A 106,978-nucleotide genomic window follows, 5' to 3' on the forward strand; every position below is an offset into this window, starting at 1 on the left:
GAGCAGGAGTTCAGCTTCTTACTTGAAATTTTGGCAATTCTCCTTCATGATCCCTTTCTACAGCAGAGGGCAAACAATTAAATTACTTTTTCATCCTGGAATGGTATTTTTAAGTATGTTTGAGATGGATGTTGTAAAGATCTAAACATCAAGTTTTATTTTTCACATTAAAATAAAGGATATAAGGATGACGGTTTCAGATGCCATAGAGATTTCAGCTCTGCAGTGCTCTGCCAACAGGGAAAAATTCAATTTCAAATACCTGTTACACAGTAGGATTTGCACCATTCCTTATGAGAATTATCCTGATCTTTGTTTTGTGCCCTTTGCAAATTCAGACAACATTCTCCACAATGCCGGTCAGTCAGAATACTATGCAGTCGATGCATCTTTCCTGTTTGGTGTAAACACAGGAAAAAACAGAATGTGTTAATTAGGAGATATATCTGAAATGGTCAAGATAATATAAACGACTGAAAAAAAGCATCACTTTTTAAGAACATAGCATATGACAGAGAAGAATGATTCAGATCAAACCGATTAGTGATTGTTATGGTAAATCACAGGGACTTCTAATAACAAAGGGTAGGAAAAACTGGCATTTCGGCAACTAACTTAAATGAGATATAGTTACAGTGAGGCTCCTCCTTTTATTCCCCAGTTTAGATACAACTCCTGTGGATTTTCTGACCATTAGGCAGACAGTCAAATGAGTCTTGTATAATTGTTGTGTTAGGCACCTCAGTTCTGCTCCTGAAAGCACAGTACTCCTTACCAAGCTTATTTTTGAAATTACAAAAATAAATTCAAAAAAATGTTACTTTGCTTTGAAGGGTGAACTGGGAAGCAGAGGGTTAGTTAATTAAGTGAATGAGGCAAGTATTGTATCATATTACTGAAGATTAGCAAATGGAGTATGGGGAGAGAAGAAGTAACCAAGTAAACTACAACCCTATTAAACTGACTTAAATAGTATGTGAAGTTTTAAAACACACAGCATAGGAAAGAACAATTAACATATCCGGGTAAATGGAATTTGAAAAACAGTGAAGAGTAAAAAATCATTTTATGCAAAGCAAAGTATATGAGATCTACCTAGTTGCCTTTTTTCAGGTAAAACCAAAACAACTCCTTTTTCTAGTTACAATAAGCCTCATTTTGACGTACCTTATTAAACCATTTACACATTAGCCCATCAAAAATTAGCCCACGATGGGAAAAAGCCTTCACTGTGAGAGAAAATAAGAAGAGGTATGAAATGAACTGGAATCACATCAAAATAACAGAGAAATACACAAATTCCCTGGTGCTGGACGGATTGTATTATCTTCACTACCAGGGCAAAACCACAAAGATTCAACCTGTTGCATTAAAAGGGGAAGTGTATGTTTGGAGGAAAGTTACCAGCAGATTTCTCTAGGATTAGTTAGGGAACTAAAAATAGTGGATAGTATCATAGCTAATTTTGGCACAGCGTGTGTGCTTATGACATTTTCTGATGACAAAGTCTGGAGGCAGTGTCGAACTGGAAAAGCCTTGGAATATCATAAAGGTCATTGAACTTGAGTTACTGAAAGGGGACGAGGTTAAAATGTACAAAGTGCAAGGCCGTACACTTTGTAATTAATTACGGGAAATTTCTATGACCAGTTCATAGTTTAGAAAAGACACTTAGGTAAAAAGCAAGTTTATTCATCTGTTGCAGCAGGACTATGTACTACTGGGGAGATATAAAGTTATAAAAGTTATAAAATCCTCTCCGCAGTTTTTCTACAGACAGGCAAGTGTACAACTTCCTATGTAAGAATTTGTTATGACCTTTTCTGAAAGAATGTAAAATGGGTGACAATCTTGATAGAGGAGATTAAAAGGATTTACCTTATTTAGTTTATTACCTTATTTCCTTATTTAAAGAAAATCTGATAAAAGGTTTATTATTGGTCTGCGGATTATTATATACACTGCGGATAAAGGAGGGTAAGTGAAACACTAAAAGGAAACATACTTAAAGCAGAACTCAGTATCACCATAAGATCACCTGAGTAAACTGCCATGAAAATTCATCACAGAGATTAGAAAACTTTCCAGCTGTCAGGGCCATAAAGTACTGAACAGCTTCCCAATAGGAGTAGGAAGGCAAAAAACCCAAACCTGTTTTAAGATGAAAGCTGGATAACTTTACAAATGGGATTATATGATCTGTTTAACTGCTGCAGGAAGGAACTAGACTCCATAGTCCATGAAATATTGGCTGATCCTGTGTTCTATTTAGAGAAAAAAAAAAAAAAAAAAAGAAAGAAAAAAGAGAAGGCTTAAGCAATGAAGGAAGCAAAAGGCAACAAGATTTCAGTCCAAATATAAAGGAACACAATTTAAATGAAGTGCAGTGTGATCTGATCACCTGAACCTAGGTTTGCTAGAAATAAGACAAACTCTCTTACTTGAAATTTTGGAAAACAACATTACTATTCTGTTTCTTTTACAGTATACCCAGCTGCTCGTACAACTACGGTTCTGGGACGTTTCCAAAGCTGCTACGGAAGATAGATTTGTATCTTCTCTGAGCAGTTCTACTTTTGTTTCAGTTGTAGCAAATGAGGGCCTGTTTTCACTCTACTGATAGTCCAGAGCCAGAACCTCTTTTGGTCAGGCTCCTGTATACCCTACAAAAAACCCCTTTCTCCCCAGAGATAATCCCTGTGTAACAACAGCTTTCAAGTCTTGGTCCGAGAGTGTTGGCAGAACAAAAATGAATTTCTGTAATTTCTGGACCTTTCTACAGCTGCACAAATCTGAAGGTTTTGTTCACCCTAAAGCTTAACTGTTTTTGCCAAAAAGAGCAGTTGGCCCAATAAAAAGCAATTATCTTCATAAACCTTACCTTGAGCATCTTGTAAACAACAAAGGAAACCCCAAACCCAAAAGCAGTTCTTGGGCCACCTTATTTACAATGATAATGATTTTCAAAAGTCTAAGTGTGCTGGTTTGACTGAAAATGAGTTAATTTTCTTCATGCAGTTAGAAACCTTCCTATTTCCTAGCTAGCACGGTCATTATCTGGACTTAGTTTGAGAACAAGAGATAACACCCCAGCACAGAGTTAATGTTTTTAATCACTCTGGTCTGAGAGCCAAGGACACTCTGAGCGCTGAGGAAGGGGGGCATGGATGGGGCAGAGCTTGACTGACACCCACACTGATCAATAAGAGTATTCCAGCCCATTAGCGTCATGCTTCATATCCGCCCTTTTTGCCATTTTGCAGAGGCCTCTGGGCCTTTCTGCCTTTTTCCTCTTTTTTCTGTCTTTGGGTTCAGCTGTTAGGACCAGGTGCTGCTTCCTGGGACTGGCTGCTCAGCGTGGATGGAGCTTGTGAGGAATTGCCTTGAGTATCTTTTATTTCTATTTTATATACATTTACTAGTAGTGTATTAGTGTTTTGTTATTTTATTAAACTGTGTTTATCCCAATCCAGGTTTTTTTCCTTTCCCTTTTGATTCTCTCCCCTATTGCGGGGGAAGAGGGAGGGGGTGAGTGAGCAGCTATCGTGGTTGTATTGCTAGCTCGGGTTAAACCACGACACTAAGCAAAGTAACTCATGGCCAATTGGGTTCTGCATTTTGCTGCCTTGCGTGCCTGGACACTCATCTCTGGCTATAACTGACATCACCGCTGGTGACCGGGTTGATTCCCTCGCAGCAACCATGGCCTCGCTGGAGCAACCTCCCCTTGGATGGTTTTGTGTCCCGTCCGCCCAGCACAGCTGAGCCCAGGGTGCACAGAACCCATTGGGGCCAGAACAGCTCTGAGAGGGCAGCGCTCCCCTCCAGTGACAGATAAAAAAGAGTAAGATCAAAATGAACTATAGTCCTCTTTGCCAAAGACGCACAATTCTTGCATTTTGTCTGGTTGAGTTTGAAATACCTTCAGATGTGAAATTTAGTCACTGCCAAGAAAATGTTTGTCCCCGTTAAATGCCTTACATCATGATTTGTGTTCTTGTATCCACCAATCAGAACCATAATATAGGACTGAATCCTGCTTTGGTTTACAAATGTTCCTGACAGTAGAGAAGCAAGAACTATAAGACATGACACAAATGCTCAAAACTTTCCTCTTGTTTTCAAGCTCTGCCTGCCGTCTAACAGAGTATCCCTTCTCCTACAAGCCCTGGGGCAGGTGGGAACTGTGAGCACCCACAAGTGGGGGCCCTGGCAGCCTGTGGGTTGGACATGGAGAAGCTGGAGAGCTGGGCGGTGAAAAATTCAATGAAATATAACAAGAGCAAGTGTAGAGTCTTGCATTTTGGCAGGAACAACCCCAGGTTCCAGTATAGGTTGGGGAACTACCTGTTAGAGAGCAGTGTAGGGGAAAGGGACCTGGGGGTCCTGGTGGACAGCAGGGTGACCATGAGCCAGCACTGTGCTCTTGTGGCCAGGAAGGCCAGTGGTACCTGGGGTGGATTAGAAGCGGGGGGTCAGTAGGTCAGAGAGGTTCTCCTGCCCCTCTGCTCTGCCCTGGGGAGACCACATCTGGAATATTGTGTCCAGTTGTGGCCCCTCAGTTCCAGCAGGACAGGGAACTGCTGGAGAGAGTCCAGCGCAGGGCAACAAAGATGATTAAAGGAATGGAGCATCTCCCGTGTGAGGAAAGGCTGAGGGAGCTGGGGCTCTGGAGCTGGACAAGAGGAGACTGAGGAGTGACTTAATTAAATGTTTACAAATATATAAAGGGTGAGTGTCACGAGGATGGAGCCAGGCTCTTCTCAGTGACAACCAATGGTAAGACAAGATGTAATGGATACAAACTGGAACACAAGAGGTTCCACTTGAATTTAAGAAGAAATTTCTTCTCAGTGAGGGTGCCAGAGCCTGGAACAGGCTGCCCAGGGGGGTTGTGGAGTCTCCTTCTCTGCAGACATTCCAACCCGCCTGGACACCTGCCTGTGTAACCTCATCTGGGTGTTCCTGCTCCATGGGGGGATTGCACTGGATGAGCTTTTGAGGTCCCTTCCAATCCCTGACATTCTGTGACTCCGCGAGCGCCAGCAGGGGCCGCCATGCGCCCCGGGGCGAGCGGCGGCCGTTGGCCGAGGCCGTTGGGGCGGGAGCCGAGGGGCGGGAGCCGAGGGGCGGCGGCCGGAGCCGCGGAGACCCCGGGCGGGAACACCCCGGCAGGACGGAGCTGCGGGCGCCGCGGCCTTGCCGGGGTCCTGAGAGCCCCTGGGCCGCCTCGGGGCACCGGGGAGCCGGAGCGAGCGGCCATCCCAGCGCCTCGGAAACCACTCTCATCACTCCCACCGTGCTCCCCAGGCAAGAAAATCTCACCCTTTCCCTCTTATTTCTAGTTAAACCCTCCCGTTCAAAACAAAGTAGCCCCCTTCTCCCTACACGAATCAGCCAGTTTATCCACGACTCCTCTCTGGGCGCTCCTGCAACTTTTCCGCAAAGATATTTTGCTTTTCATGGAATCATAGAAGAGAATCGTAGAATCATTTTGGTTGGAAGAGACCCTCAGGATCATCGAGTCCAACCATAACTGAACTCCAGCACTAAACCATGTCCCTAAGAACCTCGTCTAAATGCCTTTTAAACCCCTCCAGGGATGGTGACTCCACCACTGCCCTGGGCAGCCTGTTCCAATGCCTGACAACCCTTTCCAGGAAGAATTTTTCCCTAATATCCAATCTAAACCTCCCGTGGCGCAACTTGAGGCCATTTCCTCTTGTCCCATCACTTGTTACTTGGGAGAAAAGACCAACCCCCTCCATGCTCCAACCTCCTTTCTACAAAGATATTTTGCTGTAAGGTCGTGACTCGTAAACTCTTGGGGTGGTCTCTTCAGGCAGTGCTTTTATTTTAAGGAGAGATGGGAAGAGCACTTGATTACAAAGGATGCTCAAACAGGCCTCTTTAATTTTGATTTCTTGCTGCTCCAAGCTATAAATATAGCTGAAGATTACAAAGGGTTGTTAAGTAAATAGCAAAAAACAACATTTACAATTTTCCACACAGCTACGCCCTAAACCAATAATGTAGAGAAATCTGTCCAAAACTTTGAAGTGCTATTATAGTTTGTTATAGGACAAAACACTGGGGTTTCTATGTATTTATTTAGCCACCTACCACTCCCTTACCAAGTTTTTAAATCCATTTGTTTGCTGTACGGAAAAACATAATTTTAGGGGGAGGTGTATTTTGAAGATATTTGTATTACAAAAACATCAAATGAAAGCAAATTCATGCTAACAATGTATCTTTGTCTAGTACGTGCGTGATAAATCCAAGATGTGCTTTTAATCTGTTGGGGGGGGAGGAAGCCTTTGATCTGATATACCTATTTTCTCCTTAATTATTTTCCTTCCACTGAATGTTTTTCCTATGATTCTTGCAAGAAACTTTTTTTAAAGTAATTTTAACCTTGGATCCCATTAAATAAACAAAACAAAACGCAAAAAGACAGATTAGTAGTAGTATTTGTGCTCATTTAGGAGTGCATTGAAGGCAGCAGTTGGTACAGATGATCTAATTTAACCAAATGATGTAATAAAGCAATAATGAGGATTAGGAAGATTTCCTTTCCCTATTTAAATTCTCTGTCATTTGGATCATAGTGCCTCATGCCTTCCAGAACTAGGTTCTATTATTGCAGCTGATAGAATTACATCTGAGGACCAGATTTTTTAATTTTTGCATTAGGAATCTATCAGGTTGCACTGCTTACTTTGTGTTTTAATATGTTTTTTCCAAAGCGTATCTTGTTTGCAGTTTTATGTGATGTTCCCAACCTAAGCAAAATTGGACTCTTGCTTCCAATATACATCCTACATTGCGATTTCACTTCAGAGCATTGTCAGCATGTTCAGTATGAGTTAGATCTCAGATCTCTTCTCATATGATTTGGTCTGCTGAAGTTTATGGAAATACCTTAAAGGATCTGAATTATCTCAGCCAAGTGCTGGCTGAAGGATCAGGATACTTATTTCTTCAGGAACAAATAGTAAACTTTTCCAGTAGAAGTGGCCTTGATAATTATCAACTGTATAATGCAGCCTCTCTTCTTTGCCACATCTATAAGAAAGTGATTTGGTTTATATGGGAAAGCTTGAGTAAAATGCACTGAAGTCATGTGTAGTTTGGCTGCTAAGGATTTGAGGAAAGCTAAAAGAAAACACTTTCAAACACTGGATTGCAGTGGTGTGTTCTTGGAACGAGAACAAAAATATTTTGCCATTAAACGAAAATATTTTTAATTACAGGAGAAACCACACTGAGTCTGTGATGCCTGTTTGAACACTTGTGACTACAGAAATGCATTCTGAGTAAATTTCCAGTGTTTCTATCAGGTGGTTACCACACATTAGATGGGATTCTTAGTGCAAATAATTCTACAGTACTATATAATAGGTTCTTCCTAATATTAATAGAAGCTATGTTGCCTCATTTTAAACAGTTCTGACAATTATTCAATTGTCTATGCATGTAAAATTTGTACTATGCATCTAAAAATTAATAAAATCCTAGTGCTATGTGCATAGGTGTGTAGCAGCTTTGATAGATATGTCCTCCAGGCATCCCTGTAAGCCATGAGATAACTGAAGTTGTAAAGTATAAGTTTTGTGAACATGCTACGACCTTTTTTTAAAGAAGAGGTATATATAGGCAAGCTGTCCTGAAATTTAGTGTTCCGCAATGGAAAGCTGCAGCTAGTAAAGAGCATGCAATTTGTCTCTTCTGTGATTTTAGACAATCATAAAATCATAGAATCATTTTGGTTGGAAGAGATCATCGAGTCCAACGATTAACCTAACACTGTCACTAAACCATGTCCAAAGAACCTCATCTAGCGTCTTTTAAACCCCTCCAGGGATGGTGACTCAACCACTTCCCTGGGCAGCCTGTTCCAATGCCCGACAACCCTTTCCATGAAGAAATTTTTCCAAATATCCAATCCGAACCTCCCCTGGTGCAACTTAAGGTCATTTCCTCTTGTCCTATCACTTGTTACTTGGGAGAAGAGTCCAACACCCTCCATGCTACAACCTCGTTTCAGGCAGTTGCTGCAGGCTGAGTGAAGAAAGTGTGTACATAAGATTCATTATGCTGATATGAGTGTGTATCATTCTTCTCCCTACTTGGAATTTCTTTGGTTTGTAACAGTTGGCCTTCCTGGCTAAAATGCTCCAGAAGATTCTTGCCTTTATTGAAGATATAACAAGCACCAATTTTATCTGTACTGGCTCTTCACACTTAGTCTTAGATTTATCTAAATCTCTTCAAGAAACACGAAGAAAGATCTCCTGCTTGCCAAGATGTCTGCTTCAAGAGCAAAAGCTGAAGTGGATAAAGAAAGCACTAAAGGGGTTAAGAATTAAGCTAAGTGTTCTAAAATTTTTAAAGGACATTTGATTATTTCTGTGCTTTAAAAAAAAAAATCCCAAAGCAACAACAAAGAAACACTCGACTTGTGCATGTAAGTGGTATTTAAAATGTCTGTCATGAAATAGCATGTTCCCAGGCCTGGCTTCATGTGAACAAAACATATCTTTTATACAAGTCAAGATCACTAGGTGCGTTGAAAAATAATCTAAACACTCCTTTTCGGTGTCTATTATATGTGGGTTTATGTTTCTGGCATGGATAACTGCTGTAAAGCTCATCACTGTCATCACAAAAATTACCAGACTGGAAGCTGATCACTTTAGGCAAGTCCTCCTGCTTATGCATAGCAGCACACTGTTTTCAGTGTGGCATCCTTCCAACCAACAAGGGTAGTTTAATATGCTCTCTTCAGTTCTGGGGGCAAAAAAATGTATGTGCAAAATTCATATTGGTGTCAATGTTAGATCCTTCTCTGCTTACGGATGAGTGGCTGGAGTAGACGCAGGATTCATATGGGCCAGGGGCAACAGATTAGGATAGGAGATTGGAGACTTGCCTGGGGCCAAAGTGCAGGGTGCATAATGATCTGTGCCGGTGGCAGGACAAGACATATTTGGGTATGGATGTTGGCATGACTGATAGCTCAAAATAACCTTGAAAAGCTTCAGGACTCCAAATCAGGAAACCAAATTCCTGCATGATATGGGCGAATTTAATGAAGAAAATAATGATGCCAGCAAAACTGTAGTCATTCTGCACAGTGCGCCATCTGAACTGCAAAAAAGAGGTCTTAAAAGGGGCGGAAGGAAGTATCTATGTAATACACTCTAGTGCACATTTCATTAGGGATGAGCCATTAGAAAACAGCGGGACATCCTGTAGCACTGATCCCCTTTCAAAATGACAGCAAGGGTGCTAAGAGCTGTTATTTCCATCTCTTACCAGTAGAAGCACTCCTATTCCACAAGTAAGACAATAAACAGGGTGACCATCAGCTTCTTGTCTTCTCACCCTAACCAGACTTCTGAAACAACCAAGAAAAATCCTGTCTCTATATGACCAGCCCAGATTTTGCATCACATCCAAATGAATGCAGAGGAGGAAGACTCCGAAGGGATCCTTTGACCAAATGGAGTTATCTCCCAAGCATGAGGGAAACAGATGCTTTAGGGCACAAGTTCTTCTCTTCTAAAGATGATGTCAAAGTGACAGGCCATGCCTATCTCATTCCAATATCTGGAGGGAGACTACAGTGAGTTGTTTATTACAGATGTTTATGCCTTAAATGTCTAAAACTGGGTGAGGCAAGCCTTCTTGGGGAATACATGATACACACATAATTGGTGAAGCCTCCTCTCTAATAACAGGATGAAGAGCCCACTAAATATGACTTGGTATGTTTACACATAAACACATAGGTTGGATGGATGCTTCTGTGCACCAAAATCAGTGGAAATAATCCTAACGAGTTCCTAAGAACTCATTGTGTACTTTTTGATTTTAGGCTTCAATGCCTTAGCTTTTCAGCTATTTGAGATAAACCATAATTTACACTCCTAAAAATTCAGTGAAAAAATGATGCAGTCATAAGGTTCTTACATACAATCAGGGGGAATGAAAGTAAATGAATTTGTGCTTGTTTGAATGTCTACTACTTTCCTACAAAGATCAAATCCACAATAAATGTTCTGATAAACTTAATTTTCAGTGCAACTGGGCTTTATCAGCCCCACTCATGCCTCTGACTTAATTTGTAATGATATTTTCCTAGGCACCATAATCTGAATAAATGGATAGAATTTCCCTACCTACCTCAAACCCAAATATTTTTATCTTTTCATTGCAAATTCAGTGCTCTGGAGCATTGCATCCAGATCAAATTAAGGTCCTGGGTTGTAAATCTGACTACCATCTGGTTTGTGCGGCCCATCAGTGGGTAGAATCTGGCTGCTAGTACAGAAAACTGGCCTGCAGACTGGCACATCAGATGAAAGCACAGGATTCAAAGCTAATTTGGGATGCAAACATATTAATGAGAAGCAATAGATCGAAGCATACGGAGTACATTTCTCTAAGGCTCATGTGTGCTCTGATTTGTATCTTGTGCTTATCATTGATCTTAGTGAAGCTTCACAAGCAAGGTATGTGCAAGTACAGAATTTGTTGCTTTGTATTTGAAGCTGTACTTTCAATATAGTTGGTGAGCAAGTGAGAAAACAAATAAGGAAGCAGTTGTTTGGGCTGGTGAAAAAGAATGAATAAAATGATAGTGACAAACTAAATGCTTATATATGAGCAAGGACAGATAGTCTCACCTGAATTTTCTTAAAGAGCAGACAGAGATAATTGCAGAGGCATTATCAATCATTTCTGACACCTCATTAAGAGCAGATGAATTTCCAGTGGACTGAAGGACAGGACAGCCAAGGTACAGCCAATAGTTAAGTTGTTAATAAACAGGAGAGAATGATGTGGATCTTTGAGGCAAGCTTCAATACCCAAAGAAATAATAAAAGGGTTTATTCCCAGACATTATTGCTTCCAAATGTGCAAGTTTTGGGGTCTGTGGAAGGGAATGCTCTCAGGTCCAATAATGTATTTTGAGAGAATACTGAAAAAAGATAAATAATTCTGATCAATAGAAGAACCCAAATAAAGGATTAGACACATGCTTACTCGGTGATGGTTAATCTAATTTAAGCACTCCCATGGTCCTCTCATATTAGGGAGTGACTTTTTAATACTACTACTGGATTTTGTTTAGTATACAAAGGCATGTGTACATAGAAGGTAGAAGTGCAAGAATGGGCAGGTGTGTCTTGGCAGAGATAAAATAAACCGTGCCCCTGAATCACCATTTTTCTTGCAAACAAATCCCAGGCTGAGTTACCCAAGTTGTTTCTAGAGCCCTTGAATACCATTCTGATATTTCTTCCCACTATGAGGTGGGTTGGTTTTGTACACTGGTTTAAGACATCTCTTTTGGGGATTTCTTTGTTAGAATATATATGTGTGTCCATTAAAAACAAACAAGCAAACAAAAAAACAGAACCATTAATATATTGTGGCAGATGCTTCATTAATATAAAGGCAATGATGCTACGCTGATGTATGTGAGCTAAAGCCCTGTCCTTTTGAATATCTAGAGAAGACACTTGCTGACCATATTATCTATGCTTCATTGCTTTGTTTTCTGTATGCTGAAAGACATTCAAAGAAAATGAGTTATTTCTAATACCATAGCATCATAGAATGGCCTGAGCTGGAAGGGATTCACAAGGATTATGGAGCAGCATATGGTTTTAGCTGCTGGCTGGTGGCCAGGAGCTGGAGCTAAAATACAAGTACAAAAGCAGCAGTGTCAGCCCAGTAAAGTGCTTCCAGTGCTTCAACTACCTCTGGCAATCACACACTTATCAATGGAGTCCAGCAATAAGGAGTAATCTCATCCTGATGCCCTTCCAAGCCTGGGACTTGAGGCAAGGTTGCAGAAGGGCTCCACCAGAGGCAGCGATGGCTATCGTGACCTCCTTGTGCATGAGGAGTGAGCAAGCAAGTGATGCAGCAGTCTTGCCAGTGAGATTTCAGCTGTTTCTTGTTCAGCTTTGGGATAGAACACTATTGGCAAGTGCAGGTGCAAGTACTTGAATGTACTTGAGAATTGGGATGCAAAAATGTACATGCTCTTCTTGCTCCAGAAAACAAACAAACAAACAAACAAACAAAACCACACCAAAAACTAAACGAGTGGTTGTTAGTTTCTCACAGACTTCACGGAGCACGGGCTAAAGAGCCCTGAAAAGTCAGGGGAATAATCCTAGATGTCGTGAAGATGGGTATGGTTCCACACGCAGAATACTGAACATTTCATTTTATGGGTTTTGCCTGCATCCCTCAGTACAAGAGCCAAACAGCCCTTTTCTAGACCAGACTTGCCTGTCAGTTAAGGAGCAAACCTCCCATCATGGCTTCCAGTTTGGTGAGCTCTGAAGCACAAAAGCACAAGTAAGTGTGCCCAGTGTGCCATAAAACCAGTAACTGATACACAAACCGGGTACCCCTGCAACCTCATGGAGAGAAAGGGTTATATAATGTTCAACAGCTAAAACCAGTCACACATCTAATGGCATTTCAAATTCGTGCTTGTTCTCCTTAAAATTTCTATAGCTTCCCTCATCACATACACTGTCACACTACTTTCTCAGACCTGCATAAGCCTTCTCTGTCCTTCCCAACTGGTGATTCTGGACATGATCTTGCTTCACCAAGGCCTCTCAGACTCGACTAGGATCCATCTTGAGCATCTCCACCTATGTGCTCTGAATCAGGAGCCAGAGAGCAGACAAGGCTGAAATTCAGCAAGCCAGGGCGAAACTGTGCAAAGGCAGAGGTTTTTGTGTTCTTTGGCAACATAATTTTGAACAGGGAAGTGCAAGGCTTCCAGAAGGGAATTGGTGGTTGGTTATAACATTTAACAGTGACAGATAGGTGCAACAAACACAGAAAAATGAACCCTTGTGATCAGAATCTGCAAAATAGTCTGATGTGCAGCTAGAAGGACAAATAAAAGCTTAGGGATCTTATTTCTCGTGAGCGTGTTTTTCCCATTCTGCAGCTGAACCTGTTGCAGCTGCTCTCCCAGACATTTCGTAAATTTGTAAAACCCTTGGGCCAAACACCCAAATAAATAACTCATTCAATTATATTTCAAAACCAACACCATATATTCTGTGATCTGTACTACTCAATGAAATAAAGCACACATAAAAAAGACATGCTGGTGACGCTGTGACTTGGGCGCTCCAGTTTTAAACAAGGTTGTTGTGCAGTTTAATACCATAATTAAGGACAAGAGTCCTTTATTGCATACTGGCTTGATGAGATAAATCTGAACTTTTCTTCTCTGAAGGAGGAAAAATTGGAAAGAATCAGTCACAGAAAAGAGTATGTTAACCTTGTCAACATACTGCCAGCCTAGGAATGTATTTCGTTTTAATCACAGAAGCACAAATATTGACAGTTGTAGGAACAGACTGAGAGTTCATCAAGTCTTCTTCTTAACTGAGAACATGAAGAGGCATTTAGATCTGATTCTCACTTGCTTATACTAGTAATGAAATATTTTGAGGAAATATGTTGTCATGGACTGAGTGAGGTGAGAAAGTCTGCTCAAATGAAAAAGCCTTTTTATATTATAAGAGCTCATGGGTCTATTCCATACAATCTCATGCATGTGGAAGGTCATTCTAGCTCAGAGAGATATTGCTCCCACCACACTATTTCTTCTCAGATGTTGCCGATTTCTGGGTTACAGCCGTGTGCAGTGCAACCGCTGGAAAGAAACATCTGCCCCAAACACGCGTGTTTGGAATTCACAGGACAGATGATAAACAGTGGGAGACTGTGACCATCACGTTACAGCTGCTGGCCCAGAGAATCATAGAATCAAGAAGGGAGTAATACTAAAACAGTTAAAATCACTCAGACAACTGCAATTACTCAAGTAGTTTACTGAGATTACTCAAGAGCATAAATGTGGGTACTTGTGAATGTGCAGTAGGATTTATCATAGCCACAGTTCTCAGCTCTCCGTTTCCAAGGAACAAAATAGAATTTTCCAATAGTTTTGCTTTCCCTACACCATTTATATATTATGTTCAACACTGGCTTAATGGAATGATGGCATACGATTAATAGTGCATACCAGCTCACCGCCTAAAATTATTGAGGAATATTTGAACTTTTATAACTGTAGCAATGAAGATGAAAGGAAGAAGATCCTCCATTAAGCAGAAGGAAAGGCTTCAGGAACAATAATGCCCTTACGTCTTTCAATGTTCCTTATTAGAAACCCAAAGAAGATTTTTTTTTGAGATTTCTTAGTTCATGTAATACTCCTCCAAATACTGATCCTGCCTAAAAGCTTCTTGACTCGATCATCCATGCAACCAAAACATGACGTGGTGTGTATGTGCAGGCTGCACCAGTTTAAGAACAGTCAAGAGAAATGCTTTGTGTTGGCTTTTCGAAAAACAGCACTGAAAGCAATCTAGGTCAGAAGAGTGTCCTACCAACACAAAAAATTTAGTAGGTGCTACAGACTGTGAGGAAAAAAATGAGACAAAATGTGAAATGAGAGATCGTTTGTTACTGTTCACGAATTTCAGTGTCAGATTATTTTAATTAGAAGCTGTACCTCATTGCCTCTTTCAGGATACAGAAAATAAACTACCTTTAACATGCTCTTCAGAGAGCCCAGATCTGTCTGATAGAGTAAGATCCACCTCATTTAACTTCATCTGGCTATGTATCAGAACTAAGCTAGTCGCCTGCTCTTGGTCTATAGTTATAAGAAAGAGAAGATAAATTATTTATCCAAACTGCTTTTGAATGGGGTGTGTTAATTTGTGTCTTTTTAGGATGGCTAAAAAAACCCTACAGGACTTAGAGTAAATACCAAAGTTCTAGGAAGCCGAACCAGACAAGATGAATTTCATAGTCTGCAACTTGACTGCATCTCTTTCATGTAAAGATTAACAATTTTGGAGCACAGCTTCAATCCTTCAAGAGTTAGCTGCATGAATGTGTGTATATGTATATAAATATTTAATAATAAATAATAAATATTTAACGTGTAAATATTTAGGGATTTGTAGTGAAGAACATGTGGAGTCAGACAATCCAGGGAAGGTTGCAATAGGGCTTTTAAGTCAAATGATAAACCATAACTATTTGAATAAGGCTGATCTATTTTTATCTTTACAAATGTGATCTATTTAAAGCCAAGTTACACAGAGTTTATGGGGCAACTGAAAAATAGCGGGCTTTGTATTGTAATTATTAACATAAATTTTATCGGTCTTTTTTACAGGTGTTTCTTTCTGGACATGCTTCACAAAATGGGGGGTGAGTAAATACATCAAACAGTCTAAGCTGAACTCCATTTTCCAGCATGTAAACCATTTACCAATTCAACAGTACAGCTTTAATTACAGTAACATGATTTGTAATATGTTAGAGCAGTTGGAAAGGCCTTACTAGATCTGGAACAATACATAACAAGTGAAAAAAAAAAAAACCAAAAAGAAAGAACAATGCAGGTTTTACTTGCAGACTCGAAAATCCAAAGGACTCTCCGTAGCACAACTTAAAATGCTGGGTTGCCTTGAGTGTTTTCTGAGAAGTTAACGATGTTAAGGCACCTTGAGAAACACCTTTCAATCCAGCTAGTTTTATATGCTCTAGTATGTAATCCCTTTAGAGTTGTCACGGAATAATTTTGTTTTATATGTAAGATTTTTTTCTCATTGATACAACTTAACCTAATCCTCCCATGTCTTATGTGCTATAGAAAGTAAATAGAAAAATTTGAATATTGGTAACTGAAATAATATACATTGTAGAGCTGTAGAATTATGTCTGCAGCGTTTTGAAGAGAAACTTGAGCTAGATTCAAATGAACTAGCTTAGCTACTGGGAGCAGTGCAGCCATGGCAGCAAGCAGTTCAGTGTCAGCTGTAAAATCTGCCTGTAAAGGTAAGTAAATATTTGGACAACTTGCTGGCACAGAGTACTTGCTCTACAACAGTTACACTATTTAGCTATTTTCCATGCCGCTCAGGATGACCTCAGCCTCAGAAGACAGCAGAGCTGTACCTGCTGGCTGCTCAATGCCTTACACAACAGACTTGAAAACACTCATGAAATGAAAAAGAAATTTAAAACTGTACCTGTTCTTTATGGTTTTGTTTCTTTCTGAACTGGTGAACTGAGTAGTCCCAGAAGACTTATGACTTTGGCCAGTACGGTTTCAGGGTGCTCATTGAAGGCCTGATTCCATTCCTCTCAAAAACTGCAAACCTCAATCATTTCACAAAGTTGCTTTATAGCGCAGCTCCTATTCAGGGGAATATATACGTGGTAAAATACGATTAAATGTGCTGAAGAGCATTAGTCTCAAGCCTCTAGGACTGATCATTTAATATCCACATAGTTTTGTTTCCTGACCCGAAACGATATAAGCAGGCTAGCACTTCTGGGGCAAAGCGATATCCTATTAAGCTGCCTTCTGAGGCCTGTTGTCTAAACTTACTTTGCACTACTTCTTTTATATTCAGTGTGTGAAGGTGGTTTTTACATGGTGATTGACGTATTATTAGCAACCGAATGATTGTTAGAAATCACTATAGCTAAGCCAGCTTAGCTGACTTCACAATTCTGCTCCCCCTAAAATGGATTTTAGTAAAGGTTTTTTTTCTAGAATCTAATTTGGTTTAGACATGAATAATTTACAGGTTTCTTTTACAAGACACCACACAGGATCAATACAGATATAAAACATACCCACTACCTTATATGCCAGCTATTGCAAAATGTCACACTGTTCTTTTCACAGAACAAACTGCAAACATATGCACCAATTCAATAGAGATTTTTTTTAATGTCATACAACCTATCCATTAATTCAGTAACTAATAGTGATTTTTAGTCCTTTTATCTTTCTTCTAGTTACAAAGTCAGATATCAACAACAAAAAAAATTGCTTTTTCAGTGCTCAGCTTAGGCAATAATAATAATGACTATCTGTTTTTCAGGGTTTATTTCTATTTTAGATTTGTGTACATATGCTAATAGTTATAAACCTGTGTTTCCATAATGGAGGTAGCAAGGTGTTTGATACATATTTTCTCATCTTTATGTTTTTACGGACTTATGCACTAAAGAAAATCAACACCAAGAGTTGCAGTTACTTAGATGGCTTATACTTATTTGGCTTTACGGTTACAAAGAGGCAGAAAAAAGCATAGAAATGCCTTTGTCTGTGAACATCGAAGTTCTGCACAGCACATAGTTCAGTCTTTATGCTGTTATAATTGGGCTTCAAAAATTAATTTTTATGTGAATTATGATAGCTGTCACTGTCTAGAATGATTTGGATCGGATTTGAAAGTTCTACATTTGAGATGTAGGTTTTGCAGCTGAAGCTATTTACATGAACAGAATTCCAGAGAATCTAGAATACAGTGATGCCCTAGTATATCACCTGAAAATTTAATTGACATTAACATCTAACTGGAATCTAGTTGGTTAATCCCCAAAAAGTGGACAGAAACCAGTGTAAGTGGTTAGTTGTGGTAAACAGCAACATCTTCCAAAGATAGATGACATTTACCACACACCCAGTGTTCATGGGTTTTACTGTGAAACCTCAAAATTTTTTCTAGAATATGTACATGCAGAGCTTCCCACCCACCAATACAAGACAACATCATGGCCAAGATTTGCCTAGTTCCAAAAATAGCATAAAATATTTATTTTTTAACTTCTTTAAGTTTGGAGAAAATAAATATTTAGAAGTTACGCTTAGTTTATAATCAAAATATAATTTTTGCCAAAACTCCAAGTCTGACAGGCTTTACTAGTTCTTTGTTTGCAAACTTGTTTTTAGTGATGAATCAACACAGGATTTACCCTTGTGGTAAACAGTTTGTATAATGTCCAATATGTGACTACGTGGAATATAACACAAACTCACCCTTCCACAGGTCTGGCCATTGTTATGCACCTACACTTTCATTTGACCTTGGCTGCTGTCAGTGTTTTAAACCACATTCCTCTACCTCCTTTGCTCCTGAGAGATTCTCTACTGCATTTTATATTCTGGATTAAAAGTCATGTTAACCAACTTCCCTTATGGGGGGTAGGTATTCTGTGTAATATTGGAATGGCCCAGCACCCCTGGACAGGGTCTTAAAATGTACGGAGCTACCATCAGGATGTAGTGATGTGTCTAATGTTTACTTTTTCCTTTAAAACTCAAAAATATCCTTCAGAATCATTTGTCAATTTTACCTCTCCCCATTCCCATTATCTAGAGCAGAGGGAAAAATTTTAAAAGCCTAACTTCACTTCTTTTCACTTGGAATAGTGTAGTTTCATATGCAATGTTAGCAGAGAAGTGCATGGCTTTGGAAGGTATTAATATGAGTCAACTTCCTTTTCAATGTTAGGGGTTCAGAGACACCAGCAGCTGCAGCACCAGCTGCAGTGACAGCAGGGCCACCGCTGGCAGGGACAGCTCTTGTCCCTGTGTTAGATTCCATTTTGAAATCACTTGCTGACCAGCAGCAGTGCGCAGACCACAAAAATTCCCATTGGAAACTCCTAAGGACAGGCCTTTGATGTGCCACACCAAAATAAAGAATCTTACTTTTTTTTTTTTTTTACTAAAAAGACTATAAATATTTTTTAGTACTAGACATTATAAGACTAGAAAAGTCTTCAATTTACACTACCATAGTCTGGTAGACCTTCGAGAAGTTCCTTACATTTCACTTGAGCTATCATAAAATGTAATAAATATCTCTGCTGCTGCGATGTGTTAACCACCTTCTACTAGGCTAGTTAAACACAATGTATATGAGCTTGGTGAGTATTGTTTCTTGAATAACAGGGATAAATAATTTCCTACATTTACTAATTTCAGTGGTACATGAAAGAAATACAGGGAAATGTTTTAATAATCATTAGGAAATTAGACAATTCTCGCACAGGCTACCAATACATCTTTTAGTTGTCTTGGATTCTGCTGTGTCTGTTCTGTTCCGAGATTTTAATCTTTGATTTCCTTTCCATGCTTGTACTTAATTATAAATCATTGCCTCATTTTGTTCTAAAATAATATGCTTTCTGTTTCTATATCAATATAAGCACTGTGGCACAACAAGTCTCTAATATTTGGCTAACTCCCTCATACTTCAAAATGCAGAGACAGTGGTAGCTCAGCACAAGAAGTGGGCTATAGCATCCTAAACCCTCCTGGGCGTACATTTGTGGCAGTGTTTCTGTCAGCACAAAAGCACCTGATCACTACTTGGGAGGGTCAGGTGGACAGAAGAGGTCAACACGTCTTTTGCCATATACTGGACGAAAGCAATGGGGGGAAGGAGGTTGATTCAATCACTCATGCACTTACATTAAAGACTGATGAAGCTGTTAATTTAGAAAGGAAATATGGAAACAGGCATCAGTTCTGCTAATGTCGCTTGTTTTCTGCAAATGTGAATCTTCTTTCTATTTACTCAGCTTGAATAGCACAAAAGGTAGTCTCAATTTATTAAAGAAAGGAGCTTCATTCTTGCCTCAATTTACCCATTTTCATCAATCACTCTCACATAAAGAGAACACAACATGAATATAATGTTCTTCTTACACCCAACTCCTAGGGTTTTTCCTAAGAATTTAATCAGTTTAAAAGGGTTTAATCCAGTTTAAAAGGGTTTTTTAACTTGGATCATTTCACTGAGCTGATTTAAAGAGTAGACACAAATAGTTGTGGCTTTGTGGGGGGGTTGGTTGGTTGGTTGTTTTCTCACAGCAAAGGAAGCATTAAATTGTAGCTTGTTCGTAGGAATGACCATCAGGGGAGGAAAGGTTTGGGGACAGAGGGCAGCAGGAACCTCACCTTTCCTTACCTGTACTATCTGTTATCTGCACTTGATGTGTTATACAAAATATACAAAGAGTGCACACAGCTCTGCTTTCTGTTTCTTTTTTCCCATGCGTTAACATTTTCTCCTGGTGTTTGGTGTTCACCCACTTCAGGAAAACCTAGAATCCAAACAAATAATTTTAATAAGAAAGCATATCAATTATTAAATGTCAAAATTGTCTACTAGAGCTCTTTTCTCAGCTTTAACTACCTGACAATATTTTTATATCGTCTAACACAAATAATTTTATGATCAAAAGTGATAAACGTTTTGATCAGAAGGTTACCAGAGATTTGCCATTGGTTCATGTGGCCTGAGGGGTTACTGCTTGCTCAGCAAGCATCATTCTTGGCGTGCTGTGATGTTTAGTAAAATGTGTTTGCATAAAATACTATGGAAGGTGTTGTAAAAGAATTTTTCCTTCACGCTGTAATTGTCTGGCGATGATTACAAACGGGGATTGTTAGAAGTAGAATATGGAAATGCCAATAGACAGAAGGAGAATAATATCTGCTGAAGAGGTTAAGTCTTGACCAAAACCCTATGGAATCTACATTCTTGGGGTAGCCAGAACTGGAATGGACAGTTGGAAGCAACCAGACAGATCTTTAAAGGGCTGAACTGCATGACCTCCAGAGGTGCCTTCTAACCTACCCTCTGCTATGATTTACAGTCTGCTGTCAGTGCCATAACTTACCTTATGTTTCAATCACAGGAAAAGATGGAAATACTGTAGGCCAGGCAATTTATAATAGAAAATGGATACTCAGTATAAATTTATGTTTTTGTTTCCATTTGTACTATTTTAAAACATAGTTTCCAGCCTGACTTGTTTGAAATATATTTTTTAATGTGTTTATAGGCTGAGCTGCTCTGTATTGCCTCTAAAAAAATGCATTTATCATGGAAAGCTTGACCCAGAGTTAATTTTAGAGGTGCTAGCAAATGCTGCTGTTATAAAGCTTCTTTTCCTGTTTATGGTAAGAACAGATCTTCTCTTTTCCTCCTACTTATTATCTTGCCAAAACCAGAGGTCATTAGCAAGGTGAATCTCTGTTTTTCCAGTGCTTCTGTCAATATAATTTCAGGAAATACACACAACTGCTGTACAACACAAGTTTTCAGATGGAAACCTATGAAATTTTCAAATAGTTGAAGAAACAGTGTTTTAGTCCACATTTTTCCTATTACTGTTATCGATGTTATTTGTATTTGGTATGAGGGATATCAAGACTTTTTTTAGGAACTGTATGGGATGTTTTGTTGAAACACAAAGAGGTCCCTGCAGCTTCTCTTACACAGTTAATGTCTGTGGACTGAAAAGGGATTTTCGAAAAGCTGAAACGGTTGCAACTAATACCAGTGTACATCCATTAGGGCTTAGGATGCTACGGCCCGTATCTTAGCTGAGCTAACATTAGCTGTACTTCAACAATACAAGCTATATACCTGGACAAAAAAAACCCAAACCACACACACACACACACAAACAAACGAACGAACAACCAACCCCCAAAACAACAACCCAAACCTGTTTAGTATTTAAGCATGCAAAACCCTGGGAAGTCAATAAATATATAATAGAGACAACTTTTCACCTATACTTGATAATACAAATGCAGACATACAGTCGGTTTTTCAGGTTTTCACTTTAAGGTGAGGATCTCAAAAGTATTTTAAAAAACTGACAGATAAAAGGGGAGGAAAAATAGATTTTTTTTCAAAAAAAAAAAAAAAGTATAAACTTATTTGAAGGTTTCAAGATAAAGCCTCAACCCATCAAAACCTTTGACAGAGGAGGCTGGTCACAGCTCCCTGATAAGTGGGACACTCATAACATATAATAAGCAGCAACTTGACGAACACAACCATGCAAAGCTGGAAATCAAATTCCAGTCTTCACTTTTAAAATCATAAGATAAACACTAGATTTACAGTGTTCCCTATCTTCTATACAGTCTGTTGTGGGTTTTTTTTATGTTGGCAGGCTAACGAAGTTTAGCATAACGCTGTGGGCTTATGTCGCCTTCTTTCCCTCTGTAGCCTCCTTGGAACAATGTTATAATGTTGTCATGGTAAACATTTTTTCCCAGCACTTTCTGATTCTGAAGTTCCTTCTCATATTTTGTGTACCAGAAGCCTGTCTTGCATGTGTGCAAGCGCACACACAACCATTCCCCCTGTTACTACTATGTTTGAATTCTAGGCTTATTTCAAATTTCCAAGGTGTATTTATTCTAGCCACATTAGATTTCTCATTGAGAAAAAATGGTGTGACGTTGGCTTACAGTATATAGATCAGTGAGCTGAAGTTAGGAATCCTCATCCTGTTTCTGATGTGCAGCTGAACCTTGGAGAAGCCAGTACTGTGCATTTTTTTCTCTAGCTGATAACTGAGCAAATCGTACATACATTCCTTTCTAAAAAGCCTGGAGTCATATGGATTAAAAAAACCCTGAATATCATATTAGTAATAATAAATACTTAAAAAAATCAACCGAATATCCATTACATATTAATATTTCAAATAGGATTGAAACATTAAAATTATGTAAAACTTACATTAACACTTAAATAAAGCACCCTTAAAGTATGTAAAAAATAACCAGATCATTATTTTCTTTCTGTCTTAAGTGTTTAAGTTCTTCAACAAAGTCTTAACTTTTTGTCATCTTCAGAATTATATAAAGAAAAGAAGGCAGGTCATACAAACCTTCAGCGAAAGAGAAAACATAGAGAAAGCACTGCAGCCATCAGAAAATTTGCAGAGCACAGGGAAGGAGTAGCAGAGAAGGATGATGAAAATAATAATGGACAGAGGAAGTTATAGTAAATTTAGGCAGAAGAGAAGCAGTCATAGTGTATATGCCTCAAGACTTTGCGTTTGGTTATTCACGACTGGCTTGGATTCTACCATCAGTAAGAATTAAAGCTTTTTACAACTGAATAGTCAGTGTGAAAATGAAATATTTATAACTCTACCTAACCTTGAGAGAGATATTATTCTCATACTACAGCTTCTGTTCTTCCACTGTATTGTGCATTGTGCCATCCCCAGGCTGCACTCGTCCCAGGCCCCAGCAGAAAGGCGCAGAAGAAAGAAATCCTAATTAACTAACTCCCACTTACCACAATATCCAGTTTATCCATGACCGCCTACTATAGCATAGTTCCCTGTTACTGCAGTATTTTCCTGTTATGAGCTTTTTCCTCAACATTTTTGTGAAGAAATTAACAAAGTTATAAAGTAATGTTTAGAAAATACAACTGTTGAGCAGAGTAGGAGTAAGACATTTGAGTGAGAGCACATACTGGATCTTTACAGTGTTTTTTTTAATTCGCCTTTGAAAAGACCACAAGTACTGCAGGTTTCCCAGATGGACTAGAAAAATGCTTGCCTGGAGTTCTTTCTACGAGGTGATCAACAAAGGCTGGTTTTGGTTCAGGGAAGCATGTTAAAAAGCTGCTTCTTTTCATTAATTGTATTTGATTGGTAACTCACTGGGGATTTTATTGTCAGGGCCGTGGATGCCAGCACTTTCTCCTAGCAGTTACATGATCAGCAGTGTTTCCATGAGCCACTCAGTTATTTCTGAGTCAGAAAGGAGCACTACACTCCAGGCAAAGCATAATATGCTTTGCCTTTCTTCATGAAAGGCAGCTAAGGATCCTCATAGTTCTGTTTCCTGTATTGTTCCTTCTTCAAAGCCTATCGCTCTGTAGATCTTTCATGCTTTCATACGTTTTAGTCTGTCCCTGAACTGGCACAATCCCAGTTCAGCCTAGCGCATAATTAATCAGTATTGATTATATTCATACTAAATACAAGATTCCCATCAGCTTCAGATTGCAGAATACTCTGCCATTGCCATCTTACTTCTTATTGCCTTCTGTAGTATTTGCAACCTTGGAGACATTTGTCTTTACAAGTCCTTGTGATTTATTTATAAGAGCGGAACAAGAATCTCCACTCTTAAGAATGAAGACAATGCCTACATATAAATATGTAGTACCTAAAGGCAGAATTATGCTATGGTGTTTTCCATTGAGACATTTCATGGAAAACTCTCAGCCTCCTCATATCTTCTGAGATCTGCCCCTCTTCTCAAACTAGAAGACTCTCTATCTTTTTTTCTCGTCAGATTATAGGAAGAACCATTCTCCCTGTATTATGACTCACCCTTTCTCCATCCTCTTCCAAATCAATTAAAAAATATGAATCAAACGAAAAGACACTGTAGAACAGGTTTTTACAACAGTACATGTACATTTGGCAGGACATAACACTAGCCAGATCCCTTTACTTTGGCTTCGTGCCATCAGAAGCCATCTAGTCACATCTCTGTGATGATACATACAAACTGGCATAAAAGACTCATCAGGAAGTGCTTTTCAGTCTAAAAAATCATCCATTAATCAACATTTTCTCAACTAGGGCCTTTGCACCAAAATCTTTTGGACATGACTTTCCATAAGTGGAATCAGGGCATTTTGCTCCCATATAAGAACAAGCCCAAACTTACTTCTGGATACATTTCAAGTACAGTGGAACAAAGGCCTACATGCATCTTTTCACCAAACTCATTTATCTTTTGAGTCCTCTGAAAAAGAAGACATGTTAAAGTCCTGCTAATACACAGAATATCAAAAGAAGCATGTCATATTTGAAACTCAGAACTGATATGAGTCAGCTCTGTCTTTTTGCTTCTTCATATCTCTGAGGTTCATGACTCATTCACTTACTTGAAAGATATCTGTCAGAATCTTTAGCCGTTATTTCACAGTCAGACTTTATTCTACAGTCTTGCACAAAATAATAGTGAGATTTGATTTAAGACTATCTTGTATACCTTCCAATATTTTTCCACAAACCTTTTTAAACTTTTGGAGAAATAGGCAGGGGATTGTATTAAGATCTTACATATTTTAGGAGCATCACACCTTAAGACACACACACAAAGCTCCAAAAGCAGCAATCTTTTGGTGTTCAGTACATAATGTCATTAAGCCCTACTTGTTGGTTGTCGGTCCTTTTATTTAAAATGAGAAAAAGCATCTCCTGTTATGCTAGCCAGAAAGAAAACAAAAAGTGAGTGCTTTGGAAGGATAAGTAAATAAGCAGCTAGAAGAGAAGGATCCTTTACTCCTTTCTGTCCTTTCCCATCTTTTATTGATATTGTCATTGTGCTTCTTCTGAAGCTTCTTGCATTGCCCGTTGCCAGAGCCAGGACAGCACATTAGATAGGAGGATACCCTAGTATGATAGTTCTCTCCATATGTTTCATACTGAATTCACATTCAGATGGTAACAGCAGTCACTTTTTTTTTTAAGTAGGCCACCTGTCCTTCATGCAATTGTGTCAGCTGCTTAGGTTAAAAAGAACACACACACGAGACAAAAAGAGAGCATCCAGCAATCCCCATTCAGCTACTGTTAGTTTGTATTAAAATTTAGGGGCTTTTTGTTTTGCATTTGTGGGGAAAAGCCCTATAACTTTTTATTGAAGAGGATGGTTGCTAACAGTCAAAGCTTTAGCACAACTATTTTGCTTCAGATGAGCCTGCTGCAAAAAAATCCTAACGCTGAGAAATGAAAAGGAAGCTATACGGAAAAGATGAGATCAGAGGAGAAAACTATTCAGGAGCATGAAAAGATGATAAAGTAGATAAGTCTGAGTAGCAAAGAAAATGGGCTAATTCAGCTGTCAGTTGACTCTGTGATAATTGTTACAGCTAAGCAGTCTTCTCTTAATTTTCACACATTTAATGTCATACCCAGAAATTCTTCTGGTGTTACAGAAAAGCTGTAATAAGCCTTTTCAACTGCCTGCCATCATTCTTGAGATCTACTACTTGTTTCCAAAAATGTTACCTCTTTTCCTTAAGAGGTTGAGAATATTTCCCATACTTCTGCTTGATGCGGTTTCCTAGAATGACCTTGATTTTCAACCTTGCAGATAGAGACAATAAACTGGAATTTATTTTTATTGTTCCAAATCTCCTCTTTCCCCCTACACTTTCTATCTAATAAGTATCTGCACTCTTTTCTTCCAAAGCCTTGTTTCATACAAGAAAAGCATCTCTTAAAATGCTTCTGTTGTATATAGCAAGAACACTGAAGCTGGAGTCAGTGATTTTCGATGTGTATATTTTTAGATAGAAAATCAATTTTTTGCTTCAGTCATAAGGGAAACCGGTTTAAAGAAACTGAACCAGTGATCTTATTTCACAGCTTCTAAAGCATGTCTGATTTCGGATAGGGCATTACCAAAACCAATCAAGCAACCAACCCCACAGTAGCATCCAGAGCAAAAAAAAAAAAGGATAACTTGGTGATTTTTCTCCCTATGGAAGTAAAACGTTGAGGATAAAGTGCAAAGTTTAAGTTATTGTCTTGTTAAAACAAACAAACAACACCAACAAAACCAAAAACAACAACACTGTAGCCTGAATGAGTTTTCCTCTTTCCCATGAGCATTAGCAGGGAGTATAAATTCCACAAAACTTCAGCATTTTTTTCTGTAGTTGTCCAAGGACGTTCTCAATTACACGTAAGCCTATGGACAAATAGTTTGGAAAACTTGGTATCTCTGCTCAGCTTTTGGTTATGAAAACAGCTAATTTGGCAATTTTTGAGGAATGTAAACTGTATAGTGTACAAAGATTAGACAAATGGGAAACAACAATCGCAGGTTTTTAAGTCTCTGGAATGAGTAGCCGGAGGAAGCTCCTACCCCTCAGAGATGCTCGGGCGGTCCCAGCCCAGTCAGGCCCTTGGCCAGCAGCGGCGGGCGGCTCGTCCCTCCGGCGGCAGGTGGCGTGTCCCGCCACAGCCACCGCCGGGCCCTGCCACCCACCGGCCGCCATTGGGCTGCCGCCGCTTCCCGCCTCCTTTGAAAGCCCCAGAGGGCGGGCGGCAGCGGCGCCTCGGCAGTCGGGCGGCGGGCCGGGCAGGACGGCAGCGGCGGGCCGGAGCGGGAGGCCGCAGGTAGCAATTTGCCTCACTCCGTTTTCCCTCATGAGGGCTGAGGGCGGGTTCGGTTGACTGTAGTGAGCGTCACCGAGGTGTCTTTGCTCATGGGTCTTCCTACAGAGTGGTAGCATTAATCATAGTTGGTATGCTTAGTGTAGCAGTGCTTGTCTTGACAGCTTAATGGTTTGTAGTAGGTAACTTTTGGGTTTTTTTTTTGCATATTTACGGGTTCAGCTTCTTCTGAACTATTTATTGAAGCAGCTGAAGTTGTGGTTGTGTGAGCTGTGTGATTTACAAACGTGTTTTGTGAGGTCCTAACTCCTACAACAGTACTTCTGAACTGTGATGCTTATGAAGTAGTAACGGAAAAGCTTATCTTACAATCTCTTTCGTGGATTATCTTTTCACCTACTTGTTCGGTTGCCAAAAAATAGTGATATTAATGGTGAACCTATAAGGTTGGCTTTTTTCTTGTTCTAAAGCTGAACATCTAAAGATGATGAGAAAGAACTAGTTAATCGATTAAAATAATTAGATGGATACATAGAATTAATATAATCACTGAAATGCATCTAATTTCAAAATTGCGAAACTTATTTTTCTTCAGTATTTAGGGTGTATATGCTGATAAAGAATCTCTTTATTGGTAGTCTGTATACATTTGGCTTTAGTGTAGTTTATTCTTTCATAATTGAATGGGAATAATAAATCAAACTGTAGTTACTTCACCTGTTTCAAGGCAGGATTATCAATTAGCACCTTCATAGAAATATGCTATGAGAAGCAGGGTATAGAATATAACGTTAAGCCTGTATAGAAGTGGCTTGCAGGATTATGCTGATTTATAGGCTACTTGAAGAAAAAGCAAGGAAGAATGATGAGGGACTATATTTATGGGGGTTATGAGACACTTCAGTGTAAAATACCTCTGTGTTTTCATCTGCCCTTAGGGCAGCTGTAATAAAGGCTACAAATACCTGTGAACTCATTAGAGCACATGTGCTTGTTAGTTTCATATTTTTGCATAGATGTCTGTTATGGCTTGGCTGCCCAAGTAGTCTGGTTTATTTTCCTACTGTTTACTTTGTCTATAAAGTCAGCTTCAACTAGAAATTCCTATATGATTCTTGCTTCCCCCCACACAAACCCCATCTTGCAGCTTTAATTCTGTCCCATGGCAGAACTGAGCAGGATTCTGGTGGTAGCTGCCTTTTAAAACTGCCTGGGTGTCTCTTTGGAAATACTCAGAATTTTAATGCACAGGCTGGCTGTGTTCATTTATAGAATTACTGCTTCCAATAATATCCCTGCTGATATCATGAAAGGGGAAAAAAAATAAACAGTAATGAAAAAGATGCTGGGTTTGTTCCAGCTGAAAGGAACAGTGTTTTTTTTCCCCTCAAAACTCTTACTTTGTCCTTCCTCTCTCCCATCTGCCTCCCTGGGAGGTGGGAGGGAATGTGACTTGTATATTGGTCTCCCCATGGAATTTTGTATGTGTGTGCGAAGTTTCATTTTCCTCATAAGTTCGGCAAGTCTTAAGTTCTCTCTTTCATAATTCCTGTCTGGAAAGCACCTTGTGAAGGTAATCCAGTTTAAAGTAATGATCAAGAGATGTGCTAATTCCTCTGCTAAGTTTTGTGATTTAATAAATATGCCATTTGCTCTCAAAAGTTTGTTGCTGTGCAAGACTTGCAAACAGTAATTACCAAAGTAGTTAGAGATTATCTCCTGCAAGCTGCTCTTCAGAGCTGCATCTCTGAGCTCCATGGGAGCTCTGTGACCAAGGTCTACGCTTCTCCAGCAGGGCACACCTGTGAGGATGGGCCTGTGGGGTGGATGTGAAGTGTAGCCTTGAACAGAGTGAGCTAACGTACTGTTAATTTTTGCTCTCTCAAATGCAGTGCTTCAAAGAACAATATTTAAAACTAAAGAAAGGACAGTGTTTCAGACGTTGTATCTAAGTAACTTAGAAAAATGCCATTAACTTTTCCCTTCTTTCCTTTTAACCTTCCTTTCTTAAATAGAGGGGAGCCTCTGTCATGCATTTGGTATATCTATATGTATGCTTGCCTGTAGAAACATTTTTTTTTAAATTGTCATTACTGTTTCTACTCTTGAATTGTTACTGTCAGTCATTATCCTCTTGGTAAAACATTCTCAAGTAAAAAATTCTGTAAAGACTTGCATGTAATTGTGTGCAATTAAGCATACATATATCTTTGTAACCAGTCAAAAGCAAACACCCTGCCCTGCCCATGGTACTTCTATCGTTTTTTTCAGATTTGTTTTAAAGGATGCATTACCCAGTTATAGGAAATTGGGGAAATCAGAGCAGGCAGTGAAGAATGCTGTGAGGTTCCAACAGGTTTCTTTGATTCAGCACTCCCGGTGTGCATATGCGTTCACTTCACAACAGGAACAGCAGCTGTCTAGCTGAATTGTTTATCTGGTTATGATATAGTATTTGTGTTCAACCTGCAGGGGGGGAAACTTAAAATCCTGGCCTCCTGTCTATACCAGCACTCTGCCTGTCACTATTAGATCAGGGTAGAGTTTCCCTGTCCCACAGAACTCCGTGCACAAAACGTTTCCACCCCGTGCTGGAATAAAGCAGAATTCCCCCTTCCCTCCCCCAAGCTTTTGTGGAAAACAACAACGTGCGAGCAAGCCAAGCAGAATGGCCAGGGACTGGGTGAAGGGGCTTTCCAGGGTGCGGGACACAGGCTCAGGCGCTTTCCTTGTCCCGGGGCTGTGGTGCTCCCTGCCCCCCAGCGAGCCGTTTGGCTTTAAGGCAGGACAGGTGCTTCGGCCAAAGCCAGTTTCGGTGTGGATGAGTTGACACCCCCTCGCTCCCCCCCGCCAATCACATGCTTGTTACCCTGGAGGACTCCCAACTAAATCTGTTTGCTACATAATGATGGGGAACTCCTAGAAACAGAAGAGGGAGGTAACAAACCCCTACCCCTTTACCCCCTAAGCCAAGTCCGAATACAGGGGTGAAACACATGAGAAGCAGGGCGTTTCAGTGACAGACATCCTCCGTTTGACAACAGAGTTCTGGAAATTAAATCCGCCGGCAAACCCGGGAAGCGTCTCCCTGCCGAGGGCCGCGGCGCTCGGAACAGCCCTCCGGTAGGGCCCGGGGCGGCCCCAGCACCTGCGCCGCCGCCACCGAGCTGGCTCCCGGGGCGGGCAATGTTCATCTACTAACACATGTTTTATGGGTGCAGTATAGATGTCGGTGTCCCGCTTTACGAGCTAACGTAACCTTTCCCCCGCGGCAGAGGCGTATGCGGTTCGAAGAGAAGGCGGGCGCGGGCATGGCAGATGGGATCCGGGCAGAGGCAGCGAGCAGGGAGGGGCAGCACCGGCATCTCCGCATCCGCCGAGAGCGCGGTACCGCGGAGCAGCCGCCGCTCCCCGCGCCGTTCGCTCGTTCGGCCCCGCCGGGCCGGGCCGCGCGGGGCGGCGGGCAGCGCGCGCGCGCAGAGCGCGGGTTGGGGGGGGAGCGGGCGGGGCCGCGCCGCCACCGTTAGCGGCGGGCGGGGGCTCCGAGAGGTCCTGCCGGTTTTTCTAGCCCTGCCTCTGAATAGCAGCAGCGCCGGGGTGAGTCACTGTTTGGAAATGGAGTGGGCGGGTGCGTGCGTGTAACAGAATGAATGATGTCAGGGCGGACGGTGGCTCTCGCGGCGAGCATGAGACTGGCGGTAAGCACGGCGGCAGCCCCGGGCGAGCGCTGCCCCCGGCGCCCCCCGGCGCGGAGCCGCCCTCCAGCGGGGGAGCGCGTCCAGCGGCGGCACTGCTGAGCTAGCGCTGCGGGCTGGGAACCTCGCCGGGAAGTGTCGCCTCCGCTGACGCCCTTAAAGCCAGTCCCTTTGGCCAGGAAGGAGAAGAGTCTGAGGCTGCGAGAGGAGCGGATTGCAGGGGAAGGGAGAGATTGTGGCAAACTTTCTAGCTGCTTTTGCGTCCTGCTACCTCAGCGGTGGGAGTGTCTGGCCATAAGGAACTGCAAAGCCCAGACCTAAGAGCCCCGAGGCTCCAAAAAAAAAAAAAAAAGACTTCCAGGTGCCTTTAGAGGAGGAACTGCCGGCAGTGCCAGCTTTACATATACGGCTGAGTAGGTAAGTTGGCAGCGGCACAGGTGGATGAAAAGCGTGGCATATGAGAGATAGGCACAAATAGAGAACCTCTTTCACAGGACACCCCTACGTGTGAACTGAACAGACACTGGGAAGAGCAATCTTGCATTTGTGGTCTCTTCCATTTCAAGAGTATGTATGTTTTACCTGTATAATAGTCTTAATTTTACTCTGAAAAAGGTCCCTCTAATTAGGGAGGGCACCTGCTGTCTTGATTTATCTTGCAAATATATAATGCATGGAGTATACTTATTTTGCCAGTAAAATTGTGTGTTCTTGACGTGGGCAACGTGTGTATATCACTCAGAGCAGTACCACATACCCAATTGAATAGGAGGGGTCTTCAAAATGCCCCATTTCAGCTCAGGAAGATAAGGGCTTACTGTAAGGATCATAATGGGGTTCGAAAGGTGCGTTGCTGTAGGATTGGTTGGGTTGGGTTGTGTTTTTTTGTCGCTGTTTGTCTGCTCTGTTAAACTTCCTGACGTGCAGCTGAACTTCTTGACTTGGTGGGAGAGTACATTTCTATTGACGTTGCGTGTCGTCTGGCTTACATGTAGCTCAAAATCCGTGTGTAAAGTAGGTAATGCATAATCTTTTGGCAAGATAATAAAGCTCCTACAATACAACGCAGACTAGCTCTTTTTCAGTTTAATCCATTTATAATATTTTTATTATTTTTTTAAGACCTTAGAAAATCAAATATCTTTCCTCCAACCACTTAACAGCTATTAATTTATACATAGCTAATTATATAGGTGGGTGGTTACACAGAGGTATTAGCATAAACTGAGCAGGTGCATAACATTTTCTGAGTCGGTGAGCTTTAAGGAAGTTTTGGCAAGCTTTGCTTTCAGTTGCATTTATTAAATGGTTTGCCTAAAAACAAACTACTTTTTTATTATATTCAATTTAGTTGCTTATGTGTATTATTACTTGACAGGGCAGGCTTTTGGAGACTGTATAGCCTTAGATACTTTTTTTCTCTATGAAACCAGTAACTTATTGTTTATTTTAACCTAATTTAGATGATCTAGGGCTTAATTTACTAGAAGGGTCAATGTGCTTCCTTCCTTTTTTTTTTTTTTTTTTTTTTGGGGGGGTAGGATTTACTTTGCTTTTCAATAAAAATTTATAATCCATGTCTGATTTGAGAGAAATGTATACCTGCTTTGCTGTCCTTCAGAAAATGTGCTTCAAATGTACCCTGTGTAGTATGTGCAGTCACAAGAGGTATTTAGACAATCAAAGTGATGTCGGGGGGGAAACTTGAGGTGAAATTATAAGGTGATGACAATAGTATGTAGATAAAGGCCTTAATGAGATTGATTTCTGTGCTGTCCTTGGAGTGAACTTATACAATGGAAGAATGAGAACTTGAAGAGAGCAGAGATTAATTTTTCTACTCTTAAGTATGTAATCTGAATCTAGAATGACTTCATGTACCCCTAAATTTTAAGTATTGAGCCATGGTGGGCATGTTGGTGAGCATCTCTTTTATGGATCATTGAAGTGTCTTGTGATTTTAATATTGTAAGATGAAAAAATGATAGGGCTTAACAATCCTGTTTTTATAAACTAGTCTTCTTTTGAATTCAAAGCTTAATGTTCTAGGTAGACATCAGAAGTATTATGTCATGGATGTAGTATTGTGAAAAACTTTATATTTCCTTATCGATTAAAAAACAAAAACCACAAAAACCCCTCCACATGTACCTTCCTGCTTCTGGGAGACCTGAATAAGAGACTTAATCTCAAATATTTTTCTTTCTAAAAACCAGAATTCTTTATTTACAATGTCGTACACCAGATAAAAGTATGAGGACTGGAAAGTAGCATATGGATTTTTAAGGATTGACAAAATATTTTTTTTAAAAAATTGGAACAAGTGATGGATTTAAAAAATGAGTAGTTTTTCTTAAGGACCAGGGAATGTAAAGTAAGGTTTTTGAACAAATGGCTTATTACAGTTAAGTCTACTAGGGTATAGAATGGACTTTGGAGATGCAGATATTTGTAACAAAATTGCATACATCTTCTCTTTGGATTTTTCTTCTAATTTTGATGGGCTGTTGGCCTACAATGTTCTTTGACACTATTTGTAGGGAGTGGACAATACAGATGCTGTGACATTTGATTTAGTATGGATATGGTATTGCACTAGTCTGAACAGATGCTGGGAAGATTAATGTAACACTAGATCCACTGTCTTCAGAGATGTCTGTCTGCTGGGAGAATTGTTTGTACCATGGACACCACTGTCCCCGGAGATGCTGCGGACACTAAGAATGTCACCGCTGTCCCAGCAGATGCCGAGGACCTTAAGAGCTGCTGATGGGGAAGTTTTATGTAGCACAGATAACTCTGTCTTGTCCATTCGCCACCTGTTTGAAAGCTATTTCTGAACTATACTGAACCCAACTGTTCTAGTGAGACTCCAGAACTTTAATAACCACGAGTGTCTCTTATATTAGGACTCTTGGTTATATTATCACTGTTTTGCTTCCCCAGAATAGCTCTTGTGTGGACATATGTGTAATACAAAGAATAAAGTGCTTGTTACCAATATGGTTGGTTTTGGAAGCCTGCTTTATAGATGTTGATATGAATTTTCATAGGGCTAAACTGTATACTGAAACTAAATAGGCTTCAGGAAAACGTGTTGCTTACCCTCTAGCTAACATAGATGATATATCTGTAGTGCAAGGGGACTGCTGTGCCTTGAGGTTGTGCTTGTGGTTGCTGAGTAAAACTTCCTGCCTTATTGTGTGATAAATCCCTTTCAAAATATGCAGCAACAAGTGTGGGTCCTCTTTTTATTTGCAGTCTGATGGCATTAAAAATGTTGAGGTCCAGTCTGTTGTGCAAATGAAGAAATTAAAATAGTTTGTCAGCATATGTGAAGCTGTTGAGTTAATCACTGCAAGTAGAATGGTTCTTAATAAAACAGTGTTCAAGTCTAAATCCTCAAATAATTATTGAGCATGATTACTCAGAAAAACTTCATTGCATTCACTCTGACAAGACAGTTTTATAGTAAAAAAAAAAAAAGCCTGTATTCAATATTTAACTATTTAATTTTCCGGATAAAATACCTTTTATCAGACCTGTCACCCCAGAAAGGAAAACATCCTGTTTGCTTGAAGGTACCTGACCAAAAAAGCAGGTGTCTTGTTTTCATGTACCTTCCTTGTTAACTTGCAACTTCCATGTTTAAGTTTCAAGGATGTCACACTTATGCTTTATAAACTTCACAGACAAAACCAAAGTTGCTGCTGTCAGTGAAACTGAGACTTTCAGAGGGCGAGCTTTGCTGCTGCACAGAACAATGTCTTACTATTCCTGGCTTTTAGAGTTCTTGCTGCTCCCTTCTGTAGTCTTCTGTTTTGTTTTCTCTATATATTCAGAATTCTTTAGGCTGAATTTTACTAGAATCCTGTGCAATGCAGTAAGCTTCACACCAAGCTTTGCAGTGTTTTCATGTTACCGATGCAAAGTGGACCAGGGTTGTGCACCTGTTCTTCCTTGAGAAAAGATGCTGAGCCTCTTGGGTGCAGCACTGAATGTTGAGGAAAGTTGCATCAGCTTAATACATCTGATTTAAGCTGAACTGATGCAGAGCACTTACGGACACTTTTGCTTAACAACGGCTAAGTTTAAAATAAATTAATTCAGGAGTATTTTTGATTTAGCAGTAACCTGCAATTGTAAATGGAGTGCATGGAGTTTGGAGTTGAATTCAGTTTTTTAGATAAGAGATGAGCCTATCATGGCTGAAACTGAATAGAAAAGGTTGGGGTACAAATAATGATTAATGTATCTTCAATTATGGTAATGTTCCTTTGGTGAAAGCAATGGACATCATGAAAGAAATCAAAGCAAGCAAAACGAAACCAGGAAGCTAAATACATTTTAGCTGTTCATTCTAATCCCCCATCTGAGAATTTACAAACTGCCTGCAGCAGTTTGTAATCACTGGTTTTCAGAAACTCCCCAGGCAGTTGGTAATGATTTTAGTGAAATATAATGTTTGAGGCAGGTCATAAACCAGTACGTCCCACGTAAAGTTAATGTAACTTTCATTCATTGGGGGCAGAAGCTTTTTTTTCCTAGTGTCTATGTTCGTATCTTAGGCCCAGGTCAGTCTTGCTACTGTTGTAAACTCAAATGTTCGAAGAATGAAGTTTTAAATACTTATATAGTGGTTAAATCATACTGGTACGGTTATTCAGTTTTCATCTTTATGCAAGTTCTGATGGCAAATGACAGCATGAACTAGCAAAACTTACTGGAGTTTGCATTCATAGAGTGTAGCTTACAGGAATTTTGTTTAATCACAGATTTCTGGGTTTTGTGCCTCTAATACTAGAACTTAAATCTGATTGTTGGGTTTTTCTTTTTAAATCTTGGTTAACTGTAAAATAAGTGAGAGCTTGTAATTCTATCAGAGTGCAGCAATCTGTCGAGCCTCAAAGAACAAACTTCTCGTAGAGCTTGTCTAGAACCTGGGTCTTACAAGACTCAGTTTACAGCCTTAAGTAAAAGATTATGCTTTTTCTTTATTGAAGTGTTATTACAGGTTTTTTAGTATATGTTACCTCCCCTTTATATATTTAGGAGAACCCTTTCATCTGTGAAAGTCCTTTATTAAGAAGCCACCTGCTCTCACTGTTTTGTTTTGTTTTTTTTTCCTCCTGATGAAATATGTTTGCATTTCTTAGTTTTTCTCTTTTTAAAGCTTTTATTCTGCGTAGCCTCCTAAGATCTGAAACTGCTGTGTGGTGAGTGCTGAGTGACTTCTCACAATCAGTTTCAGTTATGTGAAATGTACAACAGTGACAAAATATTTACTTATGCACACACCCAAGTTCCTGCTTATGTTGACTCTAGTGCTGGACAGCTGGTTAGTGGAGCAGACATAAAGGAGACAGTCTCCTGATTTAGGTGACATAATTTGCTAAACAGCAGCAGAGAAGGTCATGCCTCCTAGTGCTTAATTCTGTCTTTCATATAGAGGATGTGATATAATCCTGCAGCTCATTCATCGTTCTGGTCGATATCTATAATTACTACAGGTAATCTGATTTTTATTTTTGCGCTTCTCCTACATCAACCTTGTAAATGGGAAACAGCAGTTGCTGTTTGTAGATGCTTTATAAGGGAGGCAAATACCACTGCCCTTGTCTTGTTTGAGACTCAACACAGACTGTGCTGAAGTAAACTGTTCCCATCACTGCTGCTGCCTCAAAAGGACATTTTAAAAACTGGAGTGATGTGTTACTGTCTTAACAGTGCTGAAAACATGCTTAATGCAGAATTCTGTCATTTCATCCTCTGCCAGTTATTCTGGTTCAAATTTTTATGTTAAATTTCAGTATAAACCCAAAAGTATTTAAGTGTTCATTTGTGAGTTTTTTGATGCTGAGATAAATTAGTTGCTGAGGATCTACTTGGGATCAGTTTGTACTTACTAGTTTTTTTTTCTGGCTACTTAACTATTTCAGGAGTGTATAGAAAGTATAGAAATGTATGTTACTCTTAGTTCCTATGTATTAGGAACCTGACAAAATTCCTGCCAAAGCATGTGTTTTTTCCCATTTTCATAATGAATATTGTACTAATCTGTAAGGATGCTATATGTGAGTTCTTTACAGTGCCATTCTCAGAAGCGTGACCTTGTCTTCACTTGATTTCACTCTGATTTTTAGACACCATTTTGAGTGCATCATTTGGCAAGAGTTCATTCCTGACGTAGCACCTTGGTCTTGTAGAGGTTCATTATGAGCACCAAATTTGACTCTGCTTAGTGAGTAACAAGGCCAACTTAAGACACTTGCTCAGCTGTAGTTATTGAAGAAGTGCAGATGCTCGGTCTGCTGTGTTTTCACAGAACCGTTTTGTTTCACTTTGCACACAGCTATAGGCAGCAATTTTGAATTTTAAAAAACTAAAACAAACCACCAACCAAACACACACAAAACCACACCCCAAAAAACCCACATAAACTAATCTATTTGATGTGGAAAATGTGCCAGAAATCTAAAGGTGGTCCTCCCAAGTAAAGTTGTGTTTCTCTCCATCCTGTGATAAAGAGGATTGACTGAAGTGGTTTGAATCATGTACTGACTATAAGAAGTGATTGTGCACTAAAATAGAAAATCAACTCTCTTCAGTGTTTTTATTTTCTTAGAAATAGGTTAACTTCCATGATGGACTTCAATCTTGAGAGGAAGGGCTGTGGCATCCTGTTTGGTTTTAAGGCAAGAAGTATTAAAGACATTGTTCCTTCTAAGGTGCCATAGTGAACTTGGAAGTTAATATGAAGAAAACTTATGGAAGAGTTGAGTGTTATGGATTTAAATTTCTGCCCACTGCAGTGATTGCATCCTGAATTTGCAGACACTATTTGAAATTCATCATCTTAGCAGTATTTACCACCATGAAAGAGAATACTACAGATGCTGTATAGCTGGGTGGCAAGCTCCCTCCACCGAGGATAGCTTTTTCTTTTCTGTGGTAACCATGGTCATTAGCTTCCGCTGTTCTCTATACAGTTCTTAAGAAAAATTGGCCAAGCTATTTTCATACACACAAGCAAAGCATAAGTATGGTAAGGTGTCATTTCTTCTGTGTAGAACAACTAGTCTGTGTAAAGTAGAGTGGAATAATGTGTGTGTCCATGGTAGGAGTCAGTAACTTGTGTCAAATTTTAAAAGCTAAAAAGATGGATGAAATACATCTCAGTGGGACAAGGCAAAACGCCTATCATATATCAACACTAGAATGGGTGGGCTAAAGAAATTTTCAGCTCTAACAAAATCTAAATAATTACACATCTTGCTCTAATTCACAGACTGCAGGCAGTTTATGCTTTCCTGGTTACACTGCTTTAGTCATTGGGCAGTCTGAACAAGACAAAGAGCTCTCTGGCTTATTTTTACTCTGCAGGATGAATGTTCCCATAAACAGGGTGTGGGTTTTTTTTTCTTTTTTTAATTTGGACTTAGAGAAAGTTTAAAATAAACTCTTAAATGTGACAGGGTTTGGACTAAACCTGTTAGCTGTCTTACATTTGAGGAGCTCAGTACTGAATGACCCAGGTTGAAATGGGACACTGTTCACCTCAGAGGTCTGGAGCGCAGATACGAGGTGCAGGAAAGCAGGAGCTCTCTATTCTGTTGTGCTACATTAAGGGCAAACGCTAGAACTATCTTCTTTTACCACACTCAGGGGTTTTTTTGAGTGTGCATGCATGTGCACTTTCTTCCTATTCTCCCCCTGTATTCTGTTGTGCTAAAATCAGACACAAAGCTTTTAGCACTGCAAGCCTTTCTAGATCATGTGTTTAAGGCAATGCAGTTTAGTTAAACTTTGACTGTGATGTGTGTAATATGCAAAGATTGTTGGTTATCAAAGTCTGTATTGCGATTATATGGACAGCTACAAGAGGATGTTGCACTTAGGCCTCATGTAATTTGCTCAAAGAACTACTATCTGGATTAATCTTCCACAACACTGGTATGAAAATGTGGTTTTAATGGTCTGTATTACTCAGCAGGTGTTAAACTGATATTACATACCTTATGGTTTGGTCATGCATTGCTGAGAATGGAACATGAAAAATCTACTTACACATGCATTTATAGCGATATTCTATAGTGTTTTCAGATAGAAGCAGGTTACAAGCCTTTCTCCTTTCATCAAAAAGGCTGGTAAACTGCTGGACACAGTATTTTTGTTGTATATTTGTAATAGTTTGATTCAATGGAGTGAAAGGTAGTCTTAGTGGACAGAAAATGTATTGTTATTTGGGATGGCTTTTTGTCTTTTCACTATTATGACAGTTTTAAACCACTATTTTCACACCTCTCACCTCCTGTTCTCATGGGTTCTCTAGGTCTAGGACAGTTTGTAGATTGAGTTTAAGACTTCATATCCAGGTCTGGGAGTTGTGTATGTATATACATATACACATATATATGTGTGTGTATATATATATATACAGTTAAACTGAATAGTAACTTGTTCCCTCAGTGTTTTGTTTGTTTTTCGTGGGTTATTTTGTGCATTTGTTTTTTTTTTGTTGTCTTTGTTTTTCATGTTTGTTTTAAATTGCCTGCTGTGAAGTCCACACTTTAACTCAAATTTTGAGGTTTAGTGGAAACTCGAGTACTTGCTGGAAAATGTCTCAATATGTGTGTGTGAATATTCAGTGTACTGCTGTCTGAACATGCTTAAGATATTTTACTGTGAATTTTGACCCTGGACACTTCAGGAGGCCGCCCTGATTGCTTGCAGAACAAGAGATGGCAGCTTGTGCCCTGTGCTGGCCTGTGTTTAGCTAAGTAGGTACTTGAACAAGTGGCCTGGATTGCTGCAGTGCTGTGTTGATGTAAGCTCTTGAAATCCAAGCCACTAGAGTGTCTAACTTTCAAGTTCTACTCTAGACAATAATTTGCTCAGATTATGTGCATTTGCCATAAAGTTAGAAAGTCACTTCTGAAGGCAGTACCTGAACTGTTCTTGCGGATACATGCAAATCTCTTTTGGCATCACTGGTATTTTTGAGGAAGATTCATGCAGGAGCACAGCAGAAATGAAAGCAATCAGATATCCTTCTTTATGAGAAAACACCAATTGATAGACCAGAATAACTGTTTCTTACAGTGCCCTAATTTTGCTGAGTTCTGCATTCTCCTCTTTTAAAACTGATGACACTGTTTCCAGTTGAACGCTTAGTTCTTTCCTTAGACTTGTGTAACTGATCACATGTAATTAGTTGATTCACCACTTATTTACTGTACACCATGGTTGCTTAGCACACATTCACAACATCACTGGTCTTGGTGAGTCTACAAATGAGACTGACTTTATTCTTTTAAATGGTTTTGTTGTCTGCAGTTCTGACTGCTGCAATGTGTTTTGGGAGAACAGTTTATGGAATCTGTCACCTTGTAGTTACAGTCTCCCCATGTTTCAGCTAGTATCTATGACACCTTTATGTTCCCCCGTCCTTCTCTCAGATCAGTGTATATATAGATGTCTGGCTGGGCATGGGATAAGAATGCCTTAAAGTACATTTTGAATCACTTTTATAAAATGCTTTCTATTTATAAAGATGTTCTAGAGCTCTAGGACATCACACAAAAATGTAACCAGGAACTATAAAATATATTAGCAAATAACTTTTTCCAAAGTCCTTTCTGAAACCTCTTGTTTGATTACACATTTTCTGCCTGCTCCATGCACCACCCCTGCCCTGTTTCTCATTGACAGTAAGACAAATGTCAGAACTGGACTCGGATTCTTGCTTGTGTTTTTTACTGTGAAAATAGTATCTTGACTCAAAATTTAAAGCAATAGTAGCATTATCGTTCAAGTCATTAAACAAAGACATGGAAAACAAACGATATTCAGCTGCAGCACACCATGCAATTGATACAAATGCCATTTAACAGACAGTTTGATTGGCCAGCTTGTATTTGCAGCTCACATTAACGCTTGATTAGTTTGATCCCTTCCTTTCATGTACTGCTGAAGATAACAGGTTTGATGTGACTAGAAGCCTCCCTTGGGCATAACAGGTAGCTTGCGGACTGGAAGTTACTACCTGAGGAGTGTGGTACAGTGCATTATAGAAGCATTCCATGTAGATTCTGAGTACCCTCAGTACTTTCACACCAGATTTTACCAATTGGTAGATTAAGTTTAGTGTAACTCCAGTGATTAAATTATTAATTTAATTTGTATCTTTTTAGTCATGCTGCGTGTGCATGGACAAGATGTAGAAGTTACAAAGCAGTTGTCTAATGCTACAGTGAGGGAACCTAATGATGGCTTTTCTAGGAGCGATACTGAAGATGGTACTTGGTCATTTTCTTGTTGGTTTCTTGTTTTAATCTTGCAGTTTTAATAAATGGGAGTTTGGGATGAGCATCACCAACTTCATTCTTTTAAATCCTTTCTGTCTAACTTGGTTCTTTAAATAATTTTTAAAAGCTTTAAAAAAGCAATAAACTTCTCAAACTATTAGGTGAAAAGGGGGAAGGAAAATAAATGAAAGGATTGTTGTGAATGGTAAAAAGCTCTATGCTGAGCCTCATGAGAGGCTTGGCATAAAAACATTTTGTTGTTGTGGTGATGTTCAATACAGGGTTGTTAAGTGCTAGAGGGTAGAAAATACCTCTTACCAAAGGCAGGAATAATGAAGACAGGTTTGAATTATTTTGGACATATTTAGTTAGGTATTGAGGTAAATAGTAGCTCTGCAAGGGGTGGTAAAAACATATTAATAGCATTCTTGGCCTCTTCTTCTGACCTGTAGGGTGAGGCTCAAATGGCAATAGCAAAATGTCTGGGAAGGGTATTACAGAAAGATTTTGGGTGATATTTGTGATTATTTTCTACTGCTGTCCTGCTGTTGACATCCTCTTGGAACTTTATTGAGCAATGATACGCAGTGCTGTTGGGAGCTGGTGTGTGAGGTAAGGGAAGAGATAATTCTGAGGAAGTGTGTTGTTCATCGGTCTGTGGCAGAAACAAAAATAAAGGAGGAAGTGTTGAAGTGTGCAGTATTGAAGTGTTTAGGATTTAAAGCTCAACTGTCGTCTTCGCTGACTAATTAAATAATATAAAAGGGAAACGTTTTTTCTTCTCAGCATAATGTGGAAAGTATTTTCTTCTATTAATAGAAAATCTTGAGCTAATGGAATGCCTGAACAAGTCTAAGGAAGACCATGGGACTGCATTGGAAGCTTAGGTTGTGATGTCTTTTTTTTTGAACATATTTAACTCTGTAGTGCTTAAACTTGATGGGAAGAATTTCAGTGAAAAACCCAGTCACATGTAGGAAAATTTATATAATTTTGGTTATTGCAGACTAGAAGCTCAAATGATATATTATGAAAGGATTCTATGCTGCTGTTCTCATTCCCTTAATAAATATCTGTATGGGTTGGTCCTGGTAGTTAAACTGCACAGTAGTCTTAACTTCTTGGTGTTAGAATTAAACTTACCTGGTTTTACTTCTGAAAGTGTGGCAAGCTCAAAAAGCAGAGAGAAACAAACGTTCAGTGTGTGAGCTGAATGTAGATTTGGATGTCTGAGCCTGTGAAGAAACACTCTAACAAGAGGTCTGAGTATTCCTATGTCTGTTCTACTGTGAGCGCTGGCTGTGATGTGAGAGCCTTACGCCGTTGCTGCCATGGTAGGTGGGGTTGAGAACTGGTGGTTGTGGCAAGAAGGGAGAGGGGAAGACCCAAAGGGGCAGATAGTGTTTCATGATCAGTTTTGGCCAGTCTGGGTGTTTACCGTCCATGCCTTATGTCTGTGTCATTCCTCTTGACTAATATTCATGAAGCTTTCCAGGTAGCTACATCAGAGTTGAGCAAGCTGAAAACTATCTAGGAGGTTTTTTTTTGGGGGGGAGAGAGGAGAAGGCATTCAGTGACTCTTTCCTGATTTGTTTGACAGTGTGTAGTGTGCTTGATTTTTAGTGTTGGCACAGAGGGTAAGATGAGGAGGGGGGAGATACTGGTGTTTCCAAAAAGGGATGTTTTCATTGCTTGAACCTCTGAACACAGCAAGTGTTGCTCCTGCATAGAGATCCATAATTTGTAATGTGCAAATCAAACTGAGTGATATGTGAAACTTGCTTATAGTATGATACTAATTAGTTTTAAATATGCCCTATCCTAAGAATTCATGTGGTGTATTTCTACTCTCACTAGATGAGGTGAACGGTTCTCTCTTTAATGTAAATTTCTGTTAAATGTTAGTTACAAGATAAGAACTTCTGGGTGTACTTCAGCGCTAAAGTAGCTTTTATCTGTGTTGTTCGACTTGTTCATCTATTCCTTAGTTATTACCTGCTAATGTTGTAAAATACTTTGCAGATTTAAGCAATTATTGTCCTCTAAACTTCTAGGAAAAGGGTTCTTATTGCTGCAGGAAATATTCCAAAATGTTCTCATAAATGTGACCTCTTATTTTGGAGTTGGCACTGTTGCTTTTTTGGGACTAGCACAGGGAAAAAAATTGACGTACATTATCTTTTTAATAATTACCCAAATATTTCTGGAGTGTACCACTGATTGAGTATGTGACTTCCTCTTCTAGCTGCCCGATGACTGATAAGCTGTAGCAGCGTCACTTTAAAGCACACATTAGTCACTGTGATTCCTCACGGCCCTTTGCTGAAAGTGGTGACTAATCCCTGGGTCTGAGTTTCCATCACGAAGTGCAACCTTTGCTCTCGGTAACTAGGTGGAGGATTTTACAAAACGGTCTAAAACACTCCTGCCTTCCGTGTCAGGCCCCCCAGCCAGCAACCCGCAACTTTTGTGTGAGCTAGAAAGGATGTGGGGCATTAGATGTGCTGCTCAGCTCTTAACACATCTTTAAACCTTGCTGTCTCTTTGAGAAGTGGTTCTTCAACAGTGTCTGCAAAGCTATAGCAGAATGAAAGCAATTAGCAGCGAGGAGCTTGAGACGGTCAGACAGCAAAACACTTAAACGCTGCTGATGATGATCCAGAGGTTTCTTTTGGCACTCTTCTGGAGTTATTTTGCCTGATAAGACTGAGGTAGTAAAGTGAATTCTATTCTTTTTTAAGTGTTTATAATGCTCCTTTTTAATGAATGGAAAAAAGGACGTAAGCTCAACATTTCTTTGCAATGTTACAGAACATGCAGTATAGAGCACCTTTTTTTGCCTTTGTTCAAAGGCAGATGATTCAGAAATTAAGTATCAATTCAGGATAGCAGACCTCTCTGTCCAGATCTGAAATATTGAAACAGACTTGTTTTGGAGAGGATAGATTAAGTAGGAACAAGATTTATTCTTAATCTCATTTTTCTGGAGAGAAAAAGTTATGAGGGAGTCTTTAGCCTTTTAGAAAAAGGTCAATATTTCTTTGAGCTCTGTTGGAAAGGCATTTAGCAATGTGCATTGGCAATGAAGGCAGCCAACACTATCCTGAGCTGAATTTAATAGAAGCATAGCCAGGATTTATAGGGAAGTGATTATTCCTCTCTGCTCAGTACTTCTAAGCTGTATCTAGAATATTGTGTCTGTTTTTGGGTCCTTGATCCAGGAAAAAACATATTCTGTGAAAGGGTCTGGCAGGGTGGTCGAAGGGCTGGAGAACAGGCCCTGTGGAACCGGTCCCATCAACAGCTCCATCATACCATCATATCAGGACATCATCAGGAACATCAAGGCCATGGGAGGATGAGACACAAGAGGCATAATTTGTAATAAGAAGTAGATATAAAAAGTAGATTAAAACCAAGCAACAACCAAAACAACAACAAAGCAAAACACAAAACCAACCAACCAAAACAAAACGAAAACCCAAACCGCATTTACTGTGAGAACAACCGTGTAGTGGAACGGGCTGCCTGGAGAGGTTGTGCCTGAAGCACTGAGCAACTTGATGTCATAGCTGATCCTGGCTGAGCCTTGGGACCTCCTGAGGTTTCTTCTAACCCCAATTATCCTGTTAACGCTTCTGATCCTATAGATAAGACTCTGACCATTCTCAAAACCTTTGTTTTAGGAAAGACTGTTAACCTGTAAATAAAACTGTCTTTGTTTATGCCATATGCATGTGAATTACTGCTAGAATTAGTCACTTTAGCACTAAAAGATAACAAATAATTGCCATTTTACAAATATTGTGACCGTGGTTCTTAAAATATAAGGGTAAATAACAGAGAGGAAAAAAATCTGAGGCTGTGACAGGCTTAGGTGATACAAAGCATGTTTGGAGGGCATCAGACTTAGTTACCAAAAATGATCCTCTGGAGTCTGGAGACCAAACAGCTGAGGATTTGAAGATGCCTTCATACAACTAAGGCAAAGCTACTCAGCAGTGTTCAGAATGGTGACTGCTCTTAAGGAAAAATTACCGTTATATTTTATTTGTAATTACATATTTACACATACATGTGTATGAATGGTTTTCCGTGGTTTTGGGGACATACTGTTTCAGAAACCTGGCACTGTTTTGGAACACACTGAATACTAAATGCCATGAAAATGGAAACTAATACCCTTCTTACTATTAAGCGGTGTGAAGAAACAGAATTCCACAGAACTGCTAAAACTTGGATTGTAGAAATAGATAACCAGTAACCTTGAAGCTTTTCCCCTTCCTCTCTTTGGGTAAGTGTAGGTATTTAGTTCTTAAAAGACAGCTTCTGTTGGTACATTAGTAACCCTAAATGAGAGAATTGCAAAATCCCTCTCTCAAGGGGTAGGGGGACTATCTGGTCTATTTCTACTACTGAAAAGAATTTTATACAGGGTAAGTAGTTAATGCTTTTTATAAAAGTTGAAATTTATTGCAAGTGACAATATGATGATAGTCTCAGTTCTGAGAGCATTTGAATGGACGGTGCTTCTGTAACACAGCTTTATCTTGCGCTTGTTTAGCCTCACATGAGCAAGAAATGTGTTGGCAGCCTGTTAGAGAATGTAGATGAACTTGTGACTTAAATAAACTGCAGCTTGCTTTGTGCATGTATTTATATATTCTAAGCATAAACATTGTACAGCTGAAAGATGAACACAGCTCTGAAAATATTTTTACTGTAGGGAAATAGAAATAAGCAAACCCATTAAATTCAGTCTGGTTTCTGCGTGCCTAAATGTATTTTGCTCAGATCTGGTTTAGCATTTTGGGGTTTATGGTGGATTTGGTTTTTCCCCCCTAATGGTCTACATGCCGTGAGGCATACATATTGCATGGAAGAAGGGATACTATAAAAACACACTGAGACCCAGAATGCTTCAAAAAATAAAAAGAGAACGCCCCCAAAAGCCAGTTTTTATTCATTGCTGTCAAGGTAGCATAGGCTGCACATCTTCTTTGCTAGTTCTGGTCCCACAAATAGCCCTAAAAACTTTGCTGAAGAAAATACAAACTAGCTATCATTTGTTTCTTGCTAATCACGATATTAATAACAATATACTATAACTTTCTCTCATGTTATCTCCGGTTGTGTATTTATTTTCTGCAGTATTTTATTTACATACCCTTTCTCTGCAGCTACCAAATACAAGATGATATTACAGCTGGATCAGATGTTTCAGCCAACTTTAACAAAAGTGAATGAGGTTTTAAGAGACTGCCTAGAAACTTTTTCCATCTAAGTGTGTAGCTTTCCTTAATGTAGAGTAGATCGGTCATACTGTTTGGATGCGTTTGTTACAATAGTATTGTTCATATTTGGAACAGCAGGTTAAGAATTACTTATGTGGAAGGCCTGTGCAAATTGTGGCTATTGGATTTTTGATAAATTACAGAAGTTAAAATATTTTGAGAAATCTTACTGAAGTTTCAAATACCAGATGAGAAATGCCAATTGTGAGCTAACTTTCTGTGAAAATGACCTTTATGTGAAAATCGGATGACTAACAAGCTAAATAAAACTGCTTGTTATTCTGAAGTTCTCGTGTAAAGAGCCAAATGCAGACGTGCTTTCTTACACTTGTCTCAGAGCTGTGCTCCCATCAGCTATTTTCTTTTGAATGACAGTGAAATGGGGATGCTGAAGGAGCTATTTGCTTGGGAACAACTAGAAGCTCAGGATAAACAGTTAGGACCCCTGCTTTTTTTGTATCTTTTTCGCTCTTAATATTTTCCTTGAAATATGTTGTTCCTGGCGGCAATTATGACTTTGGCTGTAATATTGCTGGTTAAGAAGCTCCGTTCCTTGATGAGGCTACATGTCTGTTTTTAGAAGGTATTGAAGTGGTTCCAAAAAGAAAACTTGTTCCTAAAACCTGAGTGTATCCTTTTGGGTTACTTGGCTAATTTTGTGTGAGTCTTTGAGATTCCTCCAGTGGATGCTCCATAGCTTTAAGCAATGGGGTTTGATTTTTAAAACCCTAAATGTTGGCAGGATGTCCAGGTCTGAGCATTGCTGCCTGGTTACTGAAGTTGTCTAAGACCCACTGCTAGGGAGTTTATGGGCATCTCCTGGTTTTGAAATGGGGGCATTCCAGGTTTGACAAAAGAAGCAATAGGATATTTTACCTAAAATAACATAAGGACAACCTGGAAGGCAAAAGGAACACGCTCCTCATGGGGACTTGGATGGATATGAGTAGGGGATGGGATGTTGGCAGAAAAACCTGTGTACTTCTGGGGAGTTCCTTTTACAGCTTGTAGCAGAGGATGATGAGGCTGTTAGTGCTTTATAGCTGCCACTTCTCTGGGCAGTCAGGTTGGCAGCGAGGGACTGACAGCTGCAAGCAAAGTGGGTTTGTCCTTTTCATCAATAGAGTTTCTTCTCGCTTTTCAAATATGGGAGAAATATGTTGACAAGATACTATAAAGAAAAGCCTTTATGTTATCACAGATCACTGATCAGATAGTGCATAGGACCTTGAACTATCAATGCAAACAAAGGTTTGACTGCAGTATGGACTCTGCTTGAAATAATCTTGATGAGCCAACAGAAGTGGTAGATCAATATGCCTTAACAATCCATTTTAAAGTACCAGGAAGGAACACAACCTTTTCTTGCAAGCTGTAGGTATAATTGCTTTGCTTCATAAGTTAATATAAAAACCTGAGTGCCACTTTACTTTTAAGTGGTTAAGTTATTGTTCATGTGTAGTTCAGATACTCTTTGGTCTTTAAGGCTTACTTGGATGTCATTAAATATCTGAAAAAAAATAAATTCTTCCTTATATTACTAGTGGTGTTAGGTATTTGTGGGGAAGTGAGTAACTAAGGTTGCTACTTGCTGTGATGTTCTTTGTTCTTCAGTAAATGTGTAATTCTAAAAGTGTTTCAGCTGCATATTGATAAAATGTATCAATTGGTGATCTCTACATCAGCCACTGCCATGTATAACATCCTGTTGAAGGGTCTTCACTTAGTAGGGGAGCACTGGGTAGACTCATGTTCCAAATCTTAATCAATTAGGTTTCGGGTTTTTTTTCCTGTACTGTCACTTGTGTTTTGTCATATGCTTATCTTCAGTAGCCAGAGGGAACAGAAGAATGTGTGTGTGTGTGTTAAGGAAAGGACTTGTGAAAGTTGAGATGCTGTTCTACTACAGTTTTAAGTAAAGCTGTTGCTTTCACAGCTGCTTTGAAAGAGCATTCTCAGTTGTAGGAAGCATCGGAGAGTGTTGCCTGGCTGTTGGGTTAAACATCCCTTTTTTCCTAGCAGAGTTTACAGCCTGATTTAGGAAGAGAGAAAAAGCACCTGAAATCACCACTCGTTTTCTTAGGTGTTGCTTTTTGGGGGCGATGGAGAGTTGGTTTTTTGGGTGTGTTGTGTCTGTTTGTTTTCATACACTTGTTGATCAGGGAGTTAGGAAAAGTCAACCAATAGCAGTGGGTTTCAGAAACACTGCTGAGAGGTTAATTTAGAAATGCTTTGTGACTGTTTCAGTATTATTTCTATCAATCTCATGTATTTGTGATCTGAACCTTTACCTCTTCTCTTTCAGCGGTAAGAGCAGCAGCAAGGAAGCCAGTGGGATTCTCTATTTTGGGGGGTATTGCAGAGGGAGGGACCAAAACATAAATGCCTTGCCAGGCTGTTTGGGTTTTACATTGTCCTTGCTATGGAGAGATCAGTTCCTGGACAGGTTTTTCCAGGTTGTCTTCTCTAAAGCCAAGTTCTGTGATGCACAGTTAGGGACAGCGGCAGCTCTAGTTTCCATCATGATGTTGTTGTACAGATAGCATGGCAAACTGTGGCAGCGGGTGTTGACGTGCAGAGACTTAAGGTGCTGGTAGCGTTGAACTTCTCTTAGAGGAGCAATTAAAAAAATAATTATAATCTGCTGGTAGATAGTGAGCACTTAGTATATGATAAAACTACTTTTGCCATAGCTGAACAGAGTAACAAAAATAGGCACATCACAACTACGATGAGTAGGTGGTTTTGCAGAACTTAAAAGATGGAGGGGAGAAATGGTCTTTGTTTCAACTAGAGCAATTACAGTTCTGTGGAGATGAACTGCATTCTTCTCTTTGTAGATGAAATTATAAAATAAATGCGTTTATCTACTATTTTTAATCTAGTGAGATTTTGCTGCATTGACAAATGCAGCCTGAAACAAATCCTGTGTGATAATTAATCTTGTTACTTGTTCCTGTTTAAAAAAAAAAATCTATTTAGACACATTTTTAACTAAAGGACTAACACAAATCCATTTATAGTCTGTTCTATATATAGGTTACCATAACTAGGAATCTAAGCCAGAGATGTATTTCTCAGTTCTCTGAAATTTCAGGCATTATTTAGTGGATATTACAGTAGCTATGTAGACTTTTTTTTTTTAATAGAAACCTGTTCTGATTTAAATACTCATTTACATCCCAGAAAATGTAATGAAGCTATCCATTGAGCAGATTTTTTTATATGACTCTAAATTACATTATACCTTACAAAATCAAATGCTGTAGTGCCATTCTGTTTTCAGTCTTATCCCCTAGACTGACAAGATTACCTGATCTATGTGGACAAACCACACTTAATATCTGTAGGAACCCTACAAGCAATAAAATTCAGTATTGCTGCAAACATGGCTTAGTCTTAATTCTGAGAACTGATTAAGCAAGTGCTATCATGATCATTAGAGTCTGTGGATCTCAAAAAAAAAAAAAGCCTAAATTTCTACTAGTACCTAAGCTGATCAGAGATTTATCAAGTTACTCAGTAGGAACTGGCTTGAATTATTTCCCAGTAACCACCAGTCTCTAGTTTGCCTTTTGCCTGCGTTGTAAGTAGACTTGGATGGAACTTAAAATAAGCATTTTTGAGATATTTGTTCAGTGTCACACTGGTAGTTCTGAAGTTTCTCAGTATCTGTTGTGTTTTTTTGCAGATGATACATCTCTAGATGAAAGAAGGATTTGTCTTCACAACTCCCTTTACAGTATCTGAATAGTGAAAGCACAATGGACACTTTTTAGAATTTCACAGGAATCAAAAATCATCTAGGAACAAAACGTTGGACTTAGAGGAATAACAGACTCCAGAGAGCCCAAAATTGGTCACTGAAACGGATTTTGGCCATACAGCTTGGGAATGAGTACCATTGAGACAGCAAAGCTTGAAGAGCATATGGAGGTTCAAAACAATGACACTTCTAGTGGCTACTCACGACCTACTCTCTCAGTCAGTGAAGAGAACAAAAATGGCACTAGCAAACCAAAGGGCTTGTCTAATGGCTTGCGAAAAACAGCAAAGAAATATCCTGATTACATCCAGATTGCCATGCCTGCTGAGGCTAGGAACAAATTCCCTCTGGAGTGGTGGAAAACAGGCATCGCCTTTGTCTATGCTCTCTTCAACTTGATTCTAACAACTGTCATGATCACTGTGGTCCATGAGAGAGTACCTCCAAAGGAGCTGAGCCCTCCCTTGCCTGACAAATTTTTTGATTACATTGATCGTGTGAAATGGGCTTTTTCTGTATCAGAAATAAATGGAATGATACTAGTTGGATTATGGATATTCCAGTGGTTGTTTCTTAGATACAAGTAAGTAGCCTTTTTTTTTTCTCTGCAGGATGTTTTCAGAATGTTGGTTTCCCTCGTTTACTCTGGGTAGCAGAAATCTTATGGTAGCATCTGTAGCAATATTGCAGAGTAGGGATTGAAGGAAAATGAAAAAGGGATGACTTCTTTAGAAAATGTTCCAGTGTCCATGCTGGATATGGAAACACAGGTTTATCCTGGTTATTGAATAATGCTTCTAAATCTGAATTTCTGACACCTGTGTTGTACTAGTCAAACTTATTTTGGGATTGGGCTTTTCAAAGTGTGTTTACTGACTTGGCAATATTTAAACAGAGGAAATGATGATGATGATGATGTAAAAAATCTCATCCAAATCTGAGAAGAAACCCAGTGTCCTCTACATCTAGACTACAAGCTTTTTCCTTTGTCTTCATTTGCTTAAACTAGACATATTTAAGTCAAGTACATGTTTATAATATGGGACTAAAATAAGAAGGTCACTGAGTCAAGGAAAGCTATGCCCAACTGCACAGCTAAGAGTAAGGGCATGTTAAACTGATTAGGTAGCTTTGGTGTGAGCTTTGTGGTAGTTACGTACTATTATGAGTTAGCAAGACTGAAACCTGAAGAAAGACTTACTAGTATTTGATTTGGAGAAATGTGTTGTGAAGAGCAGGGGTTGGAGCTGTTCTTCAATTCTAAGGATTTAGTGTTATATTATAGTAAAGCTAGAGCTCCATAACTGTTGTATGTATATCCTGCACGTGAACTTTGTACTCAGCTTTATCCCCCACTTCTCTTTCAGATCAATAGTGGGACGCAGGTTCTTTTTTATAATGGGAACTTTGTATCTGTACCGCTGTATTACTATGTACGTTACCACCTTACCCGTGCCTGGAATGCATTTTCAGTGTGCGCCAAAGGTAAGAGGCTTTGCTCCCTAATTCTTGCCTTGGTCTCTGCGCGAGTCTTTACAGCTCGTTAGAGCAAATAGAATATAACATTCTAGGTGTTATTAAATAATGCAAGTTACTTTCAGCTGACGTCTTCAGAAATGTAGTTATAAACCAAAAGTTGTTGGATACAGAAAGAGCCTCAAACCGTTGCTGCAGTTAAGATGCTTTAAAGGAGAGTACCTATGTTGAAATAGTGCTGCTACCAAACTAGTAAACTCACTTCTGAGGCTTAAGCTAATCACTCTAATACTGCAGCAATATTTTTTTTTACATGGTGGGATACCAAAGGTTAATATTGTAATTCCTAGTCTCATACACAAGCTTGTGTTGCAGTATCCCTTTAAAAACCCCACAGTGTTATCACATGCTTTGTCCTGTTTCTCACACTACTTTGTCAGGAGGTGTCACTATACCTTAAGTCAGCTGCCTATCCCTGCTTCCAACCTGCAAAATGCATATAAATGTGGCTAACACAAGTTCAGCTGTTTCAAATGAGCTTATACATATAGAAACATGTAGATGCTAATATTTCTACAAGCGTAATTAGGTGGTGACACAAAGGAATTCTCTTATTGCCATAAAAAGTTGTAGACATATAATTGCCTTGGAATAGCCTGAATTGTGTTGGCTGTTCTGAAAGAGCAGTGCACTTGAGAGAGTAAGAAACTGTCTGGTTGTCTGCTGAGAAGGTAAGCATTTTGAAACCTAAAAAATATTGCTAATTTGTTTTGGGAGACAAATTTGTCACCACTTATGTAGCATCTTGTTGGTCGTGAGGTACAGCATCGTGTCTGTTCGCTTTTATTCCTTCACATTGGGACAGCTTAGGAACATAGTGGATGAATTACTTTCCTTATGAATCAATATCTACTTGAAAAAGCTTTATTTATATACCACTATTGTAAAGACTCAAACATTTTCTTCTAGTAGGTTGGAGAATGACTTTGTGTATAGTAGACCATAGTGAGGAATGGGAAGAGATAAGCAAAGGGAAACTTAAATGTTTCTGAAAGTGCATTTGCTAGCATTAGAACACTATGAATTATTTGAACTCTAGAAAAACTTGATACCTCTTCTGGATTTTTCCATGTTCCATGTTGTTCCAATTTTTATGATTATGGAAAACACAGTTATCTCTCTATCTTGTGGCTGGTTGTGTGTTGGTGTGGCTGGTTGTGTGTTGGTGTGGCTGGTTGTGTGTTGGTGTGGCTGGTTGTGTGTTGGTGTGGCTGGTTGTGTGTTGGTGTGGCTGGTTGTGTGTTGGTGTGGCTGGTTGTGTGTTGGTGTGGCTGGTTGTGTTTAGTTTTCCAGAGTTAATCTGTAAACAGCTAGGTGAAATTGAATGTTTGCCTAATATTTATGAGAATCAAAAGCTGATCCTAATGCATGTTTTTAAAAAAAAAACAAAACTCTAAATCTGAGTAAGTGCTGACTGAGTTTCTAAACAAATCTGAAATGGAGTTTGAGGTTTTTGTCTTGTAGGAGCATTGCTCAGTTCTGAATTGAATGACAGAAATGGTACACAAGGTTGTGCTATGTTAGAACTGGTTTAAAATGTATTTTATCCATTCTATTAATGGCTATCATGAGATACCTGACCTTACAAATTTTTAATGTTTACCTTTATATTCTGCATCTCATTCTTATACAATGCATATATTAAATAGTCTGGGGAGGCACAGACAGAATGCTAGTGTTTTCAAGCTGATCTTTAACACCTGTCAACTTTTATATGTATGCTGATTTGTTTAAGAATATGTGAAAGAAAGCCAAAGAAAATGAGGATAATTTGTGTCATTTTCTCTGTGTCTCTGTGACTCCACATATGTTTGGGCAAGAAGTTTACTCAAACCACTTATGGGGTATCTTTAAACATATTTCTTTGTACTTTTTTTCCTGGTGTTCTAGTTGAACGGAGATTCTCAGGCAAAGGTTCAGAGGATCCTGCGGCTGATTTCTGGTGGTGGTCTGTCCATAACTGGATCACACATCCTGTGCGGAGACTTCCTGTTTAGTGGTCACACTGTGATACTAACGCTGACCTACCTGTTCATCAAAGAGTGTAAGTGATGGTATTTCAAGGCACTTCTCTTGTTCCAATCTGTTGTATTGGGAAAGCACATGATAAAGTACATTTAGAACCAAAAGTCACTGGCCAGCTGTATATACACTGTACATGTACACGTTCGAAATACAAATCAAAGTCATGATTGCTGAGCTAAAATGGAATGTGAGGCTAGTAGAAGTAGGGTGGGCTTTAATTAAGGGCTTAATTGTCTAGATGTGTCACTTCTGCCCTTATAGAAAGTGTTTACTGGTTGATTGAAGCAAGCTAGCTTTTCATTATTAATTGACAGGTTATTCAAATTTTGGGTAAAACATACTGTAGTTAATTGTGCAGATTAGGGCTATGCAGGTTGGCTGATATACCTTAGATTTTAAGGAATTTTTGTGGCTTGAGCACAGTGCCATTGCACGCTTCTACTACAGCCAGAACCAACGTCATTTTTTTTGTGTGCTGTACGTTTGTTACTCTAAACAATGGAAAGTTGATTCATGTTCCTTGGATGTCTTCTGCTACTTATGCCTCTGGAAGTTTATAAGAATTTGGCAAGCACACAGAAGATATAGGTGGGGTTATTGTTTCCCCTTTTGCTTGACATTGTTATGGGGCACGTGGGGAAAAAAATATCTATCTGTACTGCACACACAGCATTGATTGAAGCTCTGGAGAACTGAGCATCAACTTCTAAATCTGAAATATGGTAAGCAATACTCTACCCTGGGAACTTGGCTGCTCATGAATGCATGGTAGGGAGTTCCCTTTTCCAATTCACATGTTTGGAATTGGAACCTTCTCTCCTGTTATGTCCCAAACTATGCAAATGCTAGCTTGGCTCATGGGAATGTGTAATTCTCACTGAAACAAAAATAAGACTAGCCAGAATCAGTTGAATGCCTTCCTTTTATTAAAATGTTGAGGGAAGGAAGTGTTGCAGTGCTACATTCTGCCTTAAACAAAAAGCACAATATAAAAATGCCTCTCTAATACTGCAAAGTTCAAATCTGTGGATGCGAAACCTTCTTCCAGCAGTGATTTGAGGTGCTGATTATAGTCTGCTGATTCTTAGGCTGAGGTTGTTCCTGTAAAGTGAACATTACTGGGGGAAAGGCATGTGTAACTCATCAAAATTACCAGAGCAATATTAGGAAAACAGCCTAGTAATAGACTTGGGGTTTGCCTTAATGCCGGTCACATACTCTTTAATATTTTTAGTAGCAGGAAAAATACAGATAATCCAATATTTTCAGGGCTAGTATAACTCATGTGCTTTTATTATAAGGGGCTGGAGGAATTGTAGCACACAAACTCTTGTAATAAGCCCTTTGACTGCTGCCGAATTGTTAGGCATCTATTTCAGTGGAGTTGTGCTCTATAACTGAGAAATGCATAGCTTTCATTTTTCTGCCTCCCATATAATTAGCAAAATGTTATCTGAGCAAGGGCTTAAGCCCTATAATTGTTCTGAATTAGAGGTTGCTTATGGTGTTCTTTTCTGCTCTTGGGATATGACATGTCTTCAGTACAAGATGCATTCTGAGGTTTTTATTATTTCTGGCTTAGTGGATTTTTGTCTTTTTCCTCTGCTCTTCTCTTCCTTTCCTCCTTTGCCATTTCTTCATTTATTCCCCCACACTCCACTTTTTTATGCCCAGAATAGTTATTTACATTTTTAGCCTTGGTATGTCTTTCTTGCTTGGGGCTGTTTTCATCAGCTTCTTGAGATGACTTGGCTTCTTACCATTTTTATATTTTTTTTCAATCAGTACATACAGATTATACAGATTTATCCGCAATGTTTTGCAGAGAGCTGAGAGAACTCACTGTTTTGACACTTGCATGAAAATCTAAGTCCTCTTACAGGAGCTATGATACCCAGGCTTCTCAAACCGCTATGGGTAGGCTTGTTGAGATCAGTAACTTTTCTGCCAGTATTGTGTGAAAGCAAAGGCTGACCATTGCCCCACAAGGCAAGGGCTGCCAAAACCTCCCACTGTGACTAAAATGAAGCCCGTTGGCCTGTCAGGAGTTATGAATGGTCATTGTGACACCCAAGGCATTTTCCAACGGGGAGAGAAGGGCAGGGGAACTTTGCCACTGAAGTGGCTTAAACGCATTTTGAAGAAGAGCTTCACTGCCGTTTGTTAATCTTTAATGAAAGGGTATAAATTCACATACTGTACTTCCCTGTACAGTGAGCTCTGTTTCACAGAACAGAGGTTTCATGCGAAGTAGTTAAAACCTAGGAATTAAGAGTGTCTTTTCTTGTTTATTCTCTGGTCTCTGCTTGGGTTATGCTTTACTTGAGTGTAACTTGACTTGAGCAGCGATTTGATACATGCAAGTAAAATAAAGTGTATGTCTTGCCTCAATTCTCTCTTCCCCCTGCATGCCCTACCCTGTAAGTGATTTATCTGAAAAGCTAACAATTTGACTAGAAAATGGGTGATGGTGCTGTCTACCTCTAGCTGCTCATTTTGGATTTATTTTACAAAGAAAGAACACCTCATTGAGTTTGCAAAATTCTTTAGTCTTGTTTTCTCTGTCAAAACAGGGGTTTTGGACCAGAGTAGTATAAATGAGTTATGTTTTAAAATATAGTAGCCTTAATTAAATAATCTTTTTCATCTTTTCCCCTTCCCTTTGTGGATTCTTATAATAACGCACATGGCTTTTTTGTGTGTTTTTTTCCCATTGCTTCCCTATTTCACAGATTCACCGCGTCATTTCTGGTGGTATCACTTAATCTGCTGGCTAATGAGCGCTGCTGGCATCATTTGTATCCTCGTTGCTCATGAACACTATACCGTAGACGTCATCATTGCTTACTACATCACCACACGGCTCTTCTGGTGGTACCACTCCATGGCTAATGAAAAGGTGAGTGGCAAATACCTTTACAATGCATGTATTGCCTACATTTGTTAATACTGCTCAAAGGTCAAAATTGGTTTTTAATTTCGTAATAAAAGTAGAGGTTCCCTATTGAAATTTAAACTAGTTGGGCAAGGAGTTTCACTTTACTGTGGTTTATGTAAATAGTCAATGCATTTGGAAGTTACTTTTTGATCTGCACCTATTATTAAGTTATTTTTAAAAATATTTTTTATGAAGTTATTTTTAAAATTCCTGATATTTTGGCTTAAAAACATTTTTTGAACTTCAAGGCTTTATTGCTGTAGTGGATGTATAGACTAGCCCTTGTTTGTCTAAGCTTATGAATAAAGAGTAGTTTAATAATAAAATTTCTGACCAAACTGAATTCCCTAGATCATGCTAAAATTCTAGTGACAGTTCTTCTGTAGATGTCACTAAAATTACGTGTTTTCAGAAGGCATCTGCTGCACTTTCAAACAGGAGCACAGCTCTCCAGCCATCCTAGTCTAGTTTTCAACTACTAGTCATCAATGGAAACATGACATGCCTGAAAGGACTTGAGTGCTTCATCTCCCTGAATTTTGTACGGCAACAAAGCATCCCTTTGTGTTAAAGATGCTCAGTTTAATATACCTTTGGACTATAATGATGCTGTCTCAAGACTCCTAGTTTTTTTCTAGGCTAAATGCACCTCATCTTTGCAGAAATGCATGCAAATATATTGCATTTTTGTAGTTGTCTTGACACAACGTAATTGATGATAATGCTTCAAACTGATTGTCTGTTTCCTTTTCCTCTTTACCTGCTTGTGCCAATACAGACTCTAAAGGTCTCTTCGCAGACAAACTTTCTCTCTCGAGCATGGTGGTTTCCAATATTTTATTTCTTTGAGAAGAACGTGCAAGGCTCTGTTCCTTGCAGCTTTTCCTGGCCGATATCTTGGCCTCCCAGCTGCTTCAAATCTTCATGCAAAAAGTATTCACGGGTTCAGAAGACGGGAGAGGACAATGAGAAATCTACCTGAAGATGGAAAAGCATCTGCTCTGTTCTTTTTACCAAAACATTAATGCTGTAACCAAAGTTCTTAAGAGGACTACACTGTAACTGAAGAAGTGGACCAAGCTTCTGTGCAATTGATTGGAAAGACAATTGTAGACACATATTGCCATTTCGTATGTTTTCCTATCATCAGGCTGTACAGACCTATTCTACTCTTCAGTGCTAATAGAGTGCGCCACTTATGGGATTTTTTTATTAAAGAAAAAATGGAGCAGGACTTTGCTTTACTAATGAGATAGAGGTGCCAAAGACCACACTAACACTTTTGTTACTAACTATCTCTCATCCACAGAAGCACCCAAAAAAAAAATCTCATCTTCAGAGTTCTGGAGTGCATAAGGGCAAAAATATGCTAAAATGTAAAGGCACAATATCAGCATATTGAGGTATATAAAACAAAACAAACAACACAATTGCGGGAAGTGGTTTGTTGCATTATTCTTGCTAATGAAGGTAAGGCCTTTGCGTGACTGATACAGCTGGAAGCGAGTCTTGACTTTTTTACACTCTGTGGGTATGACTATCTTAGGACCCTAAAATATTACTTGCCACCGTTATCTGCCATATATTCTGCTATATACAAATTTTTACATTTTTATTAGTAATTTTATATTTAAACTTGTGCTACCTGATGACCTTGCAAATTAGGAACAGCTGCTAACATCAGAGCTCAAGGAGCCTAAAGTTTTATTTTTAAAAAAGGACACAGTTTCAAAGTCTAAATCTTTAATTCCAGTTTGGCCTTGTGTATATAGCTATACAGTGCCTATTAGTGTATGTACATCAATATACACAGGAAAGCACACACTGCTGTGTAGTTCAACACGTACTAAACAAAACTACTTACTGGGAAGAGTGATCATATAGTTCTTAATTCAGGCAAAAGTCCTACAGATCCCACCTGCTTGAGGAATGCAAGGCCGTGTCTTTAAAGTAAACTTTTTAATTTTAGGAGCTATCTCTTGCTGAAACTATGTAGCAAGTTTGCTTGGGAGCCATAGTTCTGCATTGAATTTCTTTTTTACCTGTTGGCACTAATTTCTATGAGTGACTTTAAAAAACCAAACAAGTGCCAAGGTGGACACCTACAACAGTAGCATTTCTTCAGTTATTACCTAAACCCATTTCATGTTAAATGACACTGTGGTGGAACTTACATAGATTCCTTTTTTCCAGGCTTTCAGTCCAACTAAAACAGCCAGTTAAGCAAGTTGGCTGATAATGTGGGAAATTACCATGGTTTAAACAAGTAACCTGGTTCTTGTTTTTTTTGTTGTTTTGTGTTGTTGAGAAAGTAGAAAATTAGCATACCATGTTTAACCATTTGTGTTCTGTATTAATTTCTGCAGTTCATCTTATTTTCAAATCTTCAGTAAAACCTGATAGCAAAGATAAAGCTGCGTTAAGTGTTGAAGCGATACTAATATGAAGGAAATGCTGCTTATTTTAAGAATATCTTGAACTGAGTGACAAGCGTGAAAACAGTTTAAATAATGACAACTTGTTTTTAAAAAGTGCAGTTATAAAAGTTATAAAATGCAAGTATTTTTTTTTTTTGAGTTAAGGGGATCAATTGCTGAGTTGTACATGAGAATATTATTGATGTGCATTTCAAATATTTTTGTGCGTTATCAAAGTAATACAATAAACAACGTTCCTTACAATATGTCCTTGGTAAAACTTAGCGAAGAAAGAAATTCAGCTGATGTTTGGTTTTGTTATTTAAAATAAGCTTCTTAAAATCTTACAACATGGCCCTGGAAGTTGTGTGTGTCTGAGCATACCTATGTTTTCATTTGCTTGCTCCTGGAAGACCATGTGCAGCTAAAAAGCCAGTATCAAAACTTCTATATGAAAGTCCTTTTCCTGTATCATATAAATCAATCTGTTCAATGTCAGGCTGTAAATCTCCCAAGATACTTGTTATATCAATACTATTTCATAGAGCATATTTTTTTTGAAGCTGAATTCTAAGCTTTGCGATATCTTAAATATGGTCATCTTAAGCCACTTGTAGCAATAATATCTTTCAGAAATCACGAATGAATTTAATTAGTGGTAACCATGCCTTGAAAATAACACCATGATGAGCATTCCAGTAAGGAGCTTCAACAGTGGTTTTCAGCTGGTGGCTGAATAATAAGTACTTATATAGTCTAGATAACTAATTGCATAACCACCACCATTTTTCTAATATATCTGCAAAGTACAACTTCTTCATACAGGATGATGGGGTGTTTTTTACTCTTATTCCTATTTCTGGGAAGAAAAAAGATGAAAGTGATGAAATAGAACCAAGTAAAGATTCTGCTTTTGTTGGGCAGTGTGAGCTTTCATCCTCCTGCTGAATTAGATTGAAACTTCTATTGTAATACAAAAGGAAAGTTTAAATAGCAGCCCTAGCTCAAAATACTTGATTCCTGTTCTGGCTTGGCCCCACCTTAACTGCTTAAATGGTCTCCATTGTATCAAAGTGCTGAAAAGGGTTTGTGTGTGTTTAACTAGCAGAAAACCCCACTTCTCTGTTCTCTCTGTACCCTTAAATTGCTTTTGCAAACTTGGGTGGTATAGATGTATTTGAGGACTTTAGGCCTATATGTAAGGTGATGAAATGGGTTAAGTAATAGCATATGCTCTGCTTACTGCTCTTTATCCAATACCAACCACAGCTGGGATATAAAAAATATTAATTTTAATAACTTAGTGATCATCGTATAGAAACACTATAAAGCTGAAAACATGGTTTCATCTTAGGACTAAGAAGGATTGCAGTAGGTAGAAAGAAGAGGAGAAACTTAGACTCCACCTAATGTACCAGCCACTTGATAGCGGGCTTATTTGGGCTGTATATGCACATCGCTGCAATTTTTTTTTCCCAAAGTTACAATAATAATCTTTTTCACAAATGTCACGAGCTGCACCTGTACTGTGCCTAGAAATAAAATGCTCCTTCTCTCCACTGAAGAGCATTTATATGCTGAACTTCCCAGATATTTTTTCTTTTAGAAAGGCACTATTGTATACCTGGCGTATCAGTTTTACCGAGATGTTATTGGGTGCTTAGCATTTATGAAACAAGCTTTCAAAAATGCCTAACCCCAATTTAAACCTGGATTTAAAAGGTTAACTCGAGCAGTAAAAGAATTATGCTGTTATGTGGTCATGCTACATATGCTTATTTGCAATGCCAGAAATGATTAACATGTACTTGAAACCATTGTAAACTGACTTTTACAGTATATGCTTAGCACTCCCATGTGGATGAAAATGGTACTAAATGTTAATCATTCTTCATTGCTGTTTGCTTGGAAGGATAGCTACAGGTGGGGAACAGCAAAAAGAGCTGTGCTAAACGTTACTGTAATCTGTAGCACTGGATTTGCTTCCCTCCTTAAAGAAAAAAAGGGGGGGGGGAAGTGGAGAAAAGGAATTGGGGAAAAAAATAAGACTGTATTTATATGTTAAGATACACTACCTTCATGTAATAGAGAAATAAAGCTCAGTGACAGAGACAGAACCGGGAAGCATTTTGAGAGATGAGAGAGAATTCTCTTAATTAGATTATTACAAATCCACTTATCTGTATCTTAAATCAGAATCTGTTCAAACTCTGGCTTTCTCCCATCATTAGTATCTGGCTGGACAATTCAGCCTAAGTCGTTTGGTGCTAACGCATTTTTCTTCTCGTTTCATTAGACGTGAAGTATGATTTACAGTTCTAGACACCAGATCCAATAACTTCAGTGCAAGGTGAAGTCCTTCCATTACTTTAAATGAACTTTTGCACAGCTCTTTTTTTTTTTAAACTTAAACCCAAAACGCACACACACATACACAAAGAAAACCTATCTTAAACATTCATGGGGTAATTCTGAAAATATGTCCAATCTATCAGATGCACTGGAACCATTTCTCCTTATTGGCAGGCTTACCAACTCTAAAGCTCCATTGTCATCTTGATGTTTCTACAATATGTGTTTTGAACTTTCCTAGAAGTCTTCTCTAGGCACACAGAACTTGAGTGATAGTGTAACACTGAACAGCTCTGAATGTCAGTGTTCTATACCAGACAGTGGAAGATCAATGTCCTGAATGCAGTTACTGAAAAAAAGGGGTCTTAAAAAGAAATACTTGTGTTGGATATAATTCAGATGAGAATTGCTGCTTAAGTGCACATAAGAAAAATATCCTAGTGTGCTACTGAAGTAACTTTGCTTGTAAGTCAGCCTTCATATGCTACTACGTGATGCTTCCTAGGGTCTTAAAAGAAAAGAAACTGCAAATAAAGTCAAAGGGTTTTGTTTTGGTATTTACAAGGAAAAGGAAAGAAGATGAAAACTTTGAAGTAGATGGTGATCATATATTGCTTTTTACGCAAAATTGAGATACAACTACATCTAATTTCTAAGTAATGTAGAATTAAATTATGTGTAGTAGCGCTAAAAAAGCAAACAACCCAAACTACCAACCTCTAAGGCAATAGTGCAGTATGAAGCACTTTATTCTACAGCACAGATGTGTGTCTTGTGCTGTGACACAGCACCTCTAACTTACAATATAAAAATAGAATTCAGTGAGAGATCCTTGGAGATTTTAAAATATTTAAATATGATTAGCAATTTTTTATAAGCTGTTACTCCAAAGTGTCACTGATAGTTTCTAAAACAAGTAAGCACTGCAGTGCTTGAAACATACTGAAGCATTTTTCAGTTGGCTCAAGTTTCCATGGACTTAACCATTTGTTTAAATCTTATTAACCTAGGAATATCAGGCTAGGTACAGGTAACTTAAATATTGTAGGGAAAAGTTCTGGTTCTAAACTTATCTCTTACTTTGGTAGCTACTCCTTCCTAACAAAACACTCGGAATGCCTGAACGATGCTTTAAGATGAAGTAACGATATTGTGCAGTCTCTAGCGTCTATCTAAAATACTGGTGGTGAGGATGCCTTCTCTCCTGGTAAAACAAGTGCTTAAAAACTCAGGAAGATTTAATTTGTTTTCAATGAAAATATTTTAGTTCCTAAGGCCTTGGAGTTTAGCAAACACTAAGAGAAGTTGTGTGGCTGTGTGCTTGGGCTGACCTTCAGCTCAAAGATGCGCCCCAGGTGGGTGGAGAGCACAAACCAGCCCTTGCTGGAAGAAGTCGTTTGTGACTTTTTGAATTCAAATGATATTGGCTGCACACTATATGGTATCCATGCTATAATGGAAAAAAATGCTGTATTATACCTTTATATTCAATGTTGACTTTTTTTTTTTTTTCCAAATGGTTCTGTATCAGTTCCCCTAGATGAAGAGTGTTTTTGTTCTTGACTTGCTGTGTAGTTAGTCATAACTGGGTTTAGTTTGGTAAATGTCAATGGGAAGAATGTAGATCCATTGTATACAGGGCCTAAGGTGTTTTTGAAGTCTTTACATGTGGGTTTCTTCTAGCAGAAATACTGTTCTTTCAAGCTATGCCTGTATAATATTAATTTCAGCTCTTGTATTTGCCCTCTACATAGTAAGGCCCTTAGGAGGGTTAGCCTTTGTGAAACTGCAAAGACTTATTACAGTAACATTTCCTTTGTGCCAATTGAAATTAATTTTCACAAAACAACGTTGCTGAAGTGCGTTTAAAGGTGACTCTTCCCTTTGTGTTTGGTGGGGGGTGGTGGCTTTTTGTGTTTATTTTTAATTAAAATAAAAAGCGGTCGGAAACTAGTCTGAAGTAAAGGCATCTTGAGCAGTTGGGGACCCACACGGGTACGCAGAGCAGGGGCTCTGCAGCATTTGCAGTGTTGGATGGAGCGCACAGAGGCTTCTCTGGGAAGATAAACCAGGTTGTACCTACGTGGTAGGCTCTGAGTCATCTTTGCTTCTCCGTTTGAGCTCCTTTCTGACTGAGGGCACAGTACTAAAGGTGGCAATACCTAAAAAGTACAGTGAAGAACACTTACACACCAAAAAACTATGAAAGGGCTGAAAAGGCAGGCTGCTGTAAAACCAGTCACCAGAGAGCTGTGTTGTAATTGACTATATAATCTGGTGTTACTTCAGGCGTGTGAGTTGCATGTAAAATGAGTGGGTCTGTTTTCTTTTTAAATTACTATTGTCATTTATTTAATTAGAGATTACGAGAGTGCTGAGAATATCAAGAGGAAATTTCTCTCCCTGCTTACTTCTACCTCTGCTAGTGAGGTGTTTAGATATGGATCTAAATCAATATTGCTAAACTCCAACTCCTCTTCTGAGGAACTTGTTATCAGTGTTTTGTTACTGTTGTAAAAACTGGGTTTGCATTCCACTTTTTTGGTAGCTTGTTGCCATTCAAATTGGTGCTTACACTTTAGCCTTAGGCTGCTTTGGGCTGCTGCCTTACTTTATCTGCTTCTAGTAACTACCTTTTCTAAATGGCTCAACACAGAAGAGAAGGATTTACTTTTGAGAAGGCTCCAAAATGGAAGCCAAAAGGTCTTCTTGTCAGAACATCTTTGCACAATTTGAAACTTGAAATGATTTTCAAGTACAAAACCTATCATCCTAGGGCATACTTTAAATCTCAGGAATCAATTCTTGCTTTTTTAAATGTTTAGTACATGCATTTGTTTGTTTTCCTCACTCAGGAGAACACGTGAGAAGTGAAAAAGAAATCCTGGGCGTTTTGTGTAGGTCTGGGCCACACCAAGGAACCCGAAAGAGGAAATAATGGTTTGGCTGTGGTTCTGGTGCTTTCCTTGTGACTTTGGGGAGAACTCTGACTTCTGTACAACCAGTACAGGAGGTCACTTTTCATTGCAACATGGCTTCATCCTCCTTGGGTGGCAGCTTTTCTTGCGTGATTTCAGCTGAATCGGCAGCTCTGTACATTAACTGGAGCTGTGCACCCAACCTGTGAAAACCCAGGCAAGACGAGCCCTTGGCTGCTGAGGAACCCTAGATGGTAATATAGGAATGCTGGAATGCCTGCATGGTAAGGAGCTAATATAGGACTTCTTTTTAGAGCTTTAGGGTCCGGTTCTGCAAACACTGTACAGTATAATGCTACAGTAACAAATAATACTAAACTACCTTTTGTGCTGTCATTTCTACTAATGTTTGCAAACTGGGCCTCAATTTTACATAAATTGTTCACAATTAGCAAGAGTTGGCTTTTATGTTGCAAAACTTTTGGGATGACACTTTCTAGCACATCAGCTATTTTAGTGAAGCGGGTGATAACTCAGCGTTGTGGTTTGCTGTTCACCATGAGACAGAGTTGTGATTCATAAGATGTTGCAATCGTATATTCACTGTGTTTAAAAATAAAAAAAAGGACAAAAATAACAACAACACATGCACCCCAAACTATTGCACTAGCTGCACTTCAAAAGAAAAGCAATAATGTGAGCATCTTGTAGCTTTTTATCTCCAGAGGTGCTATCTCTCATGAGCACTTGCACTACTGACCATGAATGTGGTAAGAACATGTTAAGGAAATTGTCTTATATGGTTTACTCAGCACATACAAGTTGAAACTTTCTATGGTCAGCCTGTGTACTAACAAATGCAATACTTTGTTGGACTACTTACATGACCACACGCACCTTTAAAAATCAAACTATGTCCATTTATGGTGCTAATGATCTCTGAATTATCAAGAGCTGGTATTCTCTTCTTACCCATGACCATTAATGAAAGCTGTTGTGACACCTTTTCAATAAAGCAAAATTCCTCTACATTTTAAGCCTGTTCCAAATGCTTTTTATGTACATATGACCCGTTTCTATTTGTTTTATATAAAAACTGCAAAATATTATAGGAAGTATTTTTAATGCAGGAAAACCTTAGGAGTGTATATGGCTCTAGGCTACATGTGCAAGATTAAATTTTCATACATGCTTACGATAGCTAATCTTCTGAAACATGGTCTAAAATATAAGAATTGTATTGGCTAGGATTAAGGCTTAGACTAATAGTTAACAAAAAAATCTGGCTTCCATCATTGTGGAAGCCTTGGAGAGAGTGAGGATGAAATGAACAAAACTGCATTAGGAGGCCACGGACTATGCCATGTAGGTTCATCTTTTGCTGGAACTTCTGAAAAACAGACTTGTGAAGGAACATGTGTAACCATATCCAAAGAACAGAAGTGAAACTTGATGTAATTATCAAGGCAACTCATAGCAGGACATGATAAAAACACGTGAATGAGCCTTGAACTAGGATTGTTTAGATTATGGAACAGCAAAGTCATTTTCCAACTTTGTTTTAAAACTTCACAAGCAACCTTCTCTTAAGATGGAAAGTGTCTTGTGCCTTCTGTTGCAGAAGGTATCGGGTTTTTTTTCTCCTGTAGTTATGATTTTATGTTGCATATAACAAAGGACAGTGCATTTCCAGCTCTTGAAAAGAGGCATCTTTGGGCGCTTTCTCTCCATGGAGAACACAGAGCCTTTAGTTCTTGTTAAAGGCTCCTTCTCATCTTGCAGTTGTAAAAGTGCCTGTAACACATTTGGAAATGCTGCCGTAGTCCCCTCTGATGTAAGTGTGATGCTCTTGATTGCTATGGACACAAGAACATGCAGAGCGGGTGCTGTGTCCAGTACAGCGCCCGGCACCCCCGTCTGCTCTGCAATTGTCCCACCCTGAGGTTTTGGTCACTAAAGTGCTTTCTTCCATATGCTGGAGTGAGTTCTCTTGAATCACATCTAGTACTTCAAGAAATAAACAGGCTTCTCTAAGATCTGTTTTACAAAACTTCTGTGTTTGTGCAAAGAATATTCCAGGTCTAGAATAACCTCATTAGAAGCAGAAACAACCCCACCATCTGGGATAACAGCAGGACTGGCTGTTGGTTTGGGGGGTTTGTTTTGTCGTGGGTTTTTTTGAGTGAAGATGGACAGCCTAGTGACAATAGTCTGTATTCTGTCTTCTCTCAGCACTTGCTTTAATAGTAGGAAGAGGCAAAAAGAGAACAAGGTCATCCCTAGCAGTTCTCAACCACATTGAAATACGATTTTCCTATCTTTACATTGCTAGATGCTTCAAAGAAAACTGGTTATCCTTTTCAATTTACAAAAAAAAAAAGTGCAATAGTTACAGAAATATTAAGAGATAAAACAGCTGCATGTTTAATTGCCCTGCGAAAACAAAACCTTTGTGAGCGTGTGACGTACTGGATTGCGCAGATTTTTAGCATTAGCATCTGCTGTGAGTTACAGAAACGCGTTTGTCAGTGCGCTAGTCCAGCTCAGAACTTTCCAATATTTTCCACGTTCTTATGACAAGGAGAGTGTTGTGGGGTCGTTTTTGTGAATAAAGTGCCTGTGGAAATAAAAATCCCAAAGTTGCCTGCAAGCTTCAAGCATATAAAAGCACAGCCCATACTTGAAGATAATGGGTGCTAACCCAACAACTGTATAGAATAACTGGTCAACAGAAGCCAAGATAAAGCTTGAGAAAGGAATATTATATTGCTTTTGAGAGTTTACTGTGTTACTTCATCTTCCAATGTTTCTGCTTGGGCCTTAACTCTATAACTTGGTTTTCTTTAAAGAAAAATAAGTTCATTTGAAACATATATATATATATATATATATATAAAACTCGTTTTAATGCCAGACTTCAATCTGGTAGAGATCTTTGTTTTTAACCTGTTAAAAGTACAGTGGCTAAATGCTTCGATGACTCAATTCGGCACAACAGTTTGAGGAATGGGTTTTTCTTAAGTGCAGAATTAAATGGGAGTCATTGTTATTACCCCAATATTAGGAATGAGGAGGAACGATTTCCAAGCATCAAGGTTTAAAGCATTATAGTGCTAAAACTTGTATATGTAGTTGTTTGGGGTATGCAAAATATTAGTAAAGTACTTGGTTATATTTTGCTGTTAATTTTATGCTTTAAAAGAGGTTATTTGGTTCTAATTTTAATTAGAAAAACTGACAGATGTTGCAATAATTTCTGTTATGGTAAAGTAGGAACATCTATTTAATGATACTTCATCACAAAGTTTACATTAGATCAGTAAATTTACTTAAAACTATGAAAGTAGCTTTATGAAAATTAATGTGAAATTTAATCTCTGGGCAACTTAGAATTGGCCACGTGCCACTGAACCCAATCTTTAAACTGCATATGGAGGCAAGGAGAGAATTTCTTTATCTCGTGCTACTTTTCAACTAGACTAGAAGAAAGTGAGGCTGGATTACTGGGTTTGTGTATTTTCTTTGTAGAAGAATAACATGTTTCAGCTGTACTGAATAGCTTAGCTTCTTATTTTCAGTCTGCACAACTTAAACTTTCCTTGAGACTCAGATTTGACGTGTCTTTGGTTCAGATACATTTTCACCTGCTTTTTTTTCCCTGTATTTTTCTAATAGATGCATTTTATTGGTGTACATTATTATTTTATTGCCATTTATTGGTGTACCAAAAAAGCTGCATTCTGTTCTGCTAATCTAAATCTCTGATCTTAGTTTTTCTGCTTTTCATCCATGGCTAGTAAAATATGCATTTGCTGTTTATATTAGATTAATGAGAGATTGCATCCAGTTGCCTTAATTGCTCGGAGGAAAACTGACCTTGACCATTTGAAGCTTTCTGTATTTCTCAAATTCCTGTAACTTCTGTGTAATTGCAATAAAACCTTTTTAATATAGTCCAGCTGCTATTTTAAGAGCCACGTGTCACTATCTTTACTGAGTGTTCAACTATTAAGAAAAACCCCACAAAACCAAAGCACCTTTTTAATGGGTAAGCACTGTTTGTTTGCGTTTTTATTTTTGTGGGGGTCACTTTAAAGGTGTTTTGTCTGCAGCGCTTTTCTCTTTGAGTGAGGAAGTATCAAGAGCACTTAATAAAATCACTGATGCTGCAGCAAATGGTGTGGAAGACTATGCAGTAGCATTTTCCAACATCTCATTACCTTTGTAGGGATTATATTTTAGGCGGCTGATCAGCTGGAGAAAGTGCACCAAGGTGGATTTCACAAGGTGGGGAAGTTACCCTGAAAATGGGTTGGGGCTTGTTTGGTGGGTTGTGAAATTTTTTCCTGTTTTGTTGTTGTTTTGGGGTTGTTTGGGTGGGTGGGTTTTGGGGGATGTGTGTGGTTGGTTTCTGTTGTTGTGTGGTGCTGTGTTTGTGTATGTGTGTGTTTGGGGTTTTTTTTATGGGGAAGGATAAGGACTAAACCATCTTTTCCTCCAAAACTTAGGTCCAGCCCTGAGGCACCTCTCGCAGTTACTTACCCTAGAACTGGGACATAGTTCCAGGTTAGTCCTTGCTTACGAAAACAGAAAATTTTGGTGTGTTGCCTAGAAGTGCCAGCTTTTGTATTTGGGAAGAAGGGTCATCTGTATTTCCTTCTAAGCCTCAATAGTGTTTTGTATGTGTGTGTGTTGTTTGTTTTGCATATGAGGCATTTAGAAGTAAATCCTATGGGGCTATGAAGAGCAGTCACTTTTTAATTGGCTGGACATATTAATATATATGCTTATGTTTAATGAAAGATGTTGAACTTGGCTTAAGTCCAAGTGCACAGTCAGCTTTATGATCCCGCTTCCTCCAAAAAGAAAACAAAAAGGTCACCCCCCTGCGGGAACTAATTCTCCGCGTCCCGGTGTTTGCGCAGGTCCCGTCCGGCTGCCCCGGGGCGCCGTGCGGATCCCCGGGGAGCCCCGTTCCCGTTCCCGCTCCCGCCCGCCGGCTCCAGCCGCTGTGCCGCCGCTAACGGGCTCGGCCGCGGGGCGGACCCGCTACCCGCCCACAGCCCCGGGGTCAGGGCCCGCAGGCCTCGCCTCCCGCCCGCCCCCGCCATCTTAAGCCGCTGGGCGCTGGCAGGGGGCGAGTGCGGGGCGGGGACAGCGGCGGGATGGCCGGCTGGACGTGGCTGCTGCGGGCCCCCACCGCCACCGAGCTGCTGCTGGCGGCCGTGTGCTGGCTGGGCTGCTACTGGCTGCTGCGGCGGCCGCGGGCGCTGCCGGGGCTGCCGCCGGGCCCGGCGCCCTGGCCGCTGGTGGGGAACTTCGGCTTCGCGCTGCTGCCGCCGCCGCTGCTGCGGAGGTGGGCGGGGCAGGTGCGGGGCGGCGGCCGCGGCCACCTCGCCTTCTCCCCGCACGTCTTCCTCACCCGCCTCACCAAGATGTACGGCGGCGTCTTCCGGCTCTTCGTGGGCAGCCGCCCCTTCATCGTCCTCAACACGTTCGGGGCGGTGCGGGAGGCGCTGGTGCAGAAGGCGGAGGCGTTCAGCGACCGGCCCTCCGTCCCCATCGTCCTCATGATCACCCGCAAGAAGGGTAAGGAGGAGGGTGCGCCCGGGGTCCCGCTGCTCAGGCACCGCTCGCTCCGCCGCGCTGAGCGGCTGCTGCGCCCAAATCGGTCGATAACTATTGGGAATTACAGGCTGAGCCAGCTGCTTATCGCGTGTGTCCCTTGCCCCGCTGGTGACAGAGACAGACACCCACGCTGCACTGAGGGGATCGGCAGCGTCCCCGTGGATGTGACAGCGCTCCGGTGTGCGCGGCAGCGTCATGACGACCGAAATGCGCGATTCCTTCACCAGCCTTCACAGTAAAGATCATGGCGTCTGTGTGCAGGGACCTAAGGAACACCTGGGCTGTCACTTTGTGATTTTAGCTACCTCAGGAGGAGAAATTTCAGGTGCTTTAGCAGCAGCATGAACTAATTTTGTGGTGCTTGCCCGGTTCTTAGCAAGGTAATGATGGCTAAGAACAGGCTCTGTGAAGTCCCATAGCTGCCCATTCTCTGCTGTCTGTGTGCGAGCTGCTGTTGCGGGGATGGTTGCAGCTGTGTTATTCTGCTTGTCAAAACTTACTGATCATTTATTTTTTTAATAGGTTAAAGGAGAGTTTACTAGCTTTCTCAAAAAAAAAGGCTTAGGGTGTTTAAACACATGATGACAATATTGCAGTTAGAATTTCTTCATGTTTAGTTTTTAGGTTCATTACGGATCTCAGCATTTGTGTCAGTTTAGGAGGCTTGTTAATGTGCTAATTGTATTGTAAAACTTATCTTTTAATTTCCGTGATCAAGGAAAGCTATTAGTTAAATGCCTGAAACTTTAATAGGAATTAGACATCTGTAAGGAGCATGAAGTCCTGGTTATTCCGGGTTCTTGTTGCTTCAGAATTTAGTATTGTATTTTCTTCAGGTTTTTTGTTTTGTTTTCTAAGAATGCAATTGTCTATGCTGTGTATGTTGATGTTTCACGTCATGTAGAGATTTATCATTGAGAGTGAAGTACTATTGCACTATTATTGCCTTGCAGTGATCCAGTTTCTCTTACCTCTGTTATTCTGGCTTTATGCTCTTCTTCCTCCTTAATCTGCCTTTTATGTTATTCTTTCCTAGCTTGCAAATCAATTATTAGTGTTGTGCAGCAACGCATAGTGAGCACCGGGAGGTTTATTGTGGCTAGGAGAGCCTTCTTTACATTCAAGACAATAGGTCTGTTTTCTTTTATGGAGGTATTTGGATCCTAAAACTAATTTTCCTAATGATAGAAAAGGGAGGAGATGGTGGATGTATAGTCTGTTTTGGAGGTATTTGTTGTGGGATAGAAATAGTGATAATATGCTGTTTTGTTCCAAGAAACCCATGGTGGTTCTGCACCCCAGCCACAAACCCTGAAAAACAAAGTTGGTTCTTGACCAAATTCAGCCCCAAAGAAGCCTGTTTTTTCACCTTCCGGTGCTACTTGAGAAAGGGGCTCTGAAAAGTTTGTGGTTCTTTAACAAAGTGCTAGGGGGTAGATATTTGAATGGATTTCCTAAGGAATGTCTTTGTGGAGAGACGATGAAGTTCAGCTGATTCTCAGCTTGTTCTGACTCTCCATAGTGTCCTGCTTTTTTTGTTTAGGCCTCTTGAAACTAGGTCATGTGTTTGTATTCTTCAGTCTGTCATTACCACTATGAATAGATAATGCAATCGGAAAATGTGGCTGGATAGATTAACAGCTTTATGTTACACTCGAACTATTTATACCTTTGGGATTGCAGACCCTTCTGAGTACAGCTATCTTGTTTGCATATCTACAGATTTCTGTTTCTAGCTATAGATTTCTTGTTTATTCTCCTTTTTGCACCTATGAACATTAGGTAGTAATAGAAAAGTAGTTAACATTAAGTTCTGGAACATAGTGCATATTTCTATTGCTAATTTCTTATGGCCTCTTAACATTAAGATTTGCAGCTGGCAGAATTGATGTTGCCTTTATAAAGTAACTTTTTATTCCCAGAAACAAACATATTTCGTGTCACTTTACTAGAAGAACAAAAGCAGAACTAGCCTTGTGTTTTGATGACTCTAAGCTTTCTCAGGTTAACCATGGAGTACATTAGAAACAGCAGGTTGTGTGTTTTGTTACGCTGCGCTATGTCCGGTGTGGTCTGTTAATTCAATAAAAGAGGTGTTTGTAAGTGAGCAGGATTTATATTTGAAGCTGAGGGATTGAATTTAATGATGCAATGGTGCAGAACACGTGCCTGGAGGCATCAAAGCTGTTGAGATGCAAATCAGGTAGGTTTTTGCCAAGTGGCTCCGAATTTGTCTTTACATTCCCCGTTTGTTTGCAGCGCGTGTATCCTGCATTGATTATAGTTTAAGAAAGACCTTGTTGTATTAGAAATGTGTGCACACTCAAACAGTGTTGAGAGGTTTGCATAACATGAAGGGGAAAAGAAATGCAAACCGGTTTGTGTTTTAATATTTTCTGTTCTGCCTCACTGAAGGAATTTGTGTCTCAGGGCAGTGAGCAGAAAAGGGTATAGTTAACCTATGGCCCAGGGTTAATTACTGTGAAATTGGTGTCATCTGTAATAAGCACCTACAGTACCTTTTCTCCATCTATTAGTGTCTCGCAAAGACTAATAAACCTGTTGGTGTAGTTATGTTCATATAACTGAGAGGGAAAAGGAGGGACAGGATTTCCCAAAGCTGTTATGAAGCAGCTTGTTTTCTTGCTTTAGCGTCAAGCCCAGAGCTTGGGATAGATTTGCTGTGTGTTGTTTCCCTCCCTTGTGGCTCTTGGGTTGCAGGCCTGGCTATTTCTTCTTCAAGACAGAGCATTTTGGTTTCAGGCTCCCCCATTCTCTTCCAGGTGTTATTTTTGCACCTTATGGCCCTGTCTGGAAGCAACAGAGGAAATTCTCTCTCTCAACACTGCGTCATTTTGGAGTAGGAAGACACAGCTTAGAGCCTAAAATCATTGAGGAGCTGAAGTACATAAAGGAGGAAATGCTGAAGCACGGAAAGGATTCATTTAATCCCTTTCCGATCATTCGCAACGCAGTGTCCAACGTTATCTGTTCCATGGCGTTCGGTAAGCGTTTTGGCTACCAAGATGTTGAGTTCAAGACAATGCTGAAGAACATGGCCCGTGCACTAGAGCTCAGCGTGAACAGCTACATGATCCTGGTCAATATTTGCCCTTGGCTGTACTACCTTCCCTTTGGGCCTTTCCGGGAACTTAGGAAAACAGAATTAGATATGACCGCTTTTCTGAAGAAAATAATTGCACAGCACAGGGATACGCTGGATGTGGCAAATCCCAGGGACTTCATTGATATGTACTTGATCCATGCAGACGAAGAGAAGAACAACAAGGAGAGCAGTTTTAATGAGGACTACCTGTTTTTTATCATTGGTGACCTCTTCATCGCAGGCACAGACACGACTTCCAACACAATACTGTGGTGCCTGCTCTACATGTCTCTCTACCCAGAAGTACAAGGTAAGACTATTTTTATTCTAGGTAATTGATTGCAAACCTTAAAGCTTTGGTACAGCAGTCATTTGGACTGCAAATAGTACACGTGTATGTATAATTTGAAAGGCTGATATGTGGTTAGACATCTGTCCTGCACTGCGATGATGATCTCTAGGTTAGTGCTGTATATTAAGTACCTAAATCACCCTTTAGTCTATGCATTTGTGCCGATTTGGGACAACTTGATATTTCCCAAGCAATTCCAGGGAACCTGGGCATGTTGGAAAAGCTGTTGCAGTTGTGGCATTCCAGGCCTATACTTGTGATACATGTGAGATATGTAGCGATAAGCTCTACTTTTATGCCTCCCTGAGCAGGGACGTTCTTGAGCCTTGCAGCAGAGTTTGGGGAAGTGAAACACTGCTCGCTGTAGAGGAAGGTTAAATTAGAGACAGCTTAAGCAAGTTGGACTTAAGCAAGTCCACAGCGCCAGCTGGTCAGTGTCATTGCGAGGCCTTTCCCCATCAGTGCGGAATGATCATGGCAGTTGGGTAGGTTGCTGATGATGGGGAGGGCAAAGAGACACGTGGAGCACGTGGCCCCAAAGGACAAGCAGAAGGAACTGGGCTTGTTCAGTGGTAGGGAAAGATGACTGAGGGGGTGATCTTATGCTGTTTGCAGATCAGAAGATGCTCAGAAGGTGGAGGCAGCCTCCTCTGAGGTGTGCAGTGGAAGGAAGAGAAGCAGCAGAGACAGTCTACAGTGAGATAATTCTGATCAGATTGTAGGAGAAAAATGGCCTATGAAGATAGCAAAGAGTGCAACGGATTGCCTTGAGAGTTAACAGAAGTATTGGGAAGTGTTCAAAACTCACTGGGGTGTGATCCCGAGTAGTCTGATCTACTCTCAGAGTTGGATCTAACTTGGAAGGTGACTTTGCTTTGAGTTAGGGCCTAGATCAGATCACCGCTGTAGGTTCCCTGTGACCCAGGTTGTTTGATGATGCTGTGATCTGGTTACTGTTTGTAACAGAGATCTAGAAAATGACTTGTAGGTTTTTATGTAAAAAATACCAGTGGTGTGGGAGAGGTTACAATATTACAGTAAAATAGTACTTGATAGAGTTGTAGTTCAAGACTTGTTGGGATAAATTTCCATCAGTAAAGACTTAAAACTAATTTTGGTTCACTAATTTTCTATACTGAGTCTTTTACAGCACACTTGGTTGCAAAGCCTGTGTTTTCTTTAGTACTGTTTAGCAAATTTAGATGGTTGAATTTAAGAAAAATAAGACGATTTATTAATTTATTAGCAGCTTCTTCCAAAGTCCTACATAGCAACTAATTTCTACTAGAAAGATTGTTGGGTAAATGCAGCCTTGAAACCCTGGCAGGATGGACAGATTCTACTTGGGTAACTCTACCTCAGTTTATAGCAGTGAAACATTTCCCCTGCTTTGCCCAGATTCTTGTTAACTTGGAGTGAAGAAGAGTAAACCTCAAGTTATCTAAGACCAATATAAGCCTGGAATACTTTTATCACATATTTGGGATTTTGAGCTTTCCAGGTGCTGCAGCTGCTTTACAGATAAGCAAATAGATACTTGTTTACAGCACCTCTGTCTGAAATAATCTCTTTAAATAGGTCAAGACCGTAGTTCGTTGCACAAAGTTAACCAAATTGTTGACAAGGATTGCAAAATAGGGCATCAGTTCAGTATGTGGGAGAGACAGTCCACTGGGGACAAATGTAAAATTAAATTTTATTGCGTAGACTTATTATTCTGTTTTTAATGGTTGTGTGTTATTACTGCTTGAGTTGATACACACTTACATGAATTAGGTACGGTTTAAATTACACAAATGAGACCTACAGGAGTTCTGTGAGGTTAAAAAACCCCTTTCCTGATCCCTGGTATGGTACATGTATGTGCCAGTCAGTTTTCTCTCTTCTGCTGATCTCTAACCATTCTATTGCCCCTCTCTGATTTCCCCTTATGCTGTAGCTGTTGTCAAACACTATAAATAAGCTCAGTAGTCCAGAGTGTATCACTTAGCTATAGGATGTGATTCTCTGACTTCTAGTATCCTCCTGGAAACTACACTAAGGTGCATGCAAAATAAGGAGGTGACTGGTGACACCCAGAATGGCTTCACTATGGGCAAATCGTGCCTGACGAATTCGGTGGCCTTCTACAATGGGGTTTCAGTGTTGGTGATAAGGGAAGAGGAACTGATATCATGTACCTGGACTTGTGCAAAGCATTTGACGCCATCCTTGCCCCTAAACTAAAGAGAGATGGATTTGATGGATGGACCGCTCAGTGGATAAGGAATTGGCTGGCTGGTTACACTCAGAGTTGCAGTCAACAGCTCCAAGTGGAGACCAGTGACAAGTGGCATTCGTCAGGGGTTGGTATTGGGACCAGTGCTGTTTAACATCTTTGTTGGTGACATGGACACAGTGGGATTGCCCATGACACTGAGCTGTGTGGTGCTGTTGACACGCTGGAGGGCATGGATGCCATCCAGAGGGACCTTGACAGGCTGGAGAGGTGGGCCTGTGTGAACCTCATGAGGTTCAACAAGGCCAGTGCAAGGTCCTGCACATGGATTGGACATGTGCAATCCCAAGCACAAATACAGGCTGGGGAGCGAATGCGCTGAGAGCAGCCCTGAGGAGAGGAACTGGGGGTGTTGGTTGATGAGAAGCTCAGCGTGACCTGGTGACATGCGCTTGCAGCCCAGAAAGCCAACGATGTCCTGGGCTGCATCAGAAGATGTGCGACCATCAGGTTGAGGGAGGTGATTCTCCCCCTCTGCTCTGCTCTGGTGAGACCCCGCCTGGAGTGCCATGTTCAGCTTTGGGGCCCAAACATCAGAGGGACATGGACATGTTGGAGCGAGTCCAGAGGAGGCCACCAAGATGATCAGAGGGATGGAGCACCTCTCCTGTGAAAACAGGCTGAGAGAGTTGCGGTTGTTCAGCCTGGAGAAGGCTCCAGGGAAACCATATAGCACCTTCCAGTGCCTAAAGGGGATGTACAAGAAAACTGGAGAGGGACATTTTACAAGGGCATGTAGCGATAGGACATGAGGTAACGGCTTTAATAAGGAAGAAATTCATCACCGTGAGGGTGGTGAGGGACGGGAACAGGCTGCCTGGAGAAGCTGTGGATGCCCCATCTTGGAGATGTTCCAGGCCAGGCTTTGAACAACCTGGTCTAGTGGAAGGTGACCCTGCCCATGGCAGCGGGTTGGAACTAGATGATCTTTAAGGTCCTTTACAACCCAAACCATTCTGTCCCATTCTTATTTTTCCTATCCCCTAAAGGAAATATCTGAATTGCACAACTTTAAGCAGTAGCAGATGTTGCAGTCATGGGAAGGCAAATGAAGGGCCATCAGGGTAAAAAATGAGAAAGAATGTCTTGGTTTGTGGAAGCCAGTTTTGCTTTTTACAAGGAAAAGACAAGGGGGGTTGTTTGTGTGTGCGTGAATATAGTGAACATAGCGAGGAGTATTTGATTTGCTGTTCCCTGACTTGGTTTCGGTCCTTGACTTCTGAAGATCTGCGAGATTTTTAAATAAATGAAATGTAGTGGAGCAGTTCAAATAACCTGCTGCTAGCGATGGACTCTTGAGATCTGTGTTTTTGTAGCTGGTAACGTGAGCAGCAGTTTGACCGCTTTCTGTATATTTCCACTTATCTTTACAAACCCTGAAGAAGTGTTTGACAGGATAAGATGCTGATGTGACATATTGCATGAGTCAATCTCCTTTATTTTTTTTTCATATTGAAAACTTGTTTATTTTATTGTGGACATGCATACCTGAATATAGGGCTATAATGTGTCCTTTAAAAAAATAGCAAAACCCCACAAAGCAGGTACCCGGAGCCGCACCATCAGCAGATCTCTTGCTGTCGGTATTTTTTTACTGTGTTCCTCATATGAGAACTTGTTTTCCTACCAAACCCAGCAGGTGGCAGCAACTGTTCGCTGAAGGCAGTTTGCACAGTGTTTCTGATTGCTGCTCTGAAAACTCAGAGATTCTTTTGCATTGAGCTCTTATTTAATCTTGAATCAGAGAGAAAAGAGCTGTTAGCGAGGTGAAAGGGGCAAACAAACGTTTTGATGCTTTGTGCCTCACCTGAACGAGAAGGGAGATAAGGTTGTTAACTCCTGTTTTTTTCTTTGCGCTGCATGCATTCGCTTTGTCTTCATTTTTTTAAATGCAGGCGAGAAGCTTGATGTTTTCACCATTCAAATTGCTGTGTGGTTAAACTAAGATTATGAATACATTTGGAACTGGAAAGGAACTTTTCCTGGTCTTTTCCAATACAGAAGTGCTGGCAATGTCTGTTGTCTCAGTAGCTTTACTCTTGACAATTGTTGAGATTGAGCTTGGTTGTTTTATTCTGAACTGAGTTCGTTCTTAAGGCTTATGTTGGCATAATTATTGCAGCGAGAGATCACATGTCTTAAAGTAATTTTCGACAAATCTATGTAAAGAGTGAAACATAGGAAAATGAAACTGGGAGGATGTCTTCTCACATATTGTGCATATTTTTTTCTTTTTATTTTTCTTTCTCACTCCATTTGAATAGAGAAGGTTCATGCAGAAGTTGAAGCGGTTCTAGGACGTGACAAAGTTCCCTCTCTTGCCCACAAGGCTCAAATGCCCTTCACAGAGGCAACCATCATGGAAGTGCAGAGGATGACTGCGGTCGTTCCCCTTTCTATTCCTCGAATGGCCTCAGAAAATGCTGGTAAGACTTCTTAATACAGTGTTTCTTTTGTGCATTAAGATCTGGTGGGCAACCAAGATGATTAAGGGAGTGAAGCATCTCCCTTATGAGGAAAGACTGAGGGAGCTGGGACTCTTTAGTTTGGAGAAGAGGAGACTGAGGGGTGACCTTATTAATGTTCATAAATATACAAAGGGTGAGTGTCAGGAGGATGGAGTCAGGCTCTTCTCAGTGACAAACAATGGTAGGACAAGGGGTAATGGGTTATAACTGGAACATAAGAGGTTCCACTTAAATTTGAGAAGAAACTTCTTCTCAGTGAGGGTGACAGACACTGGAACAGGCTGCCCAGGGGGGTTGTGGAGTCTCCTTCTCTGGAGACATTCAAACCCGCCTGGACACCTTCCTGTGTAACCTCATCTGGGTGTTCCTGCTCCATGGGGGGATTGGACTGGATGAGCTTTCGAGGTCCCTTCCAACCCCTGACATTCTGTGATTCTATGATCTAGTAATAACTTACAAAGACCTCAATTATGTATTAGACATGTAACTCAGGTCTGTAAAATGTCATTTATAGAAAGTAGATTGAGATGCTCCTGTTTAAGCACCATGTCTGACCTGATGTCCAGAAATTTTCTGATTTAGAGGGATTTCTGGGAGTCAGCTTGTGTTGAATGATGTGCTTAGTGGTAGTTGGCAGCTGAGACTCCACCTTTGTACCTGGAACAGCAGAGTTATTTTTGGCCATCTGACACAGAGCTCTGGAAATAACAATTTGGAGCAGCTGGTTTGCTAAAGCTTGAAGGGCTTATACCACTGAGCTCTGCATCTACAGAAAACAGTAATCAATATCCTTTTTCAAGTGATCTTGCTGGCTGTATGTTTTCATAAACATAGCTGAACACCAGCTAAAGTGATCTTCTAGTTGTGTTTTTAATGTGTCTCCCACGTTTACATTTAGCAGCTTGTCACATCCTCTGTCTCTGTGCTTGTGTTTAAAGTTCTGCAGGGATATACTATCCCTAAGGGCAGCGTGATCGTGCCCAACTTGTGGTCAGTACACAGAGATCCTAACATTTGGGAGAAACCCGATGAATTTCAACCATCAAGATTTCTGGATGAAAATGGCCAGCTAATTAAGAAAGAGGCATTCATTCCTTTTGGAATGGGTAAGACATCCACCTGCAGTCAGCAGCTGGTTGGGGGTGGTGGTGCTGTCTCAAGTGTTGGGCCTTGGAGCTGTGAGGTGGGACCATGTAGGACCAACTACAGAATTAGTTTATTGTTCCAGTTGGTGACTTGCAAGATGGGTCGGGTTCCTAAAAGCTCCAGTTGCCAGGCAAAAATGAGAAATTATAAATAGTCCTTTGATAGTACTTTTGCTACAGATGCAAATGGTGTTAATATGAAGCAATACAGCTGAGCAAGGCTTAGACTCAGATGAGGGAGAGCAAAGCTTGCGAGTTCATAGCTTAAGAAAAGCTTGAGCCCTTCTGTGTTTGGGCTCTGCTAGCGCAGGAATTGCATGTGTGTTAACAAATGGTCAACAGGATTAAAGCAGTAATACGTCTCTTCTGACTGTTCTTTAGGTAAACGTGTGTGCATGGGAGAGCAGTTGGCAAAAATGGAGCTGTTCTTAATTTTTGCAAGTCTAATGCAAAGTTTTACCTTTTTGTATCCTGAAAATGCTGCAAAACCATCTATGGACGGAAGGTTTGGTCTAACATTAGCTCCGTGTCCTTTCAATATAATAGCTTTGAAGAAATAACATCAAAAAGATTACACAAAGAAACTGCACTTTAAAAATCCAGCTTTGTTTCCAGCATTCTCTTGCCTTCCAGAAAAACACCAACCGTGTAGGCTTTCCTCGTTGGTGAGAATGATCCATTTACGCTTCTGGAAGGAGAAAACCTTTTTGTCAGCTGTTGCATTCCACAAATGAGCTGGCAGCATAGTTTGCAATTTGATATAAAAACTTGCTGGGCTCAGTCCCTCTGTCTATAAGCTATTACTGTCAGTTGGTCAAATATTAAATACAAGAGAATGGTCCAAAACATCTGTTAATGCTTTAGCAAATAGTAATTGTTATTTTGATAAGAGCAGTACATAAACATTTACTTTACCAAATGAGCGAAGGACATCATTTAATACAAAAAGGATTAATGAATGACAGGGTATTAGCGTTTTCTGTCTAAAGAAACTTCATAACTGAGCTTAAATAATGACAAATACTTTTTGGAAACAACTAAATGACACTTCTTTTAACCTTGGAGGATTCGTTCTTGCAAGTGACTCATAGGTGCCAATCGGATCAAATCAGTCAGGGGTCCTGGATCCAAACATTCTTGACTGTCGGGGCTCGCTATAAACAAGCAGGTACCAGCTCTGAAAACTCAGGCTTGGAGGCCACATGAATCCTTGAATATACCATGTTCTTAACATGAAAGGAGCGTGCAGCATTTGGATGCAGATGTTTTATCTCAGAGTATAAATGAGAGCAGATTTCTCCAAGAAGAAACAGGAGTCTGTTCTGTCTGGTGCCAAACAGATATTCATGGCAACATCTGTGCTGCCGCTTTCCATTTGCCGTTTTCCCCGTGTCTGCAGCCTGGACAGACCAACAACCTGCTCACAGGGGAAAACCACACGTGTAATCCTCAACTGGGGGCTTTCACTCAGGTTTTTCATGTGCAAACAGCGTGGACAGTGCCCCCACAACCTGTTTGGCTTTGGGAACTGGGCTCTTACTTCAAATATGCCATATGTACAGCACTACAGATGTAGGTCTTACACATTTAGGAATGGAACATGAGGAATCCGACAAACTTGAGGTTTGAGTATAAAGGCTTTCTCTTTATGTTCTGCATGGAGTAAAGAGATCTGTAGTTCACACAATACTAGTGTATCAGTACCTTACTCTTTTTACGTGCAAAATTTTAGTGCTTTTTAACCACTATCAAACCAATTGCCAAGGAGACCTGTTGTTGGGTGTTTCAGTCTTGCCTGTTATTTGAAAGATCTCTCAAACATAGAATGTGTTCTTTTGAGGGGACATGTAACAACCCTTAAATAATTGTTCTTGATCATCCCTAAATGTCTTTATACACCTTTTGATCTAGCAGAATTTCATATCAGATGAAATAAGTTCATAGGTACTCTTTTAAGGAAATACTTTTTTCCCACCTCATCGGAGATCTGGCAAATACTGGAAGTCCTCCTAATGTCATGTTTATAACACTGGAATGTAAAGTTGACTCTAAAGTAGAATTGAGTATTTCTTAGCAGAAACTAAACGTAAATAGTGAAAGAACAGTCAGTTCTTCAGCTTGAAATGAACCTTTATGTCATTTGCTAACTTGAACTTTTAAAAGCCAGGTAGTGCCTAGCAAAGACTGGAAGATAGTTATTTTGGATTCAAATTAAGGTTTTCTGTTATCTGTTAGAGTGGCTTCATTTCTGAATGATACATTTGTTTGGTGAGGTACCCTGCTGTTTGTATGAGAACTTCCACTTCTCATATAGTCTAATTCTGGAATGTATAGGTTAGCTCATGCTTGTGTTAGGTCTTTTTCCTTTGTGTGGAATATTTGAAAACCCCATAGCACAACATAATGATGAGTTTGGCACCAATCCTAGTAAACTTGGACTAAAAGCTGACAGTGTTGGAGTAATAAGCACTTATTTCTTTAACTTCATTTTTTCCAATGAATATATAGATTCTGTACAGCTGGGATTTTTGTCTGGAAATCCTTAAAGTGGTATATGCTTAATTGCAAAGCTGAAATTAAATGCTGATAATATTTATCTTTATGTTGAAATGGCTCTTTAAGCACCATAATGATGTTGGTGTACAACTGATTGCTTATATAAAATACGTGTCCTTTTAATCAATGTGGACACATTTGAAAAGCACTTTAGTATTTTTTTTTTTTTACAGATTCCAAAGACGCAATTCTCGTAATTCCCTAGTATGTGGAATTGTACGTATTTGTGCTTGTTTTGCCTGCTGGGTTTAGTTTAAAAAGTCACCTTTAAAAACTATCCTTCCGCAAACAGTACATTGAGAATGCAGGTTTTTGGTGATACCTATAATCAAATGCTGCACAGTGCAACAAGCTAAAAACACTGATGTGAAGGTGCAACCATGCCAGAATGCAAGATGCTCTTGGAAATGACAATAAAGCCCTGCCTTTCATGCCTTCAGATGCACTGAAATCTTCACAGGATGCCATGAAAGTAGCTGAACAATAGCATAAAAGCAACACAATGTTTGTGGGTTTATAAATGTGTTGCCATCTTTGGTAAACTGTAAGTAAAAGTGGTAGCAGAATTGGTTTGTATTTGTAAATATATCCCTCTCCTCTCTTTTTTTTAGCAGAGGAAGCATCTCAAATGCCTTATTGAAAAATGTGTGTTTTATATAAGTGGATGGCTATTTCTGAATGCTGAAAATGTCCTTATTTCTAAAAATGATTTCAGACTTTGCCTCAGTGTAATTTTATTTATAATAAAGTAATTCCCAAGTAAGTGTTTGACAGCTTTGCATAGTCATTTTAATGAGTTCCAGTTGTTGACCTAAGCTCACGGCGTTTTACATCTTACAAGCAAAGCTTTTGAATGAGAAGATGTTACAAAATGTTTTGGATGAGGGGGAATAAAGTGAAACAGGGAGAACACAATGCCAGGCCTGTTATGACCAAATGGTAGAAATAATATGTTTTAAAAACATTGTTACTCGGAATGAAAGGAGAGGGAAGAGTAGAGATGAGGACTTAGTGCTCCTGGCTGATTTGCTGTCAGACGAGCCTGAGTGAGGAAAGGGCGGATTTTTTTGCATTACGCTTTTGGTACAAAGTGCAGAGATACGAGAATACTCCACTTATTTCCTTTCAAGAAAACAAATTGCTTAATGTTTACGCCCATGCTGACTCAAGCAGGACAGGCAGTAATTGCCACGTTGTCAGCTGTTGCTGACTTGAACATCTGGTTGTTCTGGTGGTGATTAGATGGAAAATGATGGTGGTCTGCAGCTGATATGGCTCGGCCATTCGCGTTTAGAAAGGAATGATTTGTGTTGTTGTTGTTTGCTAGATTGTTTGTGCCAGCCTGAAAATGAAATCCTCTTTTAGTTTGGAAATACTCTTTTATTACCGAGTGCTGCAAAGGTTGAGAAAAGGAGCTGGCACTGCAGCGCCCATGGACGTTGGGAAGACAACACAGTGACCTCTGCTGCCAAGGGCGGACATTGGAGCGGCCTCTGCGCAGAACCTGCCCCTGGCCAAGGGCCAGTGGGGCTGGGCAGCAGCTCCGCCGGGGCTGACCTTGCTGTTCACTCCTGAGGAATTCTACAACTGCTTGAAAGGAGTAGCAAGTGATGGGACAAGAGGAAATGGCCTCAAGTTGCACCAGGGGAGGTGCAGATTGGATATTAGGAAAAAATTCTTCATGGAAACGGTTGTGAGGCATTGGAACAGGCTGCCCAGGGCAGTGGTGAGCTATAGGGGCAATGGGGCTGCCAAATAGTGAGCCTTGGGGGGCTATGGGGCTGCCAAATAGTGAGCTGTAGGGGCAATGGGGCTGCCAAATAGTGAGCCTTGGGGGGCAATGGGGCTGCCAAATAGTGAGCCTTGGGGGACAATGGGGCTGCCAAATAGTGAGCCTTAGGGGGCAATGGGGCTGCCAAATAGTGAGCTATAGGGGGCAATGGGGCTGCCAAATAGTGAGCCTTGGAGGACAATGGGGCTGCCAAATAGTGAGCCTTGGAGGACAATGGGGCTGCCAAATAGTGAGCCTTGGAGGACAATGGGGCTGCCAAATAGTGAGCTATAGGGGGCTATGGGGCTGCCAAATAGTGAGCCTTGGGGGGCAATGGGGCTGCCAAATAGTGAGCCTTGGGGGGCAATGGGGCTGCCAAATAGTGAGCTATGGGGGCAATGGGGCTGCCAAATAGTGAGCTGTAGGGGGCTAAACCCCTATAGCTCACCATCCCTGGAGGGGTTTAAAAGGCGTTTAGACGAGGTTCTTAGGGACAGGGTTTAGTGCTGGAGTTTGGCTGGGTTATGGTTGGACTCGATGATCCTGAAGGATGAATCACAAAATATTATTCAGAGTAAATACTTACACCAACTTATGACCCTAAAAACAGTTCCACCACTTACAGCCTTCAGAAGTATCAACTAATTTGGAAGAGTGGGCTGCTGTTAAAATAATAATGAATCCAGCCTTTTCCCTTTCTCACCCAGGCTTTCTCTGGTGGGGTTTTTGGTGTCTTTTTTTTGTCTGATTCAGTAAAGCACTAGGCAAATTTTAATTTTAAACACAAGCCTAAATCCCTCTTGGTTCAGAACAGCGTTTCAACGAGTCAACAGGAGCGGAGGCGAGGGACCCACCGCGCTTGTCCCCGCGGTGACCGGCCGGGCCCGGCCGCAGCCCGCCCGCGGGCGGAGCGCAGCGCTGGCCCCGCCCGGCCCGGCCCGGCCCCGCCCGGCCCCGCCGCCTTCCCCCGCTCGCTCCGCGCCGCGGGCCTTCGCCATGGCCTTCGCCACCCGCCGCTTCGTGCGCGCCGCCTCCTCCACCGCCACCACGGCGGCCGCCAAGAAGCTGATCGTCAAGCATGTGACGGTGATCGGCGGCGGCCTCATGGGCGCCGGCATCGCCCAGGTGAGCGCGGCCCGGCCGAGGGGACGGGGAAGGGGAAGCGGAGGCGGCGCCGCCATGGCGGCCGTTGGGCGGCCGTTCCTCGGGCGGGCCCCTCCGCCTCCCGTCGGGGGTGGCGCTGGGGCAGCGCCGCGGTTCGCGCTGGGGCGGCGGGGGAGCCCCGGTTCCCCCCGGGCGCGTTTGTTTGCCCCCAGCCGAGCCCGCTCCCGTGTGGCGCTCCAGAGAGAGCGGGCGGAACCACCAAGGTCAATCTTTTAACTTGTTTAAGGTGGTTCTTAAGACAATGTGTGGACTGCTAATAAACCAGGCAGCGTGTAATGCTATTTGGGAAACGCTAGTCCAAGGAAGAAGCTTCTAACTTGGCTAAGGGAGCAGATCAAGTGACATTGTACAAGTTACTGAAGTAGAATACAGTGAACGTGTAGCTGTCAGTCATCTGCAGAATTATGAAGTGGTTAATATTTAAGTAGGAGTTACTTTCCCAGTGTTTAATCTCAGGCCTTTGGCTTTCGAGTTCAGCTTTAAGCTGTTAGCATTGAGGCAGAGGGCTGAACGGCCCTGTCAGTGATTTAAGATTCAGACATTTACTTGATTTACAGAAAAAGTCTGTTGCCCAAGATAAGGAGGGTGGTTCACAAACTTCGGAAAGGGTAACTGGAGCATGCAGGTATCCCCAGGCGGAAACTGACCGGAAAGCTGGAGCTCATAATTAGCAGTTCTCCATTTTAATGAATTTCTTTCTCAGAACTGAAGATTTCTCTCATTCCTGGCAGATCTGTAGCAGGAAGAGTATAGAGGCTATTTTTTAATAAGGATTTAGCTAGCTGTTATTAATCAGCCTGGTAGAAGCACTCCTCTGTACCTCGATACTTGAGGTTTCCACTGGACGTACCTTGAAAGAACTTTGAAGGAAGTTAATCTCACGTTTGCAAACGATGCACACTATGCGAAGGTTGTAATTCTGCAGGGAAAGTGGACTCTCTACGTATTCTGTTGGACTGCACGTTCTCAGAGAGCAGCTTGTCAAGAGAAACACGTCTGGTATTTGGCAGCAACGGGTTGCAGTCTCCTGCCGCTGTGAAGGACCAGGGATTGTTTTGCTGACCATCTGCCTCTGCTTTATCAATCCAAAATTATCTCAAAGCAGAGACTATTATAACACCGGGGAGGGGGGGCAGGGGTCTCCTGTGCACCCTATTAATAAAGATTTTCCACTTTATCCCTTCTCTTTCCTTGCTTTCTCATACTGTCATGAGAAGCTAACCTCTGCTAAAATGTACAGCTTAAAGCCAGGAACTTACACTTTCTGATTCTGCCATGTGAAAATGACTTCTGTATTAAAACAGCACAATTGAGTCCCCAGCACTCTTGTGCTTTTTATTTAATATTCAGAAAGATCATTGATAGAAGAGTCTGTGTGAGCTTGTGTTTGAATTGCAAGGAGATGGTACAACCTCCTGTCCATGCAAATATGATAAGAATGAGCCAGGAAAAGGGAGATGATTTTTGTTCTATGATTATTTTGCCAACTGGTCAGTGATAGTGTAATTGTAAGTGGATTATCAGTGAAACATCACTTATAAAAGTCCTTGCTGTTGATTGTTCTCTCAAGAGTGGGGGGTCTTGGTTTGCCATTGCAAATGATCAGCAGCAGGTAACATGTTGGGAGTGCAAGCCCAGGCTTGGTTTAAACGTTTCTTTTGCAGTTGATTTTATTAAATAATGGCCATGGTGAAATTAAGAAAAAAAATAAATAGAGAAAGAAATGTCCAGCTGCAGACTGACACCTTGTTAAAGCTGTGCTGCTATAAAGCTATACTAATGTCAGGAAGGTCTGGCATTTCTTTATCTGCTGGATTACTGAAGCAACCTGGATGAGAATAGCACCATGCTATTCTTCAGGAGATATTTCTGTGTTTTTCATATCAATCAGTAGGTCTTGTGGGCAAAGGAGAATCTTTAGTCTCCATGTGCAAGGTAAATGTAGAGTAAAAGTTTGCAGAAGGTAAGCTCCGAAGTTGTGAGACTTTAAAAACACAGTGGAACCATGATTTAACATCCATTTTCCACAATTATTATATTACAACTCTGTTAGTTCAAGAATTCTGAAAGGCTGTTGCTAACTAACAAGAGAAACATTAATGAATAGTGAAGTAACAGGTAACGAACAGGTGATTTTTAATAGACAGTTTCAATGTGAGAAAATGACATTATATATTTGAAATTAACACTGACCACAAAGCCAACCCAGTAGTGCTGTGTGTAGCCGAGCCAATGTTTGTAGCAAGTACATAACAAGAAGGAGTTTGTGGGCCGTTCAGGTCCATGCAGAGCGCGTGAGTGGTGAACATTGCACTTCTCCCGGCTCCGCTGTCACGTTCCTGATGTTGCAGGGACACTAATGGCCTGAGGGCAGAGTTGTGTTACGTTATGACCTGGGAGCACGGGGTAGCCATCTCTTACGCCACCTGCTCACCCTGCCGCTTTTGGTCTCCGCAGCCCTTTTTCCTTACGAGATGCAGGGATCACAGCTGAGCCACTTGCTGTTTTCAAGGCAGCTGTTTGTTCTCCAGCCGTAGCCGCTGGATCCAGGCATAGACAGTGTTCTGCATGCAGGTCAGGGGGAAATAGATTTGATTTTCCTCAAGTTCAGACCTTCATCTTCTTCCCCTCTGCCCCAACTGCATGCACATTTTTATGATTTTTCTAGTTAAGTGCATAAGTCTTCATTCAATGTTCTTTACTTCTCTGTTGCCTAATTCATTGCCTAGTGTACTGTCTGCCCTAACACAAATTAATGTGGTAGGTTGTTTTGTGAAATCGATATTGTTGTTGTTTTTCCAGGTTGCAGCAGCCAGTGGTCACACTGTGGTGTTAGTAGACCAGTCAGATGAAATCCTTAAGAAGTCTACAAAAGGAATTGAAGAGAGTTTGAAGAGAGTGACAAAGAAGAAGTTTGCGGATAAGCCTGAGGTTGATATCTTCTTTATACCTCTAGGAAAACTTAGGAGAATAAAACTACCCATACTGAAGTTCTGATGTTCTGTACAGTTATCCATAATAGCGCATAATATACTGGCTTAGAAAGAAAACGTTTCTAGTGTGCTGAGGAACTTGGATTTTTTTGTTTTGGTTCAGGGAGACCGAAAGCTGTCTTACCTTATTTTCTTTCCTTCATAGACTTCAGCCTTGAGATAAAGATTTAAAACAACTTAGTGACCTTTTAAAACAGATGCTAAATGTGAAATGGTGCCAGATTATTAATTCTAAATTAATAAATACCAAGCTGTCTTTGAGTGCTTGCCTGGGAATGTACCAATTTTGTCCACAAGCCAGTAGTAACAAAATTGCCTTAATACCTTTCTAAGGACTCTTGTTTAAGACTTGGGCACAGGATTACTGCAAAAGTAATGAAAGTGCAAGTTTAACTACCCTGAAATAACATGAATTAGATGTATAAGATACTTTGCATTTACATTACTGAGTAATACTTACAGCAAGTCACTGTGGAGCAGTTGGTGCATCTAAATTTGTATCTCAAGTATCCTAAGGGTTATTTTTTGCTATGCCTGTTTCTCTAAATTCCACAGCAGATTCAATTCTTCTCTTGATGCATATCAACATATATACTGGTATTGATGATTACCAGCATGAATGATGCAGCAGACAAAGGAAATAAAAAAGGGCTTGTTTGTGTGGGGGAGTACAGAATAAAAAATATAGTAATACGAGGATAACCAGAGCAGTATAATTTCCTATACAAAATTATGGGGAGTCTTTTAATCCAAAAGAAAATTGCTCACATGATGCTTGTACTTTATATATGACATGATACACTAGCGTGTGGGTATGTTTTCACTTGTACTGTGTCTCCATTTACCCTTGGTTCAAAGTCTTGCAGTTCTGTTTGATTTCTGTCCTCACAAACTATGTCAGTGATTGGCAGATTCACTAGTCAGAAAACAGAATGATTTTTCCTCACATTTGCACTGAAATTATAGTGGGTGTAAGCCATTTCATTTCCTGAAGCATTCATGAACAAGCACATGTCTGAATTCAAAGATCTCCTGTTTGCTTTGAAGCAGATTTGATTGGCTAGGGAATTCTTGGCAGTGAAAGTATTGTACACGTATATACTTGGAACTCACTCACTGGTTGGAAATGTGGCAGACTGAGTTTTTCGAGGGCTCAAAATAAGGGATTTGAATGTAAAACTAAAATTAAATCATTGTAAATAGATGTTGCAACTTCTTGGAAATGTTTCAGGCTGGTGCTGAGTTCATTGAGAAGACCTTGAAGAACCTCACAACAAGCACAGATGCGGTAGCAGTGGTCCACAGCACGGATCTGGTGATAGAAGCCATTGTGGAGAACCAGGAAATTAAAAATGAGCTCTTCAAGAGGCTGGATAAGTTTGCTCCAGAGTACGTGTATTTTTCCTGTTACCTTTTGAAACTTAGACTTTTGTATCTTCTGGTTTTGTTCTTACACCATTAGTTCTGCATTGTCTTAGCTGCTTTTTTTAAAAACAGGAGTTTTTCTCACTTTAACTAACTCCAGACTGTCATGTGGTATGGAATTGTTGTTGTGCCAGGTGCATACGCTACAAACACTTCCAGGTGTGTCCAACCAGGTTTCCTTACTCCCTGCATTGCTTCATTTGATGTGCTTCTGGGTATGTGTACTCACAAGGTTTGTCCATCTACTCAACACATTCAAATGCAAATGCACAACAGTAGAATAAACTTGTCCTGGTGTGCATGGGCTTTGGTTAACATAGATGTTCCCATATATAAATAGAGAATTGGGATGATAAAATATTTGTTCTCAGCACACCAGGCATGACCAAGTTTTAAGAAGTCTCAATCTCTTAGCTGCAAGTTACAGCACAATAGTGGGTTAAGTGAATTAATTTTACTTTGTATTACAAGGATTTGGAAATAGCTCATTTCTCATTATTGTGTGTGAGGTAAAAGTGTAAATAATTTCATAGCGTGCACTCAGTTGCTTACAGTCCCTGGAACTTTCTTTGAACTATATTTTGTAACTGTTGGAAGTTACTGTTGAATTATTTCCAAACCCAGAAACGCTATTGAGTGTGCAGCCTGAGAAGCTTGGTCCTTGTCATGGATGACTCAGAATCACAAGACCATGACTGTTTGCAGGTTGAGGTTTTAACTAGTACAGCTAAATCGGGGGGTATTGGCTAAGAGGTGTTCTAGGCTAACTAAAGAGCTAGGCAAGCTGGGGCTTGAATATAATGTCAAGGGAGAAAAGATGTTATCATTAGTTGACTTCAGCCTGGGGAGATTTTCAGGCTGTCTCGTATGGTCTATAATCAAAATTACCTGGTACTTCTAAAACCAATAAATGATCACAAACAACAGTGCACTTGTTATTACCCTTACTCTGACAGACAAAAGTAAGTAGGTGCCTTTGACAATTATCAGGATACCTTGTCATGATTAGATTTTGTGAAAACAGGCCGTTGGTTGCCTGAGTCTTTGTTCATAGTGAGCAGAGAAAGCTAATGAGCAAATCAGAGTGTATTAAATGGCAAACTGTCTAGAACCGGTCAGCAAGGAAAAGTGGGCACAGTGACTTGAAGCCTCATTTAATAATATGTGTTTTTGGAACACCTGAGGCTGTTTTTTGTAAGACTGAGCTGTTTATAAGCATAGTTGCCTTAAAACATAAAATTCTACATTTCAGAGTGTTAAAAGATATTGGGAATTGTTCAGATATGCTCATTTCTGTAGCAAAAGGTGTGATTTTGCAGCATTGGGACAAATGACATTAGACAAGAAGCCTTTTTAAGAAAAATTATGCTAAATGTACAGATACCTTACATGTAGGGTAAAGAAAAGAGAAGTGAATGGTGAAGAATATGGGTTGCCATGTAGAAAGCCTAGGTGAAAAGAAAGAAAAGCTAGTAAAATAGTGAAATTTAGTAGCCAAGTGTTTAAAATGTAAGCTGTTATATACAAGTGGTAATTTGTAATTAGGTGAGGAATATAGAGTTGCAGATCGCGTGAGCAGCGTGGGGAAAGGCACAAATGTCTGTGAGTGTTTCGCTGTGTTAGGAGGAAGCAGGAGGCTTTATTCACCCCCATGATAATTAATTTAGATCTCAAGACTTACTGCGGGGGTGGCTGATAGCTGATCGAAATGTGAGAGGCTGGGTATGACAGTCGCTCAGACAAGGTGAACAATTATGCCTTTGGAAGTTAAGATGAGTGAAACTCGGCGTTTTTCTTTGTACTGTATCGTGCGTCTCGTGTTTCCGCAGCTGCAACAGCCACGCATTTGTCTCCCATATTTACGCTATGATGACCTCTCCAATGATGATAAATCAGGTGACAGCACAAAAACAGAGCATTGCATTAAAAAAAAACCCCAAACACAATTAACTTACTTCCTCTTCCTTTTTCTCTATAAAAGAACTACAGTTCCTCTCAAAACGGATCTATAAATTGAGGGGGGTGGGAAAGCCATGCTTTATTGAGAGAAGTTTTTTTTACAGGTGGGGAATGAAGGATAATCTGCAGGAATATTTCTGAGAATTCTGTGCATGGTTAGACGATGGGGGTCTATTTATGTTTAGTGTGCCAGTCTCCTACTGTCAGAAAAATAGCTGTCATTTATGCATTCCCCGTGTTTCTTTTTTTCCAGGCATACGATATTTGCAAGCAACACTTCGTCCTTGCAAATCACGCAGCTGGCCAACTCCACCACCAGGCAGGACCGATTTGGTGGGCTCCATTTCTTCAATCCTGTGCCTATGATGAAGCTTGTGGAGGTCAGTGTTTCATAACATCATCGGTGCAACTGTCATCACTAAGAATTCAGTTAGATTAAAGAGTTTGAAGCTCTTCTAGTATGGAATAAGCTGCCTATAGTGACCAGAGGGTCTCTGTTGACTGGTGGGTTGACCAGAGGTAACTCCTCCAAGTTCTGAACTGCCAACATTGGTGCCATTTATAGCAATGGTTTCAGGCAAGCTGGTTAATAAGAACTACTGACAGCTCGAACAAAGTCATCCAATGACTGACAGAGGAATTGGATTGTTATAGGTTTAGAAATCAATAGAAAATGATGTGCAGGTGAAATCTTACTGCCTTGTGACTTTCGAAACCAAGTCAGTCATGTTTGTTTCAATGTTCCTAATGAGTTGTCTGTATTACAATATCTCCCAATCTTTAAGGAAGTATAAAAAGAAGTTTTTACATAACTCTTCAGATGTCTTTTCTAAACATACTCTCTTTGGCTACATCATACAATTTCTAATATTACTCTTGTTTTGTGAATTTCTGGAATAGTGTTCTGGATTACAGTTTAATCATTGCTGTACTGGGAAATGAGAGAGATTCTGCATGTAAATTTGCTTATGCTCTCCCCACCTTCCCTCTCTCTAGGTCATCAAGACTCCAATGACCAGCCAAAAGACTTTTGAATCACTTATGGATTTCAGTAGAGCAGTAGGAAAGAGTCCTGTCAGTTGTAAAGTGAGTACTCTGGTTGTATAGGGTTCAGAAGGTCTGTTCTTGAAAACTGTTAATTTTTAAGGTGGTAGGTTTTAGTAGATGTAAGAGCACTTCAAGAATAGCCAGGTTGCTTTTTGTCCAGTTTCTTTTCAGTATTAAAATCATTTTGACAGAGAAAACATGCACATTTACCACAAATTCCTCAAAACAGAGTGACTCTAGATGGCCTGCAGAAGCTGGGACTGGAATGCTTAAGCAAGAGCTCGTCTTTAGCCATGCTAGAGACAACACTACTACCTGTTGTACCGTGAGGCAGCTGGATGGATCCTCCAGGGTGTGCGCTCAGTGCAAGTTTTGCTTAAGACAGCAGTAACTACACCAATATCAATCTTTATTGCTTCACAGCTTTGTTTTTTGTTTGGTTTGGTTTTGTTTTTCTCTTGAGGAACACCCAACTTCCTAAGCACACTCTTCCCAAACCATTAAGTTGTGGTCTGGGTACCTTTATGCAAACTGTTGCCTTGAGTTTCACAGCCCCCAGGACATATTTGGTCATAAAAAGAAGGGCCTGCAATCCAGTAGTTACCAGTAATTCAGCATCTGGACGCTGGACTTTAATTCTGGCTGTACTGCTAAATTGCTCTGTGGCCTTAGTTGACTTCTGTTTCTGTCACGGTTTTGTAGTATGTAATATGCAGAATATATGATAAATTATTGTTAGAATTTAGCCTGGGTAGAGGGTAATGCAGTCTCCATATTTGAACTGTCCCTTCCCAGAAGGAAAGTTGCTTGGAATTCTCTGGATTAAATATTGAGATAAAATGGCATGAACATTAAACTTCTGAGACAGTAGTAGTATACAAAATAATACTATATTTGCAAGGGTCTTTCTCTTTTCTTTGTATTCTTTTATTTAGATTAAAGCTTGTGGAAAGGAAGTTCTGTATCAGTTTGTTATCTTCTTCTGACAGCATGTATCTTGTCTTTTAATTGATAGCATTGGTGTTTGCTATTGGAGTGATCCTAACTGTCAATAGCATGGCTTACCAGTGAGCAGTGGGGCAGAAGTGCACTCCTTAGTGTTTCTAGTAGTAACTGTTAGGAAAGAACTGGTCGTCTTGTATCCTTCAGGAAATTGTATCAGCAGAATTTCGCTAAAGAAAAGAGGTTTGCCAACTGGCCACTTTAAATTGTTTTGAGATTACTTAAGTTGGGGCTTGTAGTAGTCTTATTGTTCTTAGTCGTGATGAATGTTTGTGCCATTCCCTGATTGGGAAATTAATCCTTTTTGTTTTAATACTGAGCAGATAGATGAAAAATACAGTTTAGAGAGTACCAGAAGTTGATGATTTGATAAGTGTATTCATCCACTTCGTTTATTTATTTGTTTATTCATCCACATGTTTATTTAGAATCCATTATTTTTCTTTTCATAGGATACTCCAGGGTTTATTGTAAACCGTCTCTTGGTGCCATATATGCTGGAAGCTGTTCGACTTTTTGAGAGAGGTACTTGTTGGGATATTGACTTCAGGGAATGTTGGTGTATAACACTGCTAAATGTTATATCCCCTCAGAAAAGCCTTGGGATTCCCTCAGAACTTTCAGACCTTAAAGGCTGGAAGTGAATAGTGAACATAAAATATGAGCCAATATGGGCAGCTGGAAAGACTTTGTGTTCACTTTGGAATGTCTGTATGTGCAGAATTGGAAGCTACTAGTTACATGTGTGGGAAATTTCTGGTGGTGGGCAATGGTTGTGGTTTGGAGATGACAAGGTGAGCATAGTGCCATTGTAAAAATATCCTCTGCCAACTAATCAGGAACCTCCCTCTCTCCATTCTGAGAGATGTTAATGAGTGTGGTTGAAAAACCCCATAATGAGACCATTAGCAGAGTTCTCCTGAGTTCACTTATGTTGGGCTTGCGAAATAAAACACCAGTTTTCATGTGAGGTAAGTAGTATAATACTCAGTATCACACTACAGTACCAGCATACAAGTGATTTGGACTCCACTATTTCCCCATACAACCTCCTGTTTCTCTTCTAAGTCTTTTTTTTAAGACATAGGTTCTTTAGGAACTCCCATCTCACTGCTGGTCTCTTTTACATTAATGCTGAGGGCGGGTAGAAATAATCATGAATCACCGAAGAACCACTGAATTTTTCAAAGCATTGATAATCGTTTCGAAAGGGAAAAAGCCAATAATGTAGTGGATAAAGAGGAAATTATGGAGTATGATTGCTTTTGTTTCAACCGCTCTGCTCACAGCTCCACACTACTAGGATTTATTTGAAACATTTTGGTTTTGAAATCTGTTTTTGTACAGATCCATTATCAGGATCCCCCCCAATATACTTAAAATATTAAAAATCTCTTTTATAGCACATGGAAGAGATGGTTTAATCTCCATAAAAAAAAAATACATAAGCCAACACTACTTGTTTATACATCAACAGATGTACCTAATTCCATCTCCAAGGGAGAAAAGAGCAAATTTAGTGACTTGAAAGGCAAAGGCATGGATGCAAGGGGGCACTATTCTCTTAGAAAAATAACAATTTTAAATAGAGTGTATGGATGCCCCATTGTGTGTGAAAGAGGCGCTTTTGTTGGCATGTATCATTATGCATATTTCAGGAGAGAACAGAACTTCTAATTAGATGCAAAAGAAGACAGTCACTGAGATTGTATGTTAAAACGACTGCTTTCCGCCTAAGCAAAACAATATTTTGATTTCATCCTTATTCTGTTTGTATTTTGTTCAACAGTAGGATATTTCCAAACTTCTCAATTTATTAATTTTTAACTCTAATGGAATCTATTTAAAAAGCTGGCTAATGTTTGGAAAAGCCGGATGGCTGTCCTCTAATTCACGTTTTCCGTTGAATCAGGTTAAATTTTAATCATATTCTTTGCATTAATTCTCAGAGTAGACACTTGAGCCAGATTGTCATCCACATTAGTATGAAATCAGGTCTGTTTTCTGGCACTGAAATGCCCTTTTATTGGTTCAGTGCTTGAGTTTATAGTTATACAACATCTCCTTGGGTTAAATATGTGCTTTTGCATAGGTGAAGTACCTTTGGTATATTACCAGTGATTTAACAGGCCATACTATGAATATTAATGTATGGTCGCCTGTACTGCAATATTTGTAGTGGAAAGCTAAAAAAGCAGTCAGTCAACTTTCTGAGTAAGTCTGCTTTAAACTAGGAGACTTGCATGAACTAGGGGTACAACCCTTGTGTGTCCTTTTACTGTATTTAATTGTATTTTAACACTGCATACAGTCAGGTGGCCAAGTCTCAAGTTTGACAAACGAAGTGGCGCAAACCCGTTGATTAAAAAGTATGTACGTCTGCATCAACTTCAAATGAGTTCAAGATTTATGTGCGTTTGAATTCGGGGAATTGAAATCATGTTAGAATTAGGTTAGGCTAATTTTCCCAGTTTCTCAGAAATAAAATGTGATTTAAAAAAAAATAAATTGTCCATTTTAAAGAGTAAAAGGAGATGTATTAAAATTATTACTTCATACAGAACTTTCACTGAAGTTGTTGCCTTTACAAGAGATTTTTTAAAGTTTATTTCTAAGATTCTCTGATGTGAGGTGTATAAATTGCGCGGGCTATGTCTGCCAGGCTTTCGGACACTCAATGTCTGTACGTATTGAGCTTGGAGGTTACTTAACAAGTACCTCTGGGGTTTGTTTAACTTCATCCTGCACAATCTCTTCAGGTCACTCCTATCTGCCCTCTGGTCTTTCTGACAGGTTGAGCACAGTAGCTGTGGCTCCATCGATAGCATAGTGATCTGTATTGAAATGCAAGAGAAAGCTGGAAAAATGGAAAGCAGGTTGTAGGGTGCTTTTTTTTTTGGTGTGTATGTGAGATTCAGCTTTATACTCCAGCATGTGTATGCTGACTCCAGTTTTTGTGGTTCAGAAACGTGCAGAGATTTCTGTGAAGAGCTGCACCAGGGTGAAATAACACCTTGTTAATTATTTATAAGTGGTGCCAAGCAGATGCAGAATCTTCTCTGTTCATCAAACTGTCAATCTTTTCTCTAGGAGATGCATCAAAGGAAGATATTGATGTTGCTATGAAGCTTGGGGCTGGCTATCCCATGGGTCCGTTTGAACTGCTGGACTATGTTGGGTTGGATACCAGTAAATACATTATGGATGGTACTGCACGCTTATTTTCTTCTATTTTTCCCCTTTTTAACTAAATTGTAGATTAATTTTCTGATGAAAATCTGATTCTTAATTAGTTTAAACTAAATGTTTATGGCATAGCTTTTTAACTGTTGAGGAGAAAGGCAAGAGAATTAAGCTCAGACTACTGTATGAGCACAGCATTTGTACTGTGTGCCCGTGGTCTCTGTGCATGGGGACAGAACAGTGTGGATTCCCTGACTTCATCAAGTTCCAGTGGAAAATGATAATAACATTAGTGGAACTTTATGTAACTAAAAAGAATCAGTGGGCAGAGAGACAGGTATTGGAGGTAAGAAATTCTGATTTAAAGAAACCCCAAATGTTGAGACTACCTTTTCTTTTTCTGCCAGCCAGGTTTTCATTCTCAAATAATAGGAAACCAAATAAATTCCTTAAAAGATGCGAGTATGCCATCTCCCTTTCATTTCAGTTGATAAGTGGATGAATGTCTGTACAATAACAAAAGAAGAGATGTAACTGGTGATGGCTTGTTGATGGTTGTATTATTTTGAAAGAGCAGCCTAAATATTCTCTGAGGCAGAATGACACTTTCAAAATGGCATCTTCAATGAATCCTCTTTTGCTTTTAGCCAATACTGCGGAGTAGTGTTATATTGTTCTAACTGACCATGCCTTTCACAGGTAGAAATTCAACTTGGAGTTCCTTTCCACTTGAATTTCTTTTCAGCATAGCCTTCGTTTTATTTCCTCGTACTTAACTATATTTTAAAAGTTCTCCTTTAAAGTATTAAAAATCCTCAGTCATGGAGATGATAAGGTGTTCGGAGTAGACTACACCTAAGGACTAATTGCTAGATTTGCTTATAATCATCAATACTGAGCTGTGCTTTATGAAGCTGTATTGAAGGGTTGCAGAGAGTCTAGACTAAGTTCCAAACCTCCTTCATTTTTGGAACACTTAATATATTTTTTGAAGGAGATGCAGATCTCTGCTATCTTTGCATATAAACAGAACTCTTGCTAATCCATCCACTTCTTTTCTTTCACCAGGATGGCATCAGTTAGAGCCCAACAATCCTCTTTTTGCACCCAGTCCGCTCCTGACTAAACTGGTAGAAGAGAAGAAGCTGGGTAAGAAGACTGGAGAAGGATTTTACAAATACAAATGAACTCCAGACCTCGAGAGGTGTTAAAATATCTGTGTATGCTATTCAGCATTGCCATATTACAGGTGAATTCTGTTTCAGCCTTCCCAAGGATGGCACAAGCTGCATTTAGAACATAACCCACCTCTGAACTGAGTGATCGCACTAGTTAACTCTTTCTCTGCTGAACGCTTGATTGGGTAGATAATTTTTTTTAAGTAATTCTGAAAAACTTTATATGTACAGTGCCTTCCTCCAGATATTGATTTTTCAGGTGCAGAACAGAATGACAAGTGAAATTATGTATTCGGAACATTACTATATTAACGGGAAAAAATCCTACAAATAACCGCACTTTCTGAAAAATAAAGATTTCAACAATTCTGTATTGAGTAGTGTGGCTTGAAGTTGATGTACTTGGTTGTAGTCCACTGGGTGGCAGTGTCTTTTCATGCTGGAAAACGTAGCAACCGAAAAGCAGCGTTGTTTTGTTAGGGATTTACTTGAACGCAGTGCTGATCTGTAGGTGTAAATTACAGTGCCTTGAACAATAAGTATTTGAATGCCGTCTTCTTTAAAAGTAAAAATCTGGCAATGGCAGGCTGTCACCTGGACAGAACGTTCCCAATACAGCATTTAAAAGCAGAAATCATTATTTGTGTTGGGATTTTCCGGCATTTGCAATTACAGGTGGAGGGCCTCCTTTTGCTAGGTGGTGTAGAAACATAACCTAGAGGTGGTTTCTATTCTGAAGGGCCTAAAACAGGTTTGAATTTTATTAACTAATCCAGGAAGCTAGTGAAAGCTTCAGATGCTTTCTAGAGTCCTGTAAATTTGCTTTATTTACTGGCTCTTCATTTAAGTGTTGTTTTTATACAGTATACTACTATTGTAGTAGCACTGTAGTACTTCAGGGGACTGAAATTGTAATTTGCACTGTGTAAACAGGTTGGTGTGTCTTCTGTTTTGCAAATTTATTTCTCTGGGGCTTAGCAGAGCCCAGATTTGTTCATGTGCTGCAGATCTGCCTTTTCTCCAAATACTGCAGAGCAAGTGGGCGTGAGGGTTGGAGTTCCAGTTCAACTGAGTAGTTGCCTTCTTTCACTTTGTTTAGTTTGGATCTGCAAACTGAGTGCTTATATGTATATTTTAATTAAAGGAATTATGAATAATTATTTAACTCTAAGTTGCCTTTTCCTCCCTCTACCAACATCTAATGCAGATTGCATATAAAGAGACTGAGGCTGGCAGATGTTAAGTCCTTTGCACACAATCGCACAAGAAGTCTCTGAGTAGAGAATAAAGATGGTCAGTTTGTTGGATCCTCGTTCCTAATTACAGATGTGAGTTTGGATCACTTGAAAGAAGAGGGCTAAAGGAAAGAAGTGGTACTGTAGGAAGTCTATTTCTTTTACTAATATATTGTTATATGGAATTGGTTTTCCTAAAATACAGTCTACACCTGAAGATCTGTTTCACTTGAAGGGCCTTAGTGCCTGTAATTCAATTTAGTGACTTTTAAGTTCTGCAGGGCGAAGTTTATTTCAGAACTCCTGTTTTCAGTAGTAATTAAAAATGGGAACATGTATATTACTCTTGTGTCTTAAAAAATGCTATTCATTTTTTTACAAAAACATTTCGGCAGAATTAAGTTGAGGCTTCTCCCTTTACTTGGAAGATCATCTTTAATTTGGAAATGCTTATGTTTATAGCAAGGCATAGGCTATTTAATAATAAATGCAAAATATTTTTCGCTATTTAATGCAATATTTTAGAACAACAAACTTTCTCTACAACAGTGTTTTTCTTTGAGGAGCTCTAACAGGTATGGTATGTGTATATGTAATATATACAAGAAACCTGAAAGAGGCATTTGTAAATTTGGCTTGATGTTTCAGAAGAGGCTTCTTTTTCTAAGTAGCGAGTTGGCCATGTGAAGGTACTTTACTGGTGGGTGGGGATGATTTACTTTATCGGCACGTGGAGCACTGTGCCAGGATGTGCAAAGATGAGGTAAAGGGCCAAAGCTTCAAATACTCTGCCTTAAGTCTAGATCAGAATGCATAGTGGCAATCCAATGACTGGGACCACTGGATCAAGGTAAGTCTTTTCGTTAGCCCCTCACTGAGGAGGCATGGACGATGTAGAAGTCCCTTTTGAGGTTCAAGATCATGATAAAATTGATCAGAAGCGGGATATTAAATAGTTTGCTCCTGAGTTGTACAAGAATTTCTGCAGCTTTGACAGTTTAAAGATGTCTAGGAGGCGTAACAGATGAGTAATAAAGGAATTGTCTGTCTCCATCTTCCCTTAATAAAGATTATTTCCCAGCCCTTGCCGTGCCTGTGGCTTGGCGTGGGGGTACATGAGCCACCTTCCACTTCATGTCGTGTTGATGAGGGAAGGGGAATCTCCTGCTGCTCAGTACCTCACACTAGGACCTGCTCTCACCAGTCTGTTCCTCCTGATTTTTTATTAATAAGGAAAAAGAGATTGTGGGAAAAAATGGGGGCTAGAAGAGAAAGGAGGGAAGGGTGTTTGGTTTCCCTCACTGCCTACCTGTAGAGCCTTAAGTCTTCGTTATCATTTCCGTCAGCAGGCCTCACAGATTTAGAGCATTTGCCCCGCTTTGGTCACAGCTTAGAGATGTCCGCTTGGCACAGCTTGGGGACAGCTTGACAGCCAACAGCTGAGAGGAGTCGGATGGGAGCCCAGCTCCTGCAGCTGGTCAGATGGCTCCAGGTTCAGCATCTGGGTCATTTTGGCTGCCAAACCTGCTCCATCTATGGTCATCCTGGCTGCCGACACGCCTGGGGAGAAGACGGGAGCACAGCAAACTTGACAGAGGGAGTTGAAAGCAGAATCTTAATGGGACTGAAGGAGGATGCTCTGCATGAGTGGCTTATGGAGTGTAAAGTGCAAGACATGGCAGTGAAGGTTGATCCAAAGAGGAATTAACAGTCTAGAAGTTAAAACTTGGCTTTACTCTTGCAAATGAAATATTTTCCATTAATGGAACTGAGCACAGTGATGCCTGTATGTGGGTCAGTAGTAACAGCTGCCTGTTCGTTGAGTGCAGATGTCCTGAAGTTCTAAATCTACATCTGTGTTTGTAGAAGTCATTGAGCTTTTCCATTATATTACTGTAGGAGAATAATTTCCTTAGGAGATATCGATGTCAATTTGTGGTACGGATTTGAATCTGGAGTGGAAAGTAGAGTTTGTTACTTTCTCCTTTCCTCCTTCTTTCATTGTGAAGACTTGGAAGAACATCACCTTGGTAGGAATTTAACTGGGAAAACAGCATTGCCAAAGAATTAAATGTATGTTAATTGCCTGTTGATGAAGTTTAGCCCTGGAAATGAGTAGCTGCCTTGAAGTGAATAGCCCAGCTTTGGCCAGATGGGAGTTTTGTGAACCGATGCCTTATTTTCTGCAGTAGGAAGAAGAGTTGACTGAACAACTGCATAGAACAACTTGAAAAAATACCTTTTCTCTTAGACAAGTTGTATTTTTCCCCGAAACCATCTGACCAAGGGTTTTGAAGTGACAACGCAAACGTCCTCCAAATCCCAGTTGTTGTGAACAGCAGCCTGTTGACAAGACAGGAGTTAACTCCAGCATTTGTCATGGGTTCTTCAGAGCCACGGGATCCAGTGCTGCCAGCCCGGTGAATCAGGCCTCCAAAAAGCAGGACAGCGGCTTCAAAATGAGATTCAGAGTTCTGTTTTGGTTTTGTTTTCTTAATGCCATATATTTGGTGTTTCTTCTCCCTATGTTTGTTCTGTGGATGAGGCGCTTATCACGCTTTCAGATACCTGTGAAACTTTTGAGGTTTGCCAGTCAATCTCTTCTCATTATAAACCAGTGAATGTTTATCAGGCTAGAGAAGAAAATAAACCTGCCGTGTGAAGTGAAGTGCAAGACGTGATTGCCTGGTTAAATCTGTACTTGTTACTAGAATGGCATCTGAAAAAGAGGTATTTCCAGTTTGCCTGCCCAAACAGTTGTCTTGGTGCGAAAAGGTCTTGTGTGTTCCTGACTTTGTGCCAGGTTTTGGCCGGTAAAGTCTGCAAATGAGCAAGATGTAACATATCCCTGTGGTCAGAAAGGAAGGGTGCCAGAGGATGTAGGGACCAGCAAACCATCCGCAGTGTAGTAGCACTAAGGTGATGGAATTACACTGTTCTGTGGTGGAAAAAGAGTATGATCAGCCTTCAGAAAGTAGGTGCTGGTTTTGCTGTTACTTAGGGAGAGCACTTCTGACTTCTTTTATTTCATGAAAAATTCTTCTTGTAGAGAGACTGGAGAAGTTTTGTGGCACTACAGGTGGTGAACTCTGTGTGAGCATCCACTGTGTAGCATCAGGAGGTACAAAATGTTTTCCATGTCTCGGAGTATTGCTCTTCAAGCCTGTGTCTTTTGATAGATATATAGCTGATGGTTATTGCAACTGCTTCATATAATAATTTTTATTAAACCATCAACACATAATTGCCAAAGTTTAATGCATGCTTGTCATTCTTACTTCAAGAGAAAGCCACTTTACAGAACCCAGTGGCTTTAAAGATGTAGGCAAACCAGAAGCAGTTTTTGTAGTGACCAACTTTCCATAAAAATTTACTGCTAACAGTTTGGGAGCTATTTTTTTCCAAGGGGGCGGTAGTCGTCTTGCACCTGTGGCTACGGTGCTGTGTTCTTACTTTTCTAATTAGTATCACAGCAGTGAACCCCATTTCAGTATTTTTATTCACTAGTTTCCAACCACATGAGCAATTATGAAACTGACCTGAATGATGCCTCTTTCCTTGTGCTTTTTGGAAGACCTGAGACCAGGAGCAAAAGCAGATGCTGTCGTTCTTTTGAGAACTAGACCTTTTCGTGTTCCATGTTCCTTCAGTAGCTTTTCCCGTTGTTTGCAGCCAGAGGAAAGTGCTTCTGCTGGATTCTGTTGGAAAAGGGTTAAGTAGAGCCACAGTCTGGTAACTGTAAAGATGATTTGTAGGATGATCTGTCTTGCATTTTATGATCTTCTCAAAAGCTCATGTTAAAACTGAAATCCCTTTTTATGTACCATTTGCTATCTTGTATGTGTTACAATTTATAAATGCAGTGCAATGCAGAGTCTTAAATATATATGGTCACAGAACAGTATGTAATGAGTTCTGGGGTTGTTACTGATATTAGTCAGACTTAGGTTTTGATGCCCATAAAGCAGCTTTGCACTTGTTAGTTCACTCCCTTCGAGGTTTTCTGTTTGGTTTTCTATAAACAGTAAGGAACTCGCAGCAATGCATTCTTTGCAGAGAAACTAGCACCATAAAGCTCTAATGCTGGCTGGGTTTTGGTTGCTTCTGGGGTAGGAATAATACAAAGCACCAAACCTAGTTATTCGAGGAGCCGTTTCTTCTGTCATGTGCTGGCATGAGGCATCACAATGAGGGAAAAGGCCAAGTGACGTTTCCAGCCTTGGTCAGATGCTGTAAGTTGGTCAGGGCACAAGAGGATATTTTAGTACGAGACGTTTGCTTGGAGGCCACAGGGGAACTTGTCGCTTGCTTTGGCTGTTCCGTGCTGCCAGATAACAGGATTTTTTCCTAGCTTGTTGTTCACTGCTGCTTTGCTTGGTGCATCCTTGTCCTGCCTGGTAACAGCTTCTTCTATTCTGGTCCCATTTTTCTGCCAGCAACCACTTCTGGGGTGGTTTTCTGTAAATGAGCAAACCATTACAGTATTTGCTAGTTAAAGAATGTGAATTTTTTGTCGTTAGTAATCTAAACCCCCTATTTGGAGTCTTGGCTTCAGCAACAAAAATCTTGTGGATTAACCATGTTGACCAGCGAGAGGGCGGTGGGAAGAAGCGTATGCTTGGCGGTAGGTCTACAGTAAACAGCTGGAATTTGCATGTGGTGAATTAGCACCAAATAAAATCCCCCACCCCTTTTTTTTTTTTGCTTCATTATCCATCCATACTCAAATGGATCTATTAAACATTTGTGCAATAGACATTGGTGATGGTCCCGTCACATCAACTTTGAGACCTGTTGTTTGAATCCTGCGAAGCTGCACATGTGAGATACACCGCATTTCTATTTCACAGGCTTATTGGTGGTGGTCTTCTCTAAAGAGGTTATACAGGGTAAAATGTTTCTGATAACTACTTGACATCCTTATTTCTGTGAAGATGACAAGGGGGCTGATGGGCTCCTTACAGCTGATGTTGCAGTTCTTTCTCTTTTTGCAATTTAGGGTGAGATTTTTAAAAGCCTTTTGTTTCAATTGGAAGCCTAGTGATGTTCTCCAGACTGTCTAAGCAGGTGAGGTATCTAGCTTCCAATGATTTCTTTTCAGCAGTAAAATGCCTCTCAGAACTTAAAGAAGATGATTTTATGGAAGAACCTGAGTTTGGGAGTCCTAGTTTTATTTAAATCTTGAACTTAATTTTCTAAAGAACGGGTAATCTTAGAAGAGAAGTGGCATCTTTTTAAATGACAAGTTCCTCCATCCCTCTCCAGTTCCTGAGAAAATGTGAAAGAAAACAGCAATTTTCAGCCTTTGCCTCGTCTGTTTGCTGTTTATCGACTTTCTTGAACAGAATCAGTTGCAGGAACAAACTCAGCTCCCGCTGCTATGTAGTGATTTCAGACAGTAGCAATCAGCCTGTGCTTCCAACAGGCAGACAAGGCGCCGCCTCCTGATTTCTTCACCCTCCCACCTCACTTTCTTTCGAGCCAGAGGGTGATCACAACTGCTTACGGGTTCATTTCTGGGTGCTATGGTGACATTAGTGTCAGAGAGCGAGCAGCGAAAGTTAAGCACCCAAATAATGTTTTAAATGCCTAAAAAACCTTGTACGAGTCCTTTGAGGAATGAGTGTGGGTGAAATAAGTGATGGGGAAATACTTCATTGAGAAAGCTGGTTTGAATGAGGCTGTGGATTCTAGAACCCAGTCGGGGCAGCAGCTGCAAAGAGTGAGATCTATGATAAGCATTTGGTTACTTGCTTTAGGAGACAGAAGATACTCAGAGAATTTAGTTTATTCGGTATTAGATGAGGTTTTTTAAGTGGTAAATTTTTATTTTAAAAAGGAGAAAGAATATGGGGTGGGGGGAAGATGCTGTTAATTTCTTCACGTAAGTGGTTTTCCTGATACCATCTTTTTTATTTCTTTAAACAAAAGCATTAATTGGAACTGAGGAAGAAGTATTTCTCTTTCTTAGAGACTTAGCATTTTATTTTTGGCTAAGACTGAAAGCTATTGTTGCCTAAGTTGACACTAAACTGGCAAATCTATGAACTGAAGCCAGTATTGTTACTTGGATCTAAATTTGCAAGGACATTTGATTGTCTTAGAATAAAAGTTGAGCATATAGTTTTCCTCAAGGGCAGAGTTATACTCTGAAGATTATTTGCACAGGTTTACAGCTGAATATGTTGTTTAGCTTATTGACACATGGCATTTAAAGTAGCATGTTGGTGGAAGGGGTAAATAGCAGTAAATGATGATGAATATGTCAAATGGTTACACAATAGACTCGATCTTCACCCGCAGGCTCACTGCTTTTTGGCAAAGGGCACAGCTTTTCCACAGTGGCCACTAACAGTACAAAGAGAAAAGTTTCCAGTGAAAACTGTGATTTTTAAAAGTCGCTTTTATTGTGGTTTTAGGTAATGAACTGTGTCGGTGACAGGTAAGACTGGTCTTACCTATGGCTGGTATCAGTTTGATTTAGAATTTCATTTTAGGTCCCATTATGAGAGTCGTGTAAACCCGCAGGCACCCAGCTTGACTTACAACTGAGTTATACTGAAGTGGGGAAGTAAAATCTAAAAATCAATATAAATATTTAAATCAGTCTCAACAACGGCAGTGCCCTTACAGCAGGCTATCCTGGTACAGCACTTTGCTAAGGCTTGCTTGCCCACAAACCTTGCTTGCTTTTAATTAATTTCCATGTAAATGTTTGGCTGCTGGCAGGGAAGGAGAGCCACTTTCTCTGCTTTCTGTATGGATCTGCTGAGGAACGGACAGAAGTATCAAAATGTCATATTTGACATGGCAGCTGGAAATCCAGCACGTGTTAAATGATTTTTAGATACCTTTGAATAGAATTGATTTCAAGGTGTGAATCAGCAAGGGCATCCTTCAACTCCAACTAGTGTGTGCTCTGAAGAACTGCGCCTTCCTGTCCTGTTTAGGAGTTGTCATGTCTCTAAATTACCCAGTTTAACTAACACTTTTCCATTTTGTCTTTTTTGTGAGCTGCTAGTTCTGCTTCCCTGGGATCACAGAAGGGTGATGCCACAACAGTGCACCATAGGAAATAGTTCGGGTGAAACACTTAAATCCACACCCATCAACTTACCTTGTTCTCTTACTATTCCCTGAGTTGATCCCGTTGCCTCTGGAATGGAGGTAACTCCCCAGCAAAAGTGACAAGGGGTTGAGCTGGTGAGTAAGGTGATATGAAGAATTCTTTGAATGTTGGTTGATAAATACAATATATTCCATATTTATATAATTGTGTGGTAGAGGTTATGGTAACTATTCCCATAGTGTAGCTGTATGCATTTCATTTAACATATTTCTCCATTCTTCTGTCTGTGGTTTATACTAGTTATATATGATCGTATCTGATCCTCACAATGTATCTGTGAGCTAAGGAAGTACCATCCTTGGAATGTGTTTGGCGAGCAGATATACAGGGAAATTCCTCCTTAAATTGACTTGAAAATAGTCTTCTTCCCTGTTCTTTCTTCAAATTGTATTTATTTCCAAACTGGACTGAATGAAGATGTAGCGCAGGTGTTACACCAGTCCCACACAAAGAGAAACTTCTAGACCATGTCACATTCTTCCTTCTAATACCTGGATTTTCAAACACTGACTGAAACATTCGTTGTTAAATTTGTTGGGGGGGCTTAGATGAAGGTGTTTTGATTGTGAATTCTTTCAGGACATTGTAGTAAAAAGTTGGGTGGAGTTCGAGCTAGCAGGAAAAAAGCAATAGCTGTTCTGTGATTCCTCACGCATGGTTTGTTTGTGGATATTACTGCCCATCTAACTTAGCATTGAGTGGAGAGGAAGGTGTTGTTTCTCATGATGTTGTGACAAAAGAAAAGATTTCATAGAACAGTAAGAAGGAAGGTGTGAGACAACCCAACCCTCAAATAGCATTTTGCTTTGTCAAGAGCCGAGTCTTTTATTCTATGGCTTGTTCTCTTTGAAGAGAAGCCACAGAGATGGTCCTACCTCAGCATAATCAATAATCCGCAGGGTTTTTTAGCCAGTTTTCTTGGCTGTAGGAAATTAGTCCAAATTCATAGAGTTGCCTCTTAAAGTCGTGCAGTACGTTATTTTTTCTTATTCTGCTGCAGATTTTATTTTGTCATAGTTACCTTTCCTCAGCACAGCGAACAGGACAGACCAGTTCTTGGGAGAGTTGCACTTTTGATGTAAGGCAGATAGAAATTTCTCCTAGCTCTGCTGGTTTTCCATAGCTGAGAGGGATGAACAAACCCGTCACTTATTTGTATGTGTTGGGTTGCTGGTAGTTGGGATGGGTGAGTTTATTGAAATGCATTTTGTGGAACATCATTGACAGGAAGAAAACCGTAGTATCCCAGGCCAGG

At 40.1% G+C, this 106,978-nt stretch overlaps 3 protein-coding genes across 5 annotated transcripts; all 3 read left to right on the top strand.

The window, feature by feature from the left end:
- Window positions 1-26,759: 26,759 nt before the first annotated feature.
- SGMS2 (sphingomyelin synthase 2) lies at window positions 26,760-68,062 on the top strand. 3 transcript variants are annotated; one of them, XM_082050466.1, is made up of 6 exons: window positions 26,760-26,859; window positions 49,844-50,501; window positions 51,286-51,403; window positions 53,345-53,498; window positions 56,212-56,378; window positions 57,196-68,062. In XM_082050466.1, the coding sequence occupies exons 2-6, from the start codon at window positions 50,047-50,049 to the stop codon at window positions 57,397-57,399; spliced, it is 1,098 nt and encodes a 365-aa protein (XP_081906592.1). In that variant the 5' UTR covers window positions 26,760-26,859; window positions 49,844-50,046; the 3' UTR covers window positions 57,400-68,062. The 3 variants fall into 3 exon arrangements, with proteins under 3 accessions (XP_081906592.1, XP_081906593.1, XP_081906594.1); XM_082050467.1 differs by lacking the exon at window positions 26,760-26,859 and adding an exon at window positions 30,474-30,968; XM_082050468.1 differs by lacking the exon at window positions 26,760-26,859 and adding an exon at window positions 30,983-31,118.
- Window positions 68,063-69,173: 1,111 nt separating this feature from the next.
- On the top strand, window positions 69,174-82,400 carry CYP2U1 (cytochrome P450 family 2 subfamily U member 1). Its single transcript, XM_082051941.1, has 5 exons — window positions 69,174-69,693; window positions 72,516-73,148; window positions 77,733-77,894; window positions 78,875-79,042; window positions 79,463-82,400. Exons 1-5 carry the CDS (start codon window positions 69,270-69,272, stop codon window positions 79,639-79,641), a joined length of 1,566 nt encoding a protein of 521 aa, XP_081908067.1. The 5' UTR covers window positions 69,174-69,269; the 3' UTR covers window positions 79,642-82,400.
- A 1,953-nt stretch (window positions 82,401-84,353) lies between these two features.
- On the top strand, window positions 84,354-97,736 carry HADH (hydroxyacyl-CoA dehydrogenase). The gene is made up of 8 exons (XM_082051949.1): window positions 84,354-84,533; window positions 87,375-87,503; window positions 88,797-88,954; window positions 91,203-91,329; window positions 91,946-92,035; window positions 93,451-93,523; window positions 96,089-96,205; window positions 97,250-97,736. Exons 1-8 carry the CDS (start codon window positions 84,405-84,407, stop codon window positions 97,366-97,368), a joined length of 942 nt encoding a protein of 313 aa, XP_081908075.1. The 5' UTR covers window positions 84,354-84,404; the 3' UTR covers window positions 97,369-97,736.
- The last annotated feature ends 9,242 nt before the right edge of the window (window positions 97,737-106,978 follow it).

The sequence above is a fragment of the Streptopelia decaocto genome (genome assembly GCF_964273445.1).
Source record: "Streptopelia decaocto genome assembly, chromosome: 4".
Lineage (NCBI taxonomy): Eukaryota > Metazoa > Chordata > Aves > Columbiformes > Columbidae > Streptopelia > Streptopelia decaocto.

Bases quoted from the DNA above. Each gene is read 5' to 3' on its own strand.
- HADH (XM_082051949.1), top strand. From the start codon at position 84,405: ATGGCCTTCGCCACCCGCCGCTTCGTGCGCGCCGCCTCCTCCACCGCC. The intron at 93,524-96,088 runs GTACTTGTTGGG...TCTTTTCTCTAG, and splicing joins TGTTCGACTTTTTGAGAGAG to GAGATGCATCAAAGGAAGAT. The intron at 96,206-97,249 runs GTACTGCACGCT...TTCTTTCACCAG, and splicing joins CAGTAAATACATTATGGATG to GATGGCATCAGTTAGAGCCC.
- CYP2U1 (XM_082051941.1), top strand. From the start codon at position 69,270: ATGGCCGGCTGGACGTGGCTGCTGCGGGCCCCCACCGCCACCGAGCTG. The intron at 73,149-77,732 runs GTAAGACTATTT...CCATTTGAATAG, and splicing joins TCTCTACCCAGAAGTACAAG to AGAAGGTTCATGCAGAAGTT. The intron at 79,043-79,462 runs GTAAGACATCCA...ACTGTTCTTTAG, and splicing joins ATTCATTCCTTTTGGAATGG to GTAAACGTGTGTGCATGGGA.
- SGMS2 (XM_082050466.1), top strand. From the start codon at position 50,047: ATGAGTACCATTGAGACAGCAAAGCTTGAAGAGCATATGGAGGTTCAA. The intron at 50,502-51,285 runs GTAAGTAGCCTT...CTTCTCTTTCAG, and splicing joins TGGTTGTTTCTTAGATACAA to ATCAATAGTGGGACGCAGGT. The intron at 53,499-56,211 runs GTAAGTGATGGT...CCTATTTCACAG, and splicing joins CTACCTGTTCATCAAAGAGT to ATTCACCGCGTCATTTCTGG.